At 40.3% G+C, this 144179-nt stretch overlaps 3 protein-coding genes, 1 non-coding gene and 1 pseudogene across 11 annotated transcripts; 1 reads left to right on the top strand and 4 right to left on the bottom strand.

The window, feature by feature from the left end:
- Positions 1-793: 793 nt before the first annotated feature.
- LOC123636205 lies at positions 794-897 on the bottom strand. The gene has a single exon (XR_006734408.1). It is a non-coding gene; the product is annotated as a U6 spliceosomal RNA (small nuclear RNA).
- Positions 898-1491: 594 nt separating this feature from the next.
- On the bottom strand, positions 1492-27369 carry SLAMF6 (SLAM family member 6). 3 transcript variants are annotated; one of them, XM_045547100.1, is made up of 9 exons: positions 27253-27369; positions 24445-24592; positions 9837-10169; positions 6782-7045; positions 6225-6332; positions 5855-5893; positions 4745-4827; positions 3098-3172; positions 1492-2746 (listed from the first exon to the last, which is right to left on the bottom strand). In XM_045547100.1, the coding sequence occupies exons 2-9, from the start codon at positions 24461-24463 to the stop codon at positions 2699-2701; spliced, it is 969 nt and encodes a 322-aa protein (XP_045403056.1). In that variant the 5' UTR covers positions 24464-24592; positions 27253-27369; the 3' UTR covers positions 1492-2698. The 3 variants fall into 3 exon arrangements, with proteins under 3 accessions (XP_045403056.1, XP_045403055.1, XP_045403057.1); XM_045547099.1 differs by lacking the exon at positions 24445-24592; XM_045547101.1 differs by lacking the exons at positions 4745-4827; positions 24445-24592.
- Positions 27370-36260: 8891 nt separating this feature from the next.
- On the bottom strand, positions 36261-63065 carry CD84 (CD84 molecule). 3 transcript variants are annotated; one of them, XM_045547102.1, is made up of 8 exons: positions 62961-63052; positions 50328-50675; positions 44912-45163; positions 44395-44514; positions 43730-43762; positions 42260-42357; positions 41259-41321; positions 36261-39673 (listed from the first exon to the last, which is right to left on the bottom strand). In XM_045547102.1, the coding sequence occupies exons 1-8, from the start codon at positions 63004-63006 to the stop codon at positions 39608-39610; spliced, it is 1026 nt and encodes a 341-aa protein (XP_045403058.1). In that variant the 5' UTR covers positions 63007-63052; the 3' UTR covers positions 36261-39607. The 3 variants fall into 3 exon arrangements, with proteins under 3 accessions (XP_045403058.1, XP_045403059.1, XP_045403060.1); XM_045547103.1 differs by lacking the exon at positions 43730-43762 and having other exon boundaries at positions 62961-63065; XM_045547104.1 differs by lacking the exons at positions 42260-42357; positions 43730-43762 and having other exon boundaries at positions 39591-39673.
- Positions 63066-66924: 3859 nt separating this feature from the next.
- On the top strand, positions 66925-68095 carry LOC123634816 (annotated as a pseudogene).
- A 24365-nt stretch (positions 68096-92460) lies between these two features.
- On the bottom strand, positions 92461-128475 carry SLAMF1 (signaling lymphocytic activation molecule family member 1). 4 transcript variants are annotated; one of them, XM_045547109.1, is made up of 9 exons: positions 128334-128475; positions 118266-118604; positions 115767-116051; positions 107192-107293; positions 106407-106453; positions 106086-106108; positions 102763-102846; positions 96589-96681; positions 95002-95035 (listed from the first exon to the last, which is right to left on the bottom strand). In XM_045547109.1, the coding sequence occupies exons 1-9, from the start codon at positions 128407-128409 to the stop codon at positions 95002-95004; spliced, it is 1083 nt and encodes a 360-aa protein (XP_045403065.1). In that variant the 5' UTR covers positions 128410-128475. The 4 variants fall into 4 exon arrangements, with proteins under 4 accessions (XP_045403061.1, XP_045403065.1, XP_045403063.1 ...); XM_045547105.1 differs by lacking the exons at positions 106086-106108; positions 106407-106453 and having other exon boundaries at positions 92461-95035; positions 102763-102836; XM_045547107.1 differs by lacking the exons at positions 95002-95035; positions 102763-102846; positions 106086-106108; positions 106407-106453 and having other exon boundaries at positions 96594-96681.
- Positions 128476-144179: the final 15704 nt, after the last annotated feature.

Raw genomic sequence — 144179 nt, forward strand, 5'->3', positions numbered from 1 at the left:
ACTTACTGATGTGAAAAAGAGTAGTAGAAGGAAAGGCTTGGAGACAAAAAACTAAGAGTTTTGATTTTTTAAAACAACTTTGATGAGATATACAAGTGGAGATGCCAAGTAGGTAGTTAGTGGTGTAAGCCAGGGGGCCAGCACTAAAGGCATAAGTTTGGGAACAGTTAGCTTATTGGAATAGAAATGATTGACATCAGATAAGGAGAACACATAGTTGGAGAAATGAAAGGGACCCACGTCTGAGCCTTAGCTCCAGCCTTCACTGGTCCTACAGAGGAGGAAGAGGTTCACAAGGAGACTGAGAAGCAGCTAGGAGGAAGGAGGAAAAGGAGGAAAACTGGAATGTAGAGTCACAGAGGCCAAGAGAAGAGAGGGTGGCATTGAAATTAAATATGGAGAAGGTTTAAAAGATTGAAGGAAACATAAGAATCAGGAAGTCTGTATTTTATTAGCTGGTATAGAGTGAAATATAAGTTTAGTTTTGCTTGTAAGCTCTTTTTTTACTTTCCTCATAGATATCTGTACACGTGTGTCTAGTTTTTGTTTTAGCTGTGATCCTCCCCAGTGCAACCCAGACTCAGTAGATTCTGGTAGATTTCCTGCTCTAGATGGATCAGCCATCTCTTCCATGACATATCCCCTAATTTTCTTGCTGATTTTGGACACCCTAGGTGTTGAAAGTATTTCTCTACCTGCCTTGACTTCACAGATTATTTCTTCTCTCCCTCTGAAGGACCTTGGACATCTTTCAAGGTTTCAAAAAAAGTAATCTTTTTATTTATTTATTTATTTTGTTATGGAATGCTTCACGAATTTGCATGTCATCCTCATGCAGGGGCATGGTAATCTCTGTATTGTTCCAATTTTTAGTATATGTGCTGCTGAAGTGAGCGCAGCTTTTTATTCTTGATCCCCTTGATAAGGAAGGTACTCTTTTACCTGCCTGGCAAGATTTCCCTAAGCTTTAGGCCATATGGATATGACAGTAATTCTCTTCTTTCTCTTTTCTTTGAAGCCTCCATGACTCTATTCTTTGGAATCACTTCCTTCTTCCTAATTAAGCTTTCTCTGTCTTGTCCCATTCCACTGACTGAAAATGTAATTAATGGCCAGGATTTGAGATTAATTTAACTTTGGTGAATTTTGTTTTCCTTTTGTATTGTTTGCAGTCATTATTTCAGTTCTTCCCCACTCCACTCCTCTTTTCCTGCTCCAACTCCCCCACCCCTTCCCTTTGAATCGTGAGGTCTTGAGAGCTAGTCTTTGTCAGATATTTTATTGTGCTGAGGGTTTGTAAGAAGATTCTGTGAGTTCAGGAGAATGTAATTTAATAATAATAAATTATTAACTTATATTAATTACATTAGTAATAATACCAACAATGATGACTGGCATTTATTGAGCTCTTTTATGTGCTAGAAACTGCTAAGAGCTTCAGGTATATTGTCTTATTTCATTTTCACAAAACCCATTACACATTTATTTATTTATTAAAAAATATTTATTGAACATTTGCAACATGCTAGATATTATGCTAGGTGCTAGGGTTACAATGATAAACAAAACAGTCATCATTTCTAAATAGTGGGAGAAATAGACATTAAAAAATAAAAATAAATATTTAATGTCATTTAATGATAAATGACATGGAAGATGTGACAGAATAATAAGAGGATCCATTTTAGGTAGAGAAGTCTGGGAAAGTCTCCCTTAAGAGGTTACATATTTAAGCTATGAATAAAGAATAAAGAGGAACCCAGGAGGCAGAGGAAGGGCCTTCAGGCAGATGTAAATGACTTTAATATAGAGAACCTTTTCCTCTAACAGAGGAGCTGAAAGACGATCAAGCAGGCTAAATAGAGAGGGTGTGGGGAAAGTGATGCTAGTTGAGGCTGGAGATTGGTCAGACTATCCAGGGTCATGCAGACTGGATTTCATTCTGAGTGCAATGGGAAGTCTGCAGGGCTTTAGCTGGCAAGTCAAAGATCTGCTTTCTATTAAAAACATTACTCTGACTATCTTGTGGAGAATTGATTGAAAGGGGCCAAGAGCAAAACTGGGGAGAGCAGTTCCAAGGTTGTTATAGGTTCCAGGTTCCAGGTGGTGATGGCTGAATAAAGGATGGTGGTCAAGGAGTTGGAGAGAAGTGGATAGATAGGTCCAGGATATATTTTTGAGGTAGAGTCCAAAGGGCCTGGTGATAGAGAAGCTGGAGTCAAGGATGACTTAGATTCTTGGCTTGAGCAACGGAGCTAATGTATTACCATCCTCCCACTTTTCCAGTCTAGGAGACAAAAGCTCCAAGAGATTAGGTAATATGTCCCAGGTGATATGTCTAGTAAACGTTGTACAAATTGAGCATACCAAATCCAAAAATCCGAAATCCATAATCTCTCTGTCAACCATAATTCCATTTGCTCAGTTACCAAAGAGAAAGTCAATACTCAGTTGTGATATCTGAAGCATGTTTTGGTCCAGAGTGAACTGGAAAATATTTGGATCGCGTGCTGGAAATGATGTTATCCTTAGGTATATGACCTAGGCAAGCAGGTTCAAGTCTGAAGGACTGGAGGTGATATCCTAGATATTCAGATTCTGTTGCCAGGCACAAACTCAAGCTTCCTGCTCTTTGTCCTCTCCATGGGATCAGGAGAAGATATATCATTCCCGAATTCCTTTGAGACCTTTCAGCAACTTACATAACGTTGTCAAGGGCAGTTGCCCTGGGAGAAGTGGGTTTATTCTATGGGTAAAAGAGGAAGATTAAGTAGGTAAATAGGGACCAGAACATCAACCCACCCATCTTGGCTACAGAAAGAGGACTGAAGACCACCAACAGGCAGTGAGTAAGAACATTGATAAGATAAGGCAGGATTAAATTAAAAAAACAAGTAGGTTGAAAACTTAGTTTTGCATGGTGACACTAATACAAGACAACTTCTTGAATATGTTTTGGTGATGTCCTGAAACTTTCTGTATCCTGCTCTTATTTGTGCATCTGTGAAATGACCCTTTTACTTCTGCTTTATTCGCAAAATCATAAGTCTGAAGAGAAAGGTAAGAATGTAAGAACATAGGGCAATCATGGACTTACCTCTTTGGAATGATTAACTGTGGAGTAAATTGTGACAGAATCATTGTTTTTCATAGGTGTTGGGATTTCTGTTTCCTGTAAAAAGAGTCATACCCATTTGGTTCACACAGAGACAAAGAGATTAATATATAGATATATTGCTAGGAAAGGTAGTATGATGAAAGAGAGAATATGTCAAAGTTCTTTGCAAGGAAGGACATGGCACATTTAGCAGGAGACCAGGCACCACCAGCTCTCAGACTTGTGAAGGTTTAGTGGCACTTCTTGAACCCCAAATAGAAGAGCAATACTCCAGCAAACCATTGGGATCAAGGATCAGAGAGAAACAGAAAGGCAGCCTTGTTGTACAAAGGGAAGGAATTGTTCTTGTCCTGCATCCAACTCTACTTTCCTTCCTTCATCTTAAAGAAAAACTTATATACCAAATGGCTATCATATCTTTTGTCTCAGATTTTTACTAGCTATAACTAGAGCTACCATTTTGCCTACTTCATTTTTTCACTATAATTCTAACTGCCTGGTCACTATGTCACTGGGGTCTCCTCAAACATGGAGAACTGGTAGAATAGAAACATGTGGTCTTAAGCATGGCTCTGCCTGGAATACACAGAACAGTAATAGCAGCAGAAATCCCCATGCCCCTTAAAGAACCTGCTCAATTTTTTTGACACTTTAAATTAATTAAGGAATATTTAAAGAATTATCAAGACCTCAGAAACTCTCCAAAGTACAATAATTTTTGTTAAAGACAAAGCTAACAAATTTGCCTAAGATTAGTTTCTTGGTTTGTTGGAGAGTGATTCAACCTTTATTTGAATTTGAATTTGTTTCAGCAAATTCAAGAGGAATTTCAAGGAGCATACTTCACAAATACCTGTGAGAGGCTATGTAAGGGGAGATTTACTTAGGGAATCCAAGATTTGTAGCTGGATCATTGCTTCCATCATTTGGAAAATGCCAGTTTTCTTGGCTTACTTTCCAGAAGACATGAAAACTGGCCTCCCAGCATGTATAGTATTATTTAGAAACCTGCCACCTGCAGGTGGTTTATTTAGGGGTAGTGGGGAGTTGCTGATGCATGACCAAGGCCATCCTGTTATGTTGCTAGGGGGGAGGGGAGGAGTGAGGGCTTCTCATGGTTTAGTGGCTGCTACTGTGGAGGAGTTGCAAATTCTTGCCCCCTTCCCCTCTTGAGAGACTACTTCTGAGGTCCTCTAACACCCTACACCCCTATATCCAGAGTGAGGAGCCAGCCCCCTGCCATATAGCTATCTCCTTAGGAAACTTTCAAACTTAATGGAACTCTGATCCATTTAGCAAGTCTTTACTGAGTGTCCTGCTAGGATACAGAGGAAGACATAATTTGCACTTCTGGGCAGCTTTTAATTAAGCTGAAGAGACTTACTGATGCATCAAGCAGTTAAGAACAGTGTAAAGCAGGGTGTCAATAAACATCCCCTCGCACAAGAGCAGCAAACCAGCCGGCAGACACTAGAATGGTCTTGCACATAGCTTTGCAGCCTCTGTGGCTGCCTTCTCCCCCACTCAGTGCTGTCGATCATTTGATCAGTCAGACCATGGTGGCTACAATTTATGAATAATGACTGTAAAACTGACAGTGATGGAGTATGAAGCTGAGAGACTCACCCTGTTGGGATGAGTGACTGAAGCATACACAGTGCTGCTGGCTGGAGAGACTGAAACATTCTCTGTGTTCCTTGTGGACTCTGCTGTTAACACAGGAAGGCACGGTCAGTGGCAGAAGAACTCTGGGACTGCTCTCCCAGGACCTTGCCTCCTTCAGAGCATTTTCTGTCCCCAAATAGGCAGTTGTTCGAAGCATCAACCTTCCATAGGGTTCATTCATTTTTGAGTCTTTGGAGGTCTGGGTTGACCAGAACCTTCTCAGTCATGTGGTGTATTTCTGACCTCATGTCTTGGGGTTGGGGGTGCTCTTGAAGGACCCTAAAGCTTCAGAGTCTCCCTGCGCCTTCACATGTGGGTCAGGACGCTCCTGGGACCAAATACCACTGCCTACAGAAGAGCTAGAGATCCCTCACTGGTGAACAGAATGGAGCCAATTATCTCACACATGGGATGTTACTAAACTTTTCAGAGGTCCTTAAGTTGGATTTAATTATTTTAGAGATGAGGAACTGGAGGCCCAGAAAGTTCAATTGACTTGTGCAAAGTCACACAGGAAGTGATGAAACAGGAACTTGACTGCATGTCTTCTGACTTGAGCCTCATGCCTCTTCCTGTACAAGTGATGTCATGCATCACTCATCCATGAAATAAGACTCAAAGCCAATCTGAGTCCAGAGGCTGTGTTTGGGACTCTATATCACACCATCACTTTCAACTGTGCCTATCCATTGCCCACACCCTGCCTAACAGTAGTGATGCAGCCAGGCTGTTTGGTTTTGTGCCTTTGCTGCTCTAGTCCTATGTGTGCCCTGTACTTGCTGGGTGGCAGTGGATGATCCCTTTCACTGGCACTTAGTTTATTCATCAGCAGGATAGGCAGTGACCCTGATCTCATCATGAGAAACCGTGAGTGACCAGTTTGCATGCTTGTGAGGGACTGTATGGGTCCCACGGTTACAGGTCAGCTCCCCTCACACCATGTGGTCTGTCTGGGTACTGACATCTGGCTCTGTCCTCTCTCAGTATCCAGCCCTTTGCCATCCCCCTTCCTCTTCCATTTGGGTCTTCCTGTCTGCTCCATGACTGGGAGTTAAAAATCTGGATGCTCACCCGGACCCTGGCCTTGCCATGGAGACAAATAATGGGAACCTGAAAGATAAAATCAGAACACCAAAATGTGTGACTGCAGTGAGAGAAGCCTTCCGGCCCCCACCCATGGGTGTCTCTCTAGAGAATGTGGCAGGAGGGACTCCAAAAGAAGGACAGGCAGCCCTGAGGTTGCCAGTAGGACATCTCCATCAGGATATTGGCAGGTGTGTAGTCACACCCCACGGGTCATCCCAGTGGACCAGCTGAGCCAGGGTTTGCATCTTTCCTCCCTTCACCTGTGCTCCACAAGAGATCCTTGGGAATCAGAGGTCCCAGACTCTAAATCCCTGGAACCTTGGAGAACAGACAAGATGCAAGAAAGAAAACCTGCCTCTTTTTTTTCTCCAAACATATAAAAACAGCACAATGAAGACTATGCATATCCCTGGAGCCACAATCATAAGCCATATGATATCTGGGTGTGGATTTTTCTTAACACCTGAAAAGAGAAAAAAGAAGTAGCACTTGAGACACATTGAGTGAGGCCTTCCTAGAGTCTCTTCTTGGAGCCTATGGGAGCTGTGTGGGTTTGTCTACACCCAGAGGCTCTGGGGCTCTGGGCAGGCAGGCTTTCAGGGAGTGGGAGTCCCATGTGGCAAGCAGGGCAGGGTGGGGGCCAGTGGAGTCAGGGGGAGAAAGTAACCCTGCCTTCCTGAAGCCTTTGCTCGTGGGCTCTGAGTGGGCTGGGGGAGGAGCGGGGGAAGGACGGAAGGAGAAAGGAGATCTTTGGGAGCCATGAGAGGCACAGAGCTCCCGAGGGCATCTGTCCCCTCCCAGAAGCGGCTGCCTCCCACCAGGCCGCTGTACTGGGAATCACATAGGATGCGAGGACATGCTATCCCCCACAGCTGCTCAGGGCTCTCAGAGAGACCTGGGGCAGACTGTTACCTTTGCAGAGGTTCTGGGCAGAGACAGAGGAGGATAAATTGCCAACGGGGTTCTGAGCTACGCAGGTGTAGTTTTGTTCACTGGAATTTTGGGGGTCCCAGGAGATAGTGAGGTTTGGTTCACTTAGAAGTATGTTTCCTGAGGCCTGCCACCTGAATGAGACATTGCCATTTGGATTCTCCACAGAGCAGGTCAGGCGGATCTCGCAGGTCCTATTCCCAGATAGTACACTGTGGCTGGTAATGTGTATGTTCCTCAATTTTTCTGTGTGGAGAAAAAAAGACCGATTAAGGACAAAAGGCCTGGCTCAGTTCCCTGTGAAAAACTCCTTCACCTCGATGTTTTGTGTTCCACTTTTGCTGTGTTATGGCCCACATACTCTGTAAGTGACTCTGCTTCTAATGCCCAGTTAATGGTAGCAAGGTCTGGGACAGCCGAATGATGAGAGACATCAGTATGGGACAGGGTGGCCCTTGGAGAAGTGGGAGGGGAGAGAAGCACTCATGGCTTCCTTACATACTATGTATCATTTGTTTATTATTATGGGTATTGTTTATCAACTGCCTCACTTCCCATCTAGAATGTCGGCTCTGTGAGGGCAGGGCTCTTTGTTTTGCTTACTGATATATTCCAAGTGCCTACAACAGTGCCTTGTACATTGTCTGTGACTCCAAAGACTCTATGAATAAACTTAATATGGCTTCAACATCTTAACACTGAACGCTAGGCAGTCGCTCCCAATTAATTGGTACTGGTCCATAAAATAAAATCTTTGCCATTCCTATCCTGGCATATACTGAGAGATTGGTCAATATTTTTTTTAAAAAACCCTATATAGTTCATAACTTGAAATTCCTTTGCACTATTGTAAAACTAGTTGGTATAGCTTACACATCTGTGTATGTGCCTTTGAAGAAGGGGTACTCCAAAAAGCCCCCAAAAGAGATTGACATTGAACCTCATGAGTGTGGCCGTTGCAGGAGAAGTCATGCTTGGTCTTCTCAATAGTGTCGGAAGAACATTGTCTCAGTTAATGTGATGGAGCCTGGCATGGGGTCTATTCCCAGGATTTCCACTGCACATTTCTTTCTTCTCTCAGTGTCCTAGCACTGCCCTGATGTTCACTGGTCACCCAGAGTGATCCTACCTGTAGTGGGTTGATTGATGACCCCACAAAAGATATGTCCATGTCCTAATTCCCAGAATCTGAATATTACTTTATTTGGAAAAAGGGGTCTTTGCAGATGGAATCAAGTTAGATGAGGAGATCATCCAGGATCATCTGAGTGGGTGCTAAATCCAATGACAAAAAAGTGTTCTTATAAGAGAAAAGCAAAGGAATATTCGAGACAGACAGAAGAGGAGAAAACACAGAGAAGAGGAGGAGGTGATGTGACCATGAAGGCAGAACCTGGAATGATGCAACCACAAGCCAAGGACCACCAAGGAATGCTGACAGCAACTGGAATCTAGAAGCAGCAAAGAACAGATTGTCCCCTAGGCCCTGGCCCACACCTGGATTTTGGATTTCTGGTCAGAACTGTGATAGAATAAATTTCCGTTGTTTTAAGCCACTTAGTTTGTGGCATTTTGTTTCAGCAGCCTCAGGAAATGAATACACTGCCCCAGGGTGATTTTGCCCATTTTTGTTGGAATCTCTTGTACAGAACTTTTCCAGACATCCTCTCTTTCCCATTACATTTACCTGTTCCGTGTGCTGTTCTTTCAAGGACATGACTTTGACTAATCTAACATGGTAAACCTATCAAATCCTCAGGGGATACTAAAGGTTAACATGTAGTCTATTTGTGGAGACATTTTAGTTTAACAGTGATTTTTGGGGGTACCATGTCTTAACCCAAAGGACTCTGAGTGAATTTTAGATACTATGGACTCTCTAGCAGATAAAAATTGTAGAATCTCAGTGGCCTTTGATGTTGTGTCATCTGATTTCCAATTTAATGCTTGAATGTCCCGTATGACATTGCTGCTAAGTGATTATCCTAAAGCCATTCATGGCATCTCTGAATATCATTGATTGCCAGAAAGATTTTTTTTTCTGATATTGATTCAGAAACTATCTCATCATAGTTTCCATAATTTTATGTTGTGGACATTTTCATTCTTTAATCCTGGGGAGGCAGAGTTTTGACTAGTAATCAACATGAGCTGTCTGAGGGAAAATATTGTTAGACATTAAATAACCCTGACAGGAAAGACATTTCTCTTTATCAGCTCATCTTTACAGAGAACTTTCTAGGTAGACTACTGTCCTGTACACAGACCACTTTATTGGGTCAGACTAGCATTTGTGTAAAGGGAGGTACCATGACAGGGTGGTTCTGTGGGAGGTGCTGGCACTTATCACCTCTGCGACTGTAGGCAAGTTACCGTGACTGAGGCTATGCCTTAAGGGTATGGATTGTGCCTGTCTCATGGAGCTTTTGTGAGGATTACATGGCAGATGTGTATCATACACATGGTAGCCGTATCATGAATAGTTCACTTCCATTACTTTTGCTACATTTCTAGTTGAAAAGAACTGTTTTATTGGGTGAGGGGGAGTGAGGTGATTTTGGGCTGGGAGTCACAAGACTTAGATTCTATTCTCAGCTCTGTCCCTAACTGGCTGTGCCATGTCATAGGGTTGCTTCACTGCTGGACTGCATTCTGACTCCAAATGCTATACTCTTTACCACTAGGCTTCCGTGCGCACGTGCAGTCACATAGGATTGAAATGCATTATTGTTTTTTAGTCCATACATAATTACACCCCACATTTATTTATTTGTATTTTTATTATTATTATTTCAGCGTATTGTGGGGGTACAAAAGTTTAGGTTACGTATATTGCCCTTGCCGGCACCCCCTCCCCAGCCAGAGCTTTAAACGTGTCCATCCCCTAGACGGTGCGCATCACACTCATTATGTATGTATGCACCCATCTCCTCCCCCTTACATCTGCCCAACACCCGATTAATGTTATTCCTGAATGTGCTCTTAGGTGATGATCAGTGAAACTAACTTGATGGTTACACCCCACATTTAGACTCACCGAAGACCCTCAGAGTATAGCTGGAAAGTGTTATAGAGGTCCCTGTGGTCATCTGGCCACTGTAAGATCCTGTGTCTGTCATCGTCAGGTTGCTGAGATGCAAGGAGTAGGACGAGGTGAAGCTCAGTCGCTTTCCCCATTTTGGATTGGTCACATGGATGGTTGGACTTTTGGCTTCATCTGGCTTTATGAAGGCAATAGAAGTTCCACTGCAAAGCCAGGTGATGGAATCGACCTTCTTTCCTTCAGGAAACTTCAAGGCAAGAGTTACCGACTCCCCTAGAACTCCATTCACTGTCAATGGAGTTGAGCTGTTTCGTGAAACTACATGCCCTGTAAACACAGAAGGAAAAAGCTTTAAAACTATCCCTGGAACCACACCCCCTGGCCGGCTCCACCCCCCCCAAAATGTCTGGTACTCTTGGTTAGTGCAGAGTTAGTTCAGATGGTCCTGCCTCAGTCCACTCTCCCATACTGGCTGGTCCCTCCTGGGTCATGACCATACTCTGTGACCCCAGCCTCTGAATTCTTAGGGCATTAGGCTTGCGGGGGACAGGAAACTACAGACTCCAAAAACTGCAAGTCGTTGCTGATGAAGTATAATCAAAGCCTGATGTTTACTGATTACCTACTGTGTGTCTAACATAGTAGGCGCGTGCAATTTAGAAGACTAATAACAGGGACTAATGTCAGGGATTTGTGGCGTATAAAGTTCTTCTTATACATGATTTCATTGATGCTGACAATTCTGAAAGGCAGGGAGGATGGATGTCGTTATCTCTGTTTATAAATAAAGAAGCTGAGAAACAGAAAGGTTAACTAATTTTCCCAGGGTTATTCAGCTAACGAATAGCAGAGTCAAGATTCAAACCCAGATCTTCTCACTACTTTGTGCTCTTTTCATGATACCAGAAAATATCTTTTCTACTCTCAAAAAGATTATAGCATAGTAGTTGAGGAAATAAAACTGATAAATATACAAATAGTAAATATAATGTCAAAGTAACATATAATGGCCACATTCTTGTGAGCCTCTCTCAGAGCCATCAATGTTTGAGCAAAAAAACTGAAATGGTCACAATGATACTTAAAGAAGGTGCTCCCTTAGCATCCTTTCCCAAATTCTTAGCATTTATCACACTGTTCTGTACTCCTCTGTTTACCTGTTTGATGATGCCTTAATTGTGCTTACATTTACCACTCAGCACTGTGTCTGACACAGAGTGGGGTCTGTGGAAATGTTTGAGTGGGCCGATGAATCAATAACCATAACCATGGCCTCAGCTTTCTCAGGATCTCTTATTTCTCAGGAGAGGAGCTGAGTAGGGGAGCAAACGTCTCTTGAGATCCTGATACTCAGCTCCTGGGTGAGCTTCCACTTCCTCTCTCTTTCCTGGATTGTCATATGGGTTCCAGGCACATGGACATTGCCATCATCAACTCCTCCCCTGCACTACGTCTTTCCCATCAGCACATGAACATGCTGTCATTTGTCATCTAGACCCCCTTTCCCTCTTGCAATCACATGGGTGAATGTCACAAGAAAAATCTTGAGCAAAAAAACCCCAGATACAAAAACAAAACAAAACAAAACAAAACACCTACAATGGTATGATTCCACTTATTTAAAGTTAAAAAACAGGTAAAATAAATCTATGCTGTTAGAAGTCAGGAGAATGGTTGCCTTTGAGGAGGAGCTGGGGAGAGCATAGGAGAGCTGTGAAGGAGGGATTCTGGGGTGCTGATGATGTTCTCTTTCTTGATCTGTATTTGGCTACACAGATTTATTCATTTTAGGATAATTCTTTGATCTGACACTTAGGATTCGTACAGTTTTTCTCTTTGTATTTCGACAAAGAAAGTTAAAACAGTAACAAAAGCAAAACAAACAAAATCATTACAATGGCCTATAACTATCAAAATGATCTGGCCATTTCTCTCTCTTTGACCTAGTTCCTATACCTCTCCCCCTTGTTCATTTTGCTCCCACCCGCCTGGCTATTTCTAGAACAAGCCAAGGCTTTTGCACTTGCAGTTCTCTCTGCCTGGAATGCACTTTCTCCAGGTATCCATAGGGCTCACTCTTTTGCCCCCATAAGGTCTTTAATGTAAATGGTCCCTCTCAGAGAGACTTTGGAGAAGTGTGACCACTAACCACTCTTTCCTCACTGCCACGCCCCACCCACCCTTGCACATCCAGCTGATTTTGGATTTATTTTTCTCTGTGGTACTTAACATCTAGCTGATTTTGGATTTATTTTTCTCTGTGGTACTTAACATCTAGCATACTTAATAATTTACGTATTTGTTTTGTTTATTCTCTCTCCTCTCCACTAGAATGTAAGCTCCATGAAAACAAGGATTTTTGTCTGTCTTGTTTACCATTGAGAATATTCTTGAACAGTGCCTGGCACATAGTAGGCCTCCAGTGATTATTTGTTAAGTGAATGGACACATTTCTATCCATCCCCTCTCTTGGAGGTTCTTTGTCCAGAGCGTTAAGGCTCAATTCCTCTTAGTAAGGAATCTGGACTTACTCAGTGGCCCAAGGACTCATCAGGAACTGTTCTTCCCTTGCCTAGCACACTCCTCTAAGGTTTCTTGCTTTTATAGATTGCAATTATTAGTTTATTTAACAAGTCATTCATTTTTACCATTTGTTCAGTTATGTGAATATAAATGAATAAAACCTTAGAAATCATAACATTTAGACCCCCTTTATTCACTTTTCCAGTTTCTGGGGTGGAAATGGAATACAAATATGAATAAGACATTGTCAGTCCTCTGGGTCCACCGTCTATCTGGCAGATTAATGAGTAGTTAGTTAGGGTGTCGTGGGTTGGGCACTGACTCAGGTGGGGCTCACTTCTGCATGGCCCTCATCCTGTGCACGCAATAGCACATACTTCTTTCTCTTTGTTATAATACAAGATTGTTTTCCTTTCTTTTCTGTAATCTTGATGGCAGGGATTCTGCTTATTTTTTCTGTATTTCTAGAACTTAGCACAATTTCTAGCTCAATAAATGTTGAATTGATAGAAGTATGTGTTCTATGGGAGCACAAATCATGACAATGATGGACTGGGGACAGTTGTGGGCTGTCAGGGAACACTTCACAGGACATGACATTGTGCCAGGGTTTTGAATAAAAACTTGGAATTCTCTATTGCTCAATTATTTGTAATTCTTCCAAGAATGCCCTGCTTTCTTTGCACTGCTGTTCCCTCTGCTTAAAACCCCATGCCACACCTTTTCTACATGGTAAGGTCCTATTTATCCTTCAAGGATGAGCTAAAATATGTTTGCCTCTGCTTATATTTATGGGGTTTTGAATTGGTACAGCAGGAGGAGAAAGGAATTTTTGGTGGAGCAAAGGGAGAAGGAATGCAGGTTGGATGAAGTAGTAGGAGTAGTTCCCTGCAGGTCCAAAAATAAAACTAGATTTGTGCCAATATATTCAGGGATGGTAAAGGTCAGATGCTCCAAAAATGTTCAAAAGACCCTCTGTGAGACTTTGGACACAAGTAGAGCTGCTTTGGGGACCAGGTGATGTGGTGTGGCTGAGAGGGCACAAGCAGGTCATTTTCTCTGTTCTGCCTGGAATCAGCACTGGTGCTTTTTTGGGGAGCATCCTGGGTCAGCACCTTTGGCATGGATATTGATGTTCTTGGGGATAGGCAGGGCATCCAAGTAGCTCCAAGAGTCCATTCCCCAAGTGGACAACTAGAATTAGAAAAGGAGATGAAGAATTGGAAAGATACCTTGGTGGCCCATGAGAAGCATCCCTTGGGGACTCTCATACATCACTGGGCACCACTTAGAGCGAGGAGGTGGTGCTGAGGTCTTGCCCATCCTCTGGTAAGGATATCAGGCCAGAAATTTGGGGTACATTTGTTTACATGTTTCATCTGTTGGATGATGAGTTTCTGGAAATATGAATAATGTCTTAGTCAGCTCTTTATTTCCCCAGAACCTGGCCTAGGGAACTCAATGAATGCTAAGTAGAATGCAATTAGAATACAGAAAGTTTTGAAGGGTTACCTGGAAAGTCTTAAGAAATATGGAGTATTTTTGAGAAGTGGGATGGTATAAAGAAAGCAGTGTTTTAGAAAGGAGAGATGAGAAGTAGGACTACGTTGATTCTGAAAAAGAGAGAAAAGTCAGAAGAAACTTTGAGGTTTCTAGGCTGGGGAGCTGGCTTAAGCCTATGTATAGTAAAGAGGGATATAGTGAGCTGTTTTAGCTCAGTGCGAGACAAGTTCAGTATGACAGAGGGTAGGGGCTGATATCTCAAAAGATTTAATAGAGAAGGTAGGTGAAACATAGGGCAGGATCTTGAGAAGAAGGTAGAATAAGGGGAAGTTACTCTTTAGGGTAATAGAGTTTTGAGTAGTTTTGGAGCAGAGGAAAATAGCTGGTGGAGAAGGAGAGACTAAAGATATGGTGAAAGGGGGTATTCAAAATAAAGAGTGACATTTCTGAGAAGGAAGCCAGGGTGCGACTCAGGAGCACAAGTAGAGGAGTTAGTCTTGGATAGAGGTGGTTCTCCTCTTCTTTCATTACCAAAAAGAATGCATTTAATGATCTCAAGAGATTTAGAGACTAAAGGGGGAGAAGTTGAGATATTTCACTTAAGTTGGCCTCAAAGTTGTTCTAAGAGAAGTAGATCTGATAAGGCCTGAAGGAACATGGATGAGACAAGTAAAAGTCACTGTGAGGAATTTGTTAGGAAACTGACAAGTGATCAATAAACTAGTGTGGAAGCAATGAGGTGGACTTGGCCATAGTTGGTTGACAGGCATCATTTGTGGAGTTTGTACAGGTTTTTGACTATCTCCAATGTTGCTAGCCCATGTAGCCCAGTAACAGGGACAGAAGGTACTGGGAATTACTCAATACCAGCATTGGGCATGGGTGTGGAGAGATATGGCATCAAAGGGATAAGAGGTTTCAAGGGGATAGTGGTTACTTTGTTGAAATTGCTATCCAAAAATCTGAGGGTTGGTGACATCAATGAAAATGGCACAATTAGTAGCTTCAAGGGTCCATCCTCCACAGCAACAAACACATATGCATGCACATGTACACAGGCACCTTCCCACACACAATGGACAGACACTATCAGAATCATCTTTGTCAGAACTCTGGAAACTAGTCAAAGGTTACCAAACAAATGATGAATCAAGAAAAGAGGCAACTCAAAAATGGTAGGAGTTAAAAAGAGCCAAATATATAGAAACAGAGAATAAAACAATGGTTATCAGGGGTAGAGGGAGGGTGAGAGGAAGAAATGGGGAGATGTAGGTCACAGGGTACAAAGTTGCAGATATACAGGATGAATAAGTCTAGAGATCCAATGTATAACATGAAGAATATAACTATAATATTATATTTTATACTGGAAATTTGCTAAGAGTAGATTTTAGGTGCTCTTACCACACCTACAAAAAGAAAAGGGTAACTATGCAAGATAATGGATATGTTAATTTGCTTGACTACAGTATTTATTTCACTATGTATATAAAAATGTCATGTTGCACACCTTAAATATATACAATTAAAAAATAGTAGGAGAACTTTGCAGAATAGTAGTGGAATAGTAGGAGTGCTTGTCCTTCCCCCAATCTCTCCTCCCCAGTTTGGTGGCAGTCTTGAAGACAGTAGTCTGCATTCCCAGCATGAAACCATGGTCTCTGGTTCCAGGGGACACAGAGCTGACCTTGTTTGGAAAGAATAGTGTTTGTTTTTTTGACCTATCTGGGTGCTCCCTAAAGAACCAATGGAAGGCACCTAACTGAGCACTATCAGGTGGAAAAGTAGCTATGCAGAGGACATTCCTCATAAACAATGAAAGACAAATAAATAACCCACTGCCACCTGGGGCAAAACATTAAAGTGCGGCAAACAATAGACATGCTAAAAGCCTGGAAGGAAGAGCTGAGGAGAGAGATTCTTTGGAGAATAAGGCATTGAAAAGTGCCTACTTATAATAGGGAATTTAGAAAGCCACATGCATGCCCAGGGCATGCCATATGCTTAGAAAAGTTCTGAGAAGACCCTAAGATTTTACTGATGGCTGATATTTATGCTCAGTGCAAGCAGAAAGTCAAGGCTAAGGCAGAGTGATAAATAGCCCATCTAAGGCATTAAAGGAATGCCCCAACACTGAGCCAATCTGCAAAGACAGGGACAAGAATTTTCTTTTTTTGCTCCTGATCTTCAAAACACTAGCTGACCGTAAGCTAAAGAAAAAGAGACCTCGGAGACCACATGTAACAAATAATACAATCTTTACAAAAATAGTTTTGAAAAGTCACTAAGCAAACAAAAACTACAACCCATAGCAAGCAACTACAACAAATACTGAGGAGGGGGAAAATTCTGATTCCAGAGTTATAATATTCAAAACATCTAGTTTTCAACAAAAGATTACAAAGCATGTGAAGAAAAAAGAAAGTATGACCCATTCACAGGAGAAATTAACAGAAATTGTCCCAGAAGAAGCATAGGTATTGGATTTACTAAATAAAGACTATAAATCAAACTTCTTAAATATGCTCAAAAAGCTAAAGGAAATTATGGACAACAAACTAAGGGAAATCAGGAAAAAGACATACGAACAAAGTGAGAATATATAAAAAAAGATAGATACTATAACAAGGAAACAAATAGAAATTTTGTACCTGAAAAAGTGCAATAACTGAAATGAAAATTTTACTAGATGATTTCAACAACAAATGTGAGCAGGCAGAAGGAAGAGCTAGCTAATTTGAACCTAGGTCAATTGAAATTATCCAGTCTGAGGAGCAGAAAGAAAAGAGTGAAGAAAAATATACAGAACCTAAGAGACCTGTGGGATACCATCAAACATACCAAATAACATAATGAGAGTGCAAGAAGAAGAGGAAAGAGAGAAAAGGGCAGAAATGATACTTGAAGAAAATAATGGCCCCAAACTTCCCAAATTTGATAAAAGATATGAATTTATACATCCAAGAAAGTCAATGAACACCAAGAAGAATAATCACAAAGATATCCACAAGACAAATTATAATCAAACCACTGACAGACAAAAACAAAGAGAATCTCAAATGCAGCAGGAGAAAGCTACTTAACATGTTCAAGTGATGTTCAATAAAATTAACAGCCAACTTCTCAGAAGAAATTATGGATGCCAGAAGGCAGTGGAATGACATATTTAAGGCGCTTAAAGAAAAAAGAATTCATCAAGTAAAAATTCTACATCTGACAAAAACATCCTTCAAAAATGAAGGTGAAATTAAGATATTCCAAGATGAACAAAGGCAGATGGATTTTATTGCTAGTAGACCTGTACTGTAAGAAATGCTAAAGGAAATCTTCCAGGATAAAATGAAAGCACACTAGACAGTAACTCAAAGCCCTATCAAGAAATAAAGAACAAAATTGAAAGCATTCCCACTCAGAACTGGAACCAGACAAGGCTGCCCACTGTCCCCATTACTTTTCAACATAGTATTGGAAGTCCTTGCGAGAGCTATCAGACAAGAGAGCAGAATCAAGGGTGTCCAAATAGGGACAGAAGAGATCAAACTCTCACTCTTCGCTGATGATATGATGTTATATCTGGAAAACCCCAAGGACTCAACCAAGAGACTCCTGGAATTAATTAATGAATTCAGTAAAGTCTCAGGTTACAAAATCAATACACACAAATCAGAGCCATTCATATATGCCAATAACATTCAATCAGAGAATCAAATTAAGGACTCAATACCCTTCAAAATAGCAACAAAGAAAATAAAATATCTAGGAATATATTTAACTAGAGAGGTAAAGGACCTCTATAGAGAGAACTATGAAACACTAACGAAGGAAATTGCAGAACATGTAAATAGGTGGAAAACCATACCATGCTCGTGGATTGGAAGAATCAACATTGTTAAAATGTCTATACTACCCAAAGTAATCTATAGATTCAATGCAATTCCTATTAAATTACCAACATCATTTTTCACAGATTTAGAAAAAATAATTATACACTTTGTATGGAATCAGAGAAGACCCCATATAGCAAAAGCAATTTTAAGCAATAAAAACAAAATGGGAGGTATTAATTTGCCAGACTTCAAACTATACTACAAGGCTGTGGTTCTTAAAACTGCCTGGTATTGGCACAAGTGCAGGGACACAGACCAGTGGAACAGAACAGAAAATCCAAATATAAAACCATCCTCATATAGCCATCTAATCTTTGACAAAACAGACAAAAACATACTCTGGGGACAAGAATCCCTATTCAACAAATGGTCCTGGGAAAACTGGATAGCCACATGTAGAAGACTGAAACAGGACCCACAGATTTCACCTCTCACAAAAATCAAATCACAGTGGATAACAGATTTAAACCTTAAATGGGAAACGATTAGAATTCTAGAAGAAAATATAGGAAAGACTCTTACAGACATTGGTCTAGGCAAAGAATTTATGAAGAAAACCCCTAAGGCAATCACAGCAACAACAAAAATAAATGAATGGGATTTGATTAAATTAAAAAGCTTCTGCATAGCCAAAGAAACAGTCACGAAAATAAACAGACAGCCTACAGAACGGGAAAAAATTTTCGCATACTACACATCAGATAAAAGACTGATAACAAGAATCTATTTAGAACTCAGGAAAATCAGCAAGAAAAAATCAAACAACCCTATCAAAAAGTGGGCAAATGACATGAATAGAAATTTTTCAAAAGAAGATATAAGAATGGCTAACAAACATATGAAAAAATGCTCAACATCCCTAATCATCAGGGAAATGCAAATCAAAACCACAATGAGATACCACTTAACTCCGGTGAGAATGGCCTTTATCAAAAAATCCCCAAACAACACATGTTGGTGTGGTTGCGGAGAGACAGGAACACTCATACACTGCTGGTGGGACTGCAAACTAGTGCAACCCCTGTGGAAAGCATTATGGAGATACCTTAAACAGATTCAACTAGACCTACCATTCGATCCAGCAATCCCATTATTGGGCATATACCCAGAAGAGCAAAAGTCATTCTATAACAAAGACACCTGTACCTGAATGTTTATAGCAGCACAATTCACAATCACAAAGATGTGGAAACAACCCAAATGCCCATCAATCCACGAATGGATTAGTAAACTGTGGTATATGTATACCATGGAGTATTATTACTCAGCTATAAGAAATAACGGTGATACGACATCTCTTTGGTTCTCCTGGAGAGAGTTGGAACCCATTATATTAAGTGAAGTATCCAAAGAATGGAAAAACAAGCATCACATGTACTCACCAGAAAATTGGTTTCCCTGATCATCACCTAAATGTACATCGGGGAAGGATACCAATTGGATATTAGACTGAGATGGGGGGTGGGGGGAGGGGATGGGTGTATGCCTACATGATGAGTGCGTTGTGCACCGTCTGGGGAATGGTCATGCTTGAAGGTGCTGACTTGGGGAGGTGAGGGGTGGGGAAAGGGGATGGAGGTATGACTACATGGTGAGTGCCAGGTGCACTGTCTGGAGAATGGACACGCTTGAGGCTCTGACTCAGGTGGATGGGCGGGATGTGGACAATGTCTATAATCTGAGCTTTTGTACCCCCATGAAGAGCTGAAATAAAAAAAAAAAGAAATAAAGAACAAAGGTAAAGATAACCATTTAGATTAATACAAAAGCCAATATTCTTGTATTTTTGCTTTGCAATTCCTTTTCTGATATGATTTAAAAGACAAATGAATAAAGCAATGATTATAAATTTATGCTAATGAGCACACATGTACAAAGACGTAATTTGTGACAACATAAAGGGAGCAGAATGGAACTATATGGGAACACAATGTTGACATGTTTTTGGAGCTAAGGTGGTGTGAATTAAAAACAACTTGTTATAAGTTGAAGAGGTTAATTGCAACCCCCAGGATAACAACTAATATGTTAACTAAAAAAGTATACAGAAAAGGAAATGAGAAAGGAATCAAAACTAAAAAATATCAATTATACATAAAAGAACAGAGTAATGGAGGAATTGATGGAAAAAATGTAAGACATCTAGAAAACAAATATTAATAGCAAAATGCAAGAAATAAGTCCTTACATATCAGTAATTACTTTAAGTATAAATGAATCAAACTCTTCAATTAAAATGTAGAAATAGGCAGAATGGACCTTAAAAGCATAATTCAACTACTTGCTATCTACAGAGACTCACTTTAGATTCAAAGGCATGAATAAATTGGATGTAAAAATATGAAAAAGATATTTCATGCAAATAGTAACCAAAAGAGAGTTGTGGTAGCTATACTAATATCAAAAAATTGACTTTAAGTCAAAAACTATTACTAGAGACAGAAAAAGGACATTGTACATTGATAAAGGGGTCAACCCAGCAAGAAGTTATAACAATTATAAACACATACACACCAAATAACAGCCCTAAATATATGAAACAAACATTAACATAATTCAAGGGAGAAATAGTCCTACAATAATAGTTGGAGAATTCAATACCTTCAATAATGGTCAGAACAGCTAGACAGAAGATCAATAAGGAAATAGAAGACTTGAAAAACAATATAAACCAACTAGACCTAATGGATGTACACAGAACACTTCATCTAAACACAGCAGAATGCACATTTTCCTCAAATGCACATGGACTGTTCTCCAGGAAAGATCATATGTTAGGCCACAAAATGAGTATCAATAAATTTTAAAAGATGTAAATTTATAGAATTTTCTCTGACCATAATGGAATGAAACTGGAATCATGAACAGAAGAAAAATTGGAAAATTCACAAATATGTGGAAATTAAATAACCAATGGGTCAAAGAAGAAATCACAAAGGGAATTAAAATCTACCTGAGACAAGTGAAAACAAAAACAAAATGTATGAAAACTTACGGGATGAAGCAAAAGCGGTGCTAAGAGGGATACCTGTAGCCATAAATACATACATTTAAAAAGAAGGAAGATGTCAAATCAATAACTTAACTTTATACTTTAATGAAAAAAAGAGCAAGCTAAACCCAAATATAACAGTGAAGAAAATAATAAAGATTAGAGTAGAGATAAATTAAATAGAGAATAAAAAAACAGAAAGAAATCAATGAAACCAAAAGTTGGTTCTTTGAAAATATCAACAAAATTGGCAAACTTAGCTAGACTGGCTAGGGAAAGAAGAAAGAAGACTCAAATTACTAAAATTAAATGAAAGTGGGGACATTACTACAGACCTTACAGAAATAATAATAAAAAAGATTATAAGAGAACACTAAGAATAACTTTTTGCCAACAGATTGGATAACCTTGATGAAATAAACAAATTCTTAGACAAACTATTAAGACTGACTCAAGAAGAGAGAGAAAATCTAAGAGGACCTGTAAAAAGAAAGGATATTGAATCAGTAATCAAAAAGTTCCTGACAAAGACAGAAGGCTTCACTGGTGAATTCTACTAATTATTTAAAGAATAATTAACGCCAATCATTCTCAAATTCTTCCCAAAAATAGAAGAGAAAAACATTTTCTACCTCATTTTATTAGGTCAGCATTAAATTTTATAGAGCATTAGGTCAGCGTTACCCTGATACCAAAGCCAAAAATATCAGAAAAAAGAAAACTACAGACTAATATCCTTTATGAATATTGATGCAAAAATCTGTAGCAGAATACTAACAAACTGAATTCAGCAGCATAACAAGAGCATTATGCAGCATGACCAAATAAAATTTATCTCTGAAATTCAAGAATGGTTCAACATATGAAAATCAATCAGTGCAATACATGATGTTAACAGAATGAAGGAAAAAAAGACACATGACCATCTCAATTGATGTAGAAAAGGCATTTGAAAAAAATCCAACACCTCTTCGTATAAAAACACTTGAGTATCTAGGAATAGAACAGACCTTCCTCAATCTGACAAAATGTATTTATGAAAACCCACAGCTAACATTCTACTCAAGGATGAAAGATTAAAAGTATTTCAACTAAAATCAGGAAAAGGCAACAATGCCCACTTTCACCATTTGTATTCAATATTGTACCAGAAGTTCTAGCCAGAGCAATTAGGCAAGAAAAAAAAATAAAATGCATCTCAAATGAAAAAGAAATAAAACTATTCTTATTTACAGATGACATGACCTTATGGATAGAAAATTCTAAAGAATCTATAAAATATGATCAGAACTAATAAATGAATTCAGCAAAGCTGTATTCCTACACACTGGCAATGAACAATCTGAAAAAGAAATTTAGAAAAGAAATTTCATTTACAGTAGTATCAAAAAGAATAAAATACTCAGGGATAATTTAATAAGGAAGTTCAAGGCTCACACAGTGAAAACTAAAAAAATTTCTCACAGAGATTAAAGAATATCTAAATGGAAAGACATCCCATATTCGTGAATAGGAAGACCTAATATTAATATGGCAATACTATCCAAGACACTCTAGAGATTCAGCACAATCCTTATCAAAATTTCAATAGCTTTTTTCATAAATGGAAAAACCAATCCTCAAATTCATATGTGATTGCAAGAAACCCCAAATAGCCAAAACAATACTATAAAAGAAAAACAAAATTGTATGACTTGCACTTCCCAATTTCAAAACTGACACAGCTATAGTAATCACAACAGTGTGGTACTGGCACAAGGATAGATAGATGTCTATGTGGAATTAAATTGAGCAAGAAACCCATATATTTATGGCCAAGTGATTTTTGACAAGTGCACTAAGACTATTCAATAGTGAAAGAATAGTCTCTTCAACAAATGGTGCTGAGACAATTGGATATCCACATACAAAAGAATGAAGGTGGACTCCTCTTCTCATCATATGCAAAAATTAACTCAAAATGTATCTGTCTTCTAAATATAAGAGCTAAAACTATAACCCTCTTAGAAGAAAACATGAGTAAATATTCACGATATTGGTCTCGAACTCCTGACCTCAAGTGATCCTCCCATCTCAGCCTCCCAGAGTGCTAGGATTACAGGTGTGAGCCAACACATCTGGCCAATATTCATGATATTTGATTTGGCAATGGATTCTTAGATATGACACAAAAAGCATGAGCAACAAAGAAGTAGATAAATTATACTTCATCAAAATTAAAAACTTTTGTGCATCAAAGAACATTAAGAAAGTGAAAAGACAACTTACAGAATGGGAGAAAATATTTGCAAATCCTATATATGATAAGGGTATAATATCAAGAATCTATAAAGAGCTCTAACAACTCAACAATAAAAAGACCAATAATCCAATTAAAAATGGGCAAAGGACTTGAATAGACATTTTTGCAAAGACAATATACAAATGACCAATAAGCACATGAAAAGATGCTCAAAATCATTCGTCATTAGGAAGATGCAAACCAAAACCACAATGAGACACCACTTCATACCTACTAGGATAGAAATAATGATTTTTTTAAAAAAGAAAAATAACCAGTGTTGATGAGGATGTGGAGAAATTATAACCTTTATCCATTGCTGGTGGGAACGCAAAATGTTATAGCCACTATGGAAAACAGTTTGGCAATTCCCCAAAAAGTTAAGCATAAAATTATTATGTGATTCAGCAATTCCATTCCTAGGTATATACCCAGAAGAATTGAAAACAGGTACTCAAATACTTGTACACAAATCTTCATAGCAGCACCTATTCACAAGAGCCAAAAGGCGAAAACAACCCAAATGTCCATTGACAGATAAATGGATAACTAAAATGTAGTAATACAGAAAATGGATTATTATTCAGCCACACAAAGAATTCTTTTTTCATAAAAAAGAATGAAGTATTGATATATGATGTGGGTAAACCTTGACAACATTATGCTAAGTGAAAGCAGTCAGACACAAAAGTTCATATATTGTATGATTGCATTTATATGAAATATCCAGAATATGTAAACCCTGAGTGATAGAAAGCAGATTGGTGTTTGCCAGGGGCTGGAGGGAGGGGAGAATAGGAAGTGACTGGTGGGTACAGGGTTTTGTTTTGGGGTGATGGAAATGTTTTAGAATAATAGAGGTGGTGGTTGCACAAAATTGTGAAAATACTAAATGTCACTGAATTATATACTTTAAAATTATTATTTTATGTTACATGAATTTCACCTGAATAAAAAAAATCTGAATGTGGATAGAGAAACAACTGAAGCTGGATCTGGGGTGAGGGACCAAAAACTGAGAGGCATGGGTGGCTGGAGATCACAATGGGGACAGACCACAGCTTCTGAGAGGTGGAAAGATATGAGTGTCTTTGCAGATGACAAAATGTAAAGAAGCTCTCTGCTTCAGATAAACATTTGAAGATGTGGGTGGCTGGTAAAAAGCAGATAATGCTGTTCAGCGGGAGGGGACCCCTTAGATCACAATCTCTTAGCAGAAGGACCTTGCATTTTTTTACTCAAAACCTCAGAATCAGCCCACATATATTGGCTTTACCTATATTTCCAATCGCTATTCTCTCCTGGACCTCACAATTCTCATATCTGCTTCCTGCAAACACACTCAAGGAATTAGTTCCTATTTCTCCTTCCTCTAATCCCAGTGTGACTGACATCTGATGGAATTTGCAACCTTACTATTAAAAGTGTGGTCCATGGACAGGCAGCATAGTTGTCACCGCGGAGCTTGTTAGCAATGCAGAATCTTAGTCTGCATCCCAGAATCAGCATTTTAATAAGATCCCCAAGCAATTTACATGCACATTAAAGTTTGACAAGTTTCCATCTAGAAAGAATAAAATGAAGAAACAAATGAGATTCATTTTCTCCAGGACATCATGATGCTTGACTTCAGTTATAACTATTGTTTTGTTCTGTTAGTTTTGCCACCCAAGGCTTGAATTAGAGAAAATCACATTTTTTCCTCAACATTGTCTTTTCAGCTCAATTTTCAAAAAGGAGTCAGGATGGTATCCAACCCACTTGAAAGGATGTAGGCCGCTGGTGAGTTGTTTCCTTCATGGTTGTGTACAAGATTTAATTTTCTTACACTTTTGCCAAAGTGATCTTCTCTACCTTCGTAAATCACTCCAAAGTCTTCCCCGCATCAGGGCCTTTGCACATTGCCTCAAATGCTTCTTCATTTGACTCTTCCTGTTTAACTTTTCACACCCCTTTAATATCAGATGACATGCTGCTTTTCCACAAAGTCCTTTCTTCCTCACGCAGTCCAAAGCAGATCCCCTTGTTTTTCTTTACCATGCTTATTTTCTCCCTAGCTTTACATTTTGTAGTTATATATGCATTTGTGTGAATATGTAACCATATGTAAGCTAAATAGCATAGTGAAATGGTTATGAGCTTGCACCCTGGCCCAGGCTCCCTGGTTTCCAATCCTAGCAGCCCCTGATCTCCTCCTGGGGCCCAGAACACTTGCATCTGCCACCTGCAAACACATTCATGTGTGTTTCTCTTTCTACACCCCTCCCTCCACAACTGTGGGACATTATTAAGCAAGTTACTTAAATGTTTTGTGCCTTCTTTCCTCTCCTGTGAAGTGGGGATTAGAACAGTGTATATTTCATAGGGTCATTCCAAGAAACATCCATGGAAATGGGGAGAAGGAGAGAAGTTTTAACACGAGGACATTCAGAATATTTCATTCTAGAGGCTAGTTTTATTTTGCAAGGAGGTAAAAATGAGGCAAAGTCTCGAGTTTCTGCTCCTGGTTCCTTCTTGAATCAAAGAATGCTCCTTCTTTCTGCATCTTATATATATTTCCCAAAGTTCAGTCCTCTTTCCACTTTTCTCCTTAGCTTCATTTGTTACCTCTGTGTTGTTAACTGTCAAGTCTTCAGCCTCAGCCCTTGTCTTAAATCTCCAGCTGCTTTCAGGAAATCTCCTCTTGGATACCACCCTGCCATCTTAAAATCAGTAGAACCAAAATTGAACTCGCTTTCCTCTCAGTGGCTGCTCTCCATCTCCCAATTTTGTCCCCTTCTTTGGCTAGCCTATCTGAAATTTGACTGCCCTCTTTACCATATTTCATGTCTTCTTTCCCTGCTTGATTTATTTCTTCCTTATCACTTCTTCTTTATCATATATGTTTAGCATATACATTTAAAATATACTATTTTACTTATTTATCTCGTTTATAGTTTGCCTCCCTTGCTAAAATGTTAACTTCACGAGAACAGGAATTTTTGCCTGCTTTGTTCATGAGGTATCTCCAGAAACTAGAACAGTGCCAGACATCCAGTAGGTGCTTGGTGAATACTTACTGACTGGCTTAATGAGTCCCCTTTTCTCTGGTTTGCACTGAGAATCAATCTAGTTAGCTCTACATCTATGGCATCGCTTGCTTCACTCCCTTCCTTCTCTTGCGTTGCTGCCCCTTTTGTTCAGCTGTCATTGTTTCTCAGAACTATTGCAAGAGTTTGCCACGTGCTGGCGAATGGAATTTGGAGATGTTATTTAAATTATCTTAACTTCAGTTCTTCATTTTAGACGAGATTGGGCACATTCAGGATGGTATGGCCATAGACAATTCTTATTTTAAAATGGAGATAATGATAGTATAAATTCATAGAATTACCTTGAGACTTATGATGCATGTACAGCACCTGGTGCAGCTCTTGAAACAGAATAACCACTCAATGAATCCTAGCTATTTTTATCACCTACCCTGGGCCAGGTCAGTGCTAGCTTTCCTGTCTGGTCTCCTGTCCCCTCTCTCTCTGAATGCTATACTGTGGCCCTAGTGGACCACCTGTGGTTCCCCAAACATGATACGAACCTTCATGTCCTCCACGTAATGGACAGCAGGGAACAAGAAGCTAGCTGGTCAGTTCATTTCTTTTTCATGGTAATACAGAAAGCATCGCTGTACTAGCTAGCTCTGATTTGCATCAAAGGAACAGGGAGCTGGAGACCTATTTTTTTCACAGTTAGCAAAAGATGAGAAGACTATTTCTAGTGTTTTTGGTTGGGCCCAGAAATTTAGTAGGTTTTTTAGCATTTTAGATGAGGATAGTGAGGCTTAGGAAGCATAAGTTACCTCCCCGAGGTTACATGGTAAGAAAGTAGCTAAATTGGTACGAGGAATCATTTTCCTAATCTTAGCACACTTTATACCACAATATGCTGATCATAAACCACAAACAGTCTTGTTTTACAAAAGCTCATTTCCCATGCCCTAACAAATAATGCTCTTACATGCAGACACAATTGAAGTTGTTCACTGTGAACCTTCTCAGGCTCTAGCATTCAAAGTTAAGAGGAAGTAGTAGTTTACTAGGCACTACCCTGAGGCTCCCCAATGCCTCCACTTGCCCCGCCATCCCTTGGCAGAGAGCCGGACAGCTGTGCATAGGTTGTTTAGATTGAGCAAGACACACAAAACCAGGGAGTCACTCAGTGACTACCGAGATCTGCATTGACATTTACCTGGGCCAAGGCAGAAGACAAGCAGGAGAGATTGGAACAGCCAGAACATGCTCTCAGCGGTGGAGACCGGTGCTGGGGAATGTGAGGCAGTCAACATCGTTGCCATTCTGTCATAAATTGAAAGTACTTACTGAGTACTTACTAAGACTTCCCCTTCCTCTCAGAGGCGTGGTGAGAACTTCTTCCTCCATGTAAAAAATCCTAATTTAAAAATTTATTATTGTTTTGTTTACTTTTTCTGAGCCAAGTACAAAAATCTTAATTGTGCAATGTCAATTGGAATTTTCATTTTCTATCTACATACTTTTTTCATTTTGGGGGAATCATTTCATTGTGGTAAAATAACCTAACTTATATATTGTGGTTTTGTAACCTAAAATTTATCATTTTAACCATTTTTAAGCATACAGTTCAGTGCATTAATTATATTCACAATGTTGTGTAATCATCAATAATATCTATTTCCAAAACCTTTTCAATACCCCAAACAGAAACTGTGATCATTAAACAATGACTAACCATTCCCTTTCCCTCCAGGTCCTGGCAACCTCTAATCTATTAATACTTTCTGTTGCTATGAATTTGCCTCTTATAGGTACTGCCTGTAAGTGGAATCATGCAATATTTGTGCATTTGTGTCTGGCTTATTCACTTGGCACAATGTATTCAAGGTTTATCTGTATTATGGCTTATACAGAACTTCATTCCCTTTTATAACTGACTGAATGATATTCGATTGTATGTATATACTACATTTGTTTATCCATTCATCTGTTAATGGACACTTGGGTTGTTTCTACCTTTTGGCTATTGTAAATAATGCTGCTATGAACATTGGCGTATAGGTATCTATTTCCTTGGGTTCACCGAGAAGTGAAATTGCTGGATCATGTGGTAATTTTATGTTTACCTTTTCAGGAACTGCCAAACTATTTTCCATAGTGGCTTCGCCATTTTACATTCTTACCTGGAATTGGAGCAAGGGTTCCAATTTTTCCACATCCTTGCCAACGTTTGTTATTTTTCGTTTTTTGGTAATGACTATCCTAATGTATCCCACTGTGGTCTGGGTTTGTATTTCCCTAATGACTAGTAATATTGAGCATCTTTTTGTGTGCTTATTGGCCATTTGCATATCTTCTTTGAAGTAATGTCTAAGTCCTTTGCCCATTTTTAAATTGGATTGTTTACATTTTTTGTTGAGTTGTGGGAGTTCTTTATATATTCTGGATATTGATTCCTATCAGGTATTTGATTTGCAAATATGCTCTCCCATTCTGTGTGTTGCCTTCCTACTCTCTTGAAAGTGTTTTTTGATTCACTAAAATTTTTTATTTTAATGAAGTCCAGTTTATCTATTTTTTCTTTTGTTGCCCATTTTTTAAGTATCATATTCAAGAAATCATTGACGAATCCAATGTCATTAAGATTTTCTCTGTTTTCTTCTAAGAGTTTTATAGTTTTAGCTCTTGCAGTTAAGCATTTGATCATTTTCAGTTAATATTTGTATATGGTATGTGATAGGGGTCCAAGTTTATTTTTTGCACGTGGCTATCCAGTTGTCCCGGCACCAGTTGTTGAAAAAACTGTCCTTACCCTCATTAAGTGCTCTCAGCACCCTTGTCAAAAATCATTTGACCACATATTAAAGGGTTTATTTCTAGGCTCTCTATTCTATTCCATTGGTCTGTATGTCTTTATGCCAGTACCATACTGTTTTGATTACCATACCTTTGTAGTAAGGTTTGAAATCAGCAAGTGTGAATCCTCCAACTTTGTTCTTCTTTTTAGAGATTGTTTCAGCTATTTGATGTCTGTTCAGATTTGATATATATTTTAATATGAGTTATCTATTTCTATAAAAACATCTTTGGGATTTTGATAGGGATTGCATTGAATCTGTAGATTGCTTTGAGTAGTATTGTCATCTTAATAATATGGAGTCTTTCAGTCCATGAACATGAGATATCTTTCCATTTATTTATGTCGTCTATAATTTCTTTCCTCAATGCCTGGTGGCTTTCAGTGTACAAGTTTTTTGTCTCCTTGGTTAAGTTTCTTCCTACCTATTTTATTCTTTTTGATGTTACTGTAAGTGGAATTATTTTTTTTAATTTCCCCTTTGGATTGTTTATTATTAGTTTATAGAAATATAACTTATTTTTGTGTTAATTTTGTATTCTGCAACTTTGCTGAGTCTTTAATTAGCTCTAACAGTGTGTGTGTAACCTTTAGGATTTTCTACATGTAAGATTATGTCATCTGTGAACAAAGATCATTTTGCTTCTTCCTTTTCAATTGAGATATCTTTTATTAATATTTCTTCTTCTTAAAACGTAGGAAAGACTCTCACAGACGTTGGTCTAGGCAAAGAATTTATGAAGAAAACCCCTAAGGCAATTGCAGCAACAACAAAAATAAACGAATGGGACCTGATTAAATTAAAAAGCTTCTGCACAGCCAAAGAAACAGTCACGAAAATAAACAGACAGCCTACAGAATGGGAAAAAATTTTCGCATACTACACATCAGATAAAAGACTGATAACAAGAATCTATTTAGAACTCAGGAAAATCAGCAAGAAAAAATCAAACAATCCTATCAAAAAATGGGCAAAGGACATGAATAGAAATTTTTCAAAAGAAGACATAAGAATGGCCAAAAAACGTATCAAAAAATGCTCAACATCCCTAATCATCAGGGAAATGCAAATCAAAACCACAATGAGATACCACTTAACTCCGGTGAGAATGGCCTTTATCAAAAAATCCCAAAACAACACGTGTTGGCGTGGATGCGGAGAGACAGGAACACTCATACACTGCTGGTGGGAATGCAAACTAGTGCAACCCCTATGGAAAGCAATATGGAGATACCTTAAACAGATTCAAGTAGACCTACCATTTGATCCAGCAATTCCATTATTGGGCATATACCCAGAAGAACAAAAGTCATTCTTTAACAAAGACACCTGTACCCGAATGTTTATAGCAGCACAATTCACAATCGCAAAGATGTGGAAACAACCCAAGTGCCCATCAATCCACGAATGGATTAGTAAACTGTGGTATATGTATACCATGGAGTACTACTCAGCTATAAGAAATAACGATGATACGACATCTCTTTGGTTCTCCTGGAGAGAGCTGGAACCCATTATACTAAGTGAAGTATCCAAAGAATGGAAAAACAAGCATCACATGTACTCACCAGAAAACTGGTTTCCCTGATCATCACCTAAATGTACATCAGGGAAGGATACCAATTGGATATCAGACTGGGATGGGGGGGTGGGGGGAGGGGATGGGTGTATGCCTACATGACGAGTGCATTGCGCACCCTCTGGGGAATGGTCATGCTTGAGGGTGCAGACCCGGGGAGGTGGGGGGGGAGGGGATCGAGGTATGAATACATGGCGAGTGCCAGGCGCACTGTCTGGAGAGTGGGAGCGGACGCGCTTGGGACTCTGACTCGGGGGGATGGGCGGGACAGGGACAATGTATATGACCTGAACTTATGTACCCCCATGATGAGCTGAAATAAAAAAAAATATAAAAATTAAAAAAAAAAAAAAATCAGTGATTGGAAAGGGGAAAAAAAAAAAAAAAAAAAAAAAGCCAAAAGCCACACACACAACTGATAAATTATTAACTCAAAATAACATTTAATTCTACATGATTTAAAAAAAATTATAAAAAAAAAATATTTCTTCTTCTTGTCTAATTGTTCTGGTTAGAGCTTTTAATACTACATTGAATAGAGGTGGTGAAAGTGAGCATCTTGTCTTGTTCCTGTTCGTAGGAGAAAAGCTTTCAGACTTTCACCTTTGAGTATGATGTTAGCTGTGGATCTTTTACATATGGCCTTTATTATGTTGAGAAAGTTTTCTTCTATTACTAGTTTGTTGGATATTTTTATCATGAAAATGGGTTGAATTTTGTCCAATGCTTTTTCTGTATCAACTAAGATAATCAGGTGCTTTTTTCCTTCATTCTGTTAATGTGGTGTATTACATTGATTGATTTTTGCAGTTGAATTATCCTTGCATTCCAAGAATAAATTCCACTAGGTCACGATATATAATCTTTTTAATAGGCTGCTGAATTTGGTTTGCTAATTATTTTGTGAACATTTTTATATCGATCTGTAGCTTTATTTTCTTTTAGTGTCTTCATCTGGCTTTGGTATCAGGGTAATGTTGGCATGAGTTAGGAAGTGGTCCCTCCTTGTTAAGGACTGCATATTTTTACCTCTCCAAATTCATATGTTGAAGCCCTGACCCCCAATGTGATGGTATTTGGAGGTGGAGTCTTTGGGAGGTAATTAGGTGAGTTCATGAAGGTGGGACCCTCATGATGGGATTAGTGCCCTTATAAAAAAAAGGAAGAGAGACCAGAGCTCTCACTTTCTCTCCACCATGTGGGGATGTATTGAGAAGGTGGCCAACTACTATCCTTCACCAGGAACCAAAGGGGCTGGCACCTTGATCTTGAACATCCCAGCCTCCAGAACTATGAGAAATAAATTTCATTTGTTTAAGCTGCCCAGTCTGTGGTATTTTGTTATGGAAGACTGAGTGGACTAATATATTCCTCTTCAATTTTTGGCAGAGTTTGAAGAGGATTAGGGTTAACATTTTTTTTTAAATGTTTGGTGACTAGTAGAGCTATCTGGTCCAGGGCTTTTCTTTGTTGGGAAGCTTTTGGTTACTGATTTAATATTCTTAGTCATTATAGGTCTAGCCAGATTTTCTATTCCTTCATGATTCAGTCTTTGTGGATTATATGTTTCTAGGAATTTGTCTCCTTCTCAGCTCTATTCCCACTCTTCTGTGCTTTTCCTCTGTTTTTCAGAGGGTTGGAAGCCTGCAAACTACATTTATCTTTCCTTTGCCAGATGGCTTCTGATTAGATTTTATCCATGGGAGCTACAGGTGAAAGCTGGGAGGAAGGAAGAAATGATGTTTTCCTCTTAATCTTGGTTTCTAATGATGTCTTCAATATTGGCAGCAACAGTGGAAGGTGGTCCAGCTGCAGGGTTCCTGGTCTAGCAGTGCAGTGCCAGCGAGCATTCCAGGAGTCTTGGCAGCACGGTACTTGTGGGCTGAGGCTTTTTGATGGTGGCAGCTGCAGTGTGGGTGACTTTCGTCTCCTGGGCTCTTATAATTTTGATGAGATTGTGAACTACTAGAATCCTGCAAGGCAACAGCACTGGTTCCAAAGGCAAATTTCCGTGGGAGTGTTAGCAACTTCCCAGAATTATTGGTTGTTTGATAACCTCAGCTTCCTTGTTTTATTCCTTCATCACTTTTTAAATTAGTTTCCCGTATTCACTTTGCTGAATTTGCCATATTTAACATGGTTTCAGTTTTCCTAACTGGACGTTGACTGAAACACCTTCTATTTTTAGCTTGCTAGTAATTTTGTTTTTAATCAGTCATGGGTGTTGAATTTTATCAAATATATCTTGTGGAATTTTATCAAATATATCTTGTGGAACCTGTCAAGATGATTATGTTTTTTCTTCCTCTCCTTTAATTTGTTTAAATGGCAAATTACAATAGATGATTTCTTAAAGATAAATTCTTACATTCTGAGGATAAGTCCTACTTGTTGCATTTTTTCTTTTAAAGCACTGCTTGGTTCAATTTGCTAAAGTTTAAATTAAGGTTTTTAACATTTATAAGTGAGATTGCTCTATATCATGATGTGGCAGACTTTTTCTGTTAAATTTGAGGTAGTGAATATTTTAGACTTTGTGTACCATACTCAGCTTTGCTGTTGTGGCATGAAAACAGCCATAATCAATGCATAAAAGAATGAGTGTTGGCTGTATTCCAACAAAACTTTATTTATGGACACTGAAATTTAAATTTCATATAATTTTAACACACATCAAAATGTTATTCTTTTTTGGAAGTTTTCCAGCCATTTAAAAATGTAAAAACTATTCTTTGTCCACAAGTCACATAAAAGCAAGTGGACAGCCGGATTCAGTCACAGGCCATGATTTGCTAACCTCTGGTCTATTTATCTCTCTTTGGAGGGTCATCTTCAGCTAGCTCTGAAATCACTGCTGTATTATAGTGTTAAATGAATTTGAAAGCTTCCCACTGTTTTCTGTACTTTGGGACATTAAAATGACGTGAAAATTATCCTTTTGTTGTAGGTGGGAGAACTCGTCCATAAGATTGTCCAGGCTTGGTACACTTTTGGGAATTAGATCCCTGAATATTATTTCCATTTTTTTCTGATTAAAGGAGTTTTCTAATTACAAACTTTCAACTTATGAATTATTACAGATATAAAACCATATACCGGAGCAATCCATTGGTTCTTTCCACCACCAGATTACATTAGAATGGGCAACATAACCGTGTAGGCACTTTGGAAAGATCACTCTGATGTGGTTAGAGAACAGAGTAGACTGGAGCAAGCATAACTGTAGGAGATAAAGTGCTGTTGCTTGGATAAGAGATGATGATGACTTTGACTACTGGAGCTAGTGATGAAAGAAGACAAGTAGATAGATTGCAAAAACATTCAGGAGGTGTATTAGGGGTTTTCAAGACCACTCTAGGTTTGATGATTAACTGGAGGACTCACAAGACTCAGTATATAGCCATACTCGTGGCTATGATTTATTGTAGTGATATAAAACAAAATCGGTGGAGGGAAAAGGGTACATAGAGAAAAGTCCAGAGAAATCAGGTGTAAGCTTCCAGGACTCCTCTCTTAATAGAGTCACACAGGCCATGCTTAATTCCTTTAACAACATGTTGTGACAACACTTTTGCAATCTTATATATCAAGGAAGCTTGCCACAGCCTAGGAGTCTAGGCTCCACAGTCAGTGATGTAGGCACTTTGCCTAGCATGTACCAAAATTCCAGAATCCAAGAATGAAAGCAGTTTTTCAGCACAAACCAAATTGTTGTGCAAGCAGTTTGGGTACAGTGTGAGCCATTCTTATTAAGGAATAGTAGGAACCCTCCCAAAGTCCAAGTTCCCAGACACCAGCCAGGGGCCAGTCTCGTAAGGATATATTTCAAAGGATGACAGTTTTAGTTCTATTGTGTTAACTCTTGTTTCCTGCATAGGAAGTAAAATCAATATTTTCCTACCACATTTACAACAAAGGTTTTATAGAATCTTTATTATTATTATTATTTGAGACAAAATCTCACTCTCTTGCCAGGCTGGAGTGCAGTGTTGCGATCATAGATAGCTCACTATAGCCTCCAACTCCTGGGCTCAAGTGATCCTCCTGCCTCAGCCTCCTGAGTAGCTGGGACTACGGGCATGCAACACTGTGCCGGGCTAATTTTTAAAAAAATTTTTGTAGAGACAGGGTCTTGCTATGTTGCCTAGACTGGTGTTGAACTCCTAGCCTCAAGCAATCCTCCCACCTCAGCCTCCCAAAGTACTGGTATTACAGGTGTTAGCCACTGTGCCCAGCCTATAGACTCTATTTAGGGAAAACACTGAGGAATAAAGAGAACGATGTCTAGCTTTGTCATTGAGACACGTGCCGAAGGATTGCCGCATCTCAGGTAATGCAGTTAAAGGCCGCACAGACTGTTGCATCTTCAAGAATTGAACAAAATATTATATGTTGAGGACTTCCTCTGTAATTTGCACAGGAACAGGCACTGTGGATACAAATGGTGAACAAAACTAGATAGGGTCTGTGTCCTGATGGAACTCATGGTCCAGTGAAGGAAGAGAGTCATTAATCAAATAGTCACAGGGGGAAATATGTAAAGACAAAATTTGAAAACTGCTATGAAGGAAAGATATTGTACAAAAAGAGCAAAATATGGGCATCGGATATAGTCTGGAACAGCAGGGAAGACCTCTCCTAGGAAGGGACATGTGAGCTGAGCATGGAGGAACGAGTGTGTATTGACCAGGGGAAGCTGTATGTTAGAGGTGGAGGGGGTCGGGAAGGGGAGGTGATGTCAGGCAGAGGGAGGGTCCTAAGGCTAATGTGTAGATGAAATGAAATGAAATGTGCCAAATCTCAGAGGATGCTGGAGAAACACCACTATTTTTTTTTTTTTTTATTCTCAAGTGGTTGCTGTATCTGCTTACAATTTTTCTACTCAGGATCTAAAATTCTTCCTGGGTAGCAGTCACTTTCTGCCTCACACAAAAAGGAGGAAGAGATACAGCCAGGGAGCTGGGAGACCAGGCTCATCTGCAAAGAGTGGCTCAGAACAGAGGAGGCGGGGGTTCTTTGATAAACAGGGAGTAGAGGAAGTGGTTTTACTCAGACCTACAAGCTTCCATTTGCTATCTCGCACATCACCTCTTAGCAAGTCATTTCCCTTTCAGGGTTTTAAAAAACATCCTGAGGCCCTGCATCTATGGGTCTGAGGGATCTCCTCATTTAAAAAAGCCCAGTCTTTTTATCCCTTACCTCCAAGTGGCACTGTGGTGACACAGACAGTCCCCACTCCAAATTCCCTAGACTCAGACTCTGTAAATGGTTTCCGGGAACCCCCTTTCACTTCCGATGTCTGGGTCCTAATGTGAATTCAGCTGGGGAAATATTTATTAAGCTCTGCTAGGCATTGGCTCCCATGATGGGGCACTGTGAGTGAAAAGATGGGCAAACAAAGCTCCTGCCCTGGAAGGAGATGACACCCAAAGCCTGTGATTTAAGTGCCCAATTTTCCTCCCTCTAGGCTGATCAAGGCAGAACTCCCTTCTCCACCTGTAGCCAAACACCTCTGCTGCCCTCTTTCTTGCTGTCTGTGGTATTAGAGCTCCCTGTCTTTAGCCTCTCAGTCTCCTCCCAGAGTCCCAATCATCTCTCTCACATCAAACTTTCTTTTTCCTTTCAATCCCTTGGGTCTCCTTGTGTCTACTCAGCGCCTGGGTTTTCAGACTGCACAGGACTTTTATCATGTTGACCATCTCATAATAGTCTGTTTGCTGTTACAACTACTTACTTTATTTCTTCTGAACTTGAAAAATAAAGACACAAAAAAAGAATAGATGCATTATAAAATAATGTTTATTGTCTTTACCTATATAATAAATGGAGCCATTAGTCCCATTTCTTAGGCACTTACAAGGTAAAATTTATGGATGATATAGAATTAATATACAACTATATTTACTTTGTGCTATTTTTAATACCTTTAAATATTAGTATATGCAAGTATTCATTCAACAGATATTTGTGGTCCACCTACTATGTGTCAAGCAAAGTGCCGGGTGTGTGCTACACCTGAGGCCAAGTACCAGGTGTTGAGAATCCACAACAGGTAAAGAGAGGCAGCATGGCAGAATGCAAGTGCTTGGCCCTTGGTGACAAGCAGTCTTGAGTTCAAATCCTATCTTTGCAGCTTCCTGCCTTTGCTAAGGTATTCATATTTACACTGCTGAATTCATTGCCTTTCTAGACTCCATGTTAATTAGAAAGTTACTTGCTAGGTATTCATTCCATCAGCCTTAATGTTAACTAGAAGAATTAATTTCTGCTTTACAGGGGTGTTGTGAGTATTGCCAATAATGTATAAAACATCTAGTGTAGCAGTTGGAATACAAAGTAAACCCTCAATGAATTATTACCGGCTCCTTGCCCCCAAGGAGCTTTCCATTTCTGTTATCATTATTATTATTATTATTATTTAGAGATATCCCCTGTTCTCTCAGTCTGGCTTGGGAGACACGTATAGTATCAGGTAATTAGAGTGTGGTGTGTTAATAACTCAGGGACAGACATCGTGTATAATACAATAGATCTGAGTTGGGAGGGAGGAGAGTCAAATGTTTGATATACAGTATTAATTTAGCATAATATCAGCTGCATTTCTGTTGCAAGAAGTTAATTTTGTAAGTTTGGATTAGCATCTTATGAAGGTTTCAGGCCTGTAAGAACAGCTCGTAAAATAATCCAGGGCTTTACCATGTGCCGTCGTATTCTTACATGAGCAACACCTCTTTTAATCCCCACATCAACCCTACGGGTAGGAACTAATATTATCCCCATTTTACAGATGGGCATCCCGAGGCACAGAGAGGGTAAAATAACTTGCCCAAGGTCACATAGCTAAGAAACTAGAATTCAGACCCAGGCACTCTACCGTCAGAGTCCACGTTTGTGACCACTCATTATACTGCCTCTTATTGTCTTTGTTTTTCAAGCTTCATTTTACAATCACTAGAGACTGTCACTAATTATTTTTGAGAAAATTATACAAACCAAGGAAAATCAGAGAAAAGTGAAAACAGAAGAAAAGTAATGAATCTAGAAGAAAATAGAGCCCGGTCACTTCTTCTCTCCAGGCGGAACCTGAGAAGTGCTCTTTGTGGACACCACCCAGATCGGCCAAGCTCTTTCCTGCCTGTGCCCAGTTTCCAAGCTGGCCCAGCCAAGCTCGTCTCATGTAGGCTGTGTCATTCAGAGTGCTTTATAGATGTTTTTAACAGTCACATTTTTAAACCAGCTTCATTTGCTTCTTCTGAGGAGCATGAGCTGCAACATTCCTCATTTTCTAGTTGAGTCCCCATATAAAGCCCAAGGTGTGTGTGACAGAAGAGGGACTGTCCTGGCTTACTGGTGCTTTCCACTAGAGGGCACTGTCCCTGGGATTTCAATTTCCATGCACATTTAAAAAAACTGGCACATCTTGGTCTGACACAAGATTCTGTTCCATTGAAAGAATACTTTGATTTTATAGACCTGTTGGTCACAATCTAGTTCATGTGGAAGACTGTGAAGGGGAAAATAAGGTCACATTCATTTTACAGAAGGAAAATCTGAGAGCTGAGCCCTAGGGAAGGGGTGAGTAACTTGCATCTTCATGAATCAGAAGATACATAGAAAAGAAGCAGTGAGAGATAAGAACAGGGTGATCCTGAGCCCAAAGGCCACCTTAAGAATGCCTGTGCACTGGCCCCACCCCAAGTTCGCTCTCCTGGGAGACTGAACAGACCTTCTATTCGAGCTGGCTGGTCACTTTCAATCCTATTCAACTGCATTTGTTGCTCACACACAAGATACACTGCACTATGTTGGATGGTGGTGGGTACAGAGCAATGAATACATCATAGACCTTGCCAGTAAGTAGTGTACAATGTAGTGAGGAAAACAAATAATTATCTATGTTGTAAGGCAGAATGAAAATATAGTGATAGAAGGACCAAAGGAAAAAAAGGAGTGCAAAAAGAGCCATGATTAATTTTAGCTACTAATAGCAGGGATAGTTTCACAGAGGACGTGCCATTTGAGGTGGGCATCGAAGGACGTGTGGATGCACAGGGGTGGGAGGGCCCATTGCACTGAGGCACCGTCACGCATAGGCAAGGGATTGTGAGCATGCATGGTATATCTGGGGAGGCACCGTGAACACACCCTACAGATCCAGGCCTCTGCTCATTTTCATGCTTCTCTCACTTGGGTCTTCTGTGTTCCTCCTTCTCTATCCAAATTCCATCCATCCTTCAAGGCCCAGCTTCAGCTCTGGGCATGGCTGCTGCTTCTTGCTGAGGCTGCTTGGAGTGATTTGGAAGGAAAGCTTGGCCAGAAAGAAAGTCCTACGAGGCTTCTGAAGTAGAACCCAAAGAAAAGTACCCCAGCAGTCTAGACTGCACAGAAAGAGCATTTTCCAACACTGCATTTGGGGAGTGTGTCTGCATGGCTGACAGTCACAACTCTGGCAGCCTCCCCCACACAGGACCATCATCTGTGTTTGGGCTGGTTGAGCCAGTTGTACCCTGAAAAAAGGTTCTCAGGCTAAGGGATGGGTGGGGAATGATGTGCAGCCCACACTCTGTTCTCCAAGTCATGCACCTGCCTTGAACAAACGTGCTAATTTGCTCAAGGTGCTATAGGGACTGGTGGAGGCCATGCACCAGGGCTACTCACATATACTGAGTGTGAGCAGAGTGTTCTCGCTGATGTACCATGACATATTACAGGTGTGCAAAATATTGATCCCCTCCTTGCCGGGCAGGTTTGTCACTTCCAGTAATGAGAAGCCTTTGGTCATATGCAGCCTACAGATGTGAGCAATCTTGATTTTTTTCTATCCCAGTGTGCTATATAAAAATATTATTTGCTGCACGTGCTATGTTGTGAAGAAGTTTGGAGAGCACTGTACTAGGGAACTTGCTTTGTCATTCATCCAGAAGGGAGCCATTTCAGAAAGGACATGCATCCATCTGTCCATCTAGGCACAAGCTATGTCCAGCAACAGAAGTTTTACTGCTTTGCTTACATGTTGGGATGTGGTGATTTGCAATCTCCCAGTAAGAGCTGGGCAGAGAAGGGCTGGGTCCAGGGTACCTGCCAATGTTGGTGGTTGGGTGGCAGTTTCCAGAAGGAGAACTCTGTCTGGCAGCCTAGATCACAATTTCATAGCTTGAAGTTCCCAGAGGTTTGCTGTTCTGTGTGCTGGTTTTCCCCATCTGTGCACGAGAGGGATATGTGAGAGCTTGTTAACTGAAAGTGGCTGCTGGGCAATGCCAGTCCAGCGAGGTTCCCAGGAGAGTAAAGCAAATGGCAAGAGGGGTGCCTTAGATTTGCCCAGTGCTGGGGAAATCTGGGGGAGCAGGGCCTTATCTGTTGCTGAGTCCCTTGCCTCTGCTCCAGCCACCCAGTTGGGAGCCCCTGGGTAACTAAGAGAAAAGAGCAGTAGAAAGGAATGTGGGGAGGAGTATTTGGCATTGATTTTGATTATAGGCTTGAGGCAATACTCAGGCTCAAGCTACGTGGATTCCTTGTTTCTAGTTAAGCCCTAGTTCTTTCTGTATCCCAGTAACTCCTCTTTCACCTATACACAGTTGGTGAGTCACCACTAGCATCTCAAGTGCTTTAGGCATTTAGAGAGCTGCAAACAATTGTCTCATTGGCCCGAGGAGTCTTAGGTTTAAATTAAACACTGACTGATGAATAATTGCCATCCAACTTGCCTGTAAGGATTTACTTTGAGATCTCTCAATCCAGGACTCCGTGATTAACTCCTCAAATGTTGTCTCCTTCTCTGTCCACCAGCTGGGAAGTTAGGTTAATCTTCTTCCTCACACTGCCTTCAAGTCCTGGTGCAAACATGCTGGGTACCCTGCCCTCACTTCTGGCTTCTCTTTTCCCCTTTCCTCCTCCCCTCTTTCTGTTCCCCTCCTCCCCTCTCCTGATCACTGCAGAAGTACAGGTCCTTTGGTCTGGCTTTCCAGTACGTTTGGCTTATCCTGACATTCAAACTGCCCTGTGCTTCACGTTTCCCCTTAAAAGGATGTGGCACTGCCCTGCCTGTCATCTCACAGATGTCCTCCCTCTTGCCTTACAGAATCAACTCTTAATTCTTACTCATTTTAGCTTCCTGCCTGGTAGCTCAGCTATTAAACAGGAGTGTTTACAAAACATCTGATACTTCAAGTGACCCCAAATCTGTCCTGACCGTAGCAGAAGTGAGAACTTTCAGATAGTGACAACCCCTCTCTAGATCCCCCAAAAACTTACAGTCCTGTCACAGGGCTTTGCACTTTGCAGAGAAGGACATAAGGCACAGGAAATTGTGTCACTAGACCACTACAAATGGTTGCGCAGGCCGCGTGCAGTAAATGGGCAGCTGAGGGAGCAAATGGGAACTGAAATTCAGCTTCTGTCCCATTTGCCGACTGGGGCACCGGATGTGGGCCTGTGACTTATGAGAGGGAGGCACCTGTTTTCTAATTTTCACACTGCGAGCTAGCAGTGGCCTTGGGTGTTATAGGGGCAGGAGTTCCCATACTGTAGTCAGAGGCCTGGGGGCTTTTGCATGTGAAAGGTGGGACTGGCATCCCAAGAAGACCAACTTGTAGACGGCCATGGACCTGGGGAGCAGGGCTCTGTATGTGCGTGGAGCAGCTATAGAGCAAAGCCCTAGGCAGTTACTTCTGTGAGGTATGGAGAAGTGTCCCACGGGAGCCAGCTGGCCCCTGGTTGGATGTACTGGGTACACCAGAATGGCTGGGCAGATAGGAAAACAGGGATAAAAAGCCAGAATAGCTTTACCTTATCAGAGAGCTGCAGAATGGAATAGACGGTGTTCACTGGCTCTTCCTTGGAGGGCAGCACCTGTAAAACACCCATGTTCCCCCCAGTGAGGGAGCCCAGGCCCAACAGCAGGAGTCCCCCTTCCTAATCCTGCCCCACCTCAGCCCTCCCTCGTCCCACTTTACTAGGTGGGACCTCCCCTGGCCTCAGTGCTGGCTCCATCCAACTTTGGAGAGGATCAGGGCCAGGAGTGGGTAGGTAGGGCCTGGGGGCCACAAAACCTCAGGAGCCAAGAGGAGGGGTCTGTGTGGTTCAGACTGGGTCTTGCTCAGTGAGCATGTTAGCTTTCCACAGCTCTATGGATCCAACTGGCCTGTCAGTCCACACACAGTGCCAGACGGACCAAGCAGACCTCATTTCCCCTTCACTCCTTGCAGACTTCATGGAAGCAGGTGGGTGGGAGCACAGAGGAGGTGTGATCCAGGGTGGAGGCGAGGCGGGGGCAGGCAGGGAAAAGGCAGGTGGGAAGAGGGGTGTAGGACAGAATGACTCTGAGTCTGAGGAAAGCTACCTGCTGCTGCTGCTAGACCAGGAAGTGTAGTTCAAGGGGGTCTCTCTGTCAGTTCTGTGGCCTCGAAGTCCCCTTAGCAACCTTCACCATGTGAGTAGTCACATAACAGCCCTCACCTCACACCAGGGCTCCCTTGTTGTGTGTGAGGCCCCTCTAGGGGATGGTTCACTCCTAGTCATGACTCTCATCCAGCCTGGAGCCAGGCTTTTTGTGGAAACTCATGGCTACAACCCATGGAGGCTGCCATGGGGTGATAATTGGCCACGTTCCTGTCCTCATAGAAAGATTCTTGGCATCATTTCCCTGACATGGTATTTCCTGGTTGGACCCTCCAGAGTTTTGTGGTGGCTGCGCTCTAGACAACAGCAAGTAGAAAGCAATAGCTGCCTGTGACTCCCCAACCTGGTGATGGTGGGAGCGGGGATCACCATGATTAGCCCCAGCTCACCTTGGACTGGGGGATTTCATCATAGATCCTGGACTCTGCTGGCTGGGTGTCTCTTGAAACTGTGATGTATGTGTATATCGTTTTCTTTGATACAGCATCTGTCTCACAAATAAACATAGAACCACATTCTGTGAAAGGTGGGTGAACTTTTAGAAATAATCTACTCCAATGTTCTCTTTTTAAGGTGAAGAAATGAAGCCCTAAGGGGTTAAATGGCTTTCATCCCTTGAGATGGATGTGTAGATTCTGGGACTGTCTCTCTCTTTCCAGAGGTTGCACGTGGCTCAGTGGGAATTCTCTTCTACTCTAGAGTCCAAGTGAGGCTAAAGAGAATCTCCCCAGCCCCTGTGTGGGCAGTCAAAGGCAGCTTTTCCACCCAGGGTCTTACTAAGTGTCTCTGGCCACAGCAGTGACTGCCTTAAATGGCTAGCTGACTTTTCATGTCAGGGTCTTAGTTTTTTAACTTGATTTTCTCTCCCTAGTTATGCACTGTGTTGCATTCTTCTGGTGTGTACCCTACTGTAACCACCTCAATGTCAACCACATAGTAGATGCTCCACAAACATTTATTGCTGCTCTATTGATTCACACAGCTAATAAACATTTATCAAGCTCTTTCTATGTGTCAGGCTCTGTGTAAGGCTTCAGAGAAGCAAAGACAGTAGATAAGTCCCTACTGTAAAAACTTTATGGGGTAGAAGAGGCATTCATCCCAGTGTACTCCTTTTCTTTGGAGTACTTTTCTACCAACACAGAAAATCTTAGGGTCAAGCCAAAAATAGATAGCCAAAATTTGGGGCCTTGATATTCGAGAGCACCAACACAGCTACAAACAACAGATCTGAGCTGAGTACTATCACAGGGCTTCAACATTTCAGAGTTTTGTCCTATCCCCGCCCCTGCCCCAGACCTGGTACAAGTGAGCAGACTGAGTGCTCTCTTTTATCTCTTCTATAGATGCAAAGAATAACCCTTTTCTCTCCCCAAAAGGCTGTGAGGGATTGAAGACACATGTATATTTGAGGGACCTTACAGACCGTCTGTGTCCTGAGCAGGCTGTGATTTCCCCCCATTATGAGGCCATCTGAGTATGACACAAGTCCCAAATCCCCATCCCCATCCCCTAGAACGCCCCCTCTATACCATGCCCAGGCCCGTCAATTATAAATATGATAGCTGACATTTACTGAGTACTTACTATGCAACAGGAACTGGGCCGAGTATTTTATATGTGTAATTCCATTTAGTCCACTTAATAAATATATGCAGGATGCTCTACTTTTTATAAATATTTTATAACTGAGGAAATGGCAGCTTATAGTGATAAAATAACTGGTAGCTGGTAAATGGTTAACTGGGACCTTCGCCCCTCGCAGACTGACTGCAAAGTAAATGCTTGTCTTAACCACTGCTGTGAACTCTCCAACCCTCCCAAATGTTATTCAGAGAAACTCATGGCTGAGAACTTACCAGGGCTCTTAGTGAAGATCTTCAAATAGGAATCTGAGGAATCATACCCAAAAGAGAGTCAGGAACATGGAAGCAAATGTTCCATGTGTTTTATTGTGATTGCTGGGAAAAGGAAGATCTTGGGTGGACATGGGATAAGGGAGAATAGGAGGGTGTAATGCTTAATTAGGGGTCTAAGATCAGGTTTTTTGAATTGAGAATGGCACAATTACAGAAAGAGCCAGAGGGATTCACAGAGATTTAGTGACAATCATGGATACAAAATTAGTACATGACCCTCAATGACTCTGTAAAGGTCATTATCAAAATACAGTGAAACTGGAAGTGACCCCAGAGACGCTCTAGTCTGAACATTTCACACGTGAGCACACTGAGCCAGAGAGATGAACACATTTGTCCAATGAAGCATAGCTTGTTAATGGCAGTACTAAACTCGAACCCAAGTTCTGGGCCCACCCAATACTGGTGATCTCGGGAACAGATCCTGAAGACCATTCAGGGTGATGTCACAGAGACCTTCATTCTGGGAGGTGGTGGGGTGAAGATTTTAGGAAGGTTGATTCTCTGGAACAAAGGACCTCTCCACAACACCTTGGAAAAATGACTTTAGTCCCAGGGAGAAAAAAAAGTGCATTTCCACATTTTACCTTCTGGGAAAATCCTACCTTGTCTTCTCTTGCACAAATGAAACAAAAACACTGACGATAGAATGAGAACAATCAGAAAGAACCCAGCCAGCATAGTCAGCAACCTGGTATGATGAGCACGGAAGCCCATTGTGACATCTGGAAATAGAAGATACAATGAGTCTTGACTCTCAGGAAATAGGCCCAAGAGGCTGGGCAGGCTTGTCCACATTCAGGGGCATTATCAAAACTGGGTGCTCTCCAAGAGAGTGCCAAAGCTTCTAGGGGAACTATACTTTCTGCTATTAAAAGTCAGGATTAAAAACTAAATCAGAGAGTTGAGCAGGAGCTGCTGCAGAACACCCTGAAATGCTTAGCATCTCTCAGAAGGCTTTGAATTCTTTCCCGGTGGGCCTCCTGGGAGGAGATGCCCCTAGGGACCAGGCCCAGCATAAGGCAGGCACATTCTCCTAGAGAATGAGGCCCACGTTCAGGCCTTGCAGCTCCTTAGAGTGGTTTCTGAGACTCTCCAGGAGAGAGAGCCAGAGCTGGTTACCTGTACACAGCCGTTGGGCAGAGATGGACTCAGAATTGTTGCTGACGGGGTTCCAGGCTGTACACATGTAAGTCAGCTCGTGGTCCTCTGGGATCTGGAAGATTTGAACGACATTCCCCTCTTTTCCTAGGGGACTCCAGCTGTATGTCACATTCTTTTCTTCTTTGTCCACAGAGCATGTCAGTGTGACATTACAGGTGCTGTTCACAGATGTCATTAAACTTTGTGTAATTTTTGGTTTCCCAAGCCGGCCTATGAGAGGAAAACATACGAGACAGTGGTGAGCTGGAGTTGGCTTGTGCTAATTTTGGAGAGATGATTGTTCAATTTTCAGAAATTTTGCAAGGTAGTGGTTAAACACAGCCATTATTAAAAATTAAACTATAAAACTTAAAATTAAATAAATTATGTTAAAAAAAGGTAATAAATACTCAAAACTCATTATGTTCTAATTATTATTTTTAAAAAGTCATTGAATTGTTCACTTTATTTTTTATTATTTTATTATTTTTATTTTTTGTAGAGACAGGAGCTCCCTGTGTTGCCCAGGCTGGCCTTGAACTCCTAGCCTCAAGTGATCCTTCTGTCTCAGTCTCTTGAGTAGCTGGAACTACAGGCATGTGCCACTGTGCCTGGCATCTCATTATTTTTTTACATTTTACTACTATCTGTGCTCTTGAAGTTATTTCCATCTATAGTATCTGCCCTTTGTAACAATGGTTAGTGGGCATGTCTTTCCAGCTGTGCACATCTTAAAATCAGCCATAGTGGGAGTATGTACCCCACAGAAACTGGAAAATGCCATAAACCAGGGCTTGATTTACTGTTTTGTTGATTGTTGCTGGGGACTAAAATATTATAGCAATGGAGGAAAGGTTACTAATGCAGATTAAACTTAAAAGTGTATCATATCTGTAGCCATTACATTGTGAATAGCACAAAAAATTAGAAACTATTCTTCTACTATTTGATAACCATCATCCAATTCAGCAAAGAAGCTGCTCATGTCATGGATGAACAAGTGATGCTCCAATTTATGTGTCTTTGTTGAATCATTTTTTTCTTATTAGTTAACTTAAATGAAAATATCAACCAATATTCATGTTGGAACTATACTCAATCATCAGTTGCAACTATAGATTGGTTAGGGATATAAATGGTCAGCAAAAATCAATGACAGCATTCTGTGAGAATAATTGGCTATATATAATTTACAATAAAGACTATCATATATTTTATTTTCATTAATAAAACTGTGCTACACATTCTTCATGTCAATAAAATTTATACTAAATATAAATTATATATATATATATATATATGCATACACACACACCCCATCAAGAGTCAGTTGAACATTTATCAGCACACTATTTCATGAAACAATCTTTTAAAAACAATTTTGGTTCTGTTTTCTGGTGTATGTGTATTTTTTTTAAGTTTTTTGCTTTGTTTTGTTTTAAAATATCCATGGTGAAAAGCTATAATCTCTTTAAAAGTCCATTTAAAAAAACGTTTTTACTAGAGCAATTAAAAGGTAAACCGTAAAAGTTGTAGAGTAGTAAAGTGTTACTAAAGAACAATCATATTCAAGTTCAAGTAATAGCTAGATCTGGAGCTGGCAGAAGGAAGGAGAAGTTTTTTTCTTTTACCAGGAAGTAAGAATATAGCCACATTCAGAGTTGGTAAGTTTAGTACACTTTTGTTCTCTCCGCTGTAGCCATATGAGGAAAGGAAAAGAGGAGTCAAAAGGAACTGGCAAGTAACCTTCTAATTAATATGGAGTCTAGAAAGGCAGTAAGTTCAGCAGTATGAATATGAGAGCCATTAATCTGTGCTTGTGAAGGAGTAAAACATGAATATTAAGAAGCTGTAAAGATTTTTGATTCCAAGCTAGCCAGAAACCCTGATCCCAACAGTCTCTTAGAGGGCTTTTATTCCAGATTAAAATTAGTGGTGACTTGGAACAAACCTTCTAAAGAAGTTTGGAGTAAAGTCCTTGATTAGCTCTAATAATGATAGATACAGATGTGAATTAGTAAAAAATGAACCAAATTGTGTGTGTGTGTGTATTTCTTTAGAAATTTGGTTTACAAGAATGTCTATGTCACTGCTTCATATTTGCCTATTTTTAGAAAGACTTTTTTTTTTTTCTGTTTGGTGAGTGTTGAGGTGGAGGATAGTGGTGAAGAATGGGATCTCATCCAATTTTTCCTAGGAGGAACGGAGCTGTTACCTACACAAAGATGTTGGACAGAGAAAGTCAGAGTTATGACTGACAGATCTTCATCCTCCCAAGCCAAGAGTGTGGAAGCCACTGGAGACCTGGCTGAGAACCCAGGCCCCACTACCCCTAGCTGTAGAATGGTGGAGAAGGTGTACAGCTTCACTGAGCTTCAGCTCCCTCATTTATAACACCAGGATAACAATTTCCTCTGGATAGGGTTGTTGTGAGGATTCAATGAGATATCACATATAAATTTGTCTATTATCTATCTACCTATACTTGCATTTACATTAGTTATCTAAGAAGAGACAAAATAAGCTGGCAACAGCCACTGCCTCTGAGAAGGGAGAGTTACACTTCACTGTATTATCTTTTGCTGTGGTCATGTGTATATTGCTTAAATATGTATTACCTGTATAATCTTGAAATTGGGTAGTAGAATGCTGGACACATACATGGTGTTCAATAAACATCAATTTCCTTCTCTTGATCTTCTCAACTAACTGCCCATAAGGTACAGATTTCGTTACATGTACAACATTGCTTTCTCTATAACTTTACTGTAGTCTGCCCTAATTGCAGGTGGTACAACATCTCCTGAAGATTGGGCAGGCAAAACTAAACATATAAAGGGATAAAAATAAACTTTTTAAAATTTAATATCCTTTTTATTTTCCCGACTGAAGTTCTTGAATGAGTCAAATATTTTCTAAAGGGTCCACACTTGGATATGGTTCTTTGACTACATAATTCAAGCCCAATTCAGAGCCTTCTTCATCTAGGAAGTTCTAGAATTTTAAAAGGGCCTAAGGATTAAAAAATTAACAATAAGTACTAGTCATTAAACATTTACTTTAAGGCATACACCATACTAGGTGTTAAATTAACATCTCATTTAATACCACCTATTATAATCCACATTCTATAGGTGAGAAAACTTGGGCTCAGACAGGTTAAACAACTTGCCCAAGGTCACATAGGTGGCATAGTCTGTCTAATTCCAACACTAATGTTCTTTCCACTGTGCCTTCCATCCAGACACAACCTGATTCAATCATCCTCTATTAACTGAGCACTTATAATTGTCAGGCACTGTGGAACCTGCAAATATTATGATTCATTCATAATTTTATTCAACAAATACTTCTGGAGCATCCACTATGTGCCTGGCAATATAGGTGCTGGGGATAAACCAACAGACTTAACATACAAAGTCTCTGCCTTTATGGAACTCACATTAATGGGTGAACTATATACCTGAATTGTATCTATTACAACACAGATTAGTCACATTTCTGTCTTTTTCTGCTATGAGGCAGATGGAGAGTGAAACCTTTGAGCAATAGCCCAAATGTCTTCTATGCTAGAAACTAGTGCTGTCCACTAGAAATGTAATGTGTGATTCACTTATGTCATTTAAAATTTTCTAATAACCATGTTTTAAATAGTGAAAATAAACAGGTAATATTAATTTTATAATGCATGTTATTTAACCCAATATATCCAAAATGTCATTTCAACCTGTCTCCAATATACAGCTTATTGAGATATTTTATATTCTATTTTTTGGTGCTAAGACTTCAAAATCTGGTATGCATTTTATACTTTCAGCACGTCTCAGTTTGGACTCACCACATTTCAGGTGCTCGAGAGCCACATGTGGCTAGTGGCTAACACATTGGACAGGGCAGTTCTAGATCAGTGCTTCTCAAACTGTAGCACATGTAGGAATAATCCAGAGAGGGTATTAAACAGATTCCTGAGCTTCATTCACCCCCAAAGGGCTGGGAGCGGAAGGCAGGGCCTGAGAATTTGCATTTCCAAAAAGTTCCCAGGTAATGTTGACGCTGCTAGCCCACAGACCACACTTTGGATAGCATTGCATAACAAATCACACACATCTCCCAGTGAATTATGGCAATTATAATGATGATAACAAATAGCTCTAATATTTTACCTTTAAAAAGCATTTTGTATCAGCTACTAGAGAAATTCAAACTAAAACTAAAACGAGATGTCACTACACAACCATCAGATGTCCAAAATGAAAAATAATAATACCAAATGCCAGTGAGGATGTGGAAAAACTGCAACACTCATATGATCCTGGTGAGAATGTAAAGTAGAAAATAGTTTGTCAATTTCTTTTAAAACTGAAAATGGACTTACCATACGACTTCCTTCTTAAGCATTTATCCCAGAAAAATAAAAACTTATTTTATGCAGAAACTTGTACACAAATATTCATAGCAGCTTTATTTGTAACAGCTCCAAACTGGAAACAACTAAAATGACCCTCAATAGGTAAATGGTTAAACAAACTATTACATCCATAGCATGGAATACTATCACCAATAAAAAGATATAAACTATTAATACATGCAATAGTTTGGATGAATTTTAGAGAAATTATGCTGAGCGATAAAAACCAATCTCAAAAGGATATATACTTCATGATTCCATTTGAATTACATTTGTGAAATAACACGATTATAGATATGAACAAATTAGTGGTTTCTAGGGGTTGGGGGGAGAAAGAGGGAGGTAGTGGGTGTGGCTATAAAGGGAGAACATGAAGGAATCTTGTGATAGGTACAGTTAATCATCTTGATTGTGGTAATGGTTACACAAAACTACACATGTGATTAAACTATACAGAGCCACACACATACTCACATATAAATGAGTGCATGTGTACCTGATGAAATCTAAATAAGCGCCTTAGATTGTACCAATGTTGATTTCCTGGCTTTGATATTGTGCTATTGTGCTGTAGTTATGCAAGGTGAACACTGGGTGAAGGTGACACAGAACCTCCCTGTATGTTTCTTTGTACCTTCCTGTGCATCTATAATTATTTCAAAACAGAACTTTGCATATACTATCTCATTTGATTCTCACGGTAACTCTGGGAAGTGAGTAGCATGATTATTGACATTTTATAAAAAAGAAAAACAAGGCCCAGGGGACAAACTGCTGATGAAAGAGTACATAGCAAAAAACTGGCAAAGCTAGGACTACAATAAGACTGCATCCTCTTTATAAGTTCTGATGTATTTATTAATACATAAGTATTTATAAGTATAAAAATATTTAGGAAATCTAATTATAAGAAATATAGGGATTCTTTAGATTGCAAATTTGCAAAGTAAAAATAAAAGACAAGCCCTCTGAACTCCCATGACTTACGATAGACTTGCAGGTTGTAGCACTTGGTGATAGTGTGGGAAGACTTCATTTCAGATAACCGTATGTCTGCCTTGTAGTCTCCTGCATCCTCCATCCTCAGATCCTTAATAACCAGGTTGTAGTTTTGACCTAAGACATGTATTCGTTCATCATAATTACTGTGAGTCACAGTAACTTTGGGTGCTGTTCCTGAGTCTCCTGGTGTTACAAAAGCAACAGATGTTCCAGAAGTCCAAGTAATGGTGATAACTTGCTGCAATTCTCGGATATTTAAGGGGAAAGTGACTGATTCCCCCAGAATCCCATTCATAGTGAGGAAGTCTGCATCTCTTCTAGCTGCTTCTGGGCCTGAGGACACAAATGGAAAACTGTAGCCATCTGACTGTTGTACCTTTTAGAGTTCCTTGTCTTCCTGGCCTCGGATCCCCCTGAGGAGCTGCCACAGATGCAGCTCATCTAGTTTCTTAAGGATGCCTTTTTTGTTTGTTTGCATTCTACTTTAGGTATACTTAATATGTTATGACAACTAAATTTTCTAAAGGATTCTCATTCAAAAACAAAGTGTCTGAGTTAATTTCTAGGGATCCATTTTATTAAAAACATGTTTACCTAGATTTATAGACTCTGGAAGTTAGAAGGCATTTGAGAAATGAAGGCCACCACCTCCACGAGGTCTAAGATATTTAAGAGTATTATGAGTATTTCTTTCCCAAGATCATATTGCCAAGTAGTGGAAGAGCTGGGACAAGAACCTGGAATATCTGGGCTGATGGATGCTTGGGTCATTGCCTTTTCTTTTACTGGGATCTTTGTAAAAAGCAAGTTACATATTGCTTCTCTTCCTGGAAGATACAGGCAGAGAGTGCTTTGGAGATTCTGGGGAAAATATTCTCCAAGTTAGTGATTTTTGGGGGTCTTTTTTGTTCACTTCTCTATCCCAGACTCTGGAAGAGTACCTGACATATAGAGGGTGCTTAATAAATATTTGTGGAATGAATTAATAAATGGAATTCACTGATGTGTTTCCTAGACTCTTTTGAAACAACTTCTGAAGTAAGCAAATTCATTTATTCATTCATTCATTTATGAATTAATGTATATATTTATGCAGGATCAGTTTTGGTGCAGATACTGTGGTGCGTGTTTGTTAATTTAATTTATAATACAAATTTGTTTGAGCATCTACATTTTAAGCAAGATACAAGCAGTTGGGGTTACAATGGTGGGTAAAAGCAGATGTAGTTCCCGCTCCTAGAACTTCCAGTTAAGAGCAGATACCAACTTTGATCAGAGGACCACGCAAACAAATGGACAGACACAAAATATGTGACTATCATGGTGCTCCAGAGAGAATAGCCAGGGGACTCTGTCTGTTCTGGAAATCCAGGGAACATTTCCGAGTGAAAGCTGAAGGATGAGTACTTTAACAATGTAACATAGGAAAATGAAAAGCTTATTTTCTTCCCTTTTCCTCTCCTCTATGACCTTGTGAAGATAAACTGATTTAATACATAGTTTGTAAAATGAGAGGAAATATATTTTTTTCTGTTCTTCCTCCTGCTCTTGTTCATTATCATGTCATTCTCACTGAGCTGTCTTTAGTGAGAAACAGTGTTTGGGGCCAGCACGGGTAATATTCAAAACATTTAACAGCCTAAATGACACGGGCACTGACCCATCAGAAAGGGTATCAGCTGTAAACAACTAGTGGGGCTGTTCATTGTGCACTGGCTGCTTGAAAGCTCTGAAGATCATAAGTTTTCCACATAATTGGGTTCAGGCTGAGCCTAAAGTTTATCCAGGGTTTGGCATACAGAGGGCAAGAATAAGGATCATTGAGAATACAAGTTGCTTTGAAGTGTCACAAAAACAAAGGGATTTCTTAACCTGATAGGGCCACCTCACTATGGCTGCCCTTGCCCATCAGCAACTATTGACAGAGGCCCAGAGAATGCAGATGTCAACCTCTTTCCTTTGAGACCAACAAAGATTTTCCCTTAGGAGGAATATCTTGGGCAAGGTCTGATGACTTAGTTGGGAAGGGCTAAGAACAGGAAATATAACTGGGCCTTGGGGGGGGGCGGCAGGGAGGGATGGGTAGGGGAAAATGGGGACCCTTATCTACAAATATTTATTAAGTGCTAACTACCTGCCAATGTTGTGTTGTGTTAGCAACACAGGGATAAACAGAACATCATTGCAACTCCAGGAGCTCACAGCCCAGAGAATAAGATAGATATGTATACAAATGAAAGGTAATACAATGTGATGAGTGCTAAATAGTAAGAGCAATAGAAACAAACTGCTGGGGGGTCAGAAAGAGGCTAATGCTGCCTTTGGTGCTAGGAGTCATAGTTTGCCAAAATCCTTGAACATTAATTCTCCCCAGATAAACCATTTTACTAGGCTGATGATTTCTGTATAGGGGCACTTGGATGACCCAGGTATGGACATGTGATCTGTGCAGTTGTGCAGAGCCCTGAGCTCAGAAGAACCCTGAATTGGGTTTATGCTGCTATGCACCCTGAAGTTCTTAATACTGTGTGAAAAGGGACCCCTTGTTTTCATTTTGCATAGGGTTTCACCGATTATCTAGCTAGTCCTGGTCTCAGATCTCCCATGTCTCAAGGCATTTTTGGAGATAGGCTCTAGTGTCTAAACACCAGCCACTCCACTCTTTGGATTCATATTAGGCGTGAGGAGTTGGTTAGAACATACGTTCCACTGACTCATAATTCTCATGGGTTCTCTCACCAAACCTCAGGAAATGGGTAGGGTGTTCACTAAGGCTGAGACTGCCTTAATATTATGGCAGTTGAGCAGCCACAAACGGTTGGTGTGTGGTGCAGTTTTAAAAGTATGTCTCATCTCCCATAGCAAGACATTCAGGAAGTGATGCTGAGGCATCAAAGGGCAATCAGGCAGCAAAGCTGGGGAAGTCCTGCTTTTTGTGTTGCTTGTGTTGACGAGAATACTGTGCTTGCTGAGAAAATGCAAAGGGTTTGCACATGCATAAAATGAAGAGTATGTCACCTTCAAACACTCCAGCTGTGCTCTGAGAGAGGCAACTGCAAAACCATAGCATGTAGGGGAAAGATAAGGAGGCACAGATGTGGGTGTCTGTACTTCTACTAATGAGCTGGACAACCTTGATAAAGTCACAAAACATTTCTGAGTCTGTTTCTTCATCCATAGAATGGAAATAATAACTATATTTGCCCTAACTATTTAGTGAGCAGCAAATAATGTCATATGAGTAGAAGTGCTTTGTTAACCACCAAGGCAAAATAAATGTTAGTTATTTCTGGGGTTGATAATGATCGTTGTCTTAACAATTGGTACATGCCCTTTGGGGCTTCCCTAGGCCATACTGGGGCATGTATAAAGAGCCATTTCTAAGGGCTAATTCAAGTAAAGCCTGGAGGGACAGTTTTAGGTACTCTTGATGGACTTTATTCTGCACTTAAAAGACTTCAAGTTTTAAATGAAAGAATCTTCATATTAATCATCCCAAATATTTATTTTTATAGGTGCTAAAGGAACTCAAACATTATATTATCATTGGAGAGAACCTTAGAAAAACCCAATTTCAGAGAGAACTTGTAGCACAAAAATGTCTTGAGGACTTACTGTGAAATACACTCTGTTAGTCTATGACAAAAATAGTTTCTCTACCTTTATTGAGGAACTTAGTATCTGGTTAGAGAAATAAGACACACATACACATAACTCTCCTCTGAAATATGAGATAGTAAATGATAAATTCAAGTGAATAGTAGAGACTGTAATTGCAGTAAAAATTCAAAAAGGGAAAGATTACTTTGAGCTATAGTGGTTAGAAAAAATTTCTCAGACACTTCATATGGAAACAGAGAAGACCCTGTATAGCAAAAGCAATCTTAAGCAAAAGGAACAAATTGGAAGCATCAATTTACCAGACTTCAAGCTATACTACAAGGGTATAGTAACTAAACAGCATGGTATCAGCACAGGAACAGAGACATAGACAAATGGAACAGAACTGAGAACCCAGATATAGAACCATTCTCATATTTTCATCTGATCTTTGACAAAGCAGACAAAAGCATACACTGGGGAAAAGAATCCTCATTCAATAAATGGTGTTGGGAAAATTGGATAGCCACATGTAGAAGACTGAAACAGGATCCACACCTCTCACCTCTCACAAAAATCAACTCACAATGGATAACAGACTTAAACCTAAGGCATGAAACTATAAGAATTCTAGAAGAAAATGTTGGAAAAACCCTTACAGACATTGGTCTAGGCAAAGAATTTATGAAGAAGACCCCAAAGGCAATCACAGTACCAACAAAAATAAATAAATAAGACCTGATCTAATTAAAAAACTTCTGCACAGCCAAGGAAACTATCATGAGAGCAAACAGAAAACCTACAGAACGGGAGAAAATATTTGCATTCTACACATCTGATAAAGGGCTGATAACTAGAATCTATATAGAACTCAGGAAAATCAGCAATAAAAATCAAACAACCCTGTTAAAAAGTGGGCAAAGGGCATGAACAGAAACTTTTCAAAAGAAGACAGACTAGTGGCCAACATATGAAAAAATGATCTCTAATCATCAGGGAAATGCAAATCAAAACCACAATGAGGTATCACTTAACTCCAGTGAGAATGGCTTTTATCAAAAAGTCCCAAAACATTAAATGCTGGCATGGATGTGGAGAGATAGGAATACTCATACACTGCTGGTGGCACTGCAAATGAGTACAACCTCTGTGGAAAGTAATATGGAGATACCTCAAAGAGCTAAAAGTAGAACTACCATTTGATCCAGTAATCCAATTACTGGGCATCTACCCAGAGGAAAAAAAGACATTCTATAAAAAAGACATCAGAACTAGAATGTTTATAGCAGCACAATTCACAATTGCAAAGATGTGGAAACAACCCGAGTGCCCATCAATCCATGAGTGGATTAACAAAATGTGGTATATGTATACCATGGAGTTCTACTCAGCCACAAAAAACAATGGTAATCTAGCACCTCTTATATTGTCCTGGATAGAGCTGGAGCCCATTCTACTAAGTGCAGTATCCCAAGAATGGAAAAACAAGCACCACATGTACTCACTATCAATTTGTTATTAATTGATCAACACTTATGTGCATATATAGTAATAACATTCATTGGGTGTCAGGCAGGTGGGAGGGGGGAGGAGGGGATGGGCATATTCACACCTAATGGGTGCGGTGCACACCATCTGGGGGATGGACATGTTTAAAGCTCTGACTCAGGTGGGGCAAAGGCAATATATGTAACCTAAACATTTGTACCCCCGTAATATGCTGAAATAAAAGAAAAAACTTCTTAGAGAAAGTAGAATTTGAGGAGGATCTTGAAGGGTGAAGAGGAATTTTACTGGATGGAGAGAGAGAGAAGAAGGGAGGTTCAGGTCCTGAATAAAAGTTTAGAAGCAGAACTTGTGATGTCAATTGGATGAGTATATATTTGTATAACAGAGTAGAGAGAGGTAAAGCTGGAGATACAAATTAGGTTTAGATTTGAGATAGCCTTGAGTTTGCAGTCTACATCATAGGCAGAGGGGTGCTATTAAAGTTTGTGAGGATGAAGAGTAAGAAAATGTTTTAGAATTATTGTAACATAGTAATGATGTATGGGAAGAATAACAGGAAAGATAAGCTGGGCTAGAGAGACCATTTAGGAGGCTGCTGTAGCCACCTGGGCATGAACCAGGGGATGATAATGGGAGCCGAAAGGAAGGGCTGGATTTGGGAGACTGTGCAAAGAAAGGCAAGAAATAAGGAGGCACTAATAGAATTCAATTGTTCAACATGTATTTTGAGATTCTACTTTGTGTCAGTGGAAAACTGAGAGGTACTGTAAAACTGATAAAGTTTTTGCTGGAAAGAAGTCAAAGGGAGAAGACAAGTTTAGTGTTAGAAATATTGAATTTGAGATGATGGTGGACCATCTAAGTAAGTAGTTGGAAGGATGGAACATAAGGAGAGAATGGGTTGGAAGTATCATTTGGGTGGCTGTGGCAGAATCTGCCAGCTGTTTTCCAATATTCATTCTCTCTTTCATTCTTGGTAGTGGAATCCCTAATATTCAGCAGGGCATATAGCCAGCCAGAATAAAGACTATGTTGTCCTGCTCTCTGCTAACACACTTTGGTCATAGGATTAAGTTCAGCCCAACAGAATGAAAATGGAAGTGCTGTGTGTGACTTCTGTGTCTTTAAGAAGAGGGGAATTTGCTTTCTTCAAGTCTTCCTTGTCCTGAAGGCCATCACAGCTGGATCTCAGACAGACATCTTGAGTCATGAGGAGGAAGCCAAGCACTGAGGATGGGGGAGAAGGAAGACAGAAGTCCCAGACCCTGATGACCTTGTGAACTATTCTACCAACCGTGAACTGCTGACTCCAGACTTTTTTACATGAACAGAAGATAAACTTCTTCCTTGTGTAAGTAAAAATGCAAGAGAGGCACCAATGGTGGACAGTATCGCGGAACAGGACGGGAGAAAGCTCTCAAGGAGATTGTCACTGATGTCTAACAATTCAGTGTTCAGTGGGATAAAGACGGAAAATGGCCCTGGATTTGTGCATTAGGAGGTCATTGATGGCCTTTGAGAATGTAGTGCAAGTGAGACAATTCCGTTAGAGGCCAGAGCCTGGGGGGCTGAGAGAATAGAGGGTAAGGAGTGGAGGAAAAGCTTGACAGTGAAAGAAAGGAGATAAAATAGGACAGTAGCTAGAGGGTCAAGTAAAGCTAATCTATTTGATTTTGTTTTAAAACAGAAGAGACCAGTGTGGGAAAGGTGCTAGGGAGAGCGACTCCCTTCCCATCACTCTGTTGCCCTGCCTTGCTTTACTTTTCTTCATAGCAGTCATCACTACTAAAGCATTGCATGTGCATATTTATTAATTGTCTCTCCAATCTTCCCCCAATGGGGAGATTGCTACAATGCAACTACCAAGAATGTAGTCTTTGTTTCAGTCACTGCTGTTCCCCCAACAACTAGTGGATGATTATTAAATAAATGTTTGTTGAAAAAAAAGAATAAACAGTGAATAATTTTTTTGCTACTGACCCAATTACCCTTTTTATAACAATAATAAAAAAAAAAGTGAAAAAACTGAGCAAGAAAAAGAGGTGAGTGCAAGACAGAACTTTTTACTGGTCTCTGGGTCTCAGTGTGAAAGGTTAAGGGTATAAGTTGATTAATAAGAAGGAATGGGTGGCTAATTGTAACTTCTTTCTACTCCAATATTCCATATTGTTTGTAAAGACAATCTATACAGAGCCACAGAAGGGGAACCCACAGTATAGTGAAATTATCCTGAATTAGGGATCAAGAAACATGTTCTACAGCCAGCGCTATAGCTCATGCCTGTAATCCCTGCATGAAGCCGAGGCAGGAGGATTGCTTGAGGCCAGCAGTTCAAGACCAGCCTGAGCAAAAGCAAGGCCCTGTCTTTACAAAAAAATAGAAAACTTAACTGGGCATGGTGGCACATGCATGTAGTCCCAGCTACTCGGTAGGCTGAGGCAGGAGGATCACTTGACCCCAGGAATTTGTGGTTGCAGTGAGCTATGATGATGCCATTGCACTCTAGCCTGAATGACAGAGCAAGTCTCTGTCTCAAAAAGAAAAAAAGAAACATGTCCTAATCAAGAGTTTGTTATCAACTAGCTAAATGACCATGAATGTCACTTACCTGCTAAGTCTCATGGTCCTAGTTGGTAAGTAAGATAAAACAGAGGTGTCCTGCCACTTTAAGGAATTACAAGGATCAGACAACATGAGAGCACTCTCAAGTGGGTATACTAATGGAGAAGAATCCAGAGACCCCAAGGGAGCCTTGCCTTGAGGCACATTCTTGGCCTGGCCTCTGCCAGGCACCATGACTTAGTGATTAAGAGCTAGACTGCCTGGGCTTGAATCCTGGCTTTGTCAGATACTGGCCATTAGCCCTTGAGAAAGTTAGTGACCTTTCTATGCCTCAGTTTCCTCAGCTTTAAAATGAAGATTATAGTAGGTAGCACTTACCTTATAAAAGTGTTCTGAGTGTTAAATGAGTTAATATTTGTAAACTTCTTAAAACAGTGCCTGGCATATACTAGGCACTGTATGTGCTTGTTATATAAAACAAATATGCATCATCACAGAGATTGAAATAGCAGTGCAGACAACTCTGAAGGGCAAAATCGAGGTTGGCATATTGGGGAGATGTTAGAGAAAGTCGAAATGTAGCTATTAATAAGAGTGGAAATGGGGAAGATTGTATTGTTCCTTAGCAGACACCTCCACCCCCTTGCTTTCTTAGGATCCTTCAAATAAGCATTTTTTGTTTCTGTTTTGGCACTAACTACATTTCCCCTCCTCTTCTTCATCTACTGCCTCCTAGATCAAAAAGTCAGGGTGGAACCTTCCTGAGTATTGCAGGCCTGGGAGGATGAGCCGAGGTTGCTTTACCTCGAGGCACCCACAAGAGAGTCTGTTATATTAATAACTGGTCACACTGAGTGAGGGGACATAGAGGGAAAGAGGAAAAAAATGCTTGGGCAGCCGGAAGTTTTGTGTCATTCCCCACAACGATGGAAAGTCCTTGGTCATGAGGTTTTAAGAAAAAAGAACCCTGTATGATAGTATACTATCTTCCTCTGGAATTTTTACTTTATGTCATCTTTATTGAGATTTGGATTGACATGAAACAGTTTCTTCAAAACAAAAACGCACACACATAATACCTCAAAACAGAGACGGGGTCATGGCCATCCCCTGTTTTACTGCTCCTCCCCTTCACTAGCCTATACTTGAACATTGAGTATAACAAAGAGAACGTGGGTGCCTAGACAGTTCCACCAACATCAGTTGCCCAACCGATTGCTCACACCTCTTTCTTTTTCAGGTTCTACATAGGTGAGTCTAGTTACCCCGCAACTTGCAGATTCATCCCTCTCCATGGTCCAAGACAAGAAAGGTTTGATCGGGAATGCTCTAGTAGCCTCAGAGGCCTAGCACTGACTGTTGGGCTCCTGCTGTGAAGGTGCTCTGGCCGCCTTGTTGGTCACCATATTGATCTCCAGGGCTGCTTCAGCAGATCAGTGGGCCTTTACTTTCTCCTTCTGGAGTCCTGAGTTATAACAGGGGGCAGCTTTCTGGCCTCTGTTTGGAAACTAGGTTTTTGAGCTGATATCCTGATAACCAGTTTTCCCTATACATATTTTATGTTCATTTTTATAGCTGGACTTCTGCTTTCGAGCTCTTTCTGAATGTCTGTGATAGTCATCTACTCAAATATCTTTCTAGATCAGAGGCCTTGTCTTCATCATGAAGGCCCCTCTATGCAAGGACTTCAGATCAGTGGCAGGATGGCTCTTGCCAGCATCACTCCCCAGGCATGCATCTTGTCTCTAACCCCAGGATGATGGCTGGAGTACAGTTATCCATGGACAGGTATCCAGGGGAGCCCACTCACCTCTCGGTTTTAAGTTTCAACTGATGGAATGCCCCATGACTATGTTCTACATCCAACATAATATCAAGATCATCTTGATATTGGACTTTTGTTTGTTTTAAAGAAGCTAATTTAAGTCAACCCCAATCACATTGAAGTGAATGGTACTTGAACCATGTCCGGAGATGGTTATTTGCTTGGACATTCTGCCTTACTGGCCCACCTACGTTTCTATTATGGGTAAGGACCTGTTCCAGCCCCTACCCCTCTATGGGTGAGTGTAGAGACAGGCAAAGCTTTTACATGAATAATCCTGTCTTGCTTGAAGTGAATAAATCATCACTCTTCACTGCCAGATTTCTAGATGTGATAACCATCAGCAGTGGGTGCAGTATTTTACTCTACTTCAGCAGCAAGGCAGGTGGAGGGAGCAGGACTCGGTGGCTAAGTCCAAGGGCACTGCTTCTTCTACTTTTTGTTAAATGACGTCTGACTTTCTATGTATCAATGTTTTCATCTGTAAATGGGTATTTTAATAGGACCCATCTCATAGGATATTGTGAGGATTAAACAAAATAATAACTGTAGACTCCTTAGAGTAATGTCAGGCCTGTAGTGATTGCTCCAGAAATGGTTAGCAGTTATTATTGCTGATGGGAGATAAGAAGAGTTGAAGAAATAGAAAAAAGGGGTGGAAAAAAGGAAGAATTAAAACAGCATGAGAGAGAACCTGTGGAGTGGATAGGCAAGAAGCAAAACTGGCAGACTCTTTCTTCCATCTTCTGCCCCAGAGTGGGAGTAGCTACCAGGATACGTGGAGGGACAGTCAGAGTCACAGTGTTCCCAAAGCCATGATTGGAAAGTCATGGTCAGAGCATAAGACTGTGAGTCTTGATTCTCAGAGAAACTTTTCCAACATGGAGCAGTCATGAGTTTGCACACTCAGACTTCCCTTCTGCCAGTGACTTCAAGGGAAAATGGGGATTTTTACCTGCATCTCTCCACTGCTTCTCAGCCTCTTCAACTGCTCTGCATTCCAGGGAAATGTGCAAAATCAGTGTTGACTCCTAAGCTCAATGCTGAGTATAAGTGGTCACCTCTACCAGGAACAGTAGCAGAGGGAATTTAGGGTCCCTTTTTGTGCTCTGAAAATGTTTGCAGAGTAATCTTTAAGAGGCACACAGATCCATTCAGTATGGGTGAATAGTATATGAAAGTATTCCTAGCTTTGCTTTTATGAAAACAAGCCCCACTCCCAATTCTGGATCCCTGATGAAATAAATATCTCACCCCTGGATTCCTTTTCCAGAATCTCAACAGCCCATACTTAAACTCAAACTCCTACCAATTTTTCTCCTGTTTATGTTCCTTGGACCATCCCAAACAGAAGAGGATGTCTGCGTAATGAAGCCATGACCCTTACTAATAAAGTATGAAATGCAAGCATCAAATCAACAATTGCATTAGCTAATATTGGTTAAGCACTTAATATATTCAGGTACCATGCCAAGTGTTGTACTCGTGTTATCATTTTGCTTCTCAAAACAATCCTATTGTATTAATACTTTCTCCATTTTGAAGTTGAAACAATGGAGTTAGAAGTTTACTTCCTCAGGGTCACAAAGCTGATGGGTGAGTGATTTACTACTAGCTGATTTGAGAACTTTGATTTCAGTTTCAGTAGATGAGAGAAGTGTATCCTAGAGCTGCCTTTTATCTTAGCAGACGTTAGCTCTTTGAAGAGATCAAGGATTTGAAAGCTTAATGAATGAGGAGGTCAGGTGGAGCAGAAAGAGCCTTGGGATTAAAAGAACCAATGTCCCTTTCCAGCTCTACCAATTTAGGTAGTGAAACTTCAGGTGATTTTTTTTAAACCACTAAATCTTAGTTTATTCTTTTTGTGTGTGTGTTTTTGTTTTGTTGCATAATGGAATTCATACTATCTGTCTTGCCCATTCCAATGATTTTAGTGCGGATGAAATAAGAATGTAGGCATAAAACTTGTAGAATGCTTTGTGAATTAAGTGGTGTCAAATGCCACCCTCTCCAACCCTTCTCTGGAAGATTAGGGACATCACTAGATTCAACTCTTTTTCCCATCTTCTTGCATTTTCTGTCTGCTGTGCTAGAGTGACCAGCAGAGGCTCTGAAAACTTGGCCTGACTAGTGGATGCAATCTCCATGAAGCTCAAATTCAAGGAGCCACAACTTTAAGTGGTTAAGGGAAACAGAGAGACCACAGTCAATTCTACCATTTCAGAAAATCCTAACTCACTGGGTTCCTTGGATTTTCACTCATGCCAGGAGTTTGCTAGTGCATTTTCAGAACTGGTAAGAGATACTAGAAGTAGATTTAGAAATTCTGAATATAGTAAATTTCTGTATAATTGGAGCAATTGTTTGGATTTAGTAAGATAATACGTGCAATTACAAAGCACTCTCAGACCTGTGTTAATGTTGCATAGTTTTCTTTGTACCAATAACAACCAACATTCATTTTGTCTCATAGTTTCTTGTTAAACCATAAAAGTAAGAAAAATAGGATTTTTAATTCAAGTTCTCCACCTCTTTCTGGAGACATATTTATTAAAAAAGGGATAATAACCTCTTTCCCATTTATTTTAGAGTTTTTGGAGGATAAAAGCAGAGGAATAGCCCTAAATGTGTTTTGAAAATAAAGGGAGCTTATAGAGATGAAGTTTTCACTATAATAAAAATGAGTCATTCATCACGCTAAGCTGATAGAGCAATGAACTATAATTAGGAAGGACATATCTCTGTCAACAACCACATAACACATTCTAATGCCAAGAAGAAATTGCTTTTAAGTCGTTCAAGGTTTTGGATGATCTATTCTTTTGCCAGGTCTTATGGGTGGGTTTACCATGTGCTGACTATTCTGCGATACATTTGTCTCAGACCTGTGGAGACTGAGCCCAGATACGATTCAGAAGCAGAAACTTTAAAGCTGAAAAACACTTGAATTTGGACCTTACGTCTTCCCCCAGCCAGTTAGTTCCCTTCTGAGTACAGTACATGCTGAGACTCAGGGTGTTCTGTTAAAAACAGATCAAAGGGACACTTCAATATGTTCCTTAAGAGCAATTTCTAAAACTTTATGGAAAATAAGGAGAGGATCAGCAAGAGTCAGAACTCACAGGTTTGTAAGCAAAGGAGCACGATCCATAGGTGGTGCTGAGCCATCTTTTCCCTGGGTTTAATCTGTGGACGAGCACAGGACTCTTCTAGCAGAGTCAGTTTCACTTGAGTTTCCTTACTGCTTTTTATAGTCACATTTAAGAAAGGAAGTGTGAGCTAACTGATTTAGTTAACATTAGTCATTGTATTATTGTGCTAGTTTCTTTTCTGATTATGTAACATATAAAGTGTCTAGCTTTAATTAGTTATTTATTCAACAAATATTTATTGAGTGTCTACTATGTGCAGGCACTATTCTGGGTGCTGGCAACATAAAGAGCAACTAAGCAATTGATCACCCTCCTTTCATGGAGTTTATACTCTTTTTGGAGGGATCAACAATCAAACAGGCAATTCCAAAAAGGCATCCTTGTAGAGAAGTTGGTTGGGGATAGGAAAGAGGAAGACTGTCTTGACACATGCTAAGAGCTTAAAAAATGGTAGCAATTGATATTATATAATTATAGTTATATAAAATAATCTAATAAAATTATATGATATGTTATAGTATAATACAATCAATATACAATTATATTAATTATTTAATATAATAATTATTTAATATATCATATTGATAATATACAATTATATTAATATATAACATATATCTTATATAATACATAAGATACAATGGGTTTTTAGACTAGTCTACTTTGTAGATGGGGAAACTGAGGCTCAGAAGGAGAGGAAGTGATTTTTTCCCAAGATCACACAGTGAATTGGTGAACTGAGATATGAGCCAGCAAGTGTCACTTAGTAAAGACTGGAACTCATGAGCATGAAAGACAGCAGGTGCAGAGAGACATGCTTAGGTGGAACTGAGCCAGGTGTAACACAGGACTATTCCTCAGCAGAGCGTCCCCATTCTGGTTACAAGAATAAGGGTGGCTGGTAATGTGTGTATTTAGGGGAGTGTCTGGAAGTGGTGATGGGAATTAATATTTGGGTGCAGAAGCCAAGCAGTTTGAACTTGGACTTGGCTGCTGTGGGTAGTGCTGGGGAAGCTGGGGGCACTGCCCCTGAGACCTAGGGTAAGTAAGGTTGTGTATAGCTTTTCCCACTGGGAGGAGCCTTCATATCAGCTAGCTCATTTCTAGGCAACTGAGCCTCTGGAGTAATTCACTAAACAATCCTGCTCATCATTTTCCATATACACTTGTTTAATATTGAATACAGTTGACCCTTGAACAATGCAGGGGTTAGGGACACTGAGCCCCCCATGTAGTCGAAAATCCATATATAACTTTTGACTCCCCCAAAACTTAACTCCTAGTCTACTGTTGATTGGAAGCCTTACCAATACCATGTAGTCGATTAACATATATTTTGTATGTCTATAACATTACTGTAGTCTTACAATAAAGTAAGCTAGAGAAAAGAAAATGTTATTAAGAAAATCATAAAGAAGAGAAAATATATTTACTATTCATTAAGTGAAATTGAATCATAATAAAGGTTTTTATCTTTGTCATCTTCAGTTGAGAAGGCTGAGGAGAAGAGAAAGAGGAGGGCTTGGTCTTGCTGTTTCAGGGGCAGCAGAGGTGGAAGAGGTGGAGGAGGTGGAAGGGGAGGCAGGAGAGGCAGCCACTCTCAGTGTAACTTAACAGAAATACATTGTGATTTCTGTATGAGTGTTTTGCTTTTTTATTGCTCTAAAAAAGTTTCTATATGGTACCACCTTCTTCCTTCTTCCACCATTTGCTTTAGCTTTAGTACCACTATCATAGAAGGATCCCTGTCGTAAAAAGAGTCAAAAGCAGTCTTGAATAAGTGGAACCTCTCTGCCAGATTGTCTAATGTTTGCTTCTTCTGCATCTTCTTCCCCATCACCTGGCACTGGTGCAGAAGTACTCACCTCCATCAAGTCATCTTCTCTTAATTCCTTGTGTATGGTGTCTATTAGCTCTTGAATTTTGCCAAGATCCATATCTTGAAATGCTTTACTCTCCCACATTTTTTTTTTTGCCATATTCACAATCTCCTTCATGATTTCCTTGATTGGCTCTATTGTAAATCCTTTGAACTCATGCACAACATCTGCACACAGTTTTCTCCAGGAGGAATTTATTGTTTGGGCTTGATGGCTGTCATGGCTTTTTCTATAACAATGATGGCATTTCAAGGGTGTAATCCTTCCAGACTTTCGTGGGATTCTCTTCCATAGTGTTGACAATCCTTTCCATAGAGCACTGTGCATAATGAGCCTTAAAAGTCCTTACGACCTCCTGATATACGGGCTGAATTAGAGATGTTGTATTTTGGGGCAAGTAGGCCACTTCAATGCCTTCACTGTTGAACTCATGGGGCTCTGGGTGGCCAGGGGCCTTGTCCAATATAAAAAAAAAACTTTAAAAGACAGTCCCTTACTGGCAAGGTACTTCCTGACTTCAGGGACAAAATATCAACGGAATCATTTCAGAAAAAGGGTTCTCATTGTCTAGGCCTTCCTTTTGTACAGCCCAAAGACTGGCAACACATGTTTGTCTTTTCCTTTCAAGGCTCAGGGGTTATCAGCTTCACAGATAAGGATAGTTATGATCACAAACTGATCATAAACTGCATTTGCACAAAATAGTAGAATTAGCTATTTCTTCCTGCCTTAAATTCTGGTGCATGCATCTCTTCTTTACTAACAAATGTCCTTCGTGGCTTCCCCCAGCCCCAACAATAGGCACTTTCATCTGCATTAAGAACCTATTCAGGTAGACATCCTTCCTCAATAATTTTCTTAATGGTATCTGGGAACTCATCTGCTGCCTCTTGGTTGGCATAAGCTGCTTTTCCTGTTATTTTGATATTTTTTAAGCCAAATCTCTTTCTAAAATTATAAAATTATCCCTTGCTGGCATTAAATTCTCCAGCTTTAGATCCTTCACCTTTCTTTTGCTTTAAGTTGTCATATAAGGACTTTGCTTTTTCTCAAAGCATGTTAGAGTCCATAGGTATGCCTTTCTTATAGCGATCCTGTACTCACATAAAAACTGCATTTTCAAATGAAATAAAAAGTTATTTCACAAAAAGTGCATGGTTTTTGTGCCTGTTGGTATAGCTGTAGTGATGGCTTCACAAATTTCCTTTTCCTTTTTTTTTTTTTTTTACAATGGTCCTTACACTGGATTCTTTTATCTTGAAATAGCAGACAACTGCCGCTGTAGACATCTGTGGTACATATCAAGCAATTGAACTTTTTCCTGTAATGTCATAACTTTTCTCTGTTTCTTAGGGGCACTTTCAGTACCACTAATGGCACTTTGTGTGAGTCCTATGGTATTTATTAAAGGCTTACAGTGTTGTCCTAAATACAAAGGAAAATATGCAAGAACTGAAAGAGATCACTGTTTATTGTGATATGCAATTTACTGGAGAGAAAACTGCTCATGCAGAGATGAATAGCATCACATGACATTTTAAGTGAATATTGATAACACTTGAGTTCACCTCAATAGTAACAGGAGGTGGCTGCAAAATTATTGTAGTAATGCAATATGTACTACAGATAATTTTATACAGTTATGATTTAATATTGCATCTTTCTTTATATTTGTTTACATTTTCCAGAAATGGCTATGTATGATCTGTAAATATCTGTGTAGGTAAGTTTTGATAAATTTTAACTTTTTATAATAGATTTGTGTATAGTTTATGGTAGCAAATGATAAAATAGGCTAGTATGTATGTATATTTTATGCACTCATGACGTATCTTTTTCTTAATTTTTTTTTTATATTTCTAGGCTACATGGTTTGTCTGCAAGGGTCGTGGCAATAGATTTTTGGAGTACTCAAAATATTTTGCTTGTTGACTTTCTGGAGGGCCAAAGAACAATAACATCTGCTTATTATGAGAGTGTTTTGAGAAAGTTAGCCAAAGCTTTAGCAGAAAAATGCCTAGGAAAGCTTTACCAGAGAGTCCTTCTCCACCACAATGATCTTATCACACAAGGGCAATTTTGTGAGTTTTGATGGGAAATCATTAGGCATTCACCTTACAGTCCTGATTTGGCTCCTTCTGATGTTTTTTTGTTTCCTAGTGTTACAAATCTTTAAAGGGCAGCTATTTTTCTTCAATGTAGAAAAGACTGCATTGACATGGTTAAATTCCTAGGACCCTCAGTTCTTTAGAGATGAACTAAATGGCTGGTATCACATTGCTTATAAAAGTGTCTGGAACTTGATGAAGCTTATGTAGAGAAATAGTTTATATTTTTAATTTTTATTTTTTAATTCCATTTTTCCGTGAGCTTTTTGAACTCCAAGGTTGAAGAGATGGGTATTTTTGGAGAGAAATAAAACCTCCCAAAAGAACCAAATGAACATTCTAAAATGTTAAAGAAATAATATCTGAAACAAACAGTAATTAGATGGGCTTAATGGCAGAATAGGCTGTGTAGAGGAAAGGGTCAGTGAAACTGAGAAAATAAAAACTATGCAAATTGGGAACCACTGGCGGGGAACTACTGTGGGAGCTGCCTGTTCGCTGTCTGCCAGCTGGAAGCGCGTGCCAGGCTATGGTGCTGCAGCTCTCTCAGGAGCAGGGCAAGAGTGCCCTGCTCATTTGGCATCAACAGCATTTTATATCTGCATGGCATATATCCATCTGAAACCTTTACTCGAGTGCAGAAATATGGACTCACCTTCCTTGTAACTACTGATCTCGAGCTCATAAAATACCTAAACAATGTGGTGGAGCAACTAAAGGATTGGTTATGTAAGTGTTCAATTCAGAAACTGGTTGTAGTTATCTCAAATATTGGAAGTGGTGAGGTCCTTGAAAGATGGCAGTTTGATACTGAGTACGACAAGACTGCAAAAGATGATAGTGCACCCAGAGAAAAGTCTCGGAAAGCTATCCGGGATGAAATCTGTTCAGTGATCAGACAGATCACAGCTACAGTGACTTTCCGCCACTGTTGGAAGTTTCTTGTTCATTTGATGTACTGATTTATATAGACAAAGATTTGGTTGTACCTGAAAAATGGGAAGAGTCAGGACCACAGTTTATTATCAATTCTGAGGAAGTCCATCTTTGTTCATTTACTACTACAATCCACAAAGTAAATAACATGGTGGCCTACAAAATTCCTGTCAATGGCTGAGGATGAGATGAGGAAAATCATGTAATATGTAATTTTTAAATGTGGCTTTCCTGAAACCAAGTCAACTGTACTTGATATGTTTTATTTTCATTGATTAATTTTTAGATGAGGAAAACCAACATTATATTTAACTGAACTATGTGTAATTGTTCCATTTTTTTTGATACCTGTTTGACTTACCATAGGGCTGACATAGTGAATTTCTTGCACATTGTTCAAAGGGAACCAGAAGATATTTGTCAGCATTGTAAGGTTAATTTCTTTGAAGGTGGTAACTGTAGATGGAAAAACTTTTGCTATAAAGCTAAGTGCTTTCCTAAGTCAGACATTTTGGTTGAGCAGCTTAACTCAATATAGGCAGGGAGAAATTTAAATATAAAATACAGCAAAAGCAGTATGAATATTCAGAATCTTTGTTTGAATCCTAAAAGTAACTAATAATCCATAAGTAATGACATATTGCTCTATTAGGTCCTTTTGTCATTTATTTCATTGTATAGTTTCCATATGAAATATATTTCCAATCATTTAATTTTAATTTACGTAACTTGAACCTATGAAGCCGTGGGTATTTCTACTGTTTAATCTACTGTAATACAGAGCTCTTAAGATTTTTTTGTGTGTGTGTTTTATAAAATCAAGCATTAAATGAAAATGAGGGGGCCAGGCGTGGTGGCTCACGCCTATAATCCTAGCAGTCTGGGAGGCCAAGGCAGGTGGATTGTTTGAGCTCAGGAGTTCAAGACAGCCTGAGCAAGAGCAGAGACCCCATCTCAACTAAAAATAGAAAGAAATTATATGGACAACTAAAAATATATATAGAAAAAATCAACCGGGCATGGTGGCACATACCTGTAGTCCCAGCTACTCGGGAGGCTGAGGCAGGAGGATCGATTGAGCCCAGGAGTTTGAGGTTGCTGTGAGCTAGGCTGATGCCACGGCACTCTAGCCTGGGCAATAGAGTGAGACTCTGTCTCAAAAAAAAAAAAAAAAAAAAAACAGAAAATGAGGAAATAAAGGTAAATTTTTATGTTTAAAAAAACTATGCAAATTGAAGTACAGAAGGGATCAAAAATATGAAATATTTAGGGAGAAATCTGACAAAAGATTAAGAATAAATCTGACAAAAGACAGTAAAAACTAGAAAAGTTACCTCAGAGAAATTAAATAAGACCTAAATAAATGGAGAGAAATACCTATGCATGGAGATTCAAAATTGTTAAGATGTCATTTCTTCCCAAATCGATCTGTCAATTTGACACAATCTCATTCAAAATCCCAGGACTTTTGTTGTAGTAACTGACAAGCTGATTCTAAAATTCATATGGAAACACAAAGGACCTAAATAAGCAAAAAATTTTTGAAAAGTAAAACCAAAGTTGGAGAGCTAATACTACCCAATTTCAAGAATTATAAATTTAGAGTTAAATAATATAATGTAGGCTTAAAGATAGACAAATAGATCAATAAGGTAGAATAGACAGTTCAGAAATAGACCCACATACATGGACAAATGAGTTGTGATAAAAGTACAAAAGCAATGAAGTGCAGAAAGGATAAAATGGTGCTAGAACAATTGGGTATCCGTATAAAAAAAAAGACAGAAAGAAAAAAGAAAAACAGAAAAAGGAAGAGAAAGAAAGAAAAAGAGAACTTTGATCCATACTTCCTACCATATACAAAAATTTATTCAAAATGGGTCATGGACCTAAAGGTAAAACATAAAATTATAAAACTTTAGAAGAAAACATAGGAGAAAATATTTGCAACCTCGGTGTAGACAAAGATTTCTTAGATTCAACACCAAAATCACAGTCTTTAAAAGAATGACTTGATAAATTGGACCTCATCAAAATTTAAAACTTCACTTTTGAAAGACGTTATTAAGAGAGTTAAAACACAAGCCACAGACTGGGAGAAAATTTTTACAAGACGTATATCGGATAAATGACTTGTATCCAGAATATATAGAGAGCTCTCAAACTCAACAAAAAGAAAACCAACAATAAACCAATAAAATAAATGGGCAAAGATTTGAACAGACACTTCACCAAAGAAGATATAAACTTGACAAACAATTACTTAATATCTTGTGATATAGGAATTAAAAAAATAAATAAAGTTGGTAAACAAGCAAATGAAAAGATGCTCAACATCCTTAGCCATTAGGAAAATACAGATTACAACCACAGTGAGATATCCCTACATACCTATTAAAATGGATAAAAGTAGAAAGACTCACCATGCCAAATGTTGGCAAGGATATGGAGAAACTGGAACTCCACATGAGAATATATGGTGGTATGTACGTATGTAACATGGTATAATCACTTCAGAAAACAGTGGCAATTTCTTTAAAACTTAAACTACACCTACCATGTTATTCAGCAATTCCACTCCTGGGTATTTACTAAAAAGAAATGAAAGCATATATTCATACAAAGACTTGGATATGAATGTTCGTCACAACTTTATCTATAATATTAAAAAACTAGAAACAACCCAATGTCCATCAATAGGTGAATGAATAACATTGTGTAGTGCTCATACAATGGCACACTATCAGCAATAGAAAGGAATGAATTATTAATGCACATAACAACATGGATGAATCTCAACATAATTACGCGGAGTGAAAGAAGTCAGATAGAAAATATACAGAAACATAAGTATGTTTCACTTATGAAAAATTTTAGAAAAGGCAAACTTATCTACAGGAACAGAAAGTAGATCGGTGGTTGCCTGATTGGAGGGGGTCAGGGTGAGTGAGTGAGATCAGAAAGGGCACAAGAAAACTTTTATCTGTGATTAGTGTGCTCATTATTTCTATTATGGTAATCGTTTCATAACGTATATAGAGAGTCAGGAAGTTATGACTGTGATATATACATATATAAACATATGTATACACATATTTAAGCCAAAAGCTTTTGGAGTTTCCTATCCCTGTTCCGTTTAGTAGAAATCAAACTTTGGTACCTGAAACTCTACACTACGTTGTTCAATTTTTGCTGTCAGCATGCGGATTTGACTGAATATCCCCAAATGTAATACTGCCAATATTAGTGTTAGACATTTTAAACAACTGGTTTCACCTATTCTTGGAAAATGATGGATGATGCATCATCTAGTGATTCCAAGTCCTCAGATTTATATCAAATAGTCAAAATGCCTGGTGTTGCCAAGTCACCAACATACTTCCCAAATCTCTTTCTCATGTTTGCTGTGTGTAATCACAGTGTGTGGTTTGGGTTAGAGAAGGCATAGTGATAAAAGGTATACTCAATTTGCTTAAAAGATGTAATGATCATAAAATGTTATGCACCTAACACTGTATCATTTACATTCATAAAGCAAAAATTGCTTGAAATACAAGTAGAATTTGTCAGAAGAATGCAATTGTCTTATACCCTCTCCCTAGAAATCTCATCAAGCAACCAGGAAAGATCAACCACTGGAGAAGAGAAGGGACTGAGAGTCATCACCAAACCCAGAAGGACTTTTCATCTATTCTGTGGGCACCTTCCAGAAATGTCTGCCTCCCACCTCTAAGTTCATAATCCCTCCCCTATGAAGAGAATAGTTAAGCACCAACCATGTGGTCCCTCTTTGAGTTCATATTTTGTATGACTCCCATGCACATGTGTGCACCTTAATAAAATATGTGTGTCTTTTCTCCTATTAATATTTTGTTAGTTGATTTTTCAGCTAATCTTCAGAGGGTGAAGTTTTCCCATGGTCCCTACACTAATTTGTGGGGTTCCCATATCAAGGAGTCCCAGGAATTTCTCTTCACCACTGCTTGACCATTTTACCTACTTGTATACATAAGGCTTTGGGTCCCCAGCAGGGGTTTAAGCTAAGTGACCCTGGTCCATTCCTCAATCTTTATCTAGATTTGTCTGCTTATTTCCCCAGGCAATTTTAAATCAGATTTCTCTTTGTAATCTCTGCCTTCTAACTTTAAATTTCTCCAAACTGGCACAAATGCAGCAAACTTGTTTGGAGCCCTTTAATGTTGGGGAACAAGCAGGGGCTATCTTTCATCCACCCAATCTTTGATAGTATTGTATTAAGACCTTTGTTTTAACTTCATCAATTTCCATTTTATTCATTTCTTTTTTTTTTTTTTTTTTGCTGGTCATCTAAAGATTTCCACCCTACTAGGATGAAAGCCATGATTCTCCCCTTTCTTTTTCCTCTTAGTTTTGTCAGGTTTAGTCTCGTTCTGTGTTTTCAGTTCTTGGTGTGCTCATGGCTGAAGAATGACAAGACACACTAAAGTAAGGCAAGCATGAGGTGAAATTTATTGAGGGGGAGCAAGATAGGATTATAGGGCAAGAGCAAGATATAGGTTTACAGAGCAAGATACATACTCCACAGATGACAACAAGACCACTTGTCGAAGCAGGAAAGAGAGTTTGGTTATGGTCTGTGACTGGCTTTATAGTGCCCGGATTGGGACCTCCCTGTGGCTCAGATGTCACCATGGAACCATTTAGAATGGACAGTTGGAAGTTGCATGATCTGAGTCTTAACTCCATATGCGGGTTATTCTAGGTCAATTTCTGGACTCTACGGCACCTATGCTGCTTGGCTAGTGGGCTAGAAAGTCCTCTGCATTCTTTTGCAGCTGGCACGCTGAGTTATAATTGGCAGATTCATACAGTATTCCCTCCTCCCCCAGGTATGGCAGTCACTTGAGAGAGAATTAGGGTGTGGTAGGACCAAGATGGGGCCCACCCTTGTCCTTCTTCCAAGGTGGGGCAATTGCACCAAGGCAACAGCACCCACTTTTGTTCCTAGGAGACCTGGAATCTCTCACTATCTACCTAACAGTTTTACATCATCAATGTTTTCTTTCTTTACTTTACTTCTTAAAAACCATTAAAAATTTTCCACCTTCTGGGAGGAGTCCTTTGATTTTCTCCTCTGCCTTTCCCCACTCTACTGGTAATTAAACTAATGTTTTTATTAGTATGTGTAAGACACCTGAAGGGAAGCTGAGATAGCAAATCTGATAAGTCTTCCTGAACTGTCTTCTGTTTTTGCAGCAGAAGGGTTATATAGTGGAGCCACATTAAAGGGGCATCCTTAATCACAGCATTTACTATGACCTGGGTAATGAGCATATTCGGCAGGTAAATATCCCAGTCATCATGAAGCCAGTTCCACACTCTTATATATGAAGCACCGCAGTTCCTTCATCTGGGGTGCTCCACTTGGCATTTATAGGCAGAGTTGGGGAGTTCCCCTTCTCAGCATAAGAAGACTTTTCAGTGCCTTTTATCCAGGCCACTAGCCTGGCCGTTCCCTCAGGAATAACCTTCTCTGTCTGGATCACATATAAACCATCTGTGATTGTTCAATAGTGAGCCATGGGCCCTGCATCAACCCAAACATGCTCTTCCATTCTGTTGCATTTAAAATGAAAGATATAGCTCCTAAATTAGTTACTCTCACAATTCATTTTAGTAAACATTCCTCGGGAACATCTGACAATACCCATCTACAAAACTAAATAATTCTTTCATAGTATACCCTCTGTTTTCAGTGGTTTCTTGATTTTGTCCTTCCCCTGTATTGACCATCTTCTTGGTAACCACAGGTCTCAGAGATACTTTCTGTTGTCTCTGCATAATTTTTTTTTCTGGAGATGGCTTTCAGCCAGTGGCCAAAACTCAGAATCACTGATATCTGAGCTTGGTCTAGCATCAAGATCGGACCCAGCACTCTCTTTTAATTTTAGGTATTACAGATAACAGTAACCAAGGATTGAATATTTTGCTTTTGTCTTATTAGTTGGCATTTCCTCATGCATCCAGTGAACCAATTCCATAAGAATTGGATCCATCACAATTCCACTGGCAACTTTTACCTTAAGTAACCTTTACTGAAAGCTCGGCACTTGTCCTCAAGGCCACATCAGAAGAACAAGAACAAATGGTTTGAGGAGAGGGAAAGAAAAGTTTATTATTTTGCCAGCAAAGGAGGAAAAATGGCAGACTCTTGTCTCAAAATCCAAATTTCCTGAACATAAGCAGAAATACAGAGCTTTCAAAGGGAGAGCTCTCAGTTCTAGGCTATTGTCGTTAACAATTCTAATCATCCCATCTCTGCCCATCTCTGCCAAAGGCAAAGCCTGTGACCTCCACCCACCTGGGAGGTCCATCCAGACTTCCACCAGCCAGGCCCTGAGCCTGGGATGGAGCAGACAGTTCATCTGAGCTATCTTCTGTAACACAAAGAACAAAAGACATTCCCCTACCCCTCCCAACCACCTGCCCCCAAGGCAGGGATGCAGTTTCCAAAAAGAGTGGGGGGAGTTTTAAAGAGACAGAAAACATCTTTTTGCTGTTTCCTCCCACCCCCAGGTCATTCCCTCTGTTACATAACTGAGTGCAGCACAGTTGCTGTTCCATACCATGGGAGACCACGTGGTCACCCAAGAATCAAAGGTTCCTCATCCCCTGCCCTTGCATCTTTTATCTCCTCAAACCATGTTTCCATGAGCCAGAGCCATTCCAACAAATCCCACTTCACTGACACCAAATGGAGTAGAAAAGACAAACTTAGTTTCTCCCATTGTACTCTCACAACATGCTTCTGACACCAGATGTGTAGGGATTTCTCCCCACTAGCAGGCAAGCAAGCAATTCTCAGCAGAAACCAGCTGGATGTCCTCTAATTCAATTCAATTCTGACATTATCTACCTGGAGATAGCATCAGATCAGACAGATTGAGAACTCAGTCCCACAAGACTGAGACCCAATTCTCCTGTCAGTCACAAGATCCAGATTATTTTGTCCATGCTTCTGTCCAACCTGCTGTAAATTGGAATTCCCATGACCTCCTCCTTGGGTTTGATTAATTAGCTAGCATAGCTCACAGGACCCAGGGTTTTGTAAAGGATATTACAAAGAACACAGATGAAGAAATGCATAGAGCAAGGTATGGGGGAAAGGTCACAGTGCTTTCATGTCCTCCCCAGTGTGCCACTCTTCAGAAATCTCTACATGTTCAGCTATCTGAAAGCTCTCATCAGTATATCTTGAGTTTCATAATTTCCCTCTTTTTTGGAAATCTGTATTTAATCTATTTTTTATTTCGTTAGAGTATGCCCTAGAGTAAATTTTTTGGCATAATTTTTTGTAACTTATTCCCACAATATATCTCCAAATCTCCATGGTACAGTTATGAGAAAGAAAAGTATCTCAGAGCAGTCTGAGGAATGTGAAGCATGCAAAATTTATCAGGCCCAGAGAGAGATGAGTATGAGACCTCAGTCATACCCCCTGCACCCATGACCAGCGGCAATTCTTTGAAGGCATTTTGTTCTTTCTTTCTTTCCCTGTAGTTTCTAGACTAGCTGATAAATTACCGTAAATATTATCACAAGTTGCACAATGTGAGCCTCATCTATTATCTGCATGTTCCCAGAATTTGTGACATGAAGAACAATGTGCAGCCAATCAATAGCTTATGTTATTTTAATGAATCAATGTAAGAACTTTCCCACCTCTTTTTCTTTTAAAAACCCTCTTGTAACTGCTACTAATCAGAGCGTATATTCAGGGCAATTTGAATCTCTGTTTCCCGGATTGCAGTCTTCAAACTTGACCGAAAGAAACTCTACTTATATTAATTTTGCCTCAGTTTCTTTCTTTGAGTCAACTGGCAGGATTCAGAGTGACCCCATCACCAACACCCTGAGTTCCCTTTTGGACTTGATACATATTGTGTTCCTCCAACTCCAGAGGCTTCCCTGGGTGCAAAGGGCGAGTCCTCCTGAATCTGGGCTTCCCTTTCTTTTTGGTTGAGGTCTAGATTTTATTTGGGCTGTTTTTCAACCTTCTTTTTCCTTTAAGAGCAAGGGCTCCTGACCCTGACTCATGACACTTGTGGGGTTGCAGTTAGCAAAGAGCTCTGCAGAGAACTAACTGCCTTCTCTGCTTCTGCCTCATGGCAGGAGGTTCGGGTTACAATATTGGCAGTCTTAGCACTGTGGTTTCACCTTTTTTGGCCTAAAATTACATAGCATGCTTTTAAAATTGCAGCTGTTTCCCATGGCTTGTAATACACTTGTATTTTCATTTGTGACCAATTCCTATTAAGTTTCAAACCAAAAGGTGTATGAGGGTGAGATCTCTCGCCCCAAAGTTAAGAGACACTTGCTCCTCCCAAACCCTATTGAGTGCTCTAGGTGACTAGAGACTTTATGTTTGTCCATGAGGTATAGTGCTCTCAGATGCCTTCCTCACAAGAACCCCTGCAGGGACTTTCAGCTCAGCCAAAAGGTGCACATAAGGCTGCACCTTGAGTGCTCTGCTGCCACAAGGCAATCAAAGATTCTGAGACGCATAAAAGAGCAAATCACAACTCACTGGTGACTCTTTGAGGAGTGACGTGCACACAGCAGCACACTCCTACCCAATACACTGTCCTGGCTTTAGTCATTTTTGAAAAGGAAATTTCTAAAATTATGGGAAACTGTTTGTCAAAAACTGAGCTTTCCCCTCAAGGGCAAACCTCCCTGGAAACGCCAGCTGGATTTGTGTGTAATACCTATGGAACTCCATTTTGCAAATACCTAGGTAAATGAATCTATGTAACTTGAGATGACTCCAAATCACAGTAGCCAAAACGGGGATCTTTTGAAATGCCTAAATTAGTATATTTGAATGCACCATTGGAAAATGCAGGTTTTAGAACCAAATTAAATGGGAGACCTACTTTCTGTTTGTCCTGCCTAAAATCTGGCAAGAGATTTGAAAGGATTTTTTGAAGAGCTTCTAACTTCTGTGGTCAGAATTTAGCTTAATTAAAAACTGATATTTAAGCTATAATATGGTTTTGGAAAAAAAAATACCATTCTACTTTTTCTCTTTTGGATCCTGTTTCTGAGAATTTTTTTTCTCAGTCAACTGAAACTCCTTTTTAAATATTAAAATACATTTGGTCCGACTTCCTTTCTTGTTGGCATGATTTTTGCTAAGAAAACTGTAAAACTTCATTGACCTTTTAGGAAGCTTAAAATCTCCCAAATTGGCTGCTCTAAGACTTGTTCTTTTATTTCCTTGCACTGCTGCTCTTCCTTCCTTTGCCATCTTTGAAACCACATGAAGAAATCCAGAGGAGACCTCTAGCAGCCCTGAGACCCCTTGAGGAACTTGAAAAAAGGTACCACCCCACCCCCTTTTTTGGGGGGGTCCTCTGTCTTCCTTCTGGAGTCCTAGGAGTAGCAGGCAAGTTCCTCTCAGGTCTAACAGTCTGCTTTTCTGTGCATTGAGGTACCTGACCTCTTTGACTTTCAGGGTTCTAGAATTTAGATTTGCAAACAAAAAAGCATATGCTTGTTTGATTCTTGTTCTTTAATTTTTTCTCTCCAAACATTTAAGATTTTCTCTTTCTCCTGGGAGATCAAGATTTTTACCAGGATGTGTCCTGGTGTGTTTTCTTTAAAAATTCCTACGTGGCATCTAGGTGTATTTTTAGTCTGATGGTTCAAGTCTTTCTTTGGCAAAGGGAAATTTTCTTCTGTTGTCTTGATTATCACTTCTTTTCTGGTCTGTCTACTTACTCTTCCTGAAATTCCTATTAAAATCTCTAAAGCTATCCTTCATACTGCTGAATTAACATCTCCTAATTTTGTCTTTATATTTTTTGCTTTACAATCTGATAAAGTCCGTTATAGACACTCTGTGGAATGGCATTCAGACATGGATTTTCAGCTATGTCCATACTGCTTTTCAACAATTTGCTTGGGTTTTAAATTTTGGTAATATACTTTCATTTCCAAGTCTATTCTTAGCCTTTAGTTGCAACTGATTCTTGATTCCTAATTATCTTTAATTCCATGTTGTAAAATTCTGTACACTAGAGAAAGTATAGATTAAAAAACAAAACATAAGGATAAAGCCCTATGGAAAACAGCTTGGAAGAAAAGGAAACAAATAAAGAATTGTTAAAGTGATAGGAGGAAAACAGGAGAGGTGATGGCATGAAATCCAAACAAGAAGGGTTTCAATAAAAGACAAGCATTGAAACACTTTTAATTCTGCAAATACTTAAAAGAGAAATCAAAGGATATTTGCAATTTTTATAGCGTTACTCAGAAGTTAGGTTCTAAGTAAACAATGAACTGAAAACCAAATAGCATAAAAAGATTCCAAAAACATTTACCTTCATGGTGATAGCTTTGAGCTTCACAATAAAACTATCAGGAGGAAAGTGAAAGGAGGAAATCACCATTTAGATGAACAGCAAGGCAAAGTTACCAGACGGCAATCTACTGCGAGCAGACAGCAGACAAAGGCCTGGGAGAAAGTGTGGAGCATTACTGCCCCCTACCCCTCAGCTGTGTCAGCCTGATCAGGTTTCCTAACTGTTCTAAGTCTTTGTTTCCTCTTATTTCTGTAAAATAAGAATAGCTGTAATAGTGCCTTAAGTTTGTTTTGAGGATTAAACAAAAATGTCTGAAAATGCTTAGCAAAGTGCTTGGCACAGTGTAAGCTTTTAATAAATGTTCTTAATATTATTATCACTAATAAATAATAATATATAATTTGAACATTCATGATCTGGAAAACTATTCCCCAGAGGGGAACAGATTGTAAAAGATTAGTCACTGAACAATAACAAAGACAAAATTATCATTCATTGAGTGCCAGGTTTGTTTCTAGGACTATGGTAAACACTTGCATATGAGAAACAGTTGAAGCAATTAGGGTGGCTTAACCAGAAAAAGAGAAAACCTGGCGAGGAACCTAGGATTAAGGTAGTGGGTGGGTCCGTATGATAATTACAACCAGGTATTTAAAATGCTATTGTTTGGAGTCAAGGTGTATCCATAAGGCTGAACTAGTCACCTCGAATGTTGCTCCAGGGAAGCAGAGCAGTTCAACATGAGGATTTTCCTCTTAACAATTGTAGTCATCCCACAATAGATGGAGGAGTTGAAGCCAAGACCAGTTGGACCTTGACGTGGATGTTATTGTGGGGATTTTTCATTGTGTAGCTGAATCCTGAATATCTCAAAATAAAAAAATTTTAATGCAATCCTCCCAACTACCTAATATATAGGGTCAATGAATTTGGAACTTAGAGGTTATTTATCTAATGGATTGTGTTTTGCTAGCTGACTCAAAAACACGATCAGCAGCAGCATGTGAGTAACCTAACATGGTAAATATAGGTAGGGAAGGGATAAATTCTGCAACTATTTTGATATTCTCATCATGCAAGCTGAATTGAAGGAACTAATCACTTTTTATACCAACATGTGGAAACCTATTTTGGGGTCATGAAAAATAAAGAAGCTTGAGTTTAACTGAGTTAAATAAACATATCAGAAAGAGCAGGAAACATCAGTTAAGGCTTGCTAGCATTCTCTCCAGTTACTTGGAGAAAACTATGAGAAACAGCCATGACCCTCACCCCCCAACACATGCACACGTGCTTCTTAGGTTATTTGCTCAGAGTCACTTATGAGCATCTAATCCATACCTTCAAGGTGTAGGGAGAGATTCAGATTTTAAATAAAACCCCCTTTTACCCCCTTCCTCCTTCCTCCTCTCTCTTCCTCTTTTTCTTTCCTATTTTTTTTCAAAACTGATTTGAAGAGAAGATAGGAGAATTGAAATAACAAGATTTACGTTAGTTAAAAAATACATTCTTAAAAATTCTAGTGATCTGGTATTAGAGACAGACACAGCTGAAAAACTAATGAAACTTGGAATACGTGCAAGAATTAATTATTCTATTTTGCTTATTCTACTTATGTTACTATTTATGCTTACAAAAAAGTCAAATAAAGATAGAATAATATGGAAATTAAGCAGAATAAAGAAGAGAAAAATCAGTGTGTCTACCAGAAGGAACAATATGGTGGCTCTGAGTGAAAAGTCAACTTTCCCCTGTTCTTTGGGCTCTATCTCTTTCCTTCCATCCTACATCACCAATTTCTGATTCCTTACTGGACAGCAACACAAACACACATATACTTTATAACCTAATCCCCAAAATATCATCTGCTGACCTCACATCTTACACTATATACTATCTTATTTCTTTGCTCTCACTAAAAGCAAAACATATGGAAAAGTAAATATAGTGCCATGTCTCTACTCCCTTACTTTACTTTCTTATTTCAGCCCTCTTCAGTACAGCTCCCGAGTCCACTAAGACTCCACCTGTCAAGTTTATCAGTGATCTCCATGTCATGAACTCTGTTGGTCAATTCTCTGTTCTCTTCTTTCTAGAGTAAACAAACGTATAATTTATCATCCAAACTAGGAGGCATTGGGGATAAAGGAGCACTAAACTAATTAATGGTATTTGATTTTTTGAAATATTAATATATTGGGTGAAAACTTACTTTTATTCTAATGGTGAACTGGAAAATAGTTTTATTAAAAACATTTTCAAAAATAAAATTATTTCTAAAAATAAACAACATCTATTTATTGAGGTAAAATAAAAATTTTATGTATTACTACAAATACATTAAACTATGTTTATATTATTGGTCATCTAAACTTCAAAAATAACATAAGTAGAATAATTATTTCTGGTACATAGTCACAGAGTTTCAGTTATTTTTCAGCTGTATGTCTCATACCAGGCCACTACAATTTTTTCTAAAGAATGTATTTTCTAACTAAACTTGTTCTCATTAAGTTAATTCTCTTAAAAAATTACCTGTAAGCATCTTCAAATTTTCATTTTATGATTATTTAAAATTGTTGGCACCTTTAAATGACTCTTCTCTACAAACTCAATATTTTTAACTGAGAAACCAACTTCTCCCTAAGTGCTGAGGTACTTGGTAAGCTCAGAGTAAATTCTGCCAAATTCTGTGTCTTCATCTGTTCAGGCTGCTATAACGAAATACCATAAACTGGGTAGCTCGTAAACAACAAACATTTATTTCTCACAGTTCTACTGGCTGGGAAATCTAAGATCAAGGTGCCAGCAGATTTGGTGTCTGATGAGAGCCCACTTCCTCACAGATGGCACCTTCTCCCTGTGTCTTCACGTGGTGGAAGAGAAGAGCTAGCTCTCTGGGGTCTCCTTTATTTTTTAAGTTTTATTTTATTTTTAATTGACAAGTAATAATTGTATACATTTATGGAGTACAATATGATGTTTTGATACGTGTATACATTTTGAAATCATCAAATCAGGCTAATTAGCATACCCATACCTTAAATATTTATGATTTCTTTGTGATTTTTAAAAATTCTCTTTTTTAGCTATTTTGAAATATTCAATACATTATCAGTAATTATAGTCACCATTCTGTACATAGAATACTGGAACTTATTCCTTCCATCTAACTGAAAGTGCACCTGTTCACCAAAGTCTTCACTTTCCCTGTCCACCCCCACCACCTCCAGTCTCTGGTAACTACCGTTCTATTCTCTACTCCTATGAGTTCAACTTTTTTAGATTCCACATTTAAGTGAGATCATATAGTTTTTGTCTCCCTGTGCCTGGCTTATTTCACTTACAATAATGTTCTCTAGGTTCATCACATTGTTGCAAACAGAATTTGCTGTTTTTTAAAGGCTGAGTAGTATTTTATCATACATACATACCACATTTTTAAGATCCAGTCATACATTGATGGACACTTAGGCTATTTTCATATCTTGGCTATTGTGATTAGTAATGTTGAGCATTTCTTCATATGTTTCTTGGTCATTTGAAAAATTTCTGTTCATGTTTTTTTCCCACTTTTAAATGGGATTGTTTGTTTTTTCTTGATGACTTGAGTTCTTTGTAGATTCTGGATATTAGCCCTTTATTGGATATATAGTTTACAAATATTTGCTCCCATTCTGTAGGTTGTCTAGTTACTCTGTTGATTATTTCCTTTCCTGAGTAGAAGATTTTTAATTCAATCAAATCTCATTTGTTTATTTATTTTTATTGTTGTTGCAAATTGCCTTTGGGGTCTTAGTCATAAACTCTTTCCCTATGTCTAGAAGAGTTTTTCTTACATTTTCTTCTAGAATTTTTTACTGTTTCATGCCTTATATTTAAGTCTTCTATCCATCTTGAATTAATTTTTACATATGGTGAGAGATAGGGGTTCTGTTTCATTCTTCTGCATGTGGCTATCCAGTTTTCCAAGCACCATTTATTGAATAGGGCTTCCTTTCCCTAGGGTATGTTGCTGTCTGTTTTGTCAAAGATGAATCAGTTGTAGATAGATGGTTTTATATCTGGGTTCTCTGTTCTGTTCCACTGGTGTATGTCTCTACTTTTATACCAGTACCATGCTGTTTTGGTTATGATAGCCTGTAGTATAATTTGAAGTAGGGTAATGTAATGCCTCTAGATTTGTCTTTTTGTTTAAGATTGTTTTGGCTATTTGGGATCTTTTTTGGTTCTAAATGAAGCATAAAATTATTTTTTTTCTAGATTTGTGAAATATGATGTTGGTATTTCGATGGGGATTGCATTGACTCTGTAAACCACTTTGGGCAGTATTTTAACAATGTTTATTCTACCAATACATGAGCATGACATGTTTTTCCATTTATATGTGTTATCTGCAAATTATGTCATCAGTATTTTAGGTTCTCCTTGTAGAGATCTTTCATCTCCTTGGTTAAGCATATTCCTATGTATTTTACTTTCTTTGTAGCTATTGTGAATGATATTGAATATTTGATTTGACTCTCACCTTGATGGTTATTAGTAAAGAAATGCTACTGATTTGTGTACACTGATTTTGTTACCTGCAACTTTGCTGAATTTATTTATAAATTCTAGGAGTCATTTGGTGGAGTCTCTGGGATTTTCTAGATACAAGATCACATCATCAGCAAAAAGCAATAGTTTGATCTCCTCTTTCTCGATTTGGATACCCTTTATTTTTTTCTCTTGCCTGATTGCCGTGGCCAGGACTTCCAGTACCATGTGGAATAGAAGTGGAAACCGTGGACACTCTTGTGTTTTCTAGTTCTTAGGGGGAATGTTTTCAACTTTTCCCTGTTCAGTATGATGTTGGCTGTGAGTTTGTCATATATGGCTTTTATAATGTTGAGATATTTTCCTACTATGCCTAGTTTGTTGAGAGTTTTTACCATGAAAAGGTACTGGATTTTATTGAATGCTTTTTCTGCATCTATTGAGATGATCATATGGTCTTTGTTTTGCTACTGTTTATGTGGGGAAATCACACTTATTGATTTGCATATGTTGAACCATCCTTGCATCCGTGGGATGAAACCCACTTGATCATGGTGGATTATTTTTTTGATGTGTTGTTGAATTCGGTTTGCTAGTATTTTCTTGAGGATTTTTGCATCTATATTCATAAGGATATCGGTCTGTAGTTTTGTTTTTTTGTTGTGCTCTTTCCTGGCTTTGATATCAAGGTGATAATGGCTTCATAGAATGAGTTAGGGAGAATTCCTTCTTTGTTGATGCTATGGAATAATTTCTGTAGGATAGGTAACAATTCTTCATTGTAGGTCTGGTAGAACTCAGCTATGAATCCATCTGGTACAAGGCATTTTTTGTTGGCCAATTTTTTCTTACAACTTCAATCTTGCTACTTGTTATTGGTCTGTTCATGATTTCTATTTCTTCCTTATTGAATCTTGGGAGATTGTGTGTTTATAGAAATTTATCCATTTTCTCTAAGTTTTCTAGTGTATATGTGTAGAGATCTTGGTAGTATTTGTGGGGGATATTTTGTATTTCTCTGGTATCAGTTGTAATATCTCCTTTTTCATTTCTGATTGAGTTTATTTGGGTCCTTTCTCTTTTCTCTCTGGTTAATCTAGCTAGAGGCCTATCAATTCTGTTTATCTTTTCAAAAACCCAACTTTTTGCTTTGTTGATCCTTTGTATTTTATTTATTTATTTATTTATTTATTTATTTATTTATTTATTTATTTTGGTTTCCAATTCATTTAGTTCTGCTCTGAGTTTTGTTATTTCTTTTCTTCTGCTGGATTTGGGTTTGGTTTGCTCTTCCTTTTCTAGTTCATTGAGACAGGACATTAGGTTGTTAATTTGTCATCTTTCTGTCTTTTTGATGTAAGCAGTTAAGGCTATGAATTTTACCCTTAGGACTGCTTTTAATGTGCCCCACAGATTTTGATAAGTTGTATCCCCTTTGTCTTTCAGTTCAAGGAATCTTTTGATTTCCATCTTAATGTCGTCATTGACTCTAGGGTTGTACAGCAGCAGGTTGTTTAATTTCCATGAGTTTGTATAGATTTGAGTGTTTGTCTTGGAACTGATTTCTAGTTTTATTGCACTATGGTCTGAGAAGATACATAATATGATTTTAATTTTTTTGAATTTGTTGAGACATATCTTATGGCCTAAGATATGATTAATCTTGGAGAATATCTCATGTGCCAATGAAAAGAATGTATATTCAGTAGTTTTGGGTAGGATGTTCTGTAGATGTCTGTTAGGTCCATTCGTTCTACAGTCCTCAGTCCAGTGTTTCTTTATTGATTTTCTGCTGTGATGATCTTTCCAGCTCTGTCAGTGGGGTGTTGAAGTCCCTGGCAATTATGATGCTACTGGTTCTCTCTTTGCTTAGATTTAGTGGGATTTCCTTTATGAATCTGGGAACTCCTGTGTTAGGTGCATATATATTTAGGCTTGTTATGTCTTCTTGTTGAATTATTTCCTTTACCATTATATAATGACCATCTTTGTCCTTTTTTTTACCATTGTTGATTTAAAGTCTATTTTATCTTTACAAGATATGGCTACACCTGCTCTCTTTCAGTTTCCATTTGCAAGAAGTATTTTGTTCTATCCCTTCACCTTGAGTCTGTATGAATCCTTGTGGGTCAGATGTGTTTTCTAGAGACAGCAAATATTTGGCTTGTGTTTTTTCATTCATTCAGCCAGTCTATGTCTTTTAAGTGGGGCATTTAGACTATTTATGTTGAGTGTTAGTATGTGGGATGCTGTTCTGATCATCATGTTGGGCAATACCTTATTGTTTTGTTTTCCCTTTTGTGCTATTGTTTTATTGAAGCTATGAGCTTTAACTTTTGGGTGTTTTTACACTGGTGGGTGTCTATTGTGCTGTTCCATGTATAATGCAGTTCTGAGTATTTCCTGTAGGGCAGGTCTAGTAATGACAAATTCCCTTAGCAATTGCTTGTCTGGAAAAGTCTTTATTTATCCATCATTTATGAAACTTAGTTTAAAGAATACAAAATTTTTGGTTGGCATTCATTTTGTTTGAGAAAACTACAAATGGGACCCCAATCCATTCTGGCTTATAAGGTCTTTGCTGAGAATCTGCTGTTAGCCTGATGGGTTTTCCTTTGTAGATTAGTTGTTGCTTTCATCTTGCTGCTTGTAGAATTTTCTCCTTCATTTTGAGTTTGGCCAGGTTGATGACTGTGTGTCTTGGAGATGTCTTATATGCTGTTAATCTTCCTAGTGTTCAATGATCATCTTGTATCTGTATATCTGAATTTCTGATGATACCAGAGAAGTTTTCTTCAATAATTCCCTTGAATATATTTTGCATGTTTTTGCTTTCTTCTTCTTCTCCCTCAGGGATACCTATAATTCATATATTAGTTTGCTTCACATAGTCCCATGTTTCTCTGAGTGATTGTTTATTCTTCCTTATTATATTTTCTGCATCTTTGTCTGCCTGCATTAATTTGAGAGCCTTTTCTTCAAGCTCTGAGATTCTTTCTTCTGCTTGGGTTAGCCTGTTGTTAAAGCTTTCTGCTGCATTTTGAAATTCCCAAGTGAGTCTTTCATTTCTTTAAGTTCTATTATATCCTTTCTTATGTTGTCTGGCTCTTTAGTGATTTTTTTCATTGTTTTCACTGATGTCCTGAAATATTTTTTTGGGCTTCTTTTTGGTGGTTTTCAACTTTCTCTTAAATTCCATTCATCTCACTTGCCATCCATATTCTGAATTCTATTTCTGACATTTTGACAATTTCCTTTTGGTTGGGGTCCATTGCTGTAGATCCATTATGATCCCTTGGGGATGTTGAATTGTTTTGTTTTTTCATGTTGCCAGAGTTCTTTTGATGCTTTCTTCTCATCTGAATCCTCCTCTTTCATCTCAGGGCTGATAGGTTGCCAGGGATCCTCATCTCCTTTGCTGGAACTCTCCTACTTAGTGAGAAGAAGGAGAGGTCCCTAGATGGCGTTTTTGCATCCTACTCTGGAAGACTGACCCAGTGGTGGAGGGTGCACAGAGAGCCTGTAATGCAGCTATTCCATGTTATCCCATTCCGCTGTGATTATCACAGTTCAATCTGGTACCTTAAGGCCACATGTGGCCTTCTAATTCTTAAGTGTGGCCTTTTGACTGAATCTAAATTTTACAGAACAAATCCTTTTATTTTTATTGTTAATAATACATTTTGTTCTTCTTTTATGTTTGTATTTTATTTTTAAAATGAACATATTTAAAATACCAATGAATAAAATAAGTTTGAATGAAATAATCTTCCCAGATTGACTGACAAAATTAGAACCTTGGTAAGCCATAAGGGCTAAATTGATGGATGCTATGCTCATGATTTAGTTCTAACTTCTACCGCCTGACTGGCACCACTACAGTAGGAGGTTGCTGGTTGGTGAGAGTTTATGGCGGTCAAGTACGCCAGTCTGTTACCAGCTTTTGGCAATGGTGCACTGTGTTTTTGTTTGCAGTAGAATTTGTGAATAGTTGCACAGTATTTTTTTAATTCTGTGTGCTTAACAGCCCATCATGTCAAAGAAGACCAAGAGAACACTGAAGGAAGAAAACAGATTTTTAAATGAGGATTGGGAATTGCAATATTATCTTATTTCTGCTAAAGATAAGATGATTTTCTTGCTTTGTGATACTGCAATATCAACATTAAAGAAATTCAATGCTCATCAGCATTGTAACACTCTTAAGGACCACAGATATTTTAAATTAGAGAGAGAAGTGTGAAAGGTTGTATTGCAGCAATTAAAAGATGAAAAGCACAAGCAAAGACAATTCTTTCAAGCAGCACCAAGACCTGGAAACAATGCCACTGAAGCAACTTATAAAGTATATAGTTGAGGGGAAAAAAGGGAAGCCATTCAGTGTTGTAGAAATTGTGAAAGAATGCATTGTTAAAGTTGTAAGATGCTTAGACTCTGATAATGTTTCAAAGTACAAACAACTGCCTCTTTCAAGGACAACCATAACTGATCAGAAGCGTGAATTAGCCTTCAACTTCACGGAACAACTTCATGCAATACTTCAAAAGGAAACCTGTACTTTTGGGGTTTTATGGAGGCTTCATTACATAGGCATGATTGATTATTGGCCATTAGTGGCCTCTCCCTAGAGATTAGAGGATGGGGATGAATGTCCCAACTCTCTAATCCTGCTTTGGTCTTTCCAGTGACCAGCCCCAATCCTGATGCTACGTAGGAGCCCCCAACCAACAGTCATCCCATTAGCATAGTTTTATCACTCTGGAGATTGCATGTGTTTTAGAAGCTGTGTGTCAGGAAATGGGGACTAAGACCAAATACATATTTCACAATACCACAAACACACTAAAACTATTGGATGATGATATAGAAGAATATTTTTGTATCCTTAAGAGTGAGGAAGATTTTTAAATCAAGATATAAAAAGCACAAAGTGAAAAATAGACATCTACATCAAATTAGGTTTTCTGCCTAATGAAAGGCATCATATACAAAGTTAAAAGAGAGGTGTATGTAACCTACTAAGAATCAATATCCCAAATATACAGGAAAAACCTGCGCATTATCAAGAACAGCACAGATTATTTATGGGAAAACCAGTCAATAGTATACATAAACAGGTCATAGAAATGGAAACTGGAACAGGGAATCAGCATAAAAAAAGATTCAATATCCCTCATTAGGGATCAGAGAAATGAAAATTAAAACAACCATTCTGGATCACATACTGGATTTGCCAAAAAAAAAAAAAAAAGATAATATCAAGTGCTGATGAGGAAAGGGGGAGACAGAAATATACTGTCAGTGGATCAAGTGCTGGTGAGGAAAGGGGGAGAGAGAAATATACTGTCAGTGGGGGTATACGTTTCTGAGATCAATTATGAACATTCAGAGAATTGAATATTTGCATAATTTATGACCTATGCTGACCTAAAAGAAAGAGACTGAAGTTCAAAGTATGATTTAAAGAATTTACCTGAGCCAAAGTGAGGACAGCAGTCTGGATAACTCAGACCTGAGTAACTTTGGATATGAGTGCTATTTGGCCTTTGTTACAAGCAGGTTTTTGAAGACAAAAGAAGGGGAACAGGGAGTGGGTTGATACAAAGGTTTTTTTGTCAGGAATTCTCATTGTTTTATAGAAATAACGTTGATTAGTGATTGGCTATACATTGTTAAGCTATAGGATGTGGGTTCTAGTGTCCAGTGAGGCATTATTAGGTTAATTTACAGCTACTTCTGGCAACAGCAAGCAGTTTCAAGAGATGAATACAATGCTGGTCTGGATGCAGAGAGAAAGGAATTGCTTATACACAGTTGGTAGGACTGCAAATTAGTACAACTTCTATGAAAAACAGCATGGAGATTCCTCAAAGAACTAAAAGTCTCCCTACCATTTGATCCAGCAATCCCACTTCTGGGTATTTACCCAAAGGAAAAGAAGACATTTTATCAAAAAGACACCTGCACATGAATGTTTATTGCAGCACAATTCACAATTGCAAAGATGTGGAATCAGCCTAAGTGCCTATCAATTCATGAGTGGAGTAACAAAATGTGGTAAATGTATACTAGGACTACTCAGCCATAAAAAAGGATGAATTATTGCCTTTTACAGCAATTTGGATGGAAGTGGAGACCATTATCCTAAGTGAAGTATCTAAAGAATGGAAAAATAAACATCACATGTATTTACTACTAAATTGGAACTGACTGATGAGTACACATGTACATAGAGGGAAGTAAAAACTCAATGGAAATCAACCTGGAGGGTGGAGGGAGGTGGGGACAGCTAAAAACCTACCTAACAGGTACAATGAACAATATCTGGGTGACAGGTACTCTTATAAATATGACTCAAGCATTATAAAAGTGGGCCGGGCGCGGTGGCTCACGCCTGTAATCCTAGCTCTGGGAGGCCGAGGCGGGTGGATCGCTCGAGGTCAGGAGTTCGAGACCAGCCTGAGCAAGAGTGAGACCCCGTCTCTACTAAAAATAGAAAAGAAATTATCTGGCCAACTAAAAATATATATACAAAAAAAAAAAATTAGCCGGGCATGGTGGCTCATGCCTGTAGTCCCAGCTACTAGGGAGGCTGAGGCAGTAGGGTCGCTTAAGCCCAGGAGTCTGAGGTTGCTGTGAGCTAGGCTGATGCCACGGCACTCACTCTAGCCTGGGCAACAAAGTGAGACTCTGTCTCAAAAAAAAAAAAAAAAAAAAAAAAAGCATTATAAAAGTGATTCATGTAACCAAAATACCCAAACTATTTGTACCCTGTAACACTTTGAAATTAAAAAAAAAGAGAGATGAATACATAGCACAAAGAGAGGAGTAGGATGTTATTGCTGTCTCATTTTAATATCTCTCTGGGCCTGATAATTTAAAAGGACTTGCATTTCTTAGATAAAAGTACTTTTCATTTCTCAATTTAACAGTGGGATGATTAGAGGAAAGTTGGGAGTAGGAATTAAAGAAAAGAATCAATGTCTTTAAATACTCAAAGAATTTTCAGAATAGAAGAAGGATTCAATTTTATTTTACTCCACTCCAAAGAGAATAATGGGATTAATGCAGGTGAGAGGTGAACAGAGGGAGTCATAATAGGAAGATGGATATTTGCTCCATTTAAAGAACTTTCTAACAACCAAGAATGTCCTCTACCTTGTTGAGAGAGTAAGTGCCCCCTCACTGCTGGAGGTGAAGCATAGGTTACAATGTCAGGGATGCAGAGGGAAGATCCAGGAATCTGGCCGTGGAATGGACTGCACTGATTGCCTTTAAGGTGTCTTCCAACCCTGACTACCCACAATCGTATGAGTAGAAATGTTTGATTTATGATCCCCAAACATTTTGGGGGGCAATAAATGGTGAAAAATTTTAAAAAGCACCACCTTTCCTTTGACCTACCAATCTTTATTTTACTTCTCTCATTTTACTTCTTATTTTCCAAATCATCTCACTGGAACAGGGAATAAGCATACAAAGAGATTCAATATCCCTCATTAGGAATCAGAGAAATGGAAGTTAAAACAATTGTTGTAGATCACATACTTGATTGGTCAAGAAAAATAATAATATCAGGTTCTGGTGAGGAAAGGGGGGAAGAGAAATTCTAATGTACTGTTAGTGGGGGTATAAGTTTTGGAGATCATTACAAGAGATAGGAATCTTTATTATCTGTTGCCAAACCTAGTGGCCCTTCCTAAGGCCTCTTTCTCCTTCAGCAGCTTCTGCTATAGGTGACTGTTTCCTCCTCTTTGGAATCTCTTCTCTTGCCTTCTGTAACACCAGTGATCTTATCTACATCCTTGACCATGTTGTAAATTCTTCTGTCTTTTAAATGTGAGTATATCATTATCAATGGCCTACCTTTTCTGTCTCTTTTTCTCTAGTGTCAGCTTCAAAGTGTGACTACAATGAAAGTGACTCTCATGTCTGAGTTTTATTTTTTTAATCTGAGCTACACTGTTTCATCTCTAGCTACTTCATGCACATTTTCTACTTCATTTCCATTGCCACTTCAAATTTTTTACCTAAAATGAACTTATCTTCCTTATTCCTAAAGTTGGGGGCACTTCCCTTGTGCTTACTGAACACCCCTCACTTTTTCTGTCATTAGGGTGACTACATACCCTAGCCATTGCCCCTGTGTAATTATTAATAGCATTTGCTTTTATTTTCCAGTGGATTCCAGTGGATCATGTAGTGACCTGCCTATCATAATATTTTAGTTCTTTGTATCTCCCACTGGGTTACAGGGTCAAACATTTAGTAGAACTCAATAATTATTTGTTGACTGAGAGAAGCATTGAGTAGAATTCAATTTCTGTGAAATAAACTTATTGCAGTTACCCTTTTTCAGAACTTGTCATCAACCCACACTGGGCCTCTTTATCTCCAAGGAGAGGCGGCAATTCTCCTTCCAGCCTTAAGTGCTGTGAGCGGATGAGAATCCAGCCACAGTTTCAGCGCCTCTGTAACTAAGTCTACATCCTTTACATGCAGGGAAGTGGTGGCAGGGAGCTTGGACAGGGTGGACTGTATTGCCACATCGCCCTCTTGTGGCTGTTGTGAGGAACTCATGACAAAATCCTTTCTGTCTTTTAATTTCTAGGATGGTGGTTCTATAGATCTCAACCCAGATTTCATTTGGGTTTGAGATTGGATTTGGACATCACTATTTTTTAAAAGCTACTCAGGTAATTCTAATATCTTGGAAGTATTGGCAGGTTTGGGCCATGCTTAAGTGATCAGGTGGTCACTTTCAAAATATGATTTTTGATAGACCAACTTCTTGGTATATAGAAGCGTATTTAGTCTTTTCAAAGCTTACTAGGGAGCCAGCATATTTCTAGATCAGTAGTTCCCAACTGGGGGACATTTTTCCCAGCAGGGGACTTTTGACAATGTCTGGAGACACTTTTGATTGTTGTGATCGAGGGCAGGACATGTGTTATGGCATCTAGTGGCAGAGGCCAAGGATGCTGCTAAACACCCTACAGTGCACAGGATGGTTCCCACAACAAAGAATTATCCAATCCAAAATGTCAGTAGTGCTGCAGTTCAGAGACCCTGCTCTAGAATTTCTCTACAAGGGGAATTTGGGGAAGTTCAGGGAAGGGGATTACTCTGGCAGTGGCAAAAAAAAAAAAATTAAATAATCCTTTAAATGCAGTTCTCTTTCCCACATGGAGGGTGGTGCCTGACCTTTGGTAAAGTGGATACCTGGCTAACCCTTATCCACCTGCTAGGAAGAGACAATCTCACAGCCCATCTGATCAGATCAGCTACCTTCAGAGTTTCATAACTATGGCTGTGGAGACACAAGGCCAGGTGACATGTCTTGGCACACTGCCATGTTATAAATCCTCTAGGAAACATGGGACAAAAGTGCAAATTCCTTGATGCATTGGCCGTAATTTATTCACTTCCAAGAAGTAGAAACATAAATTTCAGGAGGAGAATTAACTCTCAGTGCCTTCTCAGCCAACATCCTGTAATAATACTCACGTCTGGGTTGCATGACCGAGATAGTGTCCTAAAGAGCCTGGGACCACACCTAGTTGTATTTCAGAGCATCAGTTCCTCAAAACCAAGAATAGATCTGTTCCTCCTGACTTCCCCAGAATTCAGATATGCTTGGTCAAAAGAAAACAACATTAGAGGGGAACATGGGGAAATCAGACTCTAAAGTCTCTGTTTTATTTTTTAAGCCTGAAGAAAAAGCAAGCTCATGCTCACCCACAGTGACATTGGGGGACAACTGAATAGTGGCGAGACCAGCAGAAGGGTCCTCTGGTTTCCCACCTGTAACCCAGAGTCTGGGAGTGTGGGAAATAATGTCAAGTGTTGTTTGGTGGCTGGCCTGAAAGATTCCCTTAAGATATAGTTTCCCTCCCCGGCGAGGTCTTGAGTCCAGGGTTTCAGGAAATGTTGAAGAGACAGCATCTTCTTCCTCATTTGTTTCTGCCCTTCTATTCAGAACTCAGCCACAAGAAAAACCCAAGTGTTGGGAACTAAGCTTCTAGAGAAATCTGAGTGGTGGTAAAAAAATTAAAAAAAAAAAAATGAGTGCTCAAAACTCCCAGTATTCACAAATCCCTGTTAGTAGCTACACAGTTTTGAGAATAGACAGAACCAATGTGTTTAAGGTTACACAGGGTGGTGTAGTGGACATGTTACTTTTTGCCTGCCCCGAACTGGGACCCCACTTCTTCTATTTGAAGAATTCCCCAACTCATAAGAGGCAGAGTCTCCCAACCACTGTGAATGTAGAAAATGCCAGATATTCAATTCCCAGCCTCCCTTGGAGTTAGTGCATGGATGTGTGGCCTCGGATTAGTCACTCAGTCCCAGATTTTGAATTAGAACTGGAGATGAAAAGATGAGGAAGCTCACAACTAGTTACAGATTCCTTTGTTCCTTCTCCACTCTCACTGCTTCTCTTGACCAGCAAAAAACAAATAAACAACAAAAACAAAAAGAAAGAAAAGATGAACAAGGGACCCAGAGATTTAGTTTTGGTGGCAGACAGTGCAGCAGCAACAGTAATATCAAGTTTCCAAGTCCAGCAGAGGCAGTGAGGCAGTGGTGGAGTCTGTGCCTAGTGTTTGGGATGGTGGCTGTGCAACTGTGGGGCCCAGGATTGTCGTCCCTGGGCTGGTTTTGTAATTTGGGCTGTGGTCCCAGCCTTAGTTTAGTCTCCCTTTTTCCTGCTCACTTTCAGAGCACAGTTTTGTAGAACCTCCTAGCAGTTATTCAAACCAACCAATATCTTTTCAATAAGTTCCTTTTCTACATATAAAAAATCCAAAGTCAGTTTCTGCTGATTGCAGCTGAGAACCCTGTTACAGAAGCTGGTACCAGGAAATGAGATGTACTAACCAACAGAACCTAAACTGTGAATCGACTGAATAGAGGAAGTAAGATACAAGGCAATGATGATCCCAGAATATTGAGCTGGGAAATTGGTGCCCCTTGTTATGCAGTGGTACGGTGATTATTTCTTACAGTGTTCACCGAGGTTATGCAAGAACCAATAAGAAGAGCTTACATTGAAGATGGCCTGTTTGAAAGCAGAGAATAGGAAGAAATAGGACTTTACTAAAAGAGGCTCTTTCTGCTTGCAGCCTGCAAACAGTTACTGAACTAAGTTACTGACTATTCGATCATTTTAAGATGTTGGGCCAAAATAACTTAATTTGCTACTCAAAGATAAAATTCATGTGAGGAGAGGTATGCAGGAGTAGGAAGAGACCTGCTGACCTGCAATACCCTGTGAGGCTCTGTGTGTAAAAGTGGTTCAGAACCAGATTGGAGACAGCCTTAGCAGAGGCTCCAGGTTTGTTGTTCAAGGGAGTAAACAGAGAACTAGGATTTAAAGATCGTTTTGGGTAGTGAAAAAATCACTCTGGGATAAGATCTTCTGAGTATCTCACATTCCCTTGTAGCAGCACCCCAAACACTCGCTACTTTTTTTTTTTTTTTAACTAAATGCTGTTTGCACAGAACTGTACTTTTTAGAATCTTAGATGGTTTTCATTCTATTGTTCAAAGTTCAGAGATCTCAAAGTCATTCTTTCAGTTTATTGACTCTTCAGTTTCTGGGTTTTGCAAATAAAATACTGATGCTCTTAGCTTCTTTTATGGAACAATCTCAGAGTGTTTTACATATAATAAGAAATTCACCCTTCATCCTTCTTTCACCTTTCATCCAGAAAGAGAAACTGAGGCACAGAGGCTTGATAAGGTCTGCAGGTGATCAGGATCAGCTCCCAGAATAAAGTAAAGACAGCCAAAATGTAAGCTTTTCCAGACTTTGTGGCTGGTGCTCAGCAGTCTGAGATAGGCACTAGATGTCCTGGATTTCTGTCTTTGGTTTTTATTATCCAATTCCAGCACAGAGCAGGATGCCCGAAGTCTGGATTCACATTGCCCATTTCGTCTGCCACACCACAAAGATGGAATCTGTATCGAGTAGCTCTGTCCTGTGACTGTGCCCACTGCAGCGCAAGCCACACTTCCTTGTCCATTTCACAGCTGTATGTGAAACGTCACCAGGGAGTTGATCCAAGAAGGGTACAGATGTGTAGAGTGTCTGTCACAGGGAACCTGGGGCCTGGGGCCAAGTTCAGTGTTTATTTTGGTTTTTCTATTTTCTTTCAGAAAGTCCCTTTACTGAGTCTTTGGTGTCAGCTCTCTGGAAGTGTCACACTGGCATAGACTGTGATGGAATTCGGTTCCTGGGGGCAAAGCAGAAGAAGTCTGTGAATGGAAGGACCCAGCACTAGCTTCACAGGCTGCAAATGGAAACAGCGCTGCTGAGGAAAGGGTCTCAGAGATCATGTAGGTTAACGACTTGCTCAGGGTCTGTCACAGAGGGGGCCTTGCTGGAGCAGCACTCAGGTCCCCAGACTGCTGCCCTGCTTGCAGCAGGGCCACAGCTCCCTTCCAAGCTCTAAGCATAAGGGAGTCAAGGAGATCTGTCCTCAGTGACCTTCTGTCCCCTCCTCTCCCCTCTCCTCCCCCTCCCTCCCCTTCCCTTCCCTTGTAAGGAGAACCAGGTGCTTTGCTGTTAGGCATGAAAAAAAATCTGGAGAAGCCAAGGGAGTTCTAAATTATTGAGCTTTCAAAAGAGCAAGGAAGACCCAAAGGAGAGGGTAGAATTGGTACCAGCAGAAGACAGGGAGTGAGAGGAGAAGAGGATTGTGCACAGAGATCTCTCCCAGGGAGAAAAAGAAAGAGAAGGGAACAGGGAACAGGGAATTTAGGAGGTTTCACCGTAGAATGTAAACCATAACATTTTCTTCCCCAAATAAACTTCATTAAAAATTTACGTTATTTAAAGTTTAAAGCTTTTGAAGTCAGGTTTATATTTTCGCTTTCCTCTCAGATATGACAACGTACTGAGAATAGACTTCATGCTGATGGTCTATTTCATCTTAACACAAGGCACCCACCAGGCATTTCCAGGTGTGTGTGCAGCAAGAACTTTGAAGAAGACAGGTGGATGTAAGCATTTTTGTGACCTTTGTGCCTCTGTAATCCTGGGCTGTCTCCTAAAAGAGCCCAACTGGGGTCAAGATTTCAGCTCAGAATTTATTTCTATTCATTTAGTGACAGAAATATTCCTGTCAGAAGTAAGCTTAGTTCATGCAGATTTTGTATTGGGGTAGAATAGGTGGGTCTCATTCTGAGTTGCACCTCATATTCTCTTCCAAGCTTAACACCCATGCTGAGCTGCACCCCTAAATATTCTGATTAAATGGGGCTGGATAGAGTCTAGGCAAGAACGTTTTCACAAAGCTCCCCTGGCAATTCTGTTTTGCAGCGGGAGGTGAGAATTCCTGGACTCAAGCTGCGATCCCCAAACTTAAGTGTGCATCACAATCACCTGGGCTATCGTTGCTCCCCAATATGTAGGTCCCTGGGTACTCTTCATAGCCATTATGACTTAATGGATTCTTAGGTGGACTGCCCCAGGAATCCTTATTTTTAACAAGTGTGCCAGCTGATTTTGACGTGGTCCTTGGAAAACTCCCAGGGAAACACCAGCCAGTAGGGAGTGAACCGTGATCCCCTGTGAGCAGGTGTAAGGGGTTTCATGGAAACCCTAAAACCAAGGCCACAGATCCTCCTTGCTGACTGCTTGCTGTGGCCTACCTTCCCCACTTCAGGACTCAGAAATCTGTTTCCTTTCATTTATACATAAAAACAAAAACAAGCAAAAACATCTTCCCCTTCCCCTCCTCCACGTATTCCTTCTGTACATAGAGGAGGCACAGAGATGCCTCACCTGGACAGATTCGGGGACAGGCTCTGTGGCAGCAACGTAAATGGTAGTGCAAGGGTTCTGAGCTGGGAGGGGGTCAGGTTTCTTCTGAAGACCCTATAAGAGAAGCAAAAAAAGCAGGTTAGCTGAACAGAGAGCTAGTTCCCATTCAAATCTCCCCATGGAGAAGCTGTGAGTTAGAAAGCTCCTTGGGGTCACTTGATCTAACTTCCTTCTGAGGGAGAATTCTCCTCCAGCTTCCCCAGAACTCAATTCTCCAGGCTTTGCTTAGACTCCCCAAGTGACATCTTGGTGCTCACAGCCTCCCAGGGCAGCCCCATTCAATGTTAGCACTGTGTTTTAAAGGTCTTTCTCACAGCAAACCAAACTTGGTGTGGCTCTCACCAGGCCAGCTGAAGGGAACAAGCTCTTAATAGAATTTGATCTGTCACTCACCACCTGCTATAGGCAGAGCTCATTCCATCCCACACTGCTGCTTCTGCTGTTCCTCACCCTAACATATGTTTTCTCATTTGCCTCACAACCACTGTATACATTAAATATTGCTGTTATTCATACTTTACAGATGAAGAAGCTAAACCTCAAAAAGATTAAGTACTTAATCTTTGTGCATATGCAAAATGTATTGAAGCCAGGAGTACCAACAAGTGTTTTAACTTAAAGGGCATGTTCTTTCTGTCACTCTTTTTTGTTACCTCACAATGAACCATCCTTTACCTAAATTCCTCATGTATTTAAAGCCTAATTCACACATTATGGCAACCGTACATTGTATTTAAAAGACTCTGATATATTTATGTGTTGTTTCTCCAAATAGACTGTAAATTCCTTAAGAATTCCTATACTTCTTTGCATTCTCCACAAAACAATGCTAGGCACATAGAAAACCCTTTGGTTAGTATTTGTTGATGTTACTTTGAGTGCATTAAAATGCACAATACTAGGACAAAGTGAATGTAGGAGTAAATTGAGACCACATCCCTGTAAAATGGGAATGCCACCACTTATGATAGGGAAGTCATCTCTTGAACACACTTTGGGATGCTGGTTATCGGGTAATGCTGCCCTCCCCTCTCCATGGGTATAGAGCAAGACTTGAAACCACAGCACATGTGTTTTAATGAGAGAGAACTTGAAATCTTGTCATCTGATGGAAGAGTTAAGGAACTGGAAAAGTTAACTGGAGGAAAGAAGATTTGTGGTGGGACGTGATTTTTCTCTTTCTTATGTGATGGATTGCCATATAGAAGCAGAATTAGGTTTCTCTGTAGAGTCCCACAGGTTTAGACCAAGATTGGGATTTGGAAAAATATTTTGGTTCAATAGAGTGAAGATCTTTCTACTACTAATAATAAAAGATGCTCAAATGTGGGATGGATTACTTTGGAAGGCAGTTCCCTGTAACTGGAAGTGCTTGGGCATGGGCTAGACCAGTGCTTCTCACACTTTTATTATGTATGTGAGTTACCTGGGGATCTTGTTAAAAGGTTGGTTTTGTTTCAGAAGATCTGGAGTGGGACCCGAAATTCTGTATTTCTAATAAGGTCCTGGGTGATGCTAATGCTGCTTGTTCACACACTATACTTTAGTAAAAAGGAGCTAGCCAACACTTGGGAAATAAATATTAAACTTCAATAAGTCAAGGATGCATTTTATAATTTCTAGGGTAGCCACTAAAGGAACAGAAAAAAGTTGTTTAATTACTAATATAATAAAGCAAATGGAATAATTAAAAATGTTTTTAAAAAATCCTCCACCAGAGAAACTGCAGGGTCAGAGAGCTTCACCAGTAAATTCTGCCAAATATTTAAGGGGAGAAATAGTAATAAGATCAATCCTACCAAATATTTCCAAAGAATAACAAAAAGGAAGTACACCCTATCGCGGATTGAATTGTGGTCTTCGGAAGATATGCCCACCCAGAATCTCAGAAAGTAACTTTATTTGAAATAAAGGTCTTTGCAGATGTAATTAAGGTAAGGATTTCAAAATGAGGTCATTGTGGGTTAGGGCGGGTTCTAAATCCAGTGTGTCATGCAAGAGATGGAAAAGGAAAAGACAAAGACACACAGACAGGGGAAAGTCACATGAAGATGGAGGCAGAAATTGCGGTCATGCAGCTACAATCCAACAAGACCAGATTGCCTGGCGCCAACAGATGCTGCAAGAGACAAAAAGCCTTCTCCCCTGGAGCCCTCAGAAAGAGTATGGCCCTGACTACACGACACCTTGGTTTTGGACTTCTGGCCTCCAGAATTGTTAAGGAATAAATTTCTGTTTTTTTAAGTCACAAAGTTTGTAGTAATTTGTTATGGCAGCCCTAGGAAACTAACACATACTCCAACTCATGTTGGGAGGTTAGCATAATCTTGATATCAAAACCTCACAAAGGCATTACAAAAGACAAGAATTACAGGCCAATTTCACTCAGAAACATCAATAGGAGGAAGAAACTCTTAACAAAATATTAGCAAATAAAATCCAGCAATATTTAAAAAGGATCAGACTAAATTGCTTCTATTCCGGGAATGGAGAGTTCCTTTAACTTTTGCAAATCAGCGTAGCAGCAGATAAATGAGGAAAACAACAACCATAAGATTATCTCAACAGATGCAGAGTGTTGATAAAATTCAATATCAATTCATGATAAAATATCTTAGTAAACCAGGAAGAGAAGATAATATTCTTAATGTGGTAAAAAGGCCACTACAAAAAACCTTCAACAAATATCATACTTAACAGTGAGACATTGAAAGCTTTCCTTTTGAGTTTGGAACTATGTAAAGATGCCACTATTACCATTTCCATTAACCGTCATATAGGACATCTCAAACAGGAAAATAGGGCAAGAAAAAGTAAGAGAAAGTATGTGAATTGTAAATGAAGAAATAAAACATATTTTTTATATACAATTGTATCATCTGACCTAAATAAAGTAAGGTATGTATCCTTTTTTGTGAATTGAAAGACTCAGTCCTGTAAAGAGGTATGTTCTCAAATTGATCTATTCAGTTCTAATTAAAATGCTAGCAGGATTTGGGGTGGGGTTGGGAGGGACTTCACAAACTGATTCTAAAGTACATATGAAAAGGCAAAAGACCACAATGGCCAAGAACTCTTAAAAAGAAAAAAAGAGGCCGGGCGCAGTGGCTCATGCCTGTAATCCTAGCACTCTGGGAGGCCGAGGTGGGAGGATTGTTTGAGCTCAGGAGTTCGAGACCAGCCTGAGCAAGAGCGAGACCTCGTCTCTACTAAAAATGGAAAGAAATTATATGGACAGCTAAAAATATATATAGAAAAATTAGCTGGGCATAGTGGCACATGCCTGTAGTCCCAGCTACTCAGGAGGCTGAGGCAGGAGGATCACTTGAGCCCAGGAATTTGAGGTTGCTGTGAGCTAGGCTGAAGCCACGGCACCCTAGTCCGGGCAACAGAGCAAGACTCTGTCTCAAAAAAAAAAAAAAAAAAGAACAAATAGGAAGATTCCTTTTACCAGATATCAAAATTTATATTAATAATAAATCTGTAATTAAAATAGTATGGCAGTGTTGCAAATATTAACAAATGGATCAATGGAGCAGAATAGGAAACATCAAAATAGAACCCACATATATGGACTCTTGATTTATGGTAAAGATAACACTGTAGTGGGGCAAGGACAACCTTTCAATAAATGGTCAATAAGATATCCATATGGAAAAAAATAAAAAACTTGATCCCTCTCAAACCATACTCCAAAAATAATTTCCAGGTATAAAAATAGATATAAATGTGAAAGAAAAATAACTTTTCATTACCTGGGAATAGAGAAAGATTTAACAAAGAGGATACAAAAAGTGCTAACTCTAAAGGAAAAGATTACTAAATTATTCTACACTGAAATCAAGAATGACTCTTTATTGATAGGTATCTCTGAGAAATTGCAAAGGCAAGCCACAGACGGATGAAGGTATTTGCTAACATACAACTGTCAAAAGGCTCATATCCAAAATATGTAAAAAGCTTATACTAATCTATAACTAATTCATTAAAAAGCCTAAAATTCAAATGTTAATGTGCAAGAGATTTAACAGGTGCTTTAAGAAAGAGGATTTTAATATGGCCAATAAACATTTGAAAAGTTGTTTCACTTCCTCAATAATTAGAGGGATGCAAAATAAAACCATAACAAGATATATCCATTGGCAGGGCTAAAATTAAAAAGACTGACAATACTAAGTTTTGGTTAGATTGTGTAGCAGTTGAAACTCTCATGTGCAGCTGATAGAAAAGTAAATTGGTACACCCACTTTGAAAAACAGTTTGGCCTTATCTAGTCAATTTAAGAATATACATACTCTATGATTCAGCAATTCGACTTCTAGGTATATACCCAGCAAAAATATGTGAACATATCCACCAAAAAACATGCATATGAATGTTCACAGCTGCAATTTTCTTTTTTTTTCTTTTTTTTTTTTGCACCTGCAATTTTCATAATAGCTTCAAAGTTGAAATAACCCACATGTCTGTCAATAGTCAATTGTATAAACAAACTCACTGATATTCTGTAAAGAAATGAAAATGAATGCATTTTATCTAAGTTCAAAGACATATATGAACTTCATAAAGGCAAAATTGAGCAAAAGAAACCAGACACAATAGGAAAAAGAATAAAGGATTCCATTTTTATAAAGTTCAAAAAAAGAGGGAAAATTAAATTCTATTTCTAGAAGTCAGGACAATGGTTATCTTTGGGAAGGAGAGAGGGATCAGTGGTTGAGAAGTAGCACAGGAGATCTTCAGGAGGTAGTGGCCATGTTCTGTTCCTTGATCTGGGTGGTAGTTTTATGGTATTAGAAGATTTAATACTGAAAGATGTAATTTCTCCTCAAATAGATCTATAGATTCAACATAATCCTAATAGGACTTTTTTGGTAGTACTTGAGAAGTTGATTATAAAATACATGTGAAAGTATAAAGGGATAAGAATAGCTAAAATCTCTCAAAGAAAAATAAAATGGGAAGACTTGCTTTACCAGATATCAAGATGTGCACTTAAGAGTAATTCATTGAGATGATATTTATGTGTTGTACACTTTTTTTGTATATATGTCATGCTTCACAGTAAGAAAAAAAGAAAGAGGGATACTAGCAGCATAGGATGAAATAGTAGGGAAGACAACATGGTAAAGATGAAGTGGGTTACTTAAATGTGTAGATGGGGGGGCGGGTTACTCTTGGGACTCATCTATTTAAATGGAGTTTGGTTGGCAGAGGGAATGAGGATGGGTTGTGTAATAAACCCTCCAGGCCACTAGGGGACAGAAGAAATAAGAGCTTCGTCCAAAAGTCCATCTCCTGGCTCTCAGAAATGCATTCACAGTCATTTGATGCAATTTTCTAAGGTACTAATCAAAGCTGTCTTTACCTTCACATCCTTTTACTCCAGAATTTGCCTCCCCTCATTCCCCAAATGGCCAATGGCCAGATTCTGGCCTATAAATCACCTAGAATTGCCTTCATATCTGAAAAACTACAAAATCTCCACAGCTAACTACAACCCTTTTAGCCTCCCTATCTCTTCCTTTTATCTGCTCCTCAGTTCCACCATACCTCCAGTTTTGCCATCCCTCTCTTCTTAGTTCAATGATCACTCTATCACTGTCTCACTTTCCTCTATCTGCAGTCTGCGTATCTGTCTTCAACCCTACTGTAGCTGGAATTTTCAAGATCCTTCCTTCCATGTCCCCTTTGTGCTATGCAAATACCTAAACTTGGCTCAGTCCAACATGTCACATGATAGTTTTTCCAGACCTTCCCCTCTCTCCTCAAGCCTGAACACTTTTCCTTGGAAAAGAAAAGAGTTTGGTGACACCGGGACCATCAAGTCCTAGAATGCCAGAGCTGGAAGGAGTCATATCTCACGTGTTTCCAGCTTCCTCATTTTTTTTTTTTTTTTTTTTTTTGCTATGAAGAAACAGATCACCAGTTACAGTGTTTCCCACTGTTTCAAATAATAAACAGTCCCATATGACACTGAAGTGTCATGACCTTCAAGAGAGCTCTTGTCCTTGATTTCTGCTTCCCTACTTTGTTCTTCTCTAGAACCCACGGATGTCAGACATGCAAGGTGGACTGGCCAAGAATCCTTTGGGAAACATGACAGGTTCACTTCAAAGAAAGTATAGAACTTACACCCGGTTTCTGGACTTGGGCATAGATAGTAAGGCTTTTTGCTTCCTTTGTTGGCTGGTAATGGTCCGTTTTACCTGGGGAAAAGAAACCATAGTGGTTATCTCCCTCTGGTGCCCAGCATGAACTCCCTGCTCAGACCTGTGTAGTTTTTACTCTCCTTTGCATACCCACCTTCCCCAAGAGTACTGTAGAAACAAAGTACTGAGTCCTAACCTCCCTGCACATTTGTCATATGGTCTGGGGTTAGTTACTGGATTTCCCTAGGCCTATTTCCCTGCCTGTGAAATGGGATTTGAAACACTTGCCTCACAGGGCTGTTGTGACAGTTAAATATTACTTGTAAAGTGTTTAGAATAGCTCCTGGCACATAGTAAATGCCCAGTGTTTTAGGCATTGCTCTCATTGGTGTGCCATTCAGTTATTTTAATCTCTCTGATGTGCATATCTGGTTTCCTAATACGATTCTAAGTTCTTTGAGGGCAGGGCCAGTTAGTTATACCTGTTTTGTATTTTCTGGGGGCTAGCATGTTGCTTCACTCACAGCTTTCTCACCTCACTGTTTCTGAGAGACTTGGTATGTGTGTGGAGGAGGGGTGGGGGCATGTAGGAGAGATGATACACCCGGGACTATTTGGAAAACAAAGCAACAATGTCATTCTGTTGCTCACCATCTGGAAATTTTGCTAAGGGCCTAGGGTTTCAAACTGGAAATGAATAAGTTGCAGAATGTTTTAATTTTTAGCCAGTTTTAAAAAATTTGTAAATTATACGGGTAGTTTATTCTCATTATAAAAATTAAAATTGTGTAGAGATGCATAAAGTAAAAGGTATGCCCTCTTCCCCCATTAACCAACTCAATTTTATTTCCCAAAGTAACCACTTCAAAAGTTTGATATATATCCTTGTAGATCAGCTCTGTGCAAAAGAACTTTCCAAGAGGATGAAATGTTCCATATCTGCACTGTCTAATACAGCCATAGCCACAGGTGGCTATTGAGTGCTTGAACTGTGACTAATGCAACTGAGGAACTGAATTTTAAATATTACTTAATTCAAATTAATTTAAATTTAAAAAGCTACATGTGCTAATGACTACTATTAATATATAGGACAGTGCAGTTCCAGACATTTATTATACTTACATAGATTTTTTTTTTACACAAATGGGGTCATTCTATACACACTTCTCTATAATTTGACTTTTTCACTTAAAATTAGTTGAGGACATTTTCCATGCCAGTGCAGTAGATCTATCTTGTTCTTTCTAACGTTGCGTGGTATCCTTTGTGTACATCATGCAGCAGTGAGGATGCTGGGAAGGTGACAAGCTGAAGCATGAACCCTATTAAGGGATTGTCACAAAGTCCAGCAGAGGCAATGGAGGCTTTCCCCACAGGAAATTACAGTCTTTAGGGTAGACTTATTTTAACAGCAATAAATTCAACCTCCTAAAAAATTGGGAGCACATCTCTGAGGAAACAGCATTTAGGAGCAGCACATTTTTGTTAGTGTGTATGTGGTGAGCATGGTGGAATGTGCTGCAAAAGGGGTGTGAACCCTGGGGAGAAAATGACGGGCAGTCACTGAAGAAGTTCAGAGGATTCAAGGAAAGTCAATGTGATTTTCTTGCTTGAGTGTGGGTATGGTGTGACTGGTGGTTCCAACTTCACTTGTTTCGTCAGGGTTGATCCTGACTGAGAAGCGAGTGTGCATGTGTGTGTGTGTGTGTGTGTGTGTGTGTGTGTGTGTAAAATGGAGGGGTGGACTCAAGGATAATGAGAATCAGTTGGAGGTAGCAGAGGGAGTGCAAGGTAGTTCTGTGACATATACCCTTTCTGTTCAAACCCATGAGTGTTTGCAAAGTTAGACATGCCTGCCCAGCACTCTTCTAGGTGCTATATACAACCAGAGTAGAGAACAGATTCCAGTCCTCTAGGACTGCAGTCCCCAACCCCTGGGCCGTGGACTGGTACTGGTCTGTGACTTGTTAGGAATTGGGCTGCAAAGCAGGTGAGCAGCAGGTGAGTGAGCGAAGCTTCCTCTGTATTTATAGCTGCTCCCCATCACTCACCATGCCCTCTCGTCCCCCTACCCTCGTCCATGGAAAAATTGTCTGCCATGAAACTGGTTTCTGGTACCAAAAGGTTGGGGACCACTGCTCTAGGACTTTCAATCTTGCAGGTCAGCCCAGGCTGAAATTTAGAAATAGGGGGACAATCCTAAATGGTTAGATGGATGGAAAAATGGGGCTGATTGTTACTGCTCAAAAAGAGAATGAATTTATTGGATCAAGATAATTTAGTCTCACATTTTTTCCCCAATGTAAAAACAGGTTTTCAGTAGCAAGATCAATTCAACTCAAAATCAGCAAAGTCTTAGGGTCTAATGAAAAAGGCCTTGGCCTTAGAATTAGGGCATCTACATTCTAGTCATCATAAGCTGTGTGGCATTGGACAAATCATGTCATCTCAGTGGGTCTCTTCTCTTACCATAACTTTAAAGTGAGGGTGTAGGCTGTTTAATGTCCTTTTCAGCTCTTACTTGAAGCAAAGTTATATTACCATAACTTCAAGTACTTTAAACTTACTCTAGGCACTGTTTCCAGATGTAGTCCAGTGCAGCCCTCTGCTGGCCTTACGACTTAAACATTGGTGTTTTAATTCATCTACATTAAGAAATCTGTCTAAGCCTGTATATATGTACATATGTATGCATGTATGTGTGTATCTATCTTCCATCCATCTGTGGAAGCCACTGTGTTTGGTGCTTTCCATGTATTGACTCAGCAACCCCCACTAGAGTACCGTGAAGTATGTAAAATCATCCCCATTTTGCAGATGAGAGGTTAGGTCATTTGTCTGATCACATACCTTGTCAGTGACAAAGTCTGCATTTGATTATAAGTTTCTCTAATGCCAAAGCCCCTGTTCTTAACCAGTGTATTCTCTTGGACATGAAATTCCCAGAAAGTCAATTTAAAAACCCTCAGAGTCAGGCTGCATTCTGGAGATGATACCATTAGAACCTGTCAACGGAGTCTCTCGAGCAAAGTTTTGTGGAGGGTATAGCCAATAAATATAAATTTTAGCACAGGTTTGAGGCAGAGTTTTGTGTGTTACTGGCTTACAATGAACAAATGGTGACTGGAGATGAGGATGGGTATGTGTGCAGGGGAAGGTGGTAGGGAATTTTGGGATGGGATCACCATCCCCTTCAAAGCACAACCACGTGACCAGCAGGGTGTAGCTGAGGCAAGAGCATGGGGTGGGATCCCAGAACCTTTGCTGGATGGGTTGATGTGGATAAGTTAAGCTCAGTTTTCTCATCCCTGGCATCTCACCATTTCCTTATAGTACAAGCCAAGTCTGATTGCCCCACCCCCACCCCTTGGGCTCTAAACATGATTTCTATCTGAATGACCCAGCTAACTCTTAGATGGAGGAAATGAGGCAAAAGTAGGCAGCTGTGCTATGATCTAGATTTTTTTTATATAAGCAAAACCAACCCCTGAGTGCCGAGGTAAGGGCTTTTCTAAGAAGGTTGTGTGTGGATGACACTGCCCTACTTGAGGATGAGATCAATCATGAGCTTGGTGGTGCGAGGATGAGGTTCTGTCCTCACCGTGAGAAGGCTGTCTGCAGCACTTTTCCTGGTCTATTCTGAGTGCAGCGGGGGTTGGTAGTCAGTGTGGCTGAGAGGAGCACGTTGCCCTGAGACATTGAATCACAGGACCATTTGGAGGAGAGGCCAAAACTGCAGGGGAAGAATAATTGCACCTTATTGGTTTCATTGGTGCCTTACCTCAGCACTCTGGGGTTGGTTTTGCTTATATAAAAAAAATCTAGATCATAGCACAGCTGCCTACTTTTGTCTCATTTCCTCCATCTAAGAGTTAGCTGGGTCATTCAGATAGAAATCATGTTTAGAGCCCAAGGGGTGGGGGTGGGGCAATCAGACTTGGCTTGTACTATAAGGAAATGGTGAGATGCCAGGGATAGAAAACTGAGCTTAACTTATCCACATCAACCCATCCAGCAAAGGTGCTGGGATCCCACCCCATGCTTCCCTGACTGATTTTTTGAACGAGATCCAAAAATTCTCTGAATTCAGCTCCCGGTGAATACTGTTAAGCCTCTTGTCTGGACCCCACGGGCAGCTAGTCACACTGAATTAAACTTATCTGAATAATGTCTCCCACGTTAGACACCTGTGGCCCTTCTCTCTATTCCGAAAGCCTAGTAGAGAGGATCAAGATATGTTGAGTTAGACTGAATTGAGCAAGTTCCCAGGATGTGTTTATTTAGTGTTTTTTGCAAAGGTGGCCCCATGCCAAAAGCCAAAGTATTGAGAACAAGTCTGTGCTTGTAGGGAGAGGCGCCGGCTTACCACAGAGAGCCTGAGGAGAATCTCTGTATTGTCAGACACCTACCTCTTCTTTTCAACAGTAGTACTACCACTTCGAGAATCATGATGGCTCCAATGACACCCCCTAAGAGCAGCCCAGCATACAGTCCCCACTGGGGACTTGGTTCTGAAAAAACAAGGTCAAAGGACAATCTCAAAAGTACTGTGAGTTTAAAAACATCCTGCACAGAAGTAGGACGACTGAGCCTCAAGTTCTATTTCTACATTCTTTCCCAAGGGAGAGTTGTTTCCACCATTTTAGAGATCTGCTTTAGACCACTGAAGATTTCCATAGCTGCTTAATTTCCATAAAGATTTTTCTATCCAAACGCTTTATTTTTACCTCAACTACCACATGTCTAAGATTAAACTTATCTTCATCTCTCCGAAGTCAATCTCTCTGCCCAGTTTCTCTATTTTGGAATTTCTAATGCATCCTGCATCCATTTTGGGTAAACAGAACATGGTGGCTCCTCGTGCCGTCACTGCACATCCACGCTATTCTCATGAGACACCGAGAGGAAGAAAGAGCTGGTTTTCTTGTTTAAAAATAAACATAATAGTGCTATTATTGCTCTTCCATGCAAATAACTGTTGAACCCACCAGACCTGAACTGAAGGGAAAGCATTTAGGTTTTCCTCTCAATCATTCTTGTGCTTAAAATTAGTCCTACAGTTCCAATCACCCAGGCTCAAAATCAGAGAGGCAACTTTTACTGCTTTCTCCCCTTTTCTTTCTATACCAAATTTTTTGGGACCAGGAGCAACACTTTGGAAAACAGTGAGTGAGACCTATTGCCTCCGTAAACAAGACATTTAGCTCAATAAGATAATAATAGACAATTATTCAGCACTTACAATGGGCCAAACATTTTTTAGTGCATCGTGTGCACTAATGTATTGAATCCTCACAACAATTCTACAAGGCAGGTACACTCATTATTACAATTTTATGGATAAGGAAGCAGGCATGAAGATCCTCACAAACTAGCGCTTGGTCTAGGAGTAGAAATGTGACTGAATACTAAAGACAGACTTCTTGGAGAGTTTCAGAGATCTATGGGCTTGGGAAAAGTTGCACTAGGGTAATGAACAGTGGGGACCAACCTAAAGAACTAGGGTTCTAAGTAAAGTAATAGCACAAAGTTTCTAAACAGCGTAATACTAGGTGTTAACATTAATGTGTAAGGGTAACTTATCAGGATGATTGTGGAATAAGCCTGCTTGTTGTTGAACCTGGGATGGATTTATTGGGAGGAAATTGAAAGGAAGGAAGAGGTGGGTTACAAAGGAACAGAGTGATCACAGACACAATTCAGATGTTTACAGAGTTGACCAAAGATACACACTAAAGTCTCAATGAATTCATAAAAGACAACCCACCGAGATCCAAGTAGGCCTCCAATATGATATCTAACCAGAAGTTGCCTTCTGGATTTGAAAAGATTCTCCCTTTTTCTTCCTAGGCCTTTCACATTATCAAGTCATCTTAAGGAATCTTATTGAACTAACTTTCTGAATGCCTTAATTATAGGTTCTCTTTCCCAAATTAAACATGTTTTAACTCTGCCAGATACCAACTTCAACAGTCATCTGATTTGATCAAAAAGTTAGGGGCAAGCAGAGAGTTCTAAAAAGACTCCTGAATTTGTATAAAGCATAAAATTTAGAGTCACTACTAAGGCTGGAGGTACCCTGTGAACAGCTCCACTCTGAATGACCACTCTAAATGGCTCATGGTCTCTGAGATGCTGCAACACAAGGGACTCATGGAGAAACCCCCTGAAACAGAGCCAGCAGCCTAATCTTTGTGCCTCATCAGCCTACGGAATCGATGCAGCAAATTGTTACAGTAGCACTTATTTTGAGACTATTTCCTCTTTCTTCTATTATAGGGATTTTGGGAACTTCTAAAACAATAGTTGATTTGAGAACAAACACTCAACCATTTGTATACTTTCAAAAGACAATATTTCTCCCAAATTTTATTTGAGATTGGAAAAAAAATGAAGCCAACAAATAAGGTAATGCCTCTAAAACGGGAAAATAATAGATGACAAAGTTGCATCAGTAACACCTGCCGAGTTACTGGCGTTCTCCTCTTCCCTTGTGCCTGATGCTGACAGCTCTGCTGCCCACCGACCCACATGAACTATTAATAGCAGTGACTGGGGTACATCACTGAGGCTCTGAGGATGTGATAACACCAGCCCTCTCTGTCCTTTCCAGGGCCTCAGGAGGATTAAAGCAATCTGTGACCTTTGTCCTATGACATAAGTGATCAGCTTCTGCCAGCCCAGCTAGATCTGAGAGACAACTTGGCCACAGTGCTGAAAGATATTCCACAAACTGTAATTTTTCTCCTAGTTTTTGGATACAAATATGAACCATAGACTTTTTTTTTTAACCTTAAAGGAAGTATACTATAGTGCTTATTTCACCCAACCAATTAATTTTATGTGGAGGAAACTGAGACTCAGACAGGTGTACCTGGAGTCGTAGAAAAAGTTGGTGACAAAACTGGTTGAAATGAGAACTGTAGCTTTTGCAGTTTGTGTTTTAGACTCTGGAGACAAGGCCTCCATCAGGAAAGCAGTGGCAGGCTGTGATGCACAGGGGACTTCTTGAGTCAAAAGCCCTCTGAGCAGACAACCCATCCTTCCCCACCCCTCCACCCAACACGTGCCCATTCCTGGCCCCAGGCTCCACCCCATACTCTCCTTCCCCATGCACCTTCAGCTGTCCACCATGCCTGCCTGGCTTTGACATCCAGGCCAATCTTACTTCCTCTATGTCACCTTTCCTGACAACCTCAGTTCTTATTCTTCCTTCTCCTTGGGACTCCTGCAGCACCTGTGGTTTATGTCACGTGTCTTAGAACCTGAGTTTTGGCAGCATTATCTTTGCCATGGAGACCATTTTCAGTGATGGTACTTGGAGCTGGAAAGAAGGATTCAAATTCTGGGTCTACCACTTGATTCTGGCCCTGTGACCTTAGATAGGCTACTTGTACACTCTGTGGTTTCAGTTTCTTCATCTGTAAAATGAGCACAGCAATAAGTTCACAGAATGGTTCCAAGGAACCGATATAGTAATGTATGGAAAATGCCCAGAGCAATGCCTGGAATCCTCATGTGGTCAATAAATGTCAACTACTTCCACTAGCCTCAATTTCCCAAATAGCTATTGGGTTCTAGGAGGCCAGAGACCATCTCTTATACTTCTTCTGCAGCTCTCTTTCCACTTGGTACATAATAGGTCCTCAGTAAATTCTTGTTGGTTGACTAGAAGGACAAGAAGATAGGTTTGATTTCAAGTCCAAAGGAATTTCTTCACTGATATCGGGAGATGCTTCAGTCCCATGCAGTCCTTTATGATTTAGTTTCCCTATCTGTATAGCAGGCCCAAGTATTTTTACACTTGGTGCTCATCCATTTGTTGCTATTCTCTAATTATGGTATTTATATGAAAACTAAACATCAGAGACCCTCTATGCTCTTAGAAATTTAGATAAATATGGACAAAATGCCACTGTTAAAGCATGTTGAGGTCAGGCTGCCCATGATTTCTATAATTTCTGAGAAGAATTTCCTCGTGGTCCTCTAAGTCTTTGCTCCTATAGCTCCACTTGCTCTACTCTGTGCTGTCTTGGGTGCAAGGTTCAGTTCCTCCATTAGTTTCCACAAACAAACAAAAATAAAGAAACAAAGACAAAAAAAGCCCTACACCAAGAATTTTGTGGGTTTAAATCCTCTACTTAAGATTGAAGGGTCACAGGGCACAGAATCCATTGTGAACCAGGCAGCTTTCACTACCTGAGAGGCTCAGACCCTCTCTTTCTCTTTCTATTTCTGTACAAGCAACATCTTTCCCCTTTCTCATGCACAACACCCAGATCCTTTGGGGCTCTCACCTTCTGGCTTCTAGCATTTATTAAGGTACTGTCCTAAACAAATACTGTTCCCTTCCAAAAAGGAAATCTAGAAGCAGTTTCTTTAATATGATATTTTCCCATCTAGTAAGTTGTAGAATCCCACCTAGATTGTAAATTTCATGAAGGTAGGCCTTGTACCTTATTCTTTATTTTGTATTCTCCATTCCACCTGATATAATATAGGGCAGCAGGATATTCAATATGTACTTGATGAATTAAATTAGGTTAAATTAGAGTCCATATGAATGGACCTGGGAGAAGACTGTCATGTTTTCTTTTGTTAAAAATTAACAGAGTGCTAAATATAAGAAGTTCTCAGAAGGAATGAAGGGTCACCTTCTGAATGGCTCAAGGCAGGAGTCAAGGGAAGCAGCAGTGACATACTTGGCTTATGCTTTATAATAACAAAATGGAGCCAGGAGGCAAGCATGTGTCTGTGCTCTCAACACATCACCTGTGCTCCCATTTCAAACCACCACTTCCTGTGGCAGAAACTCCAGCTCTCCCTCTTTTTTCTCAGTCATGTAGTGAGGTCTTTTGGGATGGTGATGCTCAGAAATCAGGTAACAGGTGTCCTGGGGCCAAAAGCCCCTTTCTCCTTCATTCACAAAGAAATGCTACTTGAACATTCTTGAACCAGACGTTTGGGACTTTTCTCCCCTAGAGCCTCTTAGAAATAGCTGAGTGGGCTGGTTGAGAGCTCCCATGCTATTTAAGAAGAGTACTTTGCACGAATCTCCACCCTGTGGTTCTCCCCTCTGCTGGCTGTGGTTTAAACGTGGTAACTTGGCGTGTCACACACCTCCAAGGAAAAAGTCAGAGGGCCTTTCTTGTCTCAGAAACACTGTTGCCACAGAAACACAAAAGTCTCTCTCCCTCCTCTAGTCCTCAAATCTTATTTTATTTTATTTTTTTAGGGAAGATAAAGAAGAAAACAAAAAAGAATCTGAGAAACAAATGTAGCTCACCCAGGAGCTATTGAGATGTTAACGTAACGGTCTGAGAGTGCCGGATCTCTTTCCTGCCTTTCATGTGGTTCCGTCAGTAGGGCTGCCAGCGTGGTGCACGTCTCCTTGAAGAAGACAACCATCTTCAAGAGACACTTTCTTGTTGGTGGCAGTTTTCACTCAGTTGGGGGCGGGGAGAGGATGCTTAGGAACCATATACTAATCTAAGGTCTGGGACCATCCAAGTAAAATTTTTACAGAGCTCACAGTTTCCGGAAAAATTCCTCACCCCTGCCTGCCCCACCCAGCATTGCATTGTGGAGGCTACTAGTTGTGCACCCAGTACTATTTCTCCCATGCTTTCATGGTAATACAAGCTTTGTCCAGGCACACAGCTGCCCAGGTGAGGACTACGTAGATCTCTCAGCTTCCCTTGTAGCAGGCGTGGCCATGTGACAAGGCTCTGGCCCATGAGAAATGCCCAGGTTTCATGCTTCCACCATTGTTGTTAGGCTGCCTGGATTGGAAAGACCACGGAGAGGGACCTCCCTTTGCGGGAGCATCTAGGTGGCTCTGTCACAGTGGGAGCTCCCTGCTTGAGGAAATGGCCTTGTTAGAAAGGCGGAGCCTCCGGAGCTCATGGGCAGGTGTCAGCCTTTTCTTCCACTGAACTAATTCAGACATGCTGAGCCAGCCTTTTGCTAATCTTTTGAAAAAGATCTTTTCAAGATGAGCATCCAGGGGCATTCCCTTTTAGTTGAATTATTTAAGGTTATGTATTAATCATTCTAGCGTAGACATAGCTAGGTCAGAATACAGTCAGCAAGGAAGGCAGCAAGTCCCGCACTGTCCAGGGTCAGCATGCTTCACATGGCCTAGCCAGGGCACTTTGTAGCACCCTGGGACTGGGACTTTGCAATAAAGATGCCTCATTATAATAGACACTAAAGTGTTTCTTACTATAAAACACTGAAATGGCAATTGGAACAAGGATGAATATGTGACCAAGAGCCTGGACAGATGTCACTTAAAGAAAATGATTTTGAGGAACAAATATGTTTTTGCATGGGTTGTTTCATTTGAGTCCTGTCAGGAGATAGTGCTGACATCACATTGCATTTGGTCTCATCACATCATGGGGCACTTAGATTTTTTTCGTTAATGAAAATGAAAAATATCTTAAAATCACTGTTCTGGTAATAGATGGTAAAGTGACTTCTAATAAACCCTCAAACCTCACCATTTCATCCCAGGGCTGGGATTTCCCTTTGTGTGCGTGTGAAAAAAGTCTTTGTTAACTCACAGTTCCTGCTTTGGCTCAGACCTCATCATCTCTTGATGGATTACTGCAATAGTGTCCCCACGTAACTAGTTTCTCTTTCTTCTGCCTCTTCCCTGCTTCAGTCTTTTCTCTCCACCATAGTATTTCCTCTTTGAAAGGCAGAACTGATGGTGTCCCTCCTTTACCTAAAACTCCTTATTATCTCCCATCACTTGTAGGAGAATACAGAACAAGACTCAGCTATGTCTGTTTTTCCCTCTGCCTGGAATGTCTTTCATCAGCTTGGGTAATTTCCATTTATTTTTAAATCCCAGCTTATGTCATATGCTCTGTGATGCTCTCTCTGATCCCCTGAGATGGTGTTAATCATTCCCTCTTCTTTGTTACCTTGTACCTACATCTGTTTTGCACTTGTCACACTATGTAATCTAGGATAATTATTTACTTGTAGAACTATCTTCTTCCTTAAGGACAAGAATCATGTCTTTTTTATCTTTGTGTACTCTGCACCTAGCACAGTGTTGGGGTATAGTAGGGCTTCAGCAAATGTTTTGTCACACTAAGTGCAGTGTTTTAGGAATTAGTAGTATTCATTTGCAAAACTAAATCAGTGGACTAATAAAACTCTGTTTTCAGTATTTAGGCAACATGGTGTATTTGGAAGGGCATGATGCAAACCAGCTGTGTGATCTGGTTCTGAGACAGTGTGGTCCCTCATCCCTGGGGACAGTGCGGGGCACTCGGGGGAAAATCTCTACTTGTGTTACAGGTTGAATTGTATTCCCCCAGATTTATATATTGATGTCCTTAGAATGTGACCTTATTTGGAGATGAGTTCTTAACAGATGCAATTAATTTCAAATGAGGTCATTAGGGTGGTGTTATGGGCTGAATCATCTCACCACAAAATTCATATGTTGAAGGGCTAACCCCCATTATCTCAGAATGGGACTGTATTTGGAGATAGGATCTTTAGACAGATGATTAAGTTAAAATGAGGTCATTAGGGTGGGCCCTAATCTAATCTCACTGGTATCCTTTTAAGAAGAGGAAATTTGGACCCACAAAGAGACACTGGGCCATGTGGGCAGGCAACCCGACATATCCAGTAAGTGGACAGGGGGGTGACTCTTGCTGTGAAATGGCTAGAAGAGGGAATATGCAGTGTGTTAGGTTTACCAGAGAACTCCCAGGTACAGCCTGAATGCCAGGTGGGATTTTCCCAGAAGTCCACTTGGGAATACTCCAGGAGAGTCTCTGTGACAGGAGGTGCTATGTGAAAGGGCATAACTTAGCTGGATTCCCCTGTCACCTCATCTATGGTCATGTGGGAAAGCCCTCCACATGAACACCACGGCTACTGTGGGAAGGAGTCTCTTTGGAATGACTCCTGCTTCCCCTCAGTGGATGCAGACAGTAGAATGTCAAGGCATAAGCAATACCTTGCAGGGCCGGCACCCTGGTCCTTCTGTCCCCGAACCTGTCTGAGTCAGGGACACAAGATTTGTTGGTGAAAAGGGCCAGTGTTCTATCCTGTATCCAAGTGGTTAGATGTGTGTACTTTATCAGTTCTCTCTTCTTTTTGGTAACAGAATAATGATGCTTTTCTTTCTAGAGAAAGAGCAGTCAGAAGATCTAGGTTTAGATGCTAACTCCAATATTTACAAGTTAAAGAAACTCGAGGAGGGTACTAAATGCTATGAACTTCAATTTCCTCATCTGCATCATGATGATGGTAATAACACCTATCCAGCAAGGTTATTGTGAGGATAAAAAGAGATTCTAGGTTTGTAAGTGCTTTGCCAATAGTAAAGTGCTATCCAGTTCATCATCATTCCTCAAGCTTCTGAGTCCAGGTCTTACTTCACCTCTCTCTGACTCCCCCGGCCCTCTGACCTGCTGTGGGATTCTCAGTTTGTTCCATAAAATGAGGCTCTTCATTATATCCTGTGTTTCATGATTAAGCAAATGTTTCATATCTTATCTCAAAGATCATGTGTCATATTTATTCCCAATTTCCTACAGGGTAGGTGAACAATAAATACTATTGGTGGTGTAGACCTGTCCCACCCTTAGTGGAGCACGGACTTGAGAGTCAGGACCTGCCACCTGCACTCCTCACCCAGCCACCCTCATAGGCTGGAGCCAGGGCAGGAGGCAGAGAGGAAGGATCATGCCTTGGAGACCCGGCTTCCGGGTCTGGCTCCATCATTTCCCATTGGTTTCCTCAACTGTGAACTGAAGATAACAATGCCACCCTGGTCAATGTAAGGGTGCACTCACTGAATGCACACAGGTGGCTTTTGCAGACTATAAAGAAAATGTAAAGTGTCATCACTAAGGTGAATGCCATGGCTGGGGAAGCAGAGCAGTTGGCTCAGGGGGAAGCTGAGCCTGTACTCACTGAATGGCACACTGGCCACCACTAAGTACTCACCCACGGGTCCTGGGCTGCAACTGGGCCATGGGATGATGGCCTTGGAGCTGTTGCTGACGGGGTTGCTCGCAGTGCAGATGTAGGTGTTGTTGGCGTGCTGGGGGCCGAGGGTAATGGACAGGAGGTGGGAGCTGTTGGCTGGGCTCAGAAGGTGAGTGTCCACCTTCTTGCCCCAGCTGTAAGCCACGTCGTCCCCTTTCTCCACCATGCAGGCCAGCATCAAGGTGCAGGTCCCATTCTCTTGGGTCTGGTTTAACACTTTAATTTCTGGAGTAGAGACCTTCTCTGTCAGGAGGGGGAGGAAGGCAGCCATCACTGAAATGAACCTCTAGGAATCCTCACTTGACCTTTTTGTTAGAACAAAGTGCAGCCTAATGGCATCCCACCCTCCAGGGGGCTTCGGTGTGATTTATTTCTAGTGGGGAACTAACTATTGCTTCACACCATCCCTCGCTCCCCACTAAACCCTCTCTAAGACCACCTCAGGATAAAATAGAGAAGAATTTTTGTTTCAGTCCCCTTCTACCAATACTGTTAGGGCTCCAATACTGTTGCTGTTCCTGCTGTTCTTGATCTAGGTTGTTGTTCTCCTGTATTCTATCTGTGGAGTTTGCTGTCAACTAATCCCCATGGATTTTTTTTTATTTCAGCTCATTATGGGGGTACAAAAGTTCAGGTTATATATATTGCCCATGCCCGCCCACCCCCCGAGTCTGAGCTTCAAGCGTGTCCATTCCCTAGACAGTGCTCATCGCACTCATCAAGTAAGAATACATCCATCCCTTTCCCCCAGCCCCCACCTCTGTCCAATACCCAATTGGTGTTATTCCCAAATGTGCACTTAGGTGATGATCAGGGAAACCAGTTTGCTGGTGAGTACATGTGGTGCTTATTTTTCCATTTTTGGGATACTTAAATTATTACCTCTAGACCTAAAAGAATGACTTCTTAGTAATGGGATTTCCTCTATAGTATGGGGTGTGTGTGTGTGTGTGTGTGTGTGTGTGTGTGTCTGAGGTAGGGATAGGTTCTCAGTTATAGCTGTAGGCTCCATCAGTCTATCCCACCCTAATGCCATGGAACAGGCAAGATAAAGGGGAAAGTCTTGATAATTTAGCAATTACTATAGGACAAGTACAGTGATGGAGTTTCACATTCATCATCTTCTTCAATCTTTTTGGCAATTATAACTCTAGTTGTAATTATTCCCACTTTATAAATGAGGAAACTGAGTCCCAGAGAAGTGGAATGTCTTACATAATGTCCCATAGCATCTAAGTGGTCAAGTTGAGAGCTGAACCTAAGTCTGTCTGACTCCAAAATCCAGCCTCTTTCTTTGACTTCAGAAGAATGCTATGGTTGCAGAGACCACATTTCCAAAGTAAGAATTTGATCACAAGATGTGACAAGGGCAGTAAACTTATGGAACAAAAGTATTGAATGTATGACATCTACCCTGTTTTGAAAAATGCATCATGTGCAGCCTTCATGCTCCTGGCAATCTTGCCCCAGAGACGCTGCTGGAGTGATCAGGACTGCCTGGTGCCTGGCGGAGGGCTGCGGGAATTCCACATGCACCGTTTGTAGGAAAGGGAACGCTGGCACAGGGAGGATCACAGAGGGTGTTGCTATCTCCCCTCTAGATAGCTGAGGATTTCAAAGAAATGCCGGGTAGGTGTGAATCCTTGTCCCATCCTCAAATATAGGGAAGTCATTCTGAAGAAGCAGGAAAGTCCCACATGGCTGTCAGGATTCCTGGGAATTCAGGTGAGTGTCTGGGCCTAACAGACACAAACCCTGGGTGTATACAAGAGGGGCTGGCAGTCAAAGAGGCTTGAAAAAGCACTGGCCTCGGGTTCATGTGCACCAGGGTCCTAGTTTAAGTTCTGCAATTAAGCAACTTTATAACCAGAGCCTTCGTTTAAATGAGAAAAAAGATACTTTTCCACCAGGTGAACATGATCCTCTGCCAGGACACGGCTTGGTGAGTGGTGTGTGGGCAGAATTTCAGCCCTCCTTACCCAGAACCCCCAGTGCAGTGAACCACCCACACAAATATGTATAAACATGTGCAAACCACTTCTTTCTGAATTTCAGTATCCTCATCTATGGGAGAGGTTGGGTTTGATCAGTGATATTCAAATTTTTTAAAAATCAGAAAAAAAATCTTGTTTTCAAATGAAATCTTATTTGCAGACCAAGACTCTTCGGGCTACAGGCTGTTCAGCCCACAGGCAGCTAGGCCTGTGGGAAATATGGGTAAGAGTAACCGACTCCCACCAATCAGCCGCCACCAATGTGCAATGTCAGGGGGCGGGGAGGGGGGAATTGCCAACCTCTAAAACCTCTTCCCTGAAGCACAGTTTAAGTACCCCTGGACTAAATGATCTTCAAATTGCTTCCAATACTGAATAGCTCTTCTTTTAAGAGAGGCCTAAATTCTTATACAAGGGACCATCTTGGCCCTCCAGTGTAGACAGGAGAAGCCACCATTATTACCATAAAGCTTCAGCTGCAGGCAAAAGTGCTGAACTGAATCGTTTCTCTCCAGGGTCATAAAGTACCATCCCTCATCCTCCTTCCTGGTGTTCAGGATCCCCAGGCGCAGGTCCTCCAGGTGAAACTTGTAGCGGTCCTTCAGGTAAGGTCGAGGGCCTCCCTCCGATGGATCAAGAGACACTATTTTATCCTTGACGCTGTTTTCTGGTGATGTTGCTGCTGTGACAAGGATGCGGATGCTTTTGTTCATGCTCTTATTTATCCCTTTCTGCGTCAGGGGCAGCAACACATTCCTTCCCAGCTGACGGAGAATCTTTGGGCAGTTCATCACGCCTGGGCCTACGGGAGGGAGGAGAAGCGAGCCCCTTAGTGTGGAGATCTCTAGGCCACATCATGTCTGTGGATCAGGAATGACAGACTGCAGGCTCTCCCTTTTCCTCTCGAGCTATCCCCGATGTGAGCAGGTGCTTAGTAGTTTATAAGGTCTGCCATGAAAGTCCCCACCATATTCTGAGTATTTCAAAAATCTCAAGAGAAATCTTAAAATTACTTGAGATAGAGATGTATAGATTAACTAGAACACCAGGTTTCTATCAACTCAGAGTTATAGTTAAGGCGCCTAAAGCACAGAGAAATTAAATGCATTCCCTAAAGTCACATAACTGCCAAGCGGCAGAGCCAGGACCAGAATCCAGGTCTGCCACTCCCTCTAACAGGGTTCTCACCATCCTGAATACATAGGATGAAGGATGGAGACAACTGAAAATGATTCTGAGCTCATGTGCCCAGAGGACCGAGGTTACAGGAGAATCACTTTGGATGATGAGGAAAACAGAAAAGTCTGAGGGATGCAGAGTCAGGGAGGTGGTAAGCCCAGGGTTCAAATCGTGGAATCCTAGCCCTCAACACCCTGAAACAGTTAATAATGTTGAGGGTGAGATATTATATTATTTCTCTTTTTTCAAAAAAGCTGAGCCAACAAGAAAAAAAAAAAAAAAGACACAAAAAACCAAAGCCTTTCAAACCACTATAAGGGATCCTGCTGCTGATTAGTTAACACCTCCCCGCTCCCCAAACCCACAACCTGCTTTTCTCTTTCCTCTCTCAGCTGATGACCTCGCTTTGTGTTTCACTGAAAAAAATAGAAGAAACAAAAAGAAAACTTCCATCTATCACCAAACCAAACCATCTGCCTGGATGGGTGGTCTATGCTCCCACTTAAGGCCAGCAGCCTCTTCCTTCAAGAAGCACTCACCTACTTCTAGGTTTTGTTTCTGCAACTGCCTCTGCCCCTCTGCATTATTCGTTTTCTGTGGGTGAATTCCATCAACACACAACATGTGAACATATAATTTCCCTCATATTAAAAATCTGTCCCCTGATTTTTAATACATCCCAGGTCCATCCCCGGTTGCCTCCCCATTTCTGTTTTCCTTTATAGCAAAGTCCTTTAATGTGTGTTTATGCTTTCTGTTCCCATTTCCTCACCCATTTTTCCTTGTACCCACTCCAAACAAGAGCTCTTCCCTAGTACTCACTGGTGCCATCTTTGTCAAGCTCGCTGTCTACTCCACTACGCCAAGTCAAAGTCCTTTTCTTACTTGCTTTCTTGGGAGCACTTAACATAGTTTATCACTCCCTCCTTGAAACGCTGTCTTCATTTGGCCCTTGGAACACCATACTCTCCTACTTTTTCTCCTATTCCATTGGCTACCCCTTCTCAGTGTCCTTGGAAGGAAACTTTTGCACTTCCAGACCTCTAAATATTGGAACATCCCACTACTCAGATGTTTTTTCTTCCCCAGCCACACTCATCCAGATTCTTATCCAGTTGCACAGTTGGACATATTTCTGGAAATGGTTACAAAGTTATGTCTCCCCCCAAACCCTTCACTGTACTCCTGACTGCTTACACAAATCAGTACGTGGAGGTCTAAAGGGTGTCTGAAACTTAGCAAATGAACTCTTGATTCCAAAACACCTTCTGCAAACATTACAATTCATCCAATGTCTCAGACCCCAACATTGGAATCATCCCTGACTCCTTTCTTTCTCACATACTCCTCACTCAGTTTAACAGCAAATCCTGTTGGCTCCAACTTCAGAATATGTCTGGCATCTGAGCTCTTTGCACCTTCTCTGTTTCCACTATCATCATACAGTCCTGGGGACTGCCATTGTCCTCTTGCATCTGTACAATGGACAAAGCCATCTCTTAAAACCATGTCTGGTTTTGTCTCTCTCCTGCTTTTAAACCTCCAGGGCATTCTAGCACCTGTAGAATAAAATTCGTAGTCCTTGACTGATGTGGCTTCAAAGGCCCTGCACATCCAGGCCCTTGCACAACTTCACCTCTGTTTCCTGCCCTCTCTACTTTCCTCACTGCACTATGGCCACACTGGCTCCTCGCTGCTCCATGAGCCCACCAAGAGCATTCCTATCCCAGAGCTCTTGTATTTGCTGTTCCTCTCTATGGAAAAATCTCTTCCCTTACATACCTGGATAGCTCCTTCCCTCGTTTTATTTTAAGTTTCTGCTCAAAAAGTATCTCCTCTAAGAGACCTCTTCTGACCATCTATCTAAAATAGCCTCTGCCTTCTTATTGCACTCATCACTGCCTGATGTTATATTGTATATTTGTTTATTTTATTTTTGTCTCTCCCACTAGAATGCAAACCTCTCAAGAGGAAGAACTTCATTTTGTGCAGTTTTGATCCTGGGACCTATGTAACGGTGCTTGTCACATAGGAGGCTTTTAATAAGTATCTGTTCAATTTGTGAATGCTGAAAACCGTATTTGCCTAACATGTACATAATTGAACTTAACCATAAGCTAGTGTTGTTAAAGGAAGGAGCTTTATTTGTGACTCAGAGAGAGCATAGATTGTTCTAATTGATAAGAGAGAAAGAAGAGTAAAATAAAACCATCTGCTTAAGTAATGTGGTTAACAGAAGAGACCTCTCCATAATTGATTTGTGGTTAAGATGAGCTGTTGGAAAATTAGATACACTAGCCTAAATACTCTTGACATCCAAATACCCAGAAATCTCAACACTGTCCAGTAAAGGGCCTGGCTAATAGTAGGCTAGAGGTTCAGTGATTAGGGAAAAAGAAAAAGCAGTCTACCTGGTCTAATATCAGGATTAGAGTGGTTGAAACTCATCATTCTTAAGGAAAAGTGAGAAAGGCAATTAGGAATTTGTTCTTTGGAATATTGCTCATATATCGACCCTTAAAATGGAGTGTTCTCCCCTGCTACTTAACTAGGTGAGAAATATTATTGTTATTGTGTTTGTTGTTGTTTTGACACAGATACATTGGGAAGCATGTTGGACTTTTTTCCAGCTACACTTATGAATGCTTGACTGTCCATGTAATGTGGCTCCTCTGGGGGCCACATACCTGAACTGTAGACGCAATACCCAAGAGAGTAACCTCTTGAATCCTGAACCTAAACTTCTGTATATAAAGAGAAATGAGAGCAAATTTGGAGCCATAAGTGCAAGTATGAACCCCCTGAACTTGTGTACAAAAAGTTATATGTAAGCACATGCACATTTTTCTGAAAACATATCCATAAATGTCATCTCTCAAAGGGATCTGAGATTTAAAACAAGATTAAAAATTGCTATCATACCACTGATTTTTTTGGGATCAACTTTGATATGGAGAAAAAAGGAAGGGAAATTATTCCCAATTTTGGACTATAACCTTTCACCCTCCCAAATGTCTCCCATGCACCCCTCCCCACACCTAAACCTGCAGACTCTCTGCGCCATGGTGGCTTTCAGAACTTGGAGTTGGTGGAGGGAGGGGAAAGAGGGGACATGGAATAAGGCAGTGAGCAGCCAAAACATAAAAGATAAAAGAAAGGAAATAGGAGGGAAAAGAGGAAATGAAAAGGAGAGGGGCAGATGTGTAAAGGTTGAGTGGTGTATGCGCACAAGGTCATGGGGTGTGGAACCAAAGCTTCACTAGGAAGAGACCCTCACACCTCTCACCCACATGAAGAATGATGATGCAACACCTGAGTGTGTGAGTCGCCACGTCTGAGGGTTACTTGAGATCATCCCCACCTAAGCACAAGTGGAAACATAAGTGGGGGCTTTACAGTGGTTCATAAAACCCTTCATGTGGAGTGTCTGCTCCTGAAACATCCCACTGCCTGATGAGTGTTTTCCAGTGGGTCTGTGATTCAGTCTGCCCTTGTTTACTGAAAGACTCTGGGAGGAAACATTTGTAGCTGTCAACACCAACTCACTTTCCTTCAGGGGTGATTCTACTTCGAAAAGCGAGTGATTCACATGGGCCCATGGATTTCACAGGCCTGAAATTAGTAGGTTTTTGCCAACCTTTTCACAAGATGAGATTCCACCCAAGGAAAACCCTTTTTAATTTTTTTTTTTTTTTTGCCTAGCCCTGACACTTTCTCATGTGCTTTTAGCATCTTTTTTATGGCATTTCTTTAAGGTAGAGAAGAGACAGAAATTATTATTTGCCCCACAGTTCTTATGGCAAATTTAGGCCCAGAAAGAAAAGATAACTTGCCTTGTTGCTTTTTAAACTGTGGCCCCGGCAGTCAGTTGAACTCTATTCCTGTTCCAAATCTTAGACTACGCACACATACACCGTTACCTACCCTGAAAGCCTATAACCACCCTGTATTTGCCTGACTAACTCCTTCCATCCATTTAAACATCTCTTCCTTAGGGAAGACTCCTCTGACTCCTAGCTTAGGTTAGGCTCTCCTGCCATGTGCTTCCAATGCACTTGGCATCCCTCCTTCATATCACTCATCACATTTTTAAGTCTGGTTCAATGCCTGTCATCTTTGCCCAATTATAAGCTCCCAAGAGTAGGGACTGTATCTGTTTTATTCACTGCGGTATCCCTAACACCCACCTAGAACATAGTAGGAGATCAGTAAATCCTTATTGCCCAAGTGAATGAATAAAATGGTATGGGATGAATGAGTGAATGAGTGAACAAATGACAATACAGAGTCTAAATTCTCTTCTTTCCAAAATCAAAATGTACTCTGCTTTACCTTTATAATATCCTTAAGAGGTATAGGATGGGGAGGAATGATGGGGACACTTTTCCTCACTTGCCAGGTGAGGAGATGGAAGTGCCTTAGCTATGAACCCTAAGTTTCACCTATAACAGACCAGTTGCCATTACCCTGAACACTTTCGCCACTTTACCTCTGCATTTGTGCCTCCATCTGAATGCTCTTTTTCGAGTCCCACAAACATCCAACCTATCAGACCTATATATCTGGAGTATTTTAGGTTTTTAATATTTATTTTTATTCATTTTATCCCAAACGTGCACACTAGATGTTCTGGATCAGAGTCAGATTTCTTATTAAATAACTCAGAGTAAATAGTAAATGCTTTGGACTCCTTTTGCCCTAGATGATGCAATGAGAGTGAGGTCAGTTGTCCTTTGTGAGCAACCAAGCACTCCATAGGAAAAATTATTTTCCCTGCTTATTAGGGAAAACTTAGGGAAGACTTTGCTGACTCCTGGCTTAGATTAGGCTTTCCCTTCATGTGCTTCCAACGCACTTTGCATCTCTCCTTTGTATCACTCATCACGTTTTTAAGTCTGATTCAATGCCTGTTGTCCTTCCTCAATTATAAGCTTCCTAGAGTAGGGACAGGAAGGCAGCTGTCCCCTTCCCTTCCTTAAAGATCTCCTCCTTACTCCAACACTTTAGTAGGTAAATAAAATCTCCCCAGGCTCCAGATAACCCCTTGCATGTCTCAGCTTTTATGACAAGTCCTAGGACTTGTCTCCAAGTTCTGAGGCTCATCCCTTCTTGTATGCTGCTTGCTGATGGCACAAGCTTCTGCTGGCCTGCTTGGGAAGAGAGAGGCTTCCTGGCACCTTGGGGGCTCACCCTAGGGACCTTGTCCAGGCTGTAACCATTTGATCCTCTCAGGAAGAGAAAAGTTTTATTATTATTTTGGATCAAAACACTTACCTATAGACAGGATTACAGATCTAATTCTCATGATATGTAAAAACTCTCAAGAAGCCAATGCTTTTTCCCAGGACACCGAGAAATCCAGAGAAGTTTTATCTCCCCACTTTCTTTACCCTTAAGTCTCTGATTTCTTCTCTGCCATTTTCTTAAATTGACACATAATAGATGTACATATTTTTGGGGTACATGTGATAATTTGACACATTTGAATACTGTGTAAAGATCAAATCAGGATAATTGGGATATCCATCACCTTGAATATTTATCTTTTCTTTATGCTAGGAACATTCAAATTATTCTCTTCTAGTTATTTTGAAATGTACAATAGATTTTTTTTTCTTTGAGACAGAGTCTCACTTTGTTGCCCTGAGTGAGTAGAGTGCAGTGATGTCAGTTTAGCTCACGGCAACCTCAAACTCCTGGGCTCAAGTGATCTTCCTGCCTCAGCCTCCCAAGTAGCTGGGACTGCAGGCATGCACTACGAGGCCCAGCTAATTTTTCTATTTATAGTAAAGACAATGTCTCCCTCTTGCTCAGGCTGGTCTCGAACTCCTGACCTCAAGCAATCCTCCCTCCTCGGCCTCCCGGAGTGCTAGGATTACAGGCATGAGCCGCTGCGCTCAGCCAGATTATTGTTAATTATAGCCACCTTTCCAATCTATGGAACACTAAGACCTTTACATTTGGAAAGACACAAGAAACTAGTCACAGTGGTTGCCTCCAGCAAGGGGTATAGAAGGGAAATTAGTCTTTACTCTAAATTCATTTGTATTGTTGTAGTTTTATAGGCATATATGTGATACCCAATAAACAAACTAGCTGACAAAAAAGTTAAATGAAATCTTGTGGCTGGGCGCAGTGGCTCAAGCCTGTAATCCTGGCACTCTGGGAGGCCGAGGTGGGAGGATTGTTTGAGCTCAGGAGTTCGAGACCGCTTAAGCAAGAGTGAGACCCCATCTCTACTAAAAATAGAAAGAAATTATCTGGCCAACTAAAAATATATATAGAAAAAAAATTAGCTGGGCATGGTGGCGCATGCCTGTAGTCCCAGCTACTTGGGAGGCTGAGGCAGTAGGATCGCTTAAGCCCAGAAGAAAAAAGAAAACTTGCATGATGAAAAAAGTTTCTATACATTTTCCAAATTCCAGATCAAATACTTCTTATATGCCCTCTGTATTCTCCTAGGATTTTATCAACATCTCTCACCTTTTGAAAATTCATACACTTTAATTTATTTCAATTTGATTCAATTCCACCCATATGCTTCAATTATAGATAACATATTCTAATTTTTACCATGGGATCTGGATACAAATTTTAGCATGCTTCCCACACCCTGCTCACTCCTCAAATGGAGGCTCATCCAGTTTCATTGACTGAGGCCTCTGGAGTCAGACTGTGTGAATGCACAGAAATTGCTAAACTACTCTGTGTCTCTCTTTCCTTGTTTATAGAGTTGTAATGCTAACAATAATAATATATATCTTACAGGGTTGATATGAAAATTAAATGATACACATAAAGCACTTAGAGCAATGCCTGGTATATAGCAAGTATGTAGTACATACTATTATTCATTTATAAACATTCATGGACAGGAGAATACCAGACACTGTGTCAGGTGCTGGGCAGAGGCTGTTGTTCATTTTGCTTCCCGCACACCTTGAGTGGTGCCTGTCATATCATGTGTTCTTAATAGATAGTGGCTGAATAAGATCATCCAGAGTCAATCTATGGATAAAATCAAATAACCCTGATATTTTAATTTCCGGTCCAATGCTGGAGATAGTGAGGATGACGACATCATATCACAGTATTAAAGTTTTTGAGAAATAAAAGTGCCTTGATTGACATGTTGGGATAGATAGAATGGGCCAGTGAGCACTCAAGCTTAAGCCAAGTCTAGAACCATAGACTTGCCCTTCACCTCTCCCCTACGTGTGTGAAGTGGGTGGGGAGCACCCGCGCAGGGGAATAAAAAATCTCATTAAGGTAGGTTCATCGGTTACAACAAAGGTTCCTCTCTGGTGGGGGATGTTGATAACAGCGGAGGCTGCGCTTGTTTGGGGGCAGAGGCTCTAGGGGAAATCTCCGTATGTTCTGCTCAATTTTGCTGTGAACCTAAAACTGCTCTAAAAACTAAAGTCAATTTTTTAAAGAAAATCTCATTGGGGGAAATGGAAAGTTCACTTTACTGGGGGGAGGGGCATGTGGACTTTTCGAGGTTTATGATTCTGACTGGGAATTGGAAGTCCAACTGAGTAGAGGTGGGAAAGGGAGTAGGTATCGATTTTACAAGAATCAAACTTCTTGTTTGGGTAAAACCTGTCATGACTGGCTGGTCCCATTTGCAAAGCATTTCCATCTGGGTTTTATTGGAGTTTCACAAAAGGGTGTGTATTTAAAAATAAAAACACTGACAACATTTTATAAATATTTCAGAGAAGAAAAAGTGCAAGGAAGGAAGCAGCTACCGACTGGGTAGACACTCCTTGGGGGCCTGCGCTGTGTCTCACTAACCAGCCACCTCCAGAGCCTTACACAGAGCAACCGTCAGCAGCGCCTGAGATGCCACGGGCCAGGCTGGCCAGGAGTCCAGTGAGCAGATATGGAATGGCCCAGACCACAGTTCAGCCCATAACTCCTTACAGTTACCAAGAGGTATTCCAAAAATGGAGTCACAAACGGGGTGCAACAAGGAAGGCTTGGCTCTCCCTGCGACCACTTACAGCAGCTCAGTTTGGCTTTCTGAGCCCTGAGCTCAGTTCTCCCTCTCCTAGATCTTGGGAAGTAAGAGCCATGGGTCTGCTGATTCCAAGGGGAAGGGAGGCCCTACAAGGGGCTCTTCTCTGGCAGGAGGTGCATCTGATGCGCTGTCCCCCAACATCCCTGGCCTATTTTGGGGCTTTTCCTAGAAAAGTCCATAATGGATTTGCGGTTTTGAAAACCCCAAGCCCAAAACACCCTGGGCCTCAGGACTTCCCCCCTTTCCCTGATGCCACCTCTTCTACTCCAGGCTGCCTCCCACAGTCCAAACAGATAAGCAGAAGGAGATCCTCACCCCACTCATGCAGTCAGTCAAAAGTCTAATTTTTGCTTGGCTTTTTCTTTCAGCCCTGATACTACTAAACAGAAAACAATAGCTTGCTTGGAAGGAAGACAGCCAGAAAGACAGAGACCCACTCCAAATGCAGCTGCAGCCTCGGGTCTGGTCTTAGTGCTGGAGTTGCTCTGACCCTCGTTCCAGATTTGCATTTCCCGAATACTGAAACCAGCCCTGGGCTCCAGGAATCCCAACCTTTCCCTGCCTTGCTGTCTTGAAACCACTTCTTCCCAGAAAGTAGCCACCAATATGACCAAACTGTGGCCAATGTCAGTTCTCAGCCAAAGGGCTGGGGTTTTCACTTCTACCCTCTCTTCCCGCTATAGCCCTTGCTTTCTGTTGGACTATGTTCATGGTTTGTCTGCTTGTGTGTGTGTGATACCCTTCCAGGCATATAGTGGCATAGTCTCCCTATATTTGTAAAATAGCAGCTGAAATATAACTAAATGATATGGGAATACTGGGATCAAATATTCCCATAAGGCTTTGGTGTTGACTATACAATCACTCAATTGAGAAGCAATGTTGGCACAGAGTGGACTGCTGTGATGTTAATACATACATCCAGGGCAGGGATGTAGGACAAATCTCCCAGAGTGCTGTCCTTCCAGCTTAGTCCCTCTAGCCTGGGTCTGAAGGGTACCCATGCAAAACTCACTGCTCAGACCGGGGACTTCCACCAGAGCCTCTTACCCTGAGAAACCAGGCAGGAATGTGACAGGGCCTCTGGCTTAGAGCTCCTGGTTTCCTTGGAACCTAGGATTAGTGGGGCTGAGCCTTGGAACCCAAGGGTCCAGGAACTCATAATATTTCTTCCTCTTTGAAAGAGGCAGTTGAAACTCGGAGCCAGTCCCTAAGGAAGAAACAGCCAAACCACAGTCCCCAGATCTGCACCTTCCCTCCATCCAGGAGGCTAAGCCGATTACTGGCAGCTGACACGGGACTCGAACCCTCAGACAGAGACACACTCACCTGTTCCATAGCTGCACTCAAAGGCCAGGGACAGAAACAGCAGGAGGGTCAAGGAGAGGAGCCCCTTGGAATCCATCCGTCAGTGAGGGGAAGGGAGGGGGCCTGGCCGGGAGCCCGGCAGTGGCAAACAGATGCCACTGCCTCGGCAGAAGCGAGCTTTTGTCAGGCAGTGCTGCCTCTGCTGTCTGATTTATGCATCAGGAGCCAGCAGTTCCTGAACCAGTTTCCTGTGTCACTGGGACTTTTTCTGCCTGTGTCTTGAGGATTGCTCATCTCACTGCAGCCCTTAAATCACTTAGCTATTCTCAAGAAGCAGCTGCTCCAGAGGTCCCGGGGCCTGTGTTGTCACCTGGGCCAAACCCCGGCTCAGGGCAGAAATGTGCTGTCCTCCTTCTTTCCTTAGCTGTCTCCAGGAAACGCTGTCACAGCTTCTCTGAGCAGTTCTCTATTCTTAGAGTGCAAAGAAAAGATGCTTGTCAGACCATCCCTCAAATTTGATAGTTCAAAGCTGAACTTGGATGACTGAATGTCGATGAACTGATGGGCCTCTTACTTCTGACTTATTCTGTAATTTTGAATAACACCTTAACATGCAGTCATGTCCTGGTGCCACCGTCACAGAGACCACTTGGCAGAAACCCAAGTTCCCTGATGGGTGCAATGTGGTAGAATGTAGGGAGCCCTGTGTTATGTTTTGGGGGTCACCTTTATTTTAGAGTTTGTGCCTAACTTTCCATTGAAAGCGGGGGTGGGCGGGGCTAGAGTTGGCAGAAGGAAGACCCCATGTTTTTCTAGGAGTTAAGCTATAAGAATGGAACACTGGAAAATGCTATGACCAGTGCTCACAGGGATATTTGAAAGGCCTGGGTAGTGTTTTTAGAATCCATCTCAACAGGTTAAAGACCCTCTCCCATGGGCCTCCCAAAGGGGATCAGGATAGTAAAAGCTGGTGATATGTGTGAACTTGCTCTTTATCCTCAACTGTGACCCACCCTCCACCCCCCCCCAAGACCCAGCCATCCTTCCCACAACTCTACTCAGTGGTATGCTCAAGCCGGCACATACCAACCCATGAGAGGCAATTGTTAAATTTTTAGGAATCTTGTGAACTGCTTGATAAACATGGCCATTATTAAATTATATAACCATACAAAATTAAATTATATAAACTTACAGTTAAATGGATTATATTAAAAACAGAGGGAATAAAACCTCAAAACTCACTACTTCCTATTTATCATATGACATTACTGATATCTATTCTCTTGAGGTCATTGACACCTACTCTGTCTCCATGTGGAAGTAACACACCAACCCATGGGTGCAGCTGCTCCTCTTTTCCCAGCTCTACATTCAATGACATCATCCTGAGAGTTTGAAATTGCCCATGGTGGGAGTTTATACCATGGAAATTGGCAAATGATATAAAGCAGAGCTTTAATCTATGGTTTCATTGATTATCTAGATGTAAGAAAGTGACATAGAAAACAATGATATAGATTAAATTTAAAAGTATATACCATGACTGTAGCCCTTACACTGGGAATAGTATACAAAATTGAGGAGATATTTTTCCAATACTCAAAAACTGTCATCTGATTCAGCAAAAAGTGACTAATGTCACTGATGGGCAAGTGATGTTCCCACATGTGTCTTTGTTGTTTCACCTCTCTTTAACTTACAAAGGGACATTGACCAACATTCATGTTGGAACTATATTCTTTTGTCAGTTGTAACCTCAGACTGGCTACGGATATAAGTTAAGCCAATATAAACACAGGAATTCTGTGAGAATGAATTGACTATATGGAATTTACAATAAAGGGTATTACACAGTTTATTAAAATACAAAAAATTGTATCTTTATAAATTATGTGCTACACATCCTTCATATAAGTAAAATTTACCAGCACAGCACTGCCACAATAACTAAGAATTCAAATGGTGGGGTGAGTGGCATAGTCTCCCTATATTTGTAAAATAGCAGCTGAAATATAACTAAATGATATGGGAATATTGGGATCAAATATTCCCATAAGGCTTTGGTGTTGACTATACAATCACTCAATTGAGAAGCAATGTTGGCACAGAGTGGACTGCTGTGATGTTAATATATATTTATTCTGGCTTTTTACAAGAACATTTTGTGAGACAAGACTATGCTATGCTCTTTTAAGGTAATGTAGTTTAAAACTTGAAACACCTTGGTAGGGGTCTAATTATTAGCCCTGTTTTACAAGTGGGAAACCTGTGATCCAGGTCTGACTTCAAGACTGGTCCTCTCTTCTCAAGCCACACAGCTACTGGAATGTACATTCTGTCTACTTGTGTCGAGCCCCTTTCCTAAAGACAGGTACTTACTCTCTTGTTTATTTTGCTCTTCCTCTCATTTCCAGAATTAACCCTTCTCTAGCCCCACCCTGAGACATCTCCACTATGTTCCCTTGATCCCCTGGACAGACACACACGGAGCTACTGTTGGGCACTGGCTGAAGGGTTTTACTCTTCATTGCAATCTAAAACTCAGCAAAAGTGTACACTGACTGAGGGTCAAAAATGGTTTAGATGGATGGAGGTATGACTACATGGTGAGTGCCAGGCACACTGTCTGGAGAATGGACACGCTTGAGGCTCTGACTCAGGGGGATGGGCAGGACATGGACAATGTATATAACTTGAGCTTTTGTACCCCCATGATGAGCTGAAATAAAAAAAAAAAATGGTTTAGATGGAGCTTCTGAGGCCCTGTAGTGGGTTAAATAAAGTCCCCCTCTCCAAAATTCTTGTCTACCTGAACCTCAGAACATGACCTTATTTGGAATAGGTGCTATTCCAAATACACCCTTCAGATGAAATACATCTATCATATAATTAAGGTAAGGATCATGATGAGATTGTACTGACTGGATTAGGTTGACCCCTAAATCCAACAAGAGGACTGTATCTTTATAAGAAATAGAAAAGGACATGGACAGGCTAGGCATGGTGGCTCATGCCTATAATCCCAGCAATCTGGGAGGCTGAAGTGGGAGGATCATGTGAGGTGAGGGTTCAAGACCAACCTGGGTAACATAACAAGACCTTGTCTCTACAAAAAATTAAAAAAATATTAGCCAGGCATGGTGGCTCACACTTGTAGTCCCAGCTACTTGGGAGGCTGAGGCAGGAAGATCGCTTGAGCCTAAGGAGTTTGAGGTTGCTGTGAGCTATGACAAAGCCACTGCACTTTAGCCTGGGTGATAGAGTGAGACCCTATCTCAAAAAAAAAAAAAAACCCAAAAAACAGAAAAAGGGAAGAAAGGACATAAAAGAAGACAACCACGTGAAGACAGAGGCAGAGCTGTGCAGCCACAATCCGGGGAACACCGGAGACCAGCAGAAGCTGGAAGAGGCAAGGAAAGATTCTTCCTCAGAGACTTCAGAAGGAACCTGGCCCTGCCAATATCTTAATCTCAGATTTCTGGCCTCCAGAACTGTGGGAGAATGAATCTCTGTTGTTCTAAGTGACCAAGTTTGTGGTAATTTGTTACAGCAGCCATGGGAAACTATTAATAACACAGGACTTAAGAGGCAACACATTTACCCCAAGATTTGCAGTCAGTGCACCTAGTATACCAAGCTGCTTCCTTCAGTTGTAAAGAGCAGACGTTGACAGACCAGCAACAGAAGATACACAGGTGATATAACTTGTCTTTACAAAGCCATTTGCAAAAGTCTTCACATTCACTACCTTATTTGATCCCTATGAAGGAGGTCGAGCTGGTGGTGTTATACAGCAGGGTCTAGACCGAACTTGGGAATCTTGACTCTGGGTCAGGCATAAGTATCCCTGTTTTACAGATTGAGGCACAGGCTGCTAAATAACTTGCCCAATGGTGCAGAGCCAAAAAATGGAAGGGCTGGATTCCAGTCCTGGATTATGTGATTCCGGAGTCTGTGCTGTACCCATTCACCATACCAGTATGTCACTACACTGAGCAAGAACCTTAGCCAGTCTTCAGACTTGTGTTGGCTGATGGCCCATTGTCTGGGGGAGGTTCCCTCTCAATGTTCAGGTCACAGCACGGGCAGCAGCAGCATTCACCAGCCCCAGCCGCCAGTGTCTGTGGCATGGCGCCACTTTGCTCCTTCTGGTTACACAGAGCCCCAGCCTGAGAGTGAGGAGGACTGTCCACCGTATTCTGTGGAAAGCAGCCTTCCCCCAACAACCTCATGTGGGCTACACAATGAGGCTATCTCCTACTCTTAAACTCTCAAATGTGTCCCTAAGACTTGCTACTCTCTCCCGTGACACTTTATGGTGAGGGGCGGCAAAGTCACCTGTGTGACAGCGTCTGGGCTGCACTGCCCCTGAGCATCTTGGCTCCCCGGCTGATGGCCGTACTTATCACAGCCTCTGACCAGAGGTCCTCCGAAACACGAACCCATGGGGAAGAGTCGCTGAGGCCAGACCACCTGGCCACATGGAGCTCACGATGAGCACATCTATCTGGATAAGTGAACAAGAAAAACCCTCAAAACCAAAACGAAAATACAAAATTCCCCCAAACTCTGAAACATCTCTGAGGAGACCTGACTGAAGAGTCTAAAACTGGCCTGGGGAAAGCACTGGGAAAAACACCGTGGCGTCGGCCCCATTGGGTGAGATGAGGAAGCCCACGCGGGCAGATGTCTGACATGGAGGCTGAGCAGACCAGTCGACCAGATAGCCCTGTTGTGGGGCTGGTGCTGTCAGGGCTGAGGGCAGAGTGGGGAGAAGACTTGGCTGTGAGGTGGCTCTAGCTCAGATGCAGGCCCAGGCTTTGCCCCCCGCCCACCACACCCTGAGTGTTCACGCCTGCCAGTCACCTTCCTGGGCTCGGGGAGGGGAGCTGGAAACATGGCCCACTGTGGCCTGTGAAAATGTCTGCTGGTGGTGCCCTCGGGCCCTTAGCCTGTCTGTGGTCCTGAAATTGCCCCCTCCAAGGCGCTCACCAGGTTCCTCACATCAGTGCCTCCTCCAGGGGTTCAGGTGTGGTTCAGAGCACTGGAGTCTGGGAGTGGAGAGTTATCTGTGGGCCTCTGTCATCTGAGGACCTTGTCTCCAAACTCCTGTCATTTCCACAGATGCTCCTGCCATCCCTCCAGACCCCAGAGCCAGCATATGGGGATCCCTCTCTTCTAGGTGCCACTTGGACTGATTCTGAACTCTTCATGTCCCTTAAGAGGTGACTGATGAAGAGAAGAGTCACCGCTTCACAGACTCTCTCCACAGCATCTTTAGAAACAATCTTGCTAGGATTGGGATGCTTCCTACTACTGTTCAAATGACTTCACGTGGCAGCCATGTAGCTTGCTAGCCTGCTTTTTACTGGCATAAGTTGTTAGAGAGAGGGAAATGCCCATGCCATACTACTCCTTCCAGGAAGGAATAGATTTAGGAACCAGTGACGGTGACTACTGAGTCACCAACCTCAGACCTTTTCTATGTACTGAAAACTGCCTCCCATACCCCTGTTCTGTCTTTTTAGACACAGTGGTAGATATTAGGATAATTTGCAAAGTACCCTGGAAACCCTGGATAACCACGGTCAGCCTTATTCTTCTCTCCATACAAAGCTCAAACCAAAGTCTTCTCTTTGGCAATTCTAGAAGACTCTTTGGCAAGTCCACTGAGCATTCTTCCTGCAAAGGCTGGTGAGAAGCAGGATTCATTCTTTTCTCTCTGAATAGTTCTGGTCTGTAAGCAACCAGTCACTTCCCAGAGAAACAGAAACAGCAGGGGAAATGGGAGCTTCATGCTCCATAAGGTCATTCAATGACACTCTGGGATACTCACAGGCCACTTCTGCTATCCAGAACAAGGATTCCGACACTGTCACACCAGTGAAATGTGCTGACCTGAAGTGAGTCCGGGGAATAGGGGAGAGCTAGGATACTTGAGCAGTCTGGAAGACCTAACTTTAGGGTAGAAAGTTTCAGTGAAGAATTCTAACTGGAATCACTAGAGAGAGAGAGATGAATGGTGGGCAAGAACTCCAGATGAAGTACAGTGGTGTGAGAGGACCATCCACTTGCCTGCCCCAGCACTAACCATGAGAAAACCATTCCATTGGTTTAAAATATGACTCTAAACATCCTTTAATGATATAGTCATACTTATAAGGAGTAACAAATCTAAGTATCAACTATTTGAATGACTTTATCAGATAATATTGCTAGTTAAAAGAAAAAATATTTAGGAATTCAATGTTTTTTTTTTTAACATTAGGGTTCCATCTTGTGATGGTTAACTTTAGATGTCAACTTGATGGCCTTATGAGGTACCCAGAGTAAACATTATTTCGGAATGTGTCTGTGAGGGTGTTCTGGATGAGATTAGCATTTGAATAAGTAAACTCAGTAAAGTAGATTGGCCTTCCCAATGTGAAGGGCATTATGCAGCCCCTTGAAGGCCTGAGTAGAACAAAAAGGCAGAGGAAGCAGGAATTTAACCCTTTTGCTTCCTGCCTGCCTGCTGGGACATGGGCCTTCTCTTGCCCTTGCACTGGGGTTAACACCATCAGCCCCTGCGGCGCCCAGGCCTTCAGAATTGGACTGGAATTATTTCCACTGGCTTTCCTGGGCCTCCAGCTTGTAGATCACGGGTCATGGGACTTCTCAGTCTGCACAATCACCTAAGCCAGTTCCTCATAATAAATCTCTTTCTGTATATCTACCCTACTGATGCTGTGTCTGTAGAGAAGCCTGACTAACACACACCCCTTCTTTTTAAAATTGCAAATGTGATGGAGCACTGAAGAAAATTTAAAAAGAAGAAAGAATAAAATCTGCTATGGTTTTATAACCTTGTCACAATTGCTTTTGTGCTTGCAAATCTCCTCCAAATCTTTGATTATAAGGTAGAATAGTGAACTGGTTCAGAACTCTGGGTCCACAGTCAGGTAGACCTGGGCTCAAGTCTTCAGTTATTTATATCCTGTTATTTGTAAATCGTGCCACCTTGGGCAAGTTTTTAAATCTCTCTTAACCATGCTTTCCTCCTTAGTAACAGAGTTAAGATGAGGAAACATCTCATAGGGTTGCTGGGAGAAGTAAATGACATTAATGCAAGTAAGGTATGACATTAATGCAAGTAAGGTATGACATTAATGCAGAGCCTGGCATGCGGTATCCAGTTTGCATTTGGTGTCTGTTATTTCTATTGTTTCCTAAAGGTGATCATGAGTGATTAAATGATGAACCCATGTAGCAGCAGCTGGGGATGCATGGGAAGTACTACTGTAGGGTCAAGGTCAAGGACAATCCTCTGGGACATGGAATAGAATGAATGCTTTAGGCACACTACAAATGAATGTCATTTGTGGGCTTCTCTATCAGAGGAGTATCTTTGCAGCATAAATTACTGACAGCAGCACATTACAAGCCATTAAGACCTTTTAGTCACTGAAGACAGACAGATGGATTTGATGTAATAAGTATTATTCCTGTTATAAAGGAATTGAAAATTCTCAGCATAGACTATCACATTTTATAAAGAAAATATCAGTGTATGATATATAATCTACTTTACTGAGTCTACTTATTCAAATGCCAATCTCATCCAGAACACCCTCACAGACACATTCCGAAATAATGTTTACTCTGGGTACCTCATAAGGCCATCAAGTTGACATCTAAAATAAAATATTAATCAGATAAGAAAATGGGGAATAGAATGAAAATATGAACTGAACCCTTTGCCACACTTGATGCAATTTCCCAAAATCCATGCGTAGAGGGATTTGAAGACAATATCAAAATCACACAGTACAGTAATTGCTGTTGTTTATTTTCACTGTATAAAACATCTGTGGGGTTCTTATTCTGTAGGGTGAGTTTGGCCACTTCAGTTTATCCTTTTGCTGTATTATAAAATTTCAAGTAAAAGAATGCCTCAAGATATCATCATAAGCAAACCTCTGATAGTTGAGCTAATCCCAAATAATAATTACGGTCAAGATACCACTGCCGGGGCAGAGAACTTGGAAGCAGTATCTCTTACAGAACAATGGCTCAAGTGGAGTTGTTTCTTGCTTCAGCGGGCTACTCCTTCCAGAAGCACATTTGTAACTACAATCACTAGTATGCACACACTTTTGTGTTCTTTCTTAATTTAACATAATACATAAAAATGCATTACATGTTGTTGCCTAGTTTTATGAAGAGGAATTTCTTAAAGAATATTGTGTTCATTATTTCATCTTGAAAAAAGAACAAATAAAGATCATGAGATCATTCAAAATGCCAAATTTTAGAAGGCATTCTATGGATAAGAAGTAAAGACCATACTGAGAGGTAGATGCTTTCTTTCTTAGTTTTATTGTTTCTAAACTTGGCTTGGTTCAGCAAGATAATAGAATTAAAGCAGGAAGAAGTAGGTTCCATTTTCAGAAATTTTTCTAGGAATGAATATAGGTCAGTTAAGAAGAGGCCTCTACTTCTGTTGTATTGTCTTTAAGAAGGATGGCCCATGGCTCTCAGATCTGATGACAGAACCTGATAAAGACTATTAAAATGTTGAGCCCTGTTCTCCTCTGAGCCCCAAGTGGCTGGGATGTTATCCTGCATGCTCAGGTGGCATCCTGAGACCCAGCTGCCCTTTTTGGTTTCCCTCCAGCAAGAATCCAGCAGAAGTTTCTGCAAAGACATTCCCCCTGCAACCCAGAGCATCCACTCTTCCTCCTTGGGGCGACTCCCACACCATGAGAAAACCCTACTGTGGGACAGAGGGCTGGGAGAAATAAAGGGATCGTATTGCTTCCTACATTGTCTACTGAACTTCTTAAAATAAAAATAAAGATCTGCTTTAATAGCCTGGGTTCTTCATTTGGTTTGCTCACGCAGGTGTGGTAGGTCATGGAAGTAGAAGAATATGAGCATTCTACAGAACAGCTTAGCTTTCCCCTGAGTTCTGCACCAGGTCTAACCTCACTGTTATTATCTCCATATAACTTATAGATGAGGAAATAGGCTTAGAGAATTAAACAACTTGCCCGAGGTCATACAGTAAATAAATAGCAGAGCCAGCGCTTGTATATAAGCTCCACCACGTTCTACCACACAGGGTATGTGCTGCTTAGCAAAGCCATTACCAGAGCCCTTAATATTCAGGGACAAGATGGTCAGATAAGGAGAAACCAGGGAAAGAGAACAACTGTGGCTCTACACCCTCCTTCTATCACATCCTTTTTAAGTTCTTACCCTATACCCTTATCTACTTGTCATGAAAGATCTTTGACTTGTGACTTCCTTTACTCTTTCCTGTCTTCTTCTTAGGAACTGACTTGGTCTTGACTTAGGCTTTCTCTTTCTGCCCTTTCCCTTTATCACCCCCTTCAGCCCTTTGAGCTCTCTGGTTCCCAGGCCACTTCTGGCCACAGGCCCATGTCCATGGTTGCTGCCTTGTTGGCTATCTCAGCTGCCAATCTTCTACAACCTTCCTGGGGCTGCCACAAACATGGTCCTGCTCTCCTTGTCCTGAGTTACACACCAAGGCTCCACAGGCCCTGACGCTCCCACTGTCTGTTCTCATGACTCTCTCTCTGGGACCCTAGATACTTGCCCCCACTATTGCTGAGCTCTATTCTTCCTCGAATGATTAATGTTTGTGATAACTTATACTGCCACCCAAAGTATCTAAGGGTTCAAGTTTGACCTTACTCTAATAAAATGTTTACCCCCAAGAAAGTTTCTAATTGCAGGGATATATGTAGCCAAAGGAGCATGAAGACAAATATGAATTAGAACCACAGGGTTTTCACTCACTACTTTTATGACCTAGGGTCAGTCACAGTGTTGAAGGAACTCAGTTTTCTCATCTATAAAATAGAGCGCTACAAGTCACCTCACACAGTGGACACCATGATGTGCTGCTCAGATCTTCCCCTCAGAGCCAAAGCAGTCAGTCCCTATGCTGGGAGTGTTGGTGGCTGACAGTTCTCTGAGGAGTCCCTCTCCAGGAACTGCCCTCAGCCATTTCCAACCCACATCCAACAACAGGTCAATTGGTCGATGAAAAGATGCAAAAGTCCAGTTCCCTTGCCTTAATTTGAAACAGCTCTGAAGGGTCCTCCCAGCTCCAGAGCTCCTCAGGAAGTTGGCAGAGGCCTTTGTTGCAACTGCAACCACAGCTTGACTTCTCCCTCTGCTCAGTCCCTCACTCCCCACACGGGCATTTCCCCAATAAACTTACCGCACACAAATCTCTATCTCAGAGTCTGATTTGGGGGGAAATCTGACCTAAGATAGCTCATATATATTTTTTTAAATGTTAGAACAACAGTGTATACAAAGTATAGTATTTGCTATATCGTGGACACTCAATATTTGCTAGTTCCTTTCTCATTTTTTTTTTTTTGATCTGTTTTTCTTTCATTCCTAGGAAGGATACACAACCTAATGAACCCAGGTCCTCCCACAGGAGGCCTTGTCCCTTCTCTCGCCTGATCAAAACTCATTTTTGCATCCAAATATTTCAACACATTCTTGGAAAGCCATTCATCCTTTGATGAGAGCCACCTTTTGGTGGTTTTAAGCAGGTAAGTGACCTGTTTATATTTTTGTGTTGGAAAGATTACTTTGGCCTTAGTGTGGGAGAGATTTAGGTATAGCCAGAGGCTGGGAGCTGATGAGAAGAAATAACAGTCTCTACTAAAGAAGTGGCAGTGAGGTAGGAGAGAACGAGGTCCCCTGGAGAGCTATTTTGCAGGTTGATTTGGAAGGGTATGCTTTGTTCAGCAAACAGGATAGTGACCAGTATACTGTGGCCTTTAGATGACAGTAGTCTCCTAGCAGATGGCAATGCCATTTTCTGAGAATGGAAGTATGGGAGGTGGAGATAACCTTGGGGAAAAATTGGGAGGTATGGGATTATCTGTTGGTTTGGAATATGTTCAGTTGAAGTATTTATGATTCATCCATATGGAGATTTCCAGGGGGTATTTGAATATAGAGAGCTGAATTTCAGGGGAGAGGTATAATCTGGAGGGAATAAAACCAAACAAATATAGAAACCACCTTTGCAAGTCCACTGTCTCACTGTGAGAAAGAAAGCTATGATTTAGAGGCTGACACCTCTGAGGGACTTGCCGTGTGGCCAGTTTTTATAAGGCCAAGACCAGAAACCAGATCTCTTGGGTCTAGTCAGTGCACCCATCTCCTGACTGAGTTTCATTATGCTCAATTTATCTTCATGTTTCCCCAGCCTGACACTGTCTGACATACAGTAAGTGTATGTGGAATGACTGTACTGATTGCAGCTCTTCTTTGAGGTCTTCACATGATCACTGGAATTATATCTCAGAGGCATCTTGGAAGTCATCAGACCCAGGGAAGTCCTATCTAGCCACCAAATTTGCATTTCCCCAGGTACCTCCCAACCCTCCTTTACTTCCTCTGAGAGCAAAACTCTGTTGTTCAGGTCACACCCACAGGCAACCTTTGTGCTGAGTCTACAGACATGATTGAGGAGATTGATAAAAGCAAGTAGAGTGGAAAGAAGGTATGATTTGGGGCTCAGAAATCATGTCATCCATTCCCACTTGTTTTATATTTGGAGAAACTTAGGCTAAGAGATCTTGCCTTAATTCAGTCAAATTAGAGTCCTGAACTTGGAATAGAGAAGGAAGTAGTCTGGGACAGAGGCAGGCAACTAATACTGAGCATTTACTGTATGGCAGACCTTATGCTGAATGATTTATTGAGGTTATTTCATTTAATCCTGATAAAAAGAGCATCCACTTTTTTTCACATGAGGAAACTTAGGCTTAGAAAGTTTATTTTTCCTGACGTTCTAAAGCTGGTAAATGGTGGTTTTGGAACTCAAACCCAAGACTAGCTCCAAAAGTCATGCTCTTTTCCCTGTATCATGCAGCCTTCCAGAGGCTTTGAATGTGGTTCCAGGTATTACATATAAGCCTGGAACTGGAACATGCTTATTCCAGTGCTTTCTCTAGGAGCCAACAAGCTCTCCAATATTGCCATCCAATAGGCCCTGCAAAATTCAGTGGTCTGGGGTTTTGGAGAATCTAGGAGACCCTCATGAATATAAGATTGGCAATGGGTCAAGACCCAGGGAGAATTCAATGGACATCAGCAAAGACAGGAGAAAGTGTCTTTGAGTTCCGCCTCAGCTCAGCTAGTAACTTGCCAGATGGTCTTGGGCTAACCACTTCCCTCTCTTGGTCTTCCAAGATTAAAGAAAATATGGGGAAATGCAGATTTTTATGGGCTTCCTTGCTGATGATTCCATGTCTTCTTTCTAATAATTATTTCTATCACATAGGGGGTGGAAAGAGATTAGATATGGGGGAAGGAGAGTTCCACTCGTAAGAAGTAGTTCTTGAGCTTTGGAGAGTCAACAACTGGTCTGAGTCTTAGCAAATGTGTAGGAGTTTGTCAGGCCAACGAGGAGGGGGCCGGGAGTTTCCAGGAAGTGCAAAAGCTTGAGCAAAGTCACTGAGTGAGTTCGGGGAATTGCAAGCAGTTCGGGAAGGTTGCAGCATTTACTGCAAGGAAGGGGCCAGGCTAGAAATGAGACAGGAGAAATCCACAGAAACCAAACCACATAAGGATCTTTAGGCTTTCTAAAGAGCCTATCCTTGAAAGTTTTCAGCATAGATATGTTGTCATTGTCAAACTTGTGCGTTAGAAAGATCCTTCTGCTGTATGTTCCTGCCCTCTGCCAGAAACAGCAAGGCTGAGAGAGGAGCTGCTCCTGTAGCCTGGGAAACAGAATGGAAAGACACGTGGAGCAGAGCCTGGCAGAGCCACAGGAATTTGTAGCGTCTACCTATTTGTTACTCATGGAAGCTCTCACTTGATTAGATCAACAATCTGTCCTCTTGTGGCAGATGATTCAATGGGAATTCAACATTGAAAACGATTGTGTGCTGAGATCTCACAGATCCATAAAAGGAGAGGCCTATGTGGAGAAAGAAGAGGACACAATAAATGCGAAACAGGCCCTCAGCATCTTGAAGGACCACCAAGGGGAAACAAGTACGCTAGACCTTCCATTAATCTGTCTTTTTAACTTTTTACTTGAAAATAATGTCAAAGTTAAAGAGTAGCAAGAAAAAGAAAATAGTGCAAAGAGCACCCTTATAACCAGCCTGCAAGTTGGTTATATCCAGGCCATGAGGGGCTACAAGTTGGGTGTGGCTGTGAACACCTGTTCTTTAATGTTTTGCCCCATTTTGTTTTAACATTACCTCTCTCTCTCTCTCTCCCCCCACTATATATATTCTTTTCCCTGAACTATTTGAGAGTAAGTTACATAGTTACATATGTCATGGCTTGTTATCCCTAAATACTTCAGCGTGAAGAATTAGGATAGTCTCTTCCATAGCCACAGCATAGTTAACACTTAAGTAAATTTTACATTGATAACGATATTTTTTATCTAATCTACTATGTGTACTCCAATTTCATCAGGTGACCCAATAATGTACTTTATAGCCATGTTTTTCTCTCCAGTACAGGATGTAGTCTAGCATCAGATACTACATTTAGTTGTCATAGCTCTTTAGTCTCCTTCAATCTGGAGCATTTCCACAGCCACTTTTTCTCCTTTATAACATGGACATATTTGAAGAATACAGTCTTTCCACCTTCTCTTTTTTAATAGCAAGTTCCTTACCTGGGGTTTTCTGATACTTCATTATGGTTAGATTTAGATTATGCATTCCCAGATTAAGTACAATATAAGTGATGTTCTGTATTTCTCAGGGTATCATGTTTAGAGGCCCTCGATGTCTTCTCATGGGCGACACTAATTTTGTTCACCTGGTCAAGATGTCAGATTTCTCCATTGCATAGTTACTTCTTCTTTTTCTTCTTCTTTTTTTAACTACCAAAAATCTGTTGATATGTGCTGTGAAACCATGCAAACATCCTATTCCTCATCAAACTGTCCTCTGAGATTTAGCTTCCATTGGTGATTTTTGCCTAAGCCTATCTTAACTGTGATGATTGCAAAATGATAATTTTTCACTTCAGCACTTCACTCCATATTTACCAGTGGACATTCTACTGTAACCAAGAGCCCTCCTTTTATTTACCTATCTATTTATCTATCCATTACCATCTATCTTCTTGAGTCAGTTTCGGTAGTTTCTGTGTTTCTTGGAATTTTTCCATTTCATCTAATTTATTGCCATACAATTGTTCATGGTATCCCCTTATAATCATTTTTATTTCTCTAAGGCCAGTAGTAATGTCCCCTCTTTAGGTCCAGATTTTAGTCATTTGGATCTTCTCTATTTTTCACTTGATCAAAAGGTTTGTCAATTTTGTTGATCTTTTCAAAGAATCAACTTTTAGATTTGTTTCTCTCTTGTTTTTGTATTCTTTCTCTCATTTATTCCACTCTTATATTTGTTATTTCCTTCCTCTTGCCTGCTTTGGGCTTAATTTGTTCTTTTTATAGTTTCTTAAGGTAGAAGTTTAGATTATGTATCTCGGATCTTTCTTCTTTTTTAATATAGGCATTTACAATTATAAAGTTTCCTCTAAGTACCTATTTCTTGCATTTCATAAGTTTTTGATGTATTTTTTAAATCATCTCAAAGTATTTTCTAATTTCCCTTGTGATTTATTCTTTGATCCATTAGTTTTAGGAATATGTGGTTTAATTTGCATTTATTTGTGAATTTTCCAAATATCCTTTCATAATTAATTTATAATTTCACTCCATTGTGGTTAGAAGCATACTTTCAATATTGTTATAATTTTCATCATTTTAAATTTATTGAGAACTGTTTTATAGCCTGACATATAGTCTGTCCTGAAGAATGTTCCATGTGCATTTGAGAAGAATATGTATTCTTCTGTTGTTGGATAGAGTGTTCTATAGATGTTGGTTAAGTGCAATTGGTTTATAGTGTTATTCAAATCTTCTATGTCCTTGTTGATCTTACATCTAGTTGTTCAATCTTTTATTGAAAATGGGTCATTTTACTCTAATTATTATTGTTAATTTTTCTATTTCTCCTTTCAATTCTGTAAGTTTTGCTTCATGTATTTTTTTTGGCTTTGTTCTTCAGTGCATACATGTTAGTAATTGTTATATCTTCTTGATGAATTAACTGTATTATCATTATAAAATGCCTTTCTTTGTCTTTAGTGAAATTTTTGTCTTAAATTCCATTTTGTCTGATCTTAATTTCACCACCCCGGCTCTCTTTTTATCACTGCTTGCATAGTATATCTTTTTCCATCTTTTACTTTCAAGCTATATGTATATTTGAATTTAAATTGCATCCTTTGTAGACAGCCTATAGTTGGATCATGTATTTTGAAATTCACTTTACCAATCTCTGCCTTTTAATTGGAATGCTTAATCCATTTATATTTAATGTAATTTCTGGTAAGGTAGAATTTATATCTGCCATTTTTCTATGTGTTTTCTATAGTTTTTATACATTTTTGTGTTCCTCTCTTTCTTCATTACTGCCCTCTTTTGTATTAAATAGATATTTTCTAGTGTACCATTTAAATTCTCTTGTCATCTCTTTTACTGTATTTGTTTTTGTTATTTTCTTCATGGTTGCTTTAGAGATCATAATTATCTTAATTTCAATAATATAAAAATACTTTTTATTTATTTTTTCTTAAAGATGGCTCTTGCTCTGTCACCCAGGCTGAAGTACTGTGGTGCAATCATAGCTCACTGTAACCTCAAACTCCTGGCCTCAAGGAATCCTTCCACCTCAGCCTCCTCAGTAGCTGAGACCACAGGTGTGTACCACCATGCCTAATTCTTTTTTCTTTTTTTTTTTTTTTGGTAGAGATGGGGTCTCCCTATGTTGCCCAGGCTAATACTTT

The sequence above is a fragment of the Lemur catta genome, chromosome 3 (assembly GCF_020740605.2).
Source record: "Lemur catta isolate mLemCat1 chromosome 3, mLemCat1.pri, whole genome shotgun sequence".
In the NCBI taxonomy this organism is placed as follows: domain Eukaryota; kingdom Metazoa; phylum Chordata; class Mammalia; order Primates; family Lemuridae; genus Lemur; species Lemur catta.

What these genes read in the sequence shown, in the direction of transcription:
- SLAMF6 (XM_045547099.1), bottom strand. Translation starts at nt 27,358, where the DNA reads ATGGCAACGATGTTGACTGCCTCACATTCCCCAGCACCGGTCTCCACC. An exon ending in CTATACTCTGAGGGTCTTCG is followed by an intron (nt 7,046 to 9,836) that starts GTGAGTCTAAAT and finishes TTCTCCACACAG; the next exon opens with AAAAATTGAGGAACATACAC. An exon ending in TGCCCAGAACCTCTGCAAAG is followed by an intron (nt 6,333 to 6,781) that starts GTAACAGTCTGC and finishes TTCTCTTTTCAG; the next exon opens with GTGTTAAGAAAAATCCACAC.
- CD84 (XM_045547102.1), bottom strand. Translation starts at nt 63,006, where the DNA reads ATGGCTCAGCACCACCTATGGATCGTGCTCCTTTGCTTACAAACCT. An exon ending in TGCCCAACGGCTGTGTACAG is followed by an intron (nt 44,515 to 44,911) that starts GTAACCAGCTCT and finishes TTCTATTTCCAG; the next exon opens with ATGTCACAATGGGCTTCCGT. An exon ending in ATGAAATCCCCCAGTCCAAG is followed by an intron (nt 41,322 to 42,259) that starts GTGAGCTGGGGC and finishes GGTGTTTTACAG; the next exon opens with GTGCTGCCCTCCAAGGAAGA.
- SLAMF1 (XM_045547109.1), bottom strand. Translation starts at nt 128,409, where the DNA reads ATGGATTCCAAGGGGCTCCTCTCCTTGACCCTCCTGCTGTTTCTGTCC. An exon ending in ACTACTGTTGAAAAGAAGAG is followed by an intron (nt 106,454 to 107,191) that starts GTAGGTGTCTGA and finishes TGCTCCTCTCAG; the next exon opens with CCACACTGACTACCAACCCC. An exon ending in CCCAAGTCCAGAAACCGGGT is followed by an intron (nt 96,682 to 102,762) that starts GTAAGTTCTATA and finishes CTTCTCTTATAG; the next exon opens with GGTCTTCAGAAGAAACCTGA.